The sequence below is a fragment of the Xenopus laevis genome, chromosome 5S (assembly GCF_017654675.1).
Source record: "Xenopus laevis strain J_2021 chromosome 5S, Xenopus_laevis_v10.1, whole genome shotgun sequence".
Taxonomy (NCBI): Eukaryota; Metazoa; Chordata; class Amphibia; order Anura; family Pipidae; genus Xenopus; species Xenopus laevis.
The window spans coordinates 71,596,675-71,740,853 of NC_054380.1; positions in this window are offsets into that span (position 1 = coordinate 71,596,675).

Here is a 144,179-nt window from a genome sequence, read left to right on the forward strand (position 1 = left end):
TAAAACCCCACATGGTGGTCCCTAACTTATTTATCTTTAGTCATAGTAAAAAAGGTACATTACCTCTCTGTGTAGTAACAATTCTTTATGTAAACATCTCCAGTGCTTTGGTTTCAAACTCTGTGCTAAACCCTCCCCCGCCAACTGCTAAGCGGCTTTTAAGAGGGAGAGACTGCCTTAACCAACGCCCATTTTAGAAAAGTAGAAGTCAGGTGTTGTAATTAAAAACAAAGTAAAGTGATATGTGCAGTTGCACAATAGTGTGTATACATGTGTAAGTGAAATGTGAAGGTGTGTATGGTAGTGATAAGGGAAAGTGTATGTGTATTTGGGAGTATGTATTCACGGCTAGATCCTCCCATGCCGCATGCATCTATGGCTTTTAAGGGAGACAGCCTGAAATAGCCTGAAACTGAAGAAGATAAGAGTAAATTGCAAAAATACTTAGAAAACCACACTGAGCAATTATATATACAGTTTTTTTTAAAGGTTTACTTATTCTTTATGCTTTGTCAGAGGCACTCTCGCATTTTCTTATTCCTCTGGATCAAAATAGAGAGGATTTTTTTTAAAAAGTTTTGAACATGCATTGGTAAATGTTTGCAATCAAGTACTATTTCTATTTCAGTATTCTTACTTCACAATAGTTTTTAGCCAGCAAAATATCCCCTATACTGTCCATGCGTATCTAGAGTAGTGGACGAACTTTACGGGTATTTTTAGGCTCTGTTATAATACTGAACGATCTGGATCACATGGGACTTTTTTAAAATAACAAAGAATGGAAAAATGGTCATCTTTGTATGTAAATTGCAGTATATTTTGATAACTATTGCTGCAGAAGTTCTGACCAAATAAGCATTTCAATTATGCTGTGAAATAATAATGCTGCTCTCATTACCACAATGTCCTACAACTGTTCCATTTAGCAAATAGACTGAAAAAAGAGATTTCATAATGCATTGCTTATTTATAGCAAATAGATGAATAGTGATTCTAAAATTTGTTTTTTTTATTGCCACTGAATAGAATTGTTGAACAGTGAACAAAATGCCAATTATTATTTGCAGCATAATAGATTTCTCTCTGGGAGACATCACAGAATGGCAAAAAAAAGCAAAGCTGTGGGGGATCTGCCAAAACTGTATGAACTTGGTTAATTCCCTTTAATTCCATTCAAAATTGAGTTTGATTACACGTTTATGTTTAGTGTGCTAATGTGACCAGTCTCTGTCTGATGGCTGTTCCTTTGACCTCACCCCGAGCCTTTGTCTGAAATATACTGTAGAACTGAGTAATAAATTTGCCTTAGGCCTTTGTAAGTAGTGTAATTAGTATGGAAATGGCAGGGCTGCTTTTTTTTCTACTCATTGTTTATCATTATTGGCAAGCTACAATTCACACCATGCTGGACAGACCTAATTGCATTTTTATTAAAAATGATCTAATCTTATCACAGAACCGGTGTGTTACAGAGTTATTTTAATATTTCCAACTTCATGAATACTAAAGTATAAAACTCTGTAAAACATCATGTACCATATACATAGGTAGGATATTAGACATATTTAACAGAATATAAAGCAATCAATATTTCAGAAGGATTACAAAAAAAAAGGGGAAATAAAATAAGAAACAGGTTTAGGGGGATGGCTTTCACTGTCATTTTGTTCTCTGTGTCAGTAAAGATATACTTATATATATTGAGAGAACTTAAATTAAATTGATGATTGTTTTGGACAAATATGGGGTATTGACTAATCCAAAATATTGTTATTGGAAGAACTGTTTATAGTAATTTCGGAAAAATATAGTGGTTTCACAATTTTTCAAACTGGTGAAGAAAGCATTAACATTTTCATGCCAATTGTGATACCATTCTGATAAAGTAACAGAGGATTCTCAAACTTAAGTGGTAAAGGGATTCAACAGAGAACAAATGGTGTGGGGCACTATTATACTGTATCTTTATAGGGACACTGCACTGCTCAACTACACTTCACTACAAATTCCAGCATACTTTGAGATATTATCACGGTTAAGAAATGCTGAGAGATGCAAAGCAACATCCGACTTTTCTCCAGACCTCCACTGTCAGCAATGGGAATCCAGGGCCTCCAGTGGGAATCCCTCCTGATTTGTGTAAATCTTGCTCTGTGCTCTTTGTTCTTGCAGTATGAGTTGGAAGCATTAAATACGAATTCTGCCCTTTATCCACATGTTTGAATGTATTGTAAAATGTTGTAATAAAGCCAAAATGATCTCATGCTCTAATGATATAATAAAGCCAATAATCTCCTAATGTAAGACAGTAACAGTAAGATTGCTAACATAGTGTTACTAGTCACCATAGTCATTGGTGAATTATCATGTTTTTATAACTACCTTTTTTGTTAGTTTAATTTTTACTGGTGAATTATTTTCTATGTGTAAATACGTTTCCCCTTAAGTCATTTATAGTTCCCTTCAACTGCTGTTGAATTACAGAGCCAAGCCCTCTCCACAACAGATTTAGGGGCTATTGCCATATGGAATATACAATGATAATGATACTCAGTTTTCAAAAATAACAGTTTGTATCTAACATGAGAGCATGAACAATATTGGAAAACTGGAAAGGATGGCTTACAACAACAAGACAATTGAACTGGTAAGGTGAAAAAGCATTAGAAAATGCATCATTAAGAGACAGCAAGCATCATACACAAAAAACTATCTACCACTCAAAAACATGCATGCAAAGACAAAAAAACATGATAAATTGTTTTGGAAAAGGTATTTTGAACACTGTAGTTGTGGTTATAAATGAGCCCTATCATCAATAGTGTAACTTGGTTTTTCTGGGCCCCTCTTCAGAGGGGGATTGGCATAAAACAGCCCCTCCTCCCCTGCCCCCTCTATCTGCTCATGTTCCACCTCCCAAAATGCATAGTGCACCAATATATTTAAGGTGGGGGAGGAGCAGAAATGCTGTGATACTGTATGTGCTAGCAGTTTTGGCAGCATTATCTATATGCTAGTAGGGATGGGCGAATTTTTTTCGCCTTGTTTCGCCACCTAAATGACGCCCCTAGACTTGTATGGCGTACTGCGACAAAAAGAAAAAAATTTTGACGCCCTGCGACATTTTGCTGGCAGCAAATTTTTGCCAAAACGAAATGGGTCAAATTCGCCCATTCCTATATGCTAGGGGATTTTCTTCTCCTACTTTTAAATAATTACTATACCAAAGGACTGAACATCTACCTGTCAATATGCTATCCTTTCAAATAGTTCCCAAGCTCTGTGTCAAGTTCCTACCTCCCTTCTAGTGCCAGCACCTATGCCTTCTTTGAGAATGCGCAAGAAGATGCATACATTGAAGCCACAACACAAAGGGCCAGATTCAATTCAGTGAGAAAATGGTTTATCTCGTGAATGTCATGGATGAGATTCAATCTGAGATGCAATTCTATTCACAAAAACATAAAAACATGGTTAATCCCGTGAAAACTATATTGAAGTCTATGGGGAAAAAACTGGAAGTGAATTTGGAGAAAACATTTTTCTCCTCAAATTGAATCTATTCCATGAGTGTTCATATGATAAACCATGAGATAACTTTTTCTCACTGAATTGAATCTGGACCAAAATCTCATATACACTGTCATCATGGCACAAAGTGTGCTTATAAGGAGATACGTTAGTGTTATTTAAGGTGACGTGACACCTTATGTTATGGCATATGTTATTTTACTTGTGATGATTATTCATGACTGGCTTAGCTATTTGACTACAGTTGTCAAATCTCTTTTGGCACTCTGCTTGATACCACTGCTTCCCTGGTTTTGACTCCAGCCTGGCTTTCATTGTGACTTTGCTTGTTCTACTTTCTGCTGCTCGAGGGCTCATCTATTTCAAAAAACTTCTCAGTATCCCTTCTTTTTCAATTTCTCCAGCTCACTACATATTATAACATACTCCTTCACAAGTTACTTCTCTGTTACTGCCGGAAGGTGTACTATGTGAAGACAGAGATGCCTCTCGTCTTTCCTTCTTTCTACTCATCCAACCGATGGAAGTTTTCCATCAAGGGCAGAGTGACTGGACATACATGCCCAAGTGATCGTAATATTGTCAGAAACAGTAAAACTGCTTGAGCAAATTTGAGCATTTATGGTCGCTTTTACATTGACATATGCTTTCAGCTTGTCCTTTTGTTATAGATTCCAGGATGCTATGGGAAATTTGCTCAGTAGGTTAATAGTATTCACTGAATGGTCCATTTTATAAAGACTGTAGCGGTCATTTATGATGACTCCAGACAGAAGTGCAAGAGCACAAAGAAACAAAATTGTCTAAAGGAACCACAAAAAGCACAACAAAACAAGACTCAGACTGACAATAAACTTAGATATTTTATGTTATTTTTTGCACTTCCTCCAAAACTGCTGATTAATAAATGAATATTTAAATGGCCTTAAACACATTACAGGCCAAAAAGAAAAATGGAGCAACAAGAAAGATTTGAGTTCCTCAAAAAACATACAGGCAAAGAACTAGGGTGACTTATTTACTATAGAGTATCATCAAGAAAATGCTTAGCTACTGGTAAAGAGAAATCGATCTGTCCAATGTTATGGAATGTTTAGGCAAATATGAGCAGTAAGTTAAATAGAGGAACTGTCAATCCATCTGACAGAAGAGAGCAGTTAAGAAAGACATAGATGCTATGGACCCTGATTTATCTATCAATTTAGTTCCTTGGATGCATTTTTGCAGGATACAGCTTCATTAACAACAACAAACGTACAAAAGTAAAATTCTCTGGTACAGCATGCTCCTCTTAAGAGGTCCTGCTTGTGACAAATGCCTGATCTTCATAACATCATGCTCCTCGAGGAAGGAAATCAATCAGTATTACACATTTGGACCACTAAATGAAGGCTCAGAATTGGAATTTAATGTATACCTGAAACTTTCCAATCGAATTGGAAAAGTGTTCTTTAATTTAAAAATGTCTTTCACGATGATGGAATTGTAATTTCCTTAACATACTAGCTTTTTTCCTGAAACTTATTGTTTATTTCATCATTTTGATCTGTAGTGGGATGAGATTTACCCAATGCCCCCTTTTTTAAATTGTTATGAAATAAGCTGCCTTTTAATTCCTGTTACTTTCTCTTTTTTATGTTGTCAATGAATCTTTTTTAAACTCTGGCATAGGGCTTGCACTGTATCAGTTTATTTCTACTTTCCATTATTTGTTATGTGAAAGAGACTCTAGATTGAGACTCTGTGTTGTTAAACACATATGTAAACAAGGTTCAGAGTGAGTGATTTTTATAGGACTATTTGTCAGGTAAAAGATGGATGTTTTGCAGCTGACTTTATCCTCTGGAATCATTAAAACAAATACTTTCTGACTGGCAAGTAGCAGTCGTATTGGAATGCGATTTTCCTATACATTGATTTAATTACCGATATAAATGGAAACAAAGCAATTTGTGAAAAGAAGAATGAAAATGGCATTTCTGTGCCTCGATGGATTAGCTATTATAATGACTTCACATAGCCTCATGGTGGGAAGGCACTCCATAGACGAGCTGGTTTTTAAAGTACTCATTGCTTATGCTTGAACTCATAGCAGAGCAGACTCATTTAATGGTAGGCAAAGAATATATAAATAGTTCATTTTATAGACTTCAATAGTGTACATTTTCATAAGCAAAATCAAGCAACTATAATGTGTTTCAGCAGATTTTTTTTTACAGTGTTTTCTGTAGATATGATAACGTATATATATAAGGTATATTGAACTACTTATATACAGTATTTTGTGTACAGATATATTGAGAAAACAATGTTCTCAACATCACCTACAAATTTGTATTCAATGTAATATCTGCTACTAGTTAGGTTTCCAAGCCCTTGACTATTGTTTTTATATACAGTATCTTACAATGTTTATAGTGTAAATATATTACAATATATTACATTTAAATGTATAACTTATTTCTTACAAAAGCTTTGTGTAATATTTTAGATGTACTGATTACAACGCAATTGCAATGCCGTACAAAATAGGACACCCAAATTAAGGTCATTGTTGTCATTTGTTTTCAACTGTTTGAAAACAAATTAGTCAAAAGTAAAAAAAAAAAAACATTGCATGAAACAGAAAGTTCACATAATGTAAATGTAGTTATTTTTAACTACTGCTTATCTGCAAAACATTCACCTGTAAAACCTTTTTTAAATGTTTCTAAGAATGTTGTATTTAAAGCACATTACGCAATTATTTTATTTAGTACAGGTATGGAAATCTGCTATCTGGAAACTCATTATCCAGAAAGCTCAGAATAATGGAGAGGCCGCCTACTTGATCCAAACTAAGAAGAATTAATCCTCATTGGAAGCAAAACCAGACTACTGGGTTTATTTAATATTTACATGATTTTATAGTAGATTTTATGTATGATGATTTAAATCATGGAAAGGTGGTTATCTGGAAAACTCCAGGTCCCGAACATTCTGGATAACAGATCCCATACCTGTAATTTATTTGTACAGGTATGGGATTCGTTATCCAGAAACAGTTCTGAACTACGAAAAAGCCTTCTCTCATAGACTCCATTACAATTAAATAATCCAAATTTTTAAAAATAATTTCCTTTTTCTCTGTAATAATAAAACAGTAGCTTGTACTTGATCCCAACTAAGATATAATTAATCCTTACTGCAAGCAGCACCAGCCTATTTGGTTTATTTAATGTTTACATGATTTTCTAGAAAGACAGTCTAGTTTTAGGTGACTAAAAAATCGAAAATATTGTTTCTTTTCACAGAAAGTCATCCAAAAGGAGTATGGGAATAACAGATTTGTCATGGGAGTTGATAGTATACTGGAAAACTCTGTTGTTGTCCAGTAAAGTTTTTATAGAGAAACATTATAATGAAATGATTATGCCCCCCTTTCAATAACATAACCTTAGATATCCAAAATGATAGGTACAGATATAGGATCCCTTATCAAGAAACCCATTATCCATAAAGCTCTGAATTATGGACAACAAGTCCACTATAAGCAAATAATTCTAATTTGTAAAAAAGATTTCCTTTTCCTCTGTAATAATAAAACAATGCCTTGTACTTTTTAGAACACTTATGGAGATCCACAAATGAATCTTGAGAAATACACTTCCCCTAGGTTCATCTGCCCTTAAAGCATTCTACTTACCTGGGAACAGATTCCCCAAGACTGGAGAGGGCAACTATGTCCCATAGCTGAGTGGAACTTGCATTCAACATTGCCTGCTATATCGGTTGCTGATTCCAACTTCCCCCCCCCAACCCACCCATTATTAAAAGCAACATCTGCCTGTTTTTGCCATGGACGAACACTTTCCTAAAACATTCATTATCCACCCTTAATTAATTGTTTTCAGGCTTCATTCAGGCTGAATGCTTTGCTACATATCTTCTCAGAAATAATGACTGACCAGTGAATCAGACCTGCAAAAATGCTCTGACTGTAGATTCAATCTAAAGATAGATTAATTTTGAGATAATATGATTTATTTAAAGTTTGAACAGAAATATAACGGCTTTGCTGAACTGTATATAGTCTTGAAGTACTTAAATAGTCTTAGCTAAGATACTACCCATTCCCACTTCAATTATCTACTCTGTACCATTTTCAGTATTTGAAATGCATCTCTGATAAAAAGGAAACAGCTTTTCAGAAAAGAGCATAACAGAAAAATAAGAGACAGATAAGACATTACATCATTAAATTATTCATCCCTTTCTATTCTAAAACTGAAAAAGAAACCTAGCAATTTTAATATGAGTTACAGAAATAATCTACTGGGAGCGAGAATCATAAACAGTTATTTGCTGCTGCAGGAAAGTTATCTAATAGCAGCAATTAGCCAGGATAATATTATTAAATTGCTATTATCTTTCAATGTGTATTAGGTTCCAAAAAGTGCTTTTAAAGCACTTTACACAAAGAATTGTTGCGCTGCTGTCTACAACAGCTTTAGTGCACTTAGTTTCAGGTTACAGAAGAGGTACATCTTTAGCATCGATTTCATTTTGTTTCCTTTAACCTAAGAGATTCCTTCTGCATTAAAGTTTTTATAGATTTTGCATTGAGCCTTAATAAGATATTACGGTGTTGGAAATAAAATTAAGAACGACTAGTAGTAGGGGGGTTAGCGGTAATACTTTCTTTCAAAGCTGGTCTAAGTTAATTGATTTGCTTTGCACAAATGTAAAATTTATCACCTTCAATAATTAAACCACATGGTAATACAATTCAGGAAATGCAGTAGGAACTCACCAATATTCATGTTGAGGTTCAAGGTTAATTCAGTAGGCAATAGCTATTCAGCAATTCAGACTTTTTCCACTTTGTATTCCATATTTGTATTTGTATAACATGTATACATCTCTGTGTATATGTGGTTAAATTCATGGTGAATCAAAGTATTTTCTTTATTCATTTAGTTAGATAAGTTTATATAAACATGCCTCTCAATGTCTTATTTATAATAACGCAACCCGTGTTTACAATACAATACAATAAATACAATACAATTTAATGCTTATGGTACATAATAAGATATGATAACCAAGTTGTAGTGACAACACAACTGGATGTTTGTGAACCTTTAGCACTTGCTCTGGAGTTTTGTTAAATGTTTTGTCACCAAAAACAGTTTGCGATTGAGAAATTGTATTACATACTCTGAATACTATTGCAAACTATAAAATTTACAATCATTATTCAACTGTCACGTGAGGGGCAACGTGTTGGCAGCGGCCACTTTTTTCACTTTGCAAACATTTATTTGCATTGCAAACAAAATTAGAATGATTTTTGGGACAGGAGGGGTGGAGGTACGAGAAATAAGTGAAAGAATGGAAAAAGAGAGTAAAAGTATGAAGTGGGGAACCTCCCCAGGCAGGGGAACCTCTGTATGCTTCTTAGAGTCCCATCTCAGATTGGCAAGTATCTGACTCTAATCCTGCTAGCAGAGAATTTGCAAATTTTTATTTCTTTCCCATTGCATTCCTGTACTGATGGAAATATTTAATACCCTTAAAAATCAAGCATACTTTCTATGTTCCATTCTTAAAATGTAATTTGAAAAAATCTAATATTATTTCAGCATTATTTAAATTTATTTTGCTCATGTTGAAAAAAGTTGTATTTCGGCATATATTGCTCCTCTTTTATAAGCGTCAGCAACAAAACTGAACTGAAGTATATGCAACTGCCCAGCCTGTTTTCTTCCTTAAAAACATGATGTTTAATAATAATTCAGGGCACATGGATGTTTTTTTCGAGCACACTGGGTATCTCTTTGAAATTTGGAAACAACTTTGCATTATTGTTGGGCTTTTACCCAGTATAGAGTGCAGTTCTATCATTTAACTTTCATGCCATTGTGAATTGAGGATGGTATAGAATGAGAAAATGCTTTTTTTGCTCCTAAACTAACTGTGCTCTTCTGATACTCTTCTGCAGAATAGATGCAAATCATAAATTATAATATCTGTGGCATGTTAAGGGTTCAAAAATTATAGTATAGCCCATTTATAACACCTATACATTGGCCACCTGTGGTCAGTTAAAAAGTTTTGATACTGTATGTCTAGGGCTAGTCCAATTGAGAGGGAAAAAGTTAAAAAAGAGAAAACAATAAAAAAGAAAATAAAAAAGATAAAATAATGAATAAGACCTAACATTACGGGGCCTATCTTTCAGGCTGTGTAAAATGATTTACACCAGAAGAAATGTGTAAATAAATGGTGGATTTATAAAGCTGTATATTTCTCGTTACATGTGATTTGATGCTGTCTGTCCTGATTTCAGAAATCATCCATTAATGGAACCAATCCCTGTATATTTAAAGGTGTACATTTCTTTTTATGCTGCCAGATTGCAGGACTTTATGTCATCATTTTACTACACCTCGTATCTTTCAAAAACCATTAGTCAATGGGAAAAATGCATTCAGCAATTATATTCCTGCAATAAATGCACGCAATCAATATAAGTTTGCCTTATTTTATAGGCGATCATAGTTCTACAACATGAGAAAGTCTACATTGATGCAAGGCCATGTAGATCAAAATGGCAATGCGCCATGGTAGAATGTTCCCTAAATTATGTTCCCTAAATTTTGTGAGAGACAGAAGTCAAACCTGAATTAATTGAATTAATGTCTTAGAATCAACATTCCATGGAATGAGGTAAGTCCCTTTTTATAATTACCATTACAGCGCTGGGAATTAATGTGTTTCTTATACTTATATGTAGCTTTTACATGATGTGTTGGTGTTTTTTATATTTTTGTCAGCCTTTATAAATATGTATTACAATAAAGTCTTAAATAATAATTTCCAGTATTCATCATTCAGTGTTCTGATTATTGGAATGTATTAAGTGTTGGATAGCAAGAATAAATACGGCTAAAATGATGGTTTTACCAAAAATTTTATATTTAATGCGATCAATCCCTTTAGATTTAAATAACGCCTTACTCAAAAAAGTGCAAGGCTTATTACAGGATTTAATTTGGAAAAATTCTCCCCCTAGAATCAATAAATTCCTATTATATAGGTCTCTGGAACAAGGAGGGCTAGCAGTTCCTGATTTGGCCAAATATTTGAATGCGTGCATTGCAGAAAATATCAAACTGTGTTGGCATCAGAAGGCAGATAAATCTTGGATTGATATTGAATCTGTTTATGTGCCAGGTAATAATATACGACATTTACTATGGGCCATAGCTCTGTATCCACAATTACAAATACAGGTCTTATCCACTACTGATTGTATGTGTCAAGTATGGAAGGATATACTAACTGATGAGCGGTGGTAGAGTGTCGACTCGTTAGAAATCCCTGTAGCAGCCATTAATATTATTACTAGTGACAATGGGTTTAAAAAGTGGATAGACAAAGGAATCGTTCTTATTGCGGATATTGTATCCTCTGATACTTTATGGTCTTTTCAAGAAATACAGGATACATTTTGTATCCCAAAACAACATTTTTACCTTTATTTACAGTTAAGACATATTATCCAACTATTCCTTAAGGTCACTCCACAACCCCATCCAATATTTTATAACTATCTGGTATCTCAGTCTTCCACCGTGAAAGGCATTTCTTTTTGTTATAAGATGTATAATGACCATAGGGACAAACCTAAGCCTTTCCATAAATGGGAAAAAGACCTAAAGGAGGTATTCTCACAAGAGCAATGGGCAGCAGCCTTGAAATGGCAAAAGAAGGCATCCCACTGTATCAATCACTTTGAATTAAACAGAAAAATTTTATTAAGATGGCACTTAACCCCGATGGGAATGTATTAAGTGATGCTTTGTTTGCTTCTTCATCTAGAGGTCTATGTGAGTATCCCCTCACATTTAGATACCTCTTTCTGTGCCTTTCTGAAATCAGCGCTGGTCCTAATTATTCCAGAGGAAGAGATAGTATGGCACCAGCCAGAGAGTGTCTATTGCATAAGTGGTATTGGCATGTAATATTATGCTTCTGTCAGTTTCTTTTCTCAATAGTCCATACATTTTCTTCTGTAAATCTGAATGCCAATCTTTGTTGTGCTATAAGTGAGAGTAAATGTCACAGGAGAATGAAGGCTATTCAGCTGTACCACAAAGTCAATTAGTTCAGTTGAATTGCCTTTCCAGTTAATGAACATGTTATTAATGTAGTGTTTGTAAAAAGTAACTTGCGTTAATCATATTAGAGGGAAGTTATAGGGGTCTTTAAAGGAGAAGGAAAGTCATTAAGCACTTGGGGGTGCCAAATGTTAGACACCCCCAAGTGAATGTATATACTTACCTGAAACCCCAGAACAGTGCTCTTATGAACAGAAAACTGTACCAGCCCGGGGTTATTCCAGTGAGCACCAAGGAGCGATCTTCTTCCAGCTTCTTCTTTCTTCAAATTTCCCAGGACAAACACATGCACAGTAGAATGAAAAAGCCAACTTTTAAGCTAAAGTTTGACTTTTCACTCTAATGTGTATGCACAGAAGTGCGAAGAAAGTAGAAGCCGGAAGAAGCGTTCCGTGGTGCTCACTGGAATAACCCTGGGCCGGTGCAGTTTTCTGCTGATAGGAGCACCGGTCCGGGGGTTTCAGGTAAGTATATACATTCACTTTTTACTTCTCCTTTAGACTGATTCATTAGAAATAATCATATGTTGGAGCAAGATTGGATAGCACAACAGTTTCTAACACTAAAACTACACTTAAAAGTAGTTATCAGGCTTCAGGGGTCACTACCATGAGAACTGCTGATATCACAGGCAATTATGTTCCTCCTATGGTTGGCACACTATGAGTTCCTTGCCTATGTCCAATGAAACCACAGAAAAGGTTATTGTCTTTCTGGTGTACCTTCACATGTTGTTCTTCTACATTCTCACTTCAATTCTAGTACTGGTTTGATATATCATCATGCTACTGTACAGACCCTGGTGTGGCTTTTAACCTTTACTTTACCTTTAAAGGAGAACTAAACCCTAAACATGTCTATGGCTGGAATTGCCATATTTTATATACTAAACTTATTGAACCAGTCTAAAGGTTCAGCATCTCTATAGTAGTAAAGATCATGGCCTTCAAAGGTATGACAGGAATTTTTCATCTTGTTTTTTTTTCTGCGACATGCACATGCTCAATGGGCTCTGAGCAGCTGTTGAGAAGCTAGACTTAGAGGTCAAGCAGAAAATGTGGTTTGCCTGTCAAATAAGATGAAGCTATTGGACAGATTATTAAATTCCGATGTGAATTGTGCTGGTTTGAGAGCTTCCATGTACAAATAATCCAAATAATTTAGCAATCAGCCTTCTATTGCCACTTTTATATTATAAATATTCAGTGTGTCCGATACTGTGTGTCAGTTCCTAAGCTCAGTAAGTGACACCAGCACAGAGCATGTGCAGTGAATCAGCAGGAAAGAAGATGGGGAGCTACTGGGGCATCTTTGGAGACACAGATCTTCACTGCTAAAGCCTATAGTTGCCTTGGGCTGGTACAGAAGCCCAAAACATAATGTACAACATTTCTAGCCTAATTCTTTAGTTAGGCTTTAGTTGTCCTTGATGTTCGTATTCTCAGTTATACAGTGATACAAAGTGATATTTTACTGTCTAATATGCACAACTATTTATATCTCCTATCTACATGGACTGCTCAGAGCAATATTTAAATCATGTTATAGCACTTGATGTTAATGAGATATGTGAGTTATGTATTTTTTTCTTATTTGTGCTAATAGCTTTTCGGCTTGATAACTGAAACAAAGCATCCCATTATTAATGCAGATTGGGACATGTTTAAATCTACAGATGTTTCTCAGCACATGTTACTATAAATGTTATAACACATTTTGTGCACAAATTTAGGAGGGGTATAGATCTAGGGTCACTTTATACTCCATTAACCTTGAGAAAGGTCTCAGAGGAGACCAAGGGGCATATTTATGATTATGTACGTTCAAAATAAAACTTTTTATTTTAAATATTAAAAACACATGTGAGTAATGTGCTTAATGTTGTTTTTTTTATATGTTGAGATTATTTTGCAAGGAGCAATTTATTTACAGTATCTGAGTGCAATATACATACAGTACTATATATATAATTTTTACTGAAAATCTCTTTTATGAATAACAGATTCTGCAAAAGGTTATGTATACAATGGAGGAAGGTTAAAGGTGACACTGTGACATTATTCTTGTTTATTTTCATATAAATCATTCTTTTCAATACCTGCCAAAACAATATATAGATGATATGATCGTGTACTGTTAATCCCAAATCTGAATGTAATAGTCCAGTGAAAGTCATACTCTGTTACAGTGAATTTAGGGACAAGGAATCTGGATGAGAAACATGGTGGAAAAGCTGTTTTTTTTCTTCTTCTATTGAATATCAAAAGCAGATTGAAGTATGTCCCATCTGTAACTGAAAGACCAAGTATATAATTTGATAAAACAATACCCACCATAAATGTAATATCACTAAAGTTGCAAGTTGAACATTGAAGTATTGATGTCTAGATATTACATTTTTATGGATTTTTGTACAGGAGGAAAACACAAGTGATGATGGATAACAGAGCTTTTGTCTGTCCATTTTCAAAGCCTATAAAAGTGAACTAAAAATTCAATACATCTCAGATCATGTGATTCATTTGTTTTGCAGCTTCATCTTATCCTTCAGACTGCAGCAGTTCCAAAGTACCTCCTATAGAAACCTTCTGTGGTTTGTAATAAGTTGTAATAAGAAAAAAAAACTGCAGAGCTCAGCACACGCACACTGAACTCATCATAATGCAGCCAGCTTTAAAGATAATGCAGATCACTAAATGTCACAGATTGCATTGAAATAAACCAGATCATTTACAGCACCACTGATGAAAGTACTTAATAGTTCTCTATCACTGACTGTCTCCAGTCTGAAGCCTTGTTTTTTTTTGCTACATATACTGTACTTTGTTTACCAGTTTTTTCCAATTGTATTGCACAAGGTGGACTTCTGATCCTGGCATTGTTTATAATGTCTTATTTGCATGGTACCAAGTTGCAACAGGCTTTACCAACAGGCGCATGTAGGCACGGAACGCAGGTTGAGACGCAACATGCTGCATTTTTCCTGCGTTCGGCGCCTACATTCGCCTGTGTGATTACAGCCCCATTGAAAAACTGAATGTGTCTACTCCTGCGCTTCCCTGCGGCTGAACGCATAAAAACGGAACGCAGGGGAGCGCAGCTTCAAACGCTCATCTGTAAGAGCCCTAATGCATTATTTATTAAGGGGTCACACCACCTAAAATTGAAACATCTCTATGTTTTAATCAAAACCAGCTCTCTTTAATACCTTTAATTAACTTGAGGTGAAAATAAACGTATGCCAAACAGCTGAAGAATCTGTTCAATAGCTGCTCTGCTTTGATTGGACACATTTGTTAAAGCCAATCAAAAGCATTTTTAAAAATATCAGCATTTTTTAGATTAATCAGCAAACTTTTTATTTGCACTAGATTTAGAAGATGGAGATTTCAAAAACTAAACTGGGATTATGTGAGTACATTATTTTATATTCTAACTGGTAATTTCTCAGATGGGTTATACCAAATTGTTGTTAATCCATTTAACATTTTAGGATTAATACAGAATTTCACACATGGCTGTTGAGAGGTGTTCCTTCTGAGAGACAGTAGCAAGAGTGAGAACAATAACTATTTATATGTATAAAAATATATCCTTTAAATGGAGTAAAGTACATACATATTTCTGCGGCACGCTGTGAATGTAATGATGTAATGATGAATCTAGATAAAAAAGATAAATTGTAAAGTACATATACCATTGTACCTGTTTTTGTGCTTTGAAATTATAATATGCTTGGCTTGAGCCCATATTTTATTTTTTTTCACTCAGGAAATATAGTGCAATATGGAGTGTTGACTTGGGAAGGCCAGGGGCCACAAGGAACTGGAGCAGCCTTTACATACCACCAGTCTACTGCAAGCATTAAAGGGGTGGTTCACCTTTAAGTTAACTTGTGGTATATTATGACAAAGCCAATTCTAAGCAACTTTGCAATTGGTCTTAATTATACATTTTTTATACATTTTTTTATTATTTGCCATTTTCTTCTAAATTTTTCCAGCTTTCAAATGGGGGTTACTGACCTCATCTAAAAAAACAAATGCTCTGTAAGGGTATCAGGGTTGGACTGGATGATTTGGGGCCCACCAGGTTCCAAACATCTGGGGCCCCCGCAGTGCGCATTCTCGAACACTAGAGCAGGTGCGCATATGTGAACACTAAAGTGCCCTGTATTTCCTTATTTTATGGGTCAGCCACCGGGTCCCACCGGCCCTGTCCAACCCTGATTGTTATTGCTAATTGGTATTACTCATCTTTCTAATCAGGCCCTTTCTTATTAATATTCCAGTCTCTTATCAAAATCAATCCATGGTTGCTAGGGTAATTTGGACCCTAGCAACCAGATTGCTGAAATTGCAAAATGGAGAGCTGCTGAATAAAAAGACAAATAATTCCAAAACCACAAATAATAAGAAATGAAATCCAATTGCAAATTGTCTGAGAATATCACTTTCTACAGCACTTTTGCCTCCAAATTATAGCACTTGAAACAGTATATAAAAATGTATATAAGAGACTGTCTGCATGAGGAAGTTCTTACTTATGTTTAATAGAAACTGGACCAAAAACTGAAAATATACACAATGTACTAGCGATAAGCGTAAAAAGGGGTAGCTTACTTTTCATATTTTTTTTTCAGTTAAGTAATTTTCATATAGTCACACTCACAAGACTAATTGTTTTTTATTTTGACAGTTTTTCTAAGGTATAGTAAACCCTACTGAGAAAACATGCAACTTGCAAGCTTCTTCCAATAATCCCAAATGCTGACATAAAATAAAAATACAGTACATTACAATAAATAATATAGAACAGAAACTGTAAGATATTACAGGTATGGGATACATTATCCAGAAACCTGTTATCCAGAAAGCGCCAAATTATGGAATGGCTGTCTCCCATAGACTCCATTTTATCCAAATCCAATTTTTTTTTTTAAAATGATTTCCTTTTTCTCTGTAATAATAAAACAGTACCTTGTATTTGATCCCAACTAAGACATAATTAATCCTTTGTGTGCAGACAAGTTGCCACCATTTGTAAGCTTAAATACTGGTAAGGGGGCGGAGTTATTGTATAACAGGGACCGGGTATGACATGACGTGATTGGCTGTTACTGGTTGGTGGATTTTTGGAGTGTGTGCCCTGACAGACTGGTCCAATGGCTGTCAGTATAAAGTGAGTTCAGAAGGCAGCGTATTGATTTTTCTCCGGTGGCTTACATTTGGCAGCATAGAAAATAAGCTGTGTGCCATTTACCTAAAAGTAAATGTTCTATAATTAACCTGACTATAATAGAGGCTTATTAATATGTAACTGTGACAACACCGCCAGCAGCTTATTCTGAACTTGTGCTAGTTAAATGATAATTAAAAAATACTGAGCTACTACAGAAAACAAATGCAAAATGGAAATGGATACCTATTCCTGCTGCCTACTCAAGATAGCTAAAATCCTTTACATGTTATTCCTCTCTTTTATGCTCCCTGATGCATTATTGTGGTTTATTCTTGTAATCTCACTCTTTTCAATTTCTCTATGACCGACTTGTGGTGTTCTGTTCTAGGATGAATATCTACTAATTCTTAACCACATGCCTTATGAGCTATGCTTGGAGAACAGATGTGCTATAGCATGGCTTTTGTTCTGTTTGTTACGTTGGAATCATTTCTTAGGGTGACAGGTCCTCTTTAATTTGCAAGAGCAGTGTAAGACAGTACTATCAGTCATTTTGGGTAACAAAGTAATAGAAAAATATGGGGTAAAATGAATAAAAATTATATAGGCAGTTTTAGTCCATGAATCCAACATACAGTCCATTTTAGTGTGATATAGTCTTAAAGAGCCTTCTTCTGCGGTGCTGATTATTTATATATATGTGTGTGGGGGGCACTTTCTTTACTATATGGATAAGGATTAGGGAAGGACTATGTCAGGATTAGCTTCTAAGACACATTAAATGCAAATCTGCAAATGCTAAATGATACATGCTGTAGGACTGTAATAAGGGACAGGATGGTCACATGTTCTGTCAATCCAAAAGAGAACATGAACGCTAAGACAGATGAAGCAGAGGTCGAGGTAGGTAAATTAGATTCCCAGTGATGATATTCGAAAGAGCAAGATTGAACAGATTACACAGGCATAGAAGGCCATATGTCACAGCAGGGGGCACACACAGGTCAATAACTGATCAGGGTATGTACATGTGGATATGAAATACTGTGTTTTTATGTCTAAATCTGCCTAGTGGAATTATGTTTAGCAATGAAAAATATTACCAGAAAGCAAAATTCAATTATGTTTTGCTTTAGGAAATACTGTACATGTTTTGCTTTATGAAATACATGTTAAACAAAACACTCTTTTTGGATTAGCTGTAATAAATCTATTAAAATATGTAGGCTGAGAGGAATATATGTTATATGGAGGGGTCCCTGAGACCCCCTACTCCCCCCAACCTTTCATCAATTCTAATACACCTACTGCTACCCCATTCACAGACTTTGGTAAAATGATTTAACATTATCCTTTTTTTTTTGCAATTTCTACATGTTTGTGACTGCAGTGATATCCAAGAGAAATGTAAAAAATGTAGAATTTTTTTTTCAAAGGCAATTGAACGTTATAAAGCAGAAATGAGGGGTCATTTACAACTGCAAGCGCAGTTGCACTTGACTGGTCATTTGGGAAAAATCCCATTCCCATTGAGATACTTGCATCAACATGCTCCCTGTTGAGAATTTTGCGTAGTTATAACTATAAATGCAGTGGAACCCTGAAGCTACCTTAACTCTGAATCAGGCAGTAGCTGCATGTTTCCCACAACAGCCTGTGTGAATCCCTACAGAGCAGTTGTGCAGTAAGATCAGTATATGTCCCTTGCATGCAAACATTTTCAGTGCAATTGCATCTGTTTCACTTATATTTTTATTGGATGGATCTAAGTTAGTCATAGAACACAAGAGATTATTTAGCTTTCTTTGTACCTGTCCCAGAGCTGTCCACTTTTGAAACGTTGCCATCAGGCGATGGTGCAGTGCGCCGCCATAAGACTTCAGGGTTTGTGACATCACCAGACGTGACGTCAGTTATATCATGTGCACAAGCAGAACCTCTCCTGAAGCCATACTACACATGCACACTTCGCTCCACTGACATCACTGAAATGTTCTGCGCATGCAAACACCAGATTTTTGCAGCAAACCATTCAAGATCTGGGAATGCATCAAAGTGACAGGAGAGCGGGAGACAGGAGTTGACAGCCCTGCTATCCCCAAGTTACACATTCCATTATGTACAACTTAAATAACATGCACCAGGTTTTAATTAGAAAGTATACTACTGTACACAGATAAAGTATTATTGCTGCCACTGCAGATCATGCAAATTACAAGCCACCTTGAATGCCTGTGCACCATGCATTTTGGATAATGGATGTAAATCTAGATCACCGAATAAAGGGTTCATTGCCCAATATTCACTGGCTCCTGATCTCGGCTTAAAAACTGACATTGTCAGTATAAATTTAAAAATGTTTTTAAAAAGAATCTGCATACACAGATAAAATGTTAAAGATATTGGTCTGTGGCATTCCTGAAACAACTTCACAATCTAAAAAGTAGCACAAGAATGTTAATGTGGGACAGAACCTCTGCTTGAATATTAATTGGTGTTGCACATAATCATGGATTAAATTTAATCTTCTAAATAATATGCAGTGGGAATTGAGAGCACATAAAAAACTTACAACCATGAAGGCACACAGAGGTCACTCTAGCTATTTATATGTAAGGCTTTACCTCCCTCAGTGAGCCACATTGTGTAGTGAATTCTGTGTGAGCCAGTTATCCAACACATATGCTTCTTAGCTTGGCATGAAAACATGCAATGTCACCTTAGTGTCACAAAAATCAGATTTTACTGAACAAGTCACAAATGAAAGCTATAACCTTGGTTTTTATCTGTTCGTTATGATATTGTTACTGCCATTGTGAATACAACTCTTGAGGTTTGATTAAACTTGATCTTTCCCTGAAAAGGCATAGGAATCAGAATGCCTCTGTACATGACACAAACAATGCGCATCTCATAAAACCTGTCTATGAATGTCAAAAAATAAAAAAAAGGTACTGGCTGAGAAAGCCTGGAAAAAATGTCACAGTGACATAGTTTTAGTAACAAGTCCATCAAGTTAAACATTACATAGACCCTATTTATAATAACTGAACAAAAAACTATAAAAAAAGACACCCACACAGAGCATAAATCATTTCTTAATATTAATTGTAATCTAAGGGGTTGATTTAACAATATTAAATTTTTTACCATGATGCCAATTTTGTTGCGCTAAAAAACATAGCATTCTATTTGCAGCATTAATATCAATAAGCTTAGTGGTATCTGAACAAGATAAATCTCTTACAAGTTTCATGCAAAAAAAAAAAAAAACTTTAAAAAAAAATCGTTAACTGCCTGCAAACCATGATTGGAATTTTTTTTTAAAAACAAAGAAGAAATAAAGAAAGGTGGATCTGCGAGTGTATATTTTTGGACTTTTTCAAGATGCATGATTCAGTGCTGTCATCTGTGACTATGACTCTATTTGTCAACTGAATAGAAATACCTTACTGAGAGAGAGAGATTCAGAGGAGAGGAAATGAGCATAGCTTTATTTATATGTATACAATCTGAAACATACTGAAGATTGTTTTTTCTCAAAAAAAAGGAAATGTCAAGTGGTTATTCATAAAAAATGTAATGTGTGCATGCCTTTTCTTCTTCTTTTCTACTCTATTTAGAATAACACAAAGTACATATTAAACATTTTCTACATTTAATATAATAAATAATCAAGTGACCACCAGGAATCTTACCCAATATTTTGGCTGTAGGCTGTCCTAGAAAATTAAACCATATAAACTCTTGGAGCATTATTTATTAAAATCCAAAGTTTTCTTAGCATTTTAATAAAAAAGTCACACCAAACTAGAATACATGTTTGGACCTTATTTATTATTAAAAAGGCTTGATTTAATTGGATCGGGGGCAAATTCGATAAAATCGAGTAAAAATCCAAATTGTACAAATTTTTTTTTCGTACAGATTTTTTCACTGTATTGCTTAATTAGTCAGATTTTCTGGTTTATTCCAGAGCAGATCACAGAAACTTCCAAATAGGATAAGGACTTCTCCCATTGACTTGTATACAACCTTAGCAGGTCTTAATGGAGTTTCTCCATCCTCAGGGTATAATAAATCTCGAAAAACTCAAGTTTCTTTCCCCACACAAAATTCAGATTTTATAGTGTTTTTCAAGTTTTTTGATCTGGACTTTAAAGGGAAGCTTGAAAAATGGCTCTGTGTAGCCTGAAACGTCGCTTATCCAGATCTCTCAGTTGTAGAGAATTGGGAGCTGATTCTAACTAACCAAGCATTTAAAGGGATACTGTCTTGGGAAAACATGTTTTTTTTCAAAATGCACAAAAATTTGCCAAACACCGAAGGCTAGTATAGCGGGGATATCCCCTGCACGTTTATTTCGCCAAGTGATGTAACGTTTCAGGGGTGTGCCCCTTCCTCAGACATCTCTGTCTGAGATGTCTCTGATGTCTGAGGAAGGGGCACGCCCCCAAAACGCTACATCACTTGACGAGATAAACGTGCAGGGGATATCCCCGCTATACTAGCCTTCGGTGTTTGGCAAATTTTTGTGCAGATACTATTGGGAGAGGTGCCGACCCCTCCAGCCAGCACTAGGCAACCATTATCAGGAGAGTACCTAGGGGAAATAGGGAATCTTTTTTGCTGCTTTTTTCAAAATGCACCAGTTAATAGTGCTGCTCCAGCAGAATTCTGCACTAAAATCCGTTTTTCAAAAGAGCAAACAGATTTTTTTATATTGAAATCTGACATGAGACTAGACCTATTGTCTGTTTCCCAGCTGCCCCCAGTTATGTGACTTGTGCTCTGATAAACTTCATTCACTTTACTGCTGTACTGCAAGTTGGAGTGATATCACCCCAGCAGCCTAACAACAGAACAATGGGAAGGTAACCAGATAACAGTTCCCTAACACAAGATAACAGCTGCCTGGTAGATTTAAGAACAGCACTCAATAGTAAAAAGCCAAGTCCCACTGAGACACATTCAGACACTGAGTTGGAGAAACAACAGCCTGCCAGAAAGCAGTTCCATCCTAAAATACTGGCTCTTTCTGAAACCACTTGACCAGACAAAATGACCTAATATGGCTGCTTACACGACAATATTATACGTTAAAAAAATTACACTTGCTGGTTCAGGAATGAAATGTTATATGGTAGAGTGAATTATTTGCAGTGTAAACAGTGTAATTTAAAAATAAAAACTACACAATAAAAATCATGGCAGAATCCCTTTAATAAATAACCCCCTTCATGTTCTTCAGTATAGCACAATGAATTATACTAAACACCTAATAGTGATAGATTTCTTGATGAATTTCAAATCAAATTCATCAAGAAAACTGTGGTGGTTCAGTTTAAATAGCCTGCTCTGCCACAAATTTCATGACATTTCCCCTGGCAAGGAATTCTGGTTACAAAAGATGCATGCAGATAACTTGATGCAGACAAAAAAGCTCTGATATGAGAATCACTGTGGAAATTTGAAGAAAGGTGTTGGGAGATGAAGAAAGACCCTATGAATAAAGAATTGGGGGAAAAGAGGGTGTTGAGAGAGTGATTCAGTTCCTGCAAATGGCTTTTTGTGCTAAAACGTGCATATTTATAGAAATAGCTAGTGATGGGCGAATTTATTCGGCAGGCGCAAATTTTGCGGCGAATATGCGCGATTCGCCGCCAGCGAATAAATTTGCGAAACACCAGCGAAAATTCGCGGCAAAAATTCGCCGGTGTCCAAAATTTTTTTTCTAAAAAACGGACGCCGTTTCGCAAATTTCGCGCGAAATTCGCAAATTTTTCGCGGAAGCGAAAAGGAAGAGCCTTGTGTGACTTGCTCTGTTTTGGTAATAAAGTTTCTTTAAAAGAACCATGTAATAACCTTGAATGTACAGTATTTATATCAAGCAAAACCTCGGCACATCACCAAATAATCCACCTTCATGATGTCTGAACACTTTTAAATGTATGCACGTTTTTTTATAGGAATACTGAACACCAAACCTTATATTCAAATTTATGAAGAGTTTTTTTGAAATATAGGTTTAAAAATTAGAATATTGAAATTTATCATGTACTGTCTCTTTAAAAATGTAACTTCGACCAGAATTCTTGTATGGGGGACGGGACTAAGCCAATTTGATAAAATTTGCCCCAGGAGATTTACTTTGTGGACAGAAGTCGTCTTGTCTCCTGCCAAATTTCTTTAACTTAAGGGGGCATTATGTAGGTTTAGTGGAAAAATTTATTTTGTATGAGCCTATCTTTTATTGAAATTAGGAAGTTATAGGCCTTGTCTGTGGCTTCTATCCATTGATCATATTCAAGCCCTGTTTTGGCCTGTGTCCAAAGGAGGTAATCTCTATCAAAGGGTGGCTTAACTGTGTATAGATCTTAGATAAAAAATCTTCATAGTCATCTTGGATAGAAGTTTGGCCGGGAATGGAAAATAGAGAGAATCTTCTAGAGCTACCATGGCCATTGTAAGGGAGATGGAACTGTGCATGAAAGGTGAGTTGGAGGTAGCTATAAAGTTGCACCTGTTGGCCCAGGAGCGCTATCTTGCACCTCTTGGTATGTGGGAAACTAGGAGCCAGGTATAAGGTCACAAAAATTTTGAAGCCCAGCCATGGTCAGTAAATAAAGAAACTTGGGGAGGTATATCATCTTAATAATATCCACCCGCCCCCAAAGTGTAAGTGGCAGTCTGGCCCAATTTTTAAGGGTTTGAGACAACGCAATATAACAGCTCCCTGGTAGCTAAGAACAGCACTCTATGGTAAAAGCCAGGTCCCGATGCGACACATTCAGTTACATTGAGTTGGAGAAACAACAGCTTGCCAGAAAGCAGTTCCATCCTAAAATACTGGCTCTTTCTGAAACCACATGACCAGACAAAAATGAAAGGTGAGTTGGAGGTAGCTATAAAGTTGCACCTGTTGGCCCAGGAGCGCTATCTTGCACCTCTTGGTATGTGGGAAACTAGGAGCCAGGTATAAGGTCACAAAAATTTTGAAGCCCAGCCATGGTCAGTAGGGTTATATGTATCAAAGAGTAAAGTTAGAGATGGCCGCAGTCCGCTAGAGTGAAATTCCGACACTCTCCATTCATTTCTATGGGATTTTGAAAGGTGTATTTATCAAAGAGTAGATTTGTACTTTCACCCATTGACAAATACTCTTTTGAAAATCCAATAGAAATGAATGCAGAGTAGCGGAATTTCACTTTAGCAAACTGTAACCATCTCTAACTTTACTCTTTGATAAATATACTCCATAGAGTCAATTATAGGGTCTAGGTTAAGTTGTGACATCATAATTTTAGTACAATCTGAACTGTAAATTATATCTTATAAACAGCATGCTCCTAAATCATTATAAAACATGCCATTTATAACTTATGGAGATCTCTTCTAGAAGTTTCTCCTCTAACACACTGCCTGTCACTTACTTAAAGCCTAACATAGGCAATTATTATTTTGTAAAAAAATCCCTGGAAAATCATACCCTACGCCACATTTGTAACAGACATTTTTCTGCCACAAAGAGAGAAAGCTCTTGACTAATTTATATACATGTATCTGTAGATTAAAATGAATACTGTACCTCCTGCTAAACATTATAAAGATATTAAAAGTCACCTTGATGTGACCTTTAAAACAGGCCTTATGCTTTTATATTGTCATGTAACTCCTCAGTGACTTATAGGGGCACATTTCTTTAGGGTCGAATATCGAGGGTTAATTAACCCTCGATATTCGACCGTAAAAGCTAAATCCTTCGACTTCGAATATCGAAGTCGAAGGATTTAGCGCTATTCATTCGATCGAACGATCGAAGGAATAATTGTTTGAACGAACGATTAAATCCTTCGAATCGAATGATTCTAAGGATTTTAATCCATTGATCAAACGATTTTCCTTCAATCAGAAATCGGCTAGAAAGCCTATAGGAACCTTCCCCATAGGCTAACATTGATGCTCGGTAGTTTTTAGGTGGCGAAGTAGGTGGCCAAAATTTTTTAAAGAGACCGTACTTCGACTATCGAATAGTCGAATAATCGAAGGATTTTTAGTTTGAATCGTTCGATTCGAAGTCGAAGTCGTAGTCGAAGGTCGAAGTAGCCAATTCGATGGTCGAATTAGTCAAAAATGTTTTATTCTATTCCTTCACTCGAGCTAAGTAAATGTGCCCCATAATATCTTTATACATTACAGTAGGAGGTACATTATCCACTATATAATCTGGATTCTAAACATGGTTATTCTGCCAGCTACACAGAAAAAAGTTGCAGAGCGCTGCCATGGGGGATAATAGCACCTAACCTGTGCAGCTAATTGCATGTCATTAATTAAAACTGGCTAGTTGTCTGTGAAAACAGGCCTGAGGGAACATTGACATCTTAGAAGTTTGATACTTTGTATCATTAATCAGGTCACTGATAAATGCTGAACTGGTTTTATTAATTGTATTTATCAGTGCCATCCCATAGTGCTCATTAACTAACATGACAGTTTTCGTTTATAAAATTTTGCTAATTCACAATTGTGGATAGCTGAATATTTATTTAGTAGCAACTAAATATTCTGTGGACCCATATCCCATAACAGGTAGATAGACCATGTAAGTTATTCATGTCCAAGTGCACTAAACCTCACTAACTTTGGATGAGCCATTGCCCTTCTCCCTTTATTCGCTGGGACATGAATTAGTCTCATTGAGATCTTCTCACTCTGAAATACACTTGTGCTTTCAATGAATTTCATCATTTTGGGGAGAAAAAGAACATCATGTATTACTGCCCCTTAGTGTGGCATCCATGTTGCACTCACTAGCAAAAAATTCCAGCATCAGGTGCAGGGTGCAGAGTTGGTAAAATAGGGCTCCTATGTGGCTTTTGTCTGCCTCGCTAATATGAATGACATGCAAGTAAAGGGATGGGCCCCTCATGAATAAAAGGGATGTGAATACATGGTTTTTAATGAATATTAAGGGCTTATGTTTACTTTCTATTTTTCCATTGTGGCATTGCTATACTTTCACACCAAGAATTCAAATTGTACTCTATCTAAATACAGATCTTCTGCTTCTACTGTATGTCCCTTCCTGTTTTACTATTACCTTGTTTCCTGTCTACTACTTCTTGATTTCCTCTTCTCTTTTTGTTTTTATGTCTCATCTTCTCCTGCTTTTCTATCTTTCGTCTCTTCAGCTGTTATTGCCTTGGCATTCTGTCAGTCACTGCTATGTTCTCTGTTACCTTTTCTTGTATTAGCATTTGATTAGATGTTTTCTTTAATCTTCCTCCCTCCCTACTGTTTTTATCTCATGTGCAGTCCCTCTTAATTGTGTTCTGCACTTTAATTTTCAGCTACCTTTGCCCAGTTCTTATTTGTTTTCATTATGTGCTCTGCTTAACTATTTATCCATGATCCTGAGTGCAATATTATTGCAGGAGCAACAGAAGATGGTGACCGGGATCTCAGCTGCGCTTCTCCGCATTTAAGGGTCAGATTTTTTGAAGTGCTTTCTTTTTAATAATGCACATGGAAGCACTGATCCTGGCTCTACATTCTAGAAAGCAAACAGTGGTGTGACTTTCCCTGACCAAGGGGTTTGGAAAGGCCTAGAATATTGCCTTACAGAGAGGCCCAGTCCTCATATGTTACCCCACTGAAAGCAAATACCTAAAGCTATGGGTATGCAGAATTGAGTAGAGGGCAAAACAGGAAAAATTAGATGGTTTGCACCTGCTTTTTGCACTTTTCACAGTGACCCCTACAATATTAAAATATTTAAAATACATAAACGTTGTTCTCTTCTAAAGAAATGTTATACTGAATAGTTATGCATTTTGAAAACAATAAACACCATATGTAATAAAAGACACAAGATTTGCCCAGGTGCAGTAACCTATAGCAAGATCCGTTATCCGTAAAACCCCAGGTCCCGAGCATTCTGGATAACAGGTCCCATACCCAATATTTAATTATATTTATAAAATTCTATATACCTATTATTATGTAATTATATGTTTATATTCAATAAATAAAAGAGATTTACTTTAAACAGGGGACACAAATTTGCACCTTTTACAGCATAACCCTATTATTTTTATAAAGGTTGTAATGTAATCAATTCCAAATTATTAATCAGGTCAAAATGTTAATACATTTTGTAGTAACAGTAAAATTCTCTATATACTGTATATTTATATAAGGCCATTTGGTTTTGCATTCAGGGATGGTCTGCGCTCTGCAGTTTTGTTCAGAGTTGCATTGTCAGTCTTCAGGAGGTAGCCAATTATTAAATGATATTTTTATTTCTTTTTCCATGAAGAGAGAAAGGTCTCCCTAGGATAGTAGGAATTTATTACCTTGACAGGGGCCATAATCTTCAGTCAGATATTGTCGCATGGGCTATTGATTGAATCAGTGTCAAGGTTCAGAGACTGATTCAGAAAATGTATTGATTGGGTATCTTTATCAAACAGATAAAGATTCATGGAATGTATTTCCCAGTGGTTGACTTCCCCATTTCCTTTTTTTTTTTTTAAATACACATTTTCAAAAATTATTAACTTTTTTTTAATAATAAGTACCTTGTACTTGATCCTAACTAAGGTCTTACTAATCCTTATTGGAGGCAACCAATCCTATTGGGTTTTGTTTTGTTAATTTTTGTAGTAGACTTAAGGTGTGGAGATCCAAATTACAGATAAGGCCCCTTATCCAGAAACCCCCAGGTCCTGAACATTCTGTATAACTGGTCCCATACCTGTAGTTCAGGGGTCCCTGACCTTTTTTACCCGTGAGCCACACGCAAGTATAAAATTATGTTGGAGAGCAATGCAAGCATGCAAAAAGTTTCCAGGGCTTCCAAATAAGGGTTGTGATTGGGTATTGGTAGCGCCTAAGTGGACTTGCAGCCAACAGGAGGCTCTGTTTGGCAGTATACATGTTTTTTATGCAACTAAAGCTTGCCTTTAAGCCAGGAATTCAAAAAGAAGCTACCTACTTGAAGGCAACTGGGAGCAACATCCTAGGGTTTGAAGAACAACATGTTGCTCACAAGCTACTGGTTGGGGATCATTGCTGTAGTTTATATGTATATGCTCAGAAAGAAATTATGTTTTAACCTTTAGCCTTTCTAGGCTAGGGCTTTCGAGGATGATTAATAAAACAAGAAGGAATAGATTTAGATGTGGACTACTCTCCCCATGAGGCTGTCACAGGAGCAAAGGATAGGTCAAAATGCTTGCTTGCTTATAAGTACTGCTGGTAGGATTATCAAGAGGTCAGTGAACATTTCAGTTTGTAAAATAAAGCTATGGATTTATGTCATTATTTTTTACTCAAGTAAATGTATTAATGCCAAGTACACGTTTCATCTCATACAATGGCATATTGTTATATTGTCCCCACAGTGACCTGTGGACATAAGACAAGATGCTAGAAAGTGTCCTCCTTAAGCAACAAAGCGCTTTCTTATCAGGTTATTGGTAACCATAAATGCAGCAATGAATGTTTTCATACGACAATCATCTGTCTTCTTTGGGTGACTAATTTCCCCAAGCTGCCTTCCCGCCGGCTAGAATGTAAATCGCTGGGGTGTTAGCACTTGGAGCGCTTAGTTTTTCGAAGTTGCCCGAGGTTACCTCGTCAGGCAACTTCGTGCGATCCCGCTTATGATTAAGATTCTAGCAAGCGGGTAGGCTTTCCAGGGAGATTAGTCGCCCGAAGGAGAGGCAATTAGTCGCCTGGCAACTAAATCTTCCTGAATCTTTCCATGTGTCTCTGCCCTAACCACTCAGAACAATCCTATGGGCCTTTCATTTCATAATTTATGTAGCATTATAGGTTATGGATTACTATTTAAATACAAAAACAAAGGGAACCGTGAAACCTTTCATGACTCAGATCAGATATCCACTAAGAAGAGTAGATGTAAGCTTTGTTTGGATATGTTTATTTACAACAAAAAAGATTAAAGCCAAATGGCTGGGTGCATCAGACCTGAGAAGGCTTTTTTACACCATATTGGAGCACTGACATATTTATCACACATGAAGAGGCACATTTATCAAAGGACGAATTTCGAATTCATGTGAGTTTTTTTTTTTTTAATCCTTTAAATTCGAACATACTTGAAATACGATTGGGGAGTTGTTTGATAAAAAAAAAAGGAATATCTAAAACTCGCACAAATTTTACAGACTCGAAAACTTGAATCCAATTTGAATTGGATTCAACTAAACTCAATTTGAGTCTCCGGATAAAATTTGGATGTCAGGAAGGCTAGTAACATGTCCAAATTGATCCCTGGACCTCTCCCATTGACTTATACATGAACTCGGCAGGTTTTAGGTGGCGAATAGTCAAATTCGAGTTTTGAAAGGGCCAAAGTATGATAAATCTCGAAATTCGAATTAAAACTCGAATCAAGTTTGGATAATTCACAATTTGAATTTGAGAGTTTTGACCATAAAAACTATTTTAGAATTCAAATTCTAATTTTCAATACAACCCTTAATAATTCTGCCCCTAAGGGTTTGAACCACGTGTATAGGATTTTAGCAATGAATCTACAAGATAGACTGCTTACGTATGGTAATAAACCGGTAAATAATTTGCTTGATAAAATAGTATGGAAACATGCAAAACTTTGGATTGTAAATTGAGCGCTTGATGGTATTTTTATATTACATAAGGTGTGAATGTAATAGCACTTTTTGAGACCAGGACATTTTCAAAAATCAGACATAAACAGTGAAGGTGCTAACCTCTGAGCTGTTTTAACTATTGAGTTTAGGGAAATATCTAATATATAGGTTTTGCACTATGCATAGGTTAGAAGAACAATCTTTCTTTTAAATCATTCTAAAATAGTAACCTGTTGTATATTTCACAAATTAATATTTCATGGCAAAGCTGTAATAACCAGGTAATATTGACAAATTCATAATGATGATAGGAATGGCTTCAATGTCACTTGCAAAGGAGGTTTGCATTATTAATCTCCCAAAATGCCCTCAGACCATCTGTACCAGTGTAACAAGATGGGTCTAACACTCGAGCATGACTTAATTCCACAGTGCACAGATAGCCCATTATTTCTGTTTGTCTTGGCTGGTAATAGTACAGTTTTTATACAGATTGGAACACCAGCATATTTGCAAATGGGCACAATGCCACTAATGTGAAAAGGCCCAATTTTTTTTTGTAGAATGTCAGTTTAAAAGCATTAAAATAATTTTTTTCATCTGTGAATAACACAATTACTCTTTCTTTAGACAATGAAAAAGGCAGCATTTAACATTAAAACAGACAGGAATTGTGCAATCTTATTAGTTTTTTATTTATAAATACAGTAGCATGATCCAGAATATCTTTGGGTTGGTTGCCCTGCCACTTCCTCTGAGATCTGTCTGAAAATAAGGACGAGGTGAGCCCAACAAAAGCTCAAAAACACCCCCCAGAATGTAGAATAGGATGAATCAAGTGTAGACAAACCAGGTGATAATGTACAGGAGTATAACATGGCCAAACCGGTTTGGTCAGAGACATAAGACAATCAACAGACGCATCGGCAAGACAAAATTAGAACGTCAGTAATAGAAAAGAAAGCTCAGCCCTAGGGCCCACGATCGGATCAGCCGATATTGCCCACCTCAAGGTGGGCATATCGGAGGGAGATCCACTCGTTTGGCGATGTATGGCCACCTTAAGTGATGGTCAAATCTGTGCTGAAATATTCGCAAATTTACCATGAAATTTGAGAAACTGAGAAAAATTTGCGAAACGTATTGAAGTCAATGGCGTCAAAATAATTTTGATGCAAGTCAATTTTGACGCGAGCGACAATTTTTATACAGGCGACTATTTGGTTCAAATGCATTAAAGTCAATGGGAGTCAGCATAATTTTGATGTGCGCAACAATTTTGACATGCGTCAATATTTTTTTTGACGTGGCAGATTTTTCGCTGGTGAATTTTCACCGCAGTTTCGCAAATTAACTAGCATGCAGCAAAACATGGCAATTCGCAGTGAATTTGTGTCTGTTGAATTTATTCGCCCATCACTACTCAGCATATAGCAACAAAGATGTTGCAGTGAGCTAGGGATATCAGGCACCTACATATGTACTGTTCAGATCGATAAATACTGATCTGTTGGATGCAAATCAGAACATACCTACAGGTGCACAGATGAACGTTCACACTGGCATGGAAGCAATAGTGCACAAGTGCAAGGAAACTAGAAGGGCTTAATGGCAGCAGCAAGCATGACACAAGTATTAAAAAAATGTTACATTGCTTCATTTTAAAATGTAATATTCTACATTAGGACATACCATTTTTACAATTTTTAAGACTCCTTTGAAGATTTTTTTGAACAAATATAATGACTTTTCAGTAAGAATGTTTTATTACATACTCTGCACACTGGTGCCAACTACAAACGCTGCAATCTTTTTCCACTGGTGGATGGGTTGCTAAATGTATTTGTGGACTCTTAAAAACCTATATTGAATTTGCAGCAAGTAGAACATTTTTTTCCCACAAAGGAAAACATGTTTGCATTGCACGTATTATATTCCCTTGTATCTGTATATGTTATTGTCCTCCTTATTTAAATATATACAGGCTGTTATTTAATCTTGGGTACACAAGTTCTCTGGTTCTGCCATTGAGAATTGTAAAGTAATATGTCTTCATTATACTGCAAGCAGTAATTGAGTTCTTTGCCTCCGAAGGCATTCATCAAAGTCACAGAACCATAAATAATGAAATTTTGTCTTAAAGGGGATGTTTACTCATTCCATAAAGTAAAGGGATTCTATTAGAATTCCTAGAAATTAGTTCTAATATAAATTATTTATTTTTGTTTAAAAAATAAACAATCTGCTTCCTTCTGTTATCTCGGGCAGCCCCGACTAGCTATTCCTACACTGCCCAAGAAGTCTATGTGGCCTTTAGCCAACCCTGGGGTAATTTATAAAGTTTGCGTAGCACATTTTTATTCCCAAATGGATGTATTGCCCATGTTTTTCCTGAATGCTAAAATATTGGACTGCTGTGCCCATCTTTCCATTTTTTGCGAATTCGCATTGGGTTAAAATTTTCGCAAATGAGACAGCTATTTGCATGAGTGCAGCCACTGTGTAAGGTTGTTTTGCGTGAAAATAGCATTGGCAGTAATTTAACTTCAGAATTTTCGAAAATGTTTTGCAAATATTTTCTCTGCCACCAAACTTGTGGTAATTCAAATGCAGATGTGTACATAAATATTCATAATTTTAAATTTTTGCCATATTTAAAAAGCCCTTATGGACATTCGCAGTATGAAAAAATGTGCAATTCTGCTTGCATATTAAATACACTACTGTTATCCATCTTTAGAAATATAAAATGAGTATGGCAAATATATTCACTGTGCAAACCATTCTTCCCTGCTGAAGTTTATAAATGAGCCCTTCTTCCTCTCAACAAACTGAAGCTATTTGGAACTTAGTATACAGTATATGGCATCTATGTATGATGTCACACCTAGGTGTCATGTATACTCACTTCCAATTGGCTCCAGCTACACAATAAGAAAATAGGGTGGCCAGAAACTAATCTGATTACTTGAGCATCATAAGCAAAATTATGTGTTTTCACACAAAATTCTTTGTGCACACCACAATTTGTTGTGTGCATGCACATCTTAGTAGATACTTGTCTATTCAGCCTGGACTTAGAACAATGGGCAGATAACATCTCATCTCATAACACCTCTTTAAAAGGTTTCATCTTCATTAACAAATAGGAGCTACATGTATTTCTAAACTGCTACCACTCCACTGATTCTGGCTAAACACATATGCTGGTTGAAAACCCATCCTGTACTGTATATCAGGGGACTCCCTTTTTGAAGGGGATAACCTGTTTGATGGGGCTGTCTGCCAAGTTAAGGGGTCAGTTGCCATACTCAGAGGAAACCTTCTAAACTACAAACAGACAGACAGCAATGATCGTGTCCCCCTTGTTGTCACTTAAAACTCTTATTTGGAGTCCCTACACAAAACCATAAAGGAACTGCAGCCAATGCTCCAAATTGACAAAAGCCTGCAGAACATATTCCCAGACCCTCCAATCCTAGTGTTTAGGCAGCCACCCAATGTAAAAGAAATAATTGTGCATAGCTATCTACAAGGCCCTGAAGAAAATGACACATCTTTCTGCCTGCAAGAAAAGGTGTGGAACCTGTGCACACATACACACAGTAGACCAGGTACCAATCAGGTCCGGACTGAGAATTAAAATAGGCCCTGGCATTTCAGGTATACAAAGGCCCAAACAGCCCCCACCAGGTCACTAAATACTGACTTTCTATGGCACCTTATAGCAGCCCCTCTGGCATTTGCCAGAACCCACAGATTGCCAGTCCGGGCCTGGTACCAATAGCACATCGCCTTTGAGAACACTAGATAAAAAGTTGATTTACTTGTAAATCGGACAATGTGGTATACCTCATGCTTGAAAATGCCCCACTACATGACTTTATGTGGGAGAACACTGTACGAAAGGATGAACTCTCACCGATTCAACATCCAGCATGGCAACACAGATGCCCCTGTGGCAGGTCAATTCTGCAGCAATAACCATAGCATCAAAGATTTATAGGGTCACAATATTAACGTGTAATTTCAGGACACAACAAGAGCATAAGGAGTGGGATTTCAAACTGATTAGGATTTTCAACACCCTAGAATGTGGCCTCAACAGGGACAGGAGTTTATGTCCAGATATGACTTTACCGAAAAGATCTGCCACCTCGAAAAACATACTGTAACCAAGCACAATTTACATTTCAACAGGCACTTTCCTTCGGCTGGTGGCACATGGGAGATTAGTCGCCAAGCAATAAATCTTCTCTGCTGCAGGCGACTAATCTCCCCGAAATTCCTTCCCGGAGGCAAGAATGGGAATTGCCGGTGGGATGGTATTCGCGTTGCTTTGTTTTCCAAAGGTGCCTCTCAAGGAACTTAAAAAAAGAAAGCTCATTAAAGCTTCTTGGTTATTGTTATTGCTACTTTTTATTACTCATCTTTCTATTCAGGCCCACTTCTATTCATATTCCAATTTCTTATTCAAATCAATGCATTGTTGCTAGGGTAATTTATATCTGCTCACACATTTGTACTTCTCTGGATAACTCCTCAACATCTAAGAAATGATAACCCTCAGACTTCCATGCCTCCTGCAATCCACTGACTAAGAATCTACAAACTACTTCTTATGAGGATCCAATACACTTACTTCCTTCTCAAGCCATACTATTTATATATTGTATATATACAGGTATTTTGCAGTTCTGTACATTAGGCTTAACCTAAGCTTAGTAGACAGAAGGTTCACACCTTCTGCTTGGTGCACAGTGTCCTAGGGAGACATCACTCCCCTTCCTCAGTACAATCAATTAGGCACCAGCACTCAAGTCAATGCAAACAGAGGACAAGCCCCTTGCATTTATTAGGTCAAACAAAAAACCAACAACGTTCATCAAGTGATAGCAAAAGGTGTTTCCAAATGTTTTAAATAGCCTAAATTACCCACCCCTTCATGCATAGTAAGTTGCAGAGTATCAGAGTCCATATCCATAGTCCACCAAAGAGTGCAAACAATTATTTAAAGTCAACATCCAGTTCAGTGTCCATAATATGGTGTTGATATTATGGAGTCCAATAATTGCATTGATTATACCCAAACTCACATCTTATCTTATGAGAGGAGAAAAAAATATAGAAAAAATATACACATAACTATCCCTATGAATAAAACAAGTTTGTTTTTACCTTTCCCTGGGTGTATCTAAATTCTGAATTATCAGGAAAAGGAAAATGAATTGATAATAGTATGACATATATATATATATATATATATATATATATATATATATATATATATATATATATATATATATATATATATATATATATATATACACATTATTTCTCACATATAACAAAGTAAATTCTTATTAGTAACTCTCATGTTGTTGTGGTTTTTGTTTAAAGTCCTGTCCCAGTATCTCACTTACTGCCAACGCAACTGTAAAACCCTACATTGTTTTCATGAAAATGCCTTGGCCAATCTTACCCTCTATGCTAAACCCCAAGAAAATGTATCTCTCTAATAGCATCCATCCATTGTGTCCACTCTGTAAAGTGTACCCCTAAAGCTGTTATTATACATTTATGAAGTAAGATTTAACTATTGTATGTGGAAGTGGAAGGAAAAGAATATACACAGCTAGCAAGAATAATTTGACCTGCTGTAATGTGCCATGTATTTGCCAGCGACACAAATCATGTCAGCTATCAATATTATTTTTGTGATATGGATATAAATGGAAATATATACCCTCTGCAACTACAAGTGGGTTTAACTGGAAACAAGTGCAGCCTCTTCAATGAAAGATTCTGTTGTAGTCGATTTGAAAAAGTACCATAAGCTTGTCTTTATTCTCTATTGCAGATTTTACACAGTGAACAGTAACAAATTTGGAAGTGACTGTTGGTTGCAACTTGGAGTGCATTTTATAGCTTTATCTTGTTTTCCTTTGATTGGTTGTACACAAATTAAAAGGTGGATCCAAGGTTGAGTAGCTGAGTTCTAAGCCACGTATCGGACAACTTGTCATCATTCATAGTCATGATGACTTGTACTTTCCTATGCACTCTTGTGCATATTATATTCATTCATTGCATGTGCATTGCATATTAGAGTGGAAGCTGTCACACTGGTTACCTTGGCTGCAGTAAATCTAAAAAGCCTATATAGTTGCTATCTACAGTAATATACAGTAATCTGCTCTAAAATTAGAATATTGTATGTATACATATTATATTGCAGAATATTGTATGTCTACATACAGCATTCTGCCCTCAATTTAAGTGGAAACAGATGGTAAGCCTTTAAACTAGGAGGTTTGTTCTTTTCTACAGTCATATTTTGGTAAACATTGTCTGTGACTCTAATGAGATTATATATAGATCATTAAATACATATAGGCATCCATCTGCTTGCTATAATAAAGTAGTTATTTGTAATAAAGCATTGTTAATACTGCACTTTACCACCCACCTAACCAGTATACTAATTCCTGATGAACATCTTCAGAAAGGTTTACACATAAAAGCACACCATCATTATTATTTTTCACAGTTAATTAGGCAATTCAAGGGTAATTTGCTCTTTCCTGTTGTTATTTTTTTTAGCCTGGATGTAATCAAGATGTGAAACATTCTAACTTTTAACTTTACCACCTAGTAGATTATGAGATCTTTACCCCTGGTTTATAACTTGATGTGACAAACAGAAAAACACAAATGAATCCTATGATTGTACTTTATGCATCAGGTATTTCCAGTTTACACACTGACCTGCATCATTAAAAGCTTCAGAAGCTTAGGACCATGGACTGCAGTGCAAGATATCACCTTCATAAATATTAATCAAATAAAAAATTAATCTTAGGTGATCAATTATTAAATATTTTATGGTGAAAAATGAATAACACCATGCAGCAAAATGAAATGATTCATAATAGAGCCAACCCGCGTATTTATAAAGGTAAGTTGGTTTATGCTAGACTAACATAAAAAATGATGCCTAAGACCTTACATAAACCATTGATTATAACATGTATTCAGGTGGCAAACATTTTTTAGCAGTAGTGTAAAATGCTGCATAAAGCTGAGAAGTAATCACTGATGGTTTTAAGTAGTTTTCTTAAAGGGACACTAAATACTACTACTAAATAATTAGTACTAATAAATACTACTAAAAGATGTCCCACTGCATCCCTTAGTAGATGGCTGTGTAGCTTTAGGCTAGTGCCACAGATAGGGGATTATAGAGGATAGACACAGGGAGAGAATCTACCCCTACACTCCTGTTTTGATTTAGGTTCTATGACTCGCTAAAAAATAACTTGCATACCACACAGGATATGCTTGACAGGCTTTACAGATAGAATATGTAAGAGAATAAGGTATGCATCACCATTTGAGCAAATGAAGCGAGCACCTTCTTCTGCACCAAGCCACTGGGAGATCCTGATTCAGTCAGCAGAGAAACCTCAAATGATGCGGAAAGGCTCTGGGCAGTATGCACATTTACTCCACAGGAGAGATCTCAGCCAACAAAATGGAGACACCCCAGTTTTATATGCTTTAATAAACAATGAGCTCATATCATTATCAAAACCGATCGGTAAATAACAGATCTCGCTTCCCATGTGCTCATCAGGATCTGGTCAGGCTCCCAACAAGCATGTCCAAAGCAGAGATCGTATCAGTTAGCAGTATTCAAGTACATATTCTGCCCCTGGTTAGAATAAAAGTCATAAACATATTAGCTCATTAACTAATCGAGTTTGATATTTCTTTCCTTACAAAGCTTTCTTATACAAGACATTGGGTTACAAAGCTGTCCTATGCAATATACTGTATTGGCTTCAACTGTTCTTTTCATCAAAGCTGTCACAATACATTTCTATCAAAGTATTACCCAGATAACATTTCTCTCATTATAGCTCCTAAACACTTTTTGATATACCTGCACAGGGGGCTATTGCATTGACCAGGCACACAGAGTGGATTTGGGCACCAAAATACATACTCAAGTGTTTCCACACTTGTAAATCTGCTCAATGTTGCCTGCACTCTGGTTGATGCAATGGCTCCGGGTGCAGGCACATCAAAAAGGTGCATGTGAGTAGAGCTGCTGTCATGGGATTAGGATAAAATGCAAAATACAAAGGGAGTTATATAATAAAAGGCTCTAATGGGGGAATATAATTAAAGTTGGTAATGGAAAAAACTATTCACAAAAATGTACGTCCTTGCGCAAACAAATTCTCCTTTTTGCAAATTCAATATAGCTTTTGCCAACCCAAAAACTGTTTAGCAACCACATCCAACAAAGAAAGATTGCAAATGTTATAGTTTGTGCCGATGTTCTTACTATGTCTGTATTGTTAACTATTGTCTTGTGAGCAACATGTTGCTCACCACCCCGCTGAATGTTGCTCCCAATGGCCTCAAAGCAAGTGATTATTTTTTAATTCCAGACTTTTGAGACAAGTTTTGGTTGCATATAAGCAAGGTATATGGCCAAAACAGCCTCTTGTAGTCTGCCAATCCACATAGGACAACTGACTGTATTCTTTATTTGGCCCCCCAGTAAAAAGTTATAGTTTAAAAATATGGTGTAAAAATTTACACCAAAAATTAAGCACACAGCTTGATAAATACACTCATTTTATACAGCATTGCCTGAAATCAGACACCAATGTGTGGTGTATTTGATCTCTGATTTTTTTACATGCTTTGATAAATTGGCCCATTTAAAGTTTCTTACATAATAGGTTTATAATAATGAACCTATTTCTATTTAGATGTTTTCCTCAGGTGTAGATATTTATATTGTACATTACAAATTTACATTGGATTGGCTGAGAAAGTCCCACAATTTAATACAACTGGCAAAAAAGATAAATCAATCTAAGCATCAGTATGATTTATTTTATCTACACTGTTGTTTAAATTCCATTGATACCTTTTTCCGTGAAAACAAAAAAGCTGCAGAAAAAAACTAAAAGGTTAAATCAAATGGGAATTGAACACAAGATACACACACACACACATATCGTTTTATCATCCAGAATGCTTACCTCGCATATTAATCACGGTAAGTGTTGTTTGAAAAGAAATAATAGAGACAATCACTGGTGCACTGAAATACCAGGTGGCAGTGGTTTGTTCTTTTTGTAATGTAATTTAATTTTGAGTGAGTTAATTATGCTCTTAAAAGTTCATCTGGTTAGGATTTTGTAAAACCTCCATCATTTCTTTATTAGCATGGAAATAGTGTTTGCGATATAAGCAATAAATGAAGAAGATCTGACAATTTGGAATACTGCAGTCTTTGTTACTGTGGGAACTGGCACTGCATATTTTGTTTTCTGAACTCTTTGCTATTCTAGTTATGGTGATGAATATGTAGAAAAATGATTGCTTTGGACTTTTTCTGAACATTCCTCAGATGGAAGAATTTGTTTAATGAATAGATGTGGGAGTCTGAGAATAAAAAGAGGGAAGATGAGCTATTTCAGGTAAACAGCTTTGCAGTTTTAAAGGCAACAATACCTTGCCTATATGATGTTATTGAAAATGCCCACATTTTGCAGACAAAGGAATAGAAAACAGCACATAAGTAAAAGACCAAATTTATGATTGTATCTATAATCAGATGAGCTATTTTGATTTTGACAGGTTGGGGGTACTGTTAAGGACAGGGAGAGCCACATGGCATATGTCCAATATGGTACCAGTATTAAATGTATGTTTGCAAATGCAAGGAGTCTGACTGGTAAAATGGGAGAGCTGGAGGCGCTGGTGCTTGGGGAAAATATGATGTGATTGATGTGGTCGAAACATGGCTGAATGAGTCACATGACTGGGCAGTTAATATTAATTGTAGGAGTATGCTATAGACCCCCCTAATGTAAGTAAGGAGGAGTAGGCTAAGCTCCTGATGCAAATAGAAAAGGTTGCTAGTTTGGTGAAAATAATAATACTAATGGGGGATTATGGTGCCAGTGCTGTAGAACTGCTTTGAGATAGCTATTTTTTTTTGTTCCCTTTGTATTTCAATACAACCTAGATTGTGGTATTTCTCCTGCTTGGTTGCTATTCTCATGTCTACCAATGCGTGGGGAGCACTTTTAGCAATGCAAACAATTTATGACTTAATTTTGATCTCTACAATGCCCAAAACTGAAGTGTCAGAAATCATTGCCTATCATTGTATTTAAAGGGATTCTGTCATGATTTTTATGGTGTTTTTATTTCTAAATTACACTGTTTACACTGCAAATAATTCACTCTGCCATGTGAAAGTTCATTCCTAACCCAACAAGTGTATTTTTTATTTGTAATATTGGTGTGTAGGCAGCCATCTCAGTAATTTTGCCTGGCCATGTGATTTCAGAAAGAGCCAGCAGTTCAGGATGGAACTGCTTTCAGACAGGCTGTTGTTTCTCCTACTCAGTGTAACTGAAGGTGTCTCAGTGGGACATGCATTTTACTATTGAGTGCTGTTCCTATATCTACCAAGGAGCTGTTATCTGGTTACCTTCCAATTCTACTGATGGGCTGCTGGGGGTGACTGAAGTTTATCAGAGCACATGACTGGGGACAATATGTCTAGCCCTATGTCAGATTTCAAAAATATTAAGTGATACATTTTGAACGTGTTTGAAAAATGTTTTCCCATGACAGTATCCCTTTAATGTATTTGGGCCGAAAGTTCCCACTGCCTCTCAGTCTATTTATTGTATATTGGGCTAAAGTTTCCACTGCTTTTTATTGTATTTAGTGTATTTCGGGTCCGACTACTCACCCATCCCATTGTTAATGTTTTTATGATATGGAGGTGTTGTTTATAGCAATTAGTGTACAACTGCAGACTGTGTGTTTATCTATATTTTCTTTATTGTACAGGCTAATTGAGGCTAATGGTACAGTACATGGGACAGTTTTTCCATAGTGTATTTTAGCTGGCAGAGAAATGCCTGAAGCCACCCTAAAATATTGGAAGCAGTATAGGCAGTTTTGCATGTTCACCAACTCTCTTACATTTAGGACAGAAGCAGCTGTCGATTAGCCCATGGCGGCTCAATCTGTTCAGGTGTCAGCGAGATGCTACCTGTTTAGCTGCCTAGTATTCTTTTGATAGGCTACTGATGGGCTGCTGGGGGGAGGGGTGATATCGCTCCAACTTGCAGTGCAGCAGTAAACTGAAGTGGCTGAAATTTATCAAAGCATACATCAAATGACCAAGGGCACCTGGGAAATTGACATAATGCCTAGACCCACACCAAAGTTCAAAATTAAATATTAAAAAATCTGTTTGCTCTTTTGAAAAATGGATTTCAGTGCAGAACTCTGCTGATGCATTTTGACAAAAACATGTTTTCCTGCGACAGTATCCCTTTAACATTCTTGCAGGCTATTTCAAAGAATTTAGGTGGAAAGTGTACAGTTCATTTTTCATTAATTGGCCCATTCTCCAAAATCATCAAAACTGCCAAGTATGCTATTGCTCTAAGGACATGGTGATTTTGGGCACTTGGAATGCCACTTTTTGCTATTGTTGGCTACAATAACTTGTTCAAGTGCTTGTCAGGTGATTGGTGACTAAAATCATGGCAGCACACATTTTCAGGCACTAAAATCATAGCAAATGCTGCAGGAGAGTCAATGGGGCAGATTTTGTGTGTTTGGGCTACTTAAAAGGGCAGAGTTCAAAATGCCCACAGATTGTCCCATATGCAAAAACTTAAAAATTATGTTTAACAGATGCTTATCAAGGATCTGCCTAAATCTTTGCAGCATCACAACATAAAATAAAACATTTGATGACTACCAAGGGGCACTTTAATCACAAAAAAATGGTGACAAACTATCCCACAAGAGTGACATTTATGTCTTACTGACGGAATCGGACAGATATTATTAAAGCTGCCCTATTTAAAGAATAGTGTAGGAACCAATACACCTACTGTGGAGCTGTATCCATAACACAATATACAGTATATTCTATTTATTGTTTTACACATTTAAATTAGAATGTTGACCAAAATGCAGCAAATATTAATCTTTTTTTGAGCTGTCCTCTCATATCTGTCTGTTTAAAAGCCAAATGTTAAAAAATCTAGTGAACTAATTAATTTAGCTAAATGGTTATCTGGATCTGTATATATTCAATTCTTTGCTTTAAATGCTGCCTTAAATCTACAGGCAGTGTCTAGTAAGCCATTAAAATGTCTGTCTTAATGAACTGGTAGGTATAAAAGGTGTTTATCAAAATGACCATTAGCTGTGAAATAGCCTGCAGTCTTAAAATGGACACTTCCTCTTAACAAGCCAAAGCAAACAAGTTAAAACACAATTCATCATGGCAATCAGTTACTTCACAACCAATCTTTCCAAACTCTTTTGCTTCTTTATGTGTGTGTAAAACATCCCTGGTTTTAGAGAATTTTAAAATTGTTGAATTAATTTGGCCTTATCTGATGATTCTCTCTTGTGTTTGTTTCTCTTGGCTACAATTGCTAATCAGGGTAAAAACAACAACAGTAAAACAAGTTAAACGTGGTGCAGTAATTAAGCTGTATACATAGCAAACAGCTCAGTGACTGAAATGCTGAGGAAGGAATTTTAAAACACCAATGTGGGTTGTTGCTTATCATCAGGGCAGCCATCAGGGTCGGACAGGGGGGGAGAGTTGTAGGGGGCCCCGAGGGTAAGGGGGGCCCCGGCCATGCCACACTTACTTGATTAGCAGGGCCCCACATGTTTCTGAAAGCTGCTGACTTCGGGAAGGCATGGACGTTTAACGGGCCCTGGTCACCAATTCTCTTATAATGTGGGGGGGGGGCCTGGCCAAGATTTTTTTTTTCTCATGTGGGGTCCTAGCCACCAATATTTTTTAATGGGGGGGCCCTGGCCACAAATGTTTTTTTTAACGGGGGCCCTGACCACCAATATCTTTTTATTTTTTATTAACATGTGGGAACCCTAGCCACCAATGTTTTTTTTGTTTTTTTACTGTGTGGTGGGGGGCGGACCTGTGGGGTGGGCAGACCTGTGGGTGGGGCTTGCGGTGGGCGCAGCCCAGGGAGCCCAGGAAATGTTGTCGTATGGGGCCCTGTGATTTCTGATGGCGGTCCTGCTTATCATGTTATGTAACCTGAAATATAATGTATTAAGAACTATTTGCATGTGGTTGCTTGCTTTAAATGTTAATTTTCTATTACCAATTATCCATAACCCATCAGCCAAATGTATACAGTGTGAGGAAAAGTGACTATGCATTGTTTTAATCATAAACAACCTTTGTCAGCTAGAAGCAAAATTCCATTTCACCCCACAGTTTGTAAAGGGATTTACAAGAGTCCCTCATAATTGGAAATGGAGTGTAAATTATCATTTATATATATTGAACATATACAGCAGACTGGAAGAATTGTAAAGAATTGTTAGCTTGCAAACCCATTCAATCATTGTGGTCCTCAAAATCCATAAGGCCATATATATGTTACCTACAAATACACTTTCCTGCATTAGCTTTGCATACTGTAGCTCTGTACTTACATCGGTGTGAGTATTAGATAGCCTACTGGTCAGAAGAATATAGAATCCTGGTGCTAATTATGATGCTGACCACTGAACTGGAACCTTAGTCATTGAAACCAGCTTTCTTCCAAGTGTTTAAGCACACGTCAGCACAAAAATACTCTCTGGGAAATATTTTATTCCAGAGCTCAGCTGCAAATATCCTAGAGAACATCTGATGGGTTTTTTTGTATTCTGTCTTACCTTTTTCAGTGTGTTTTTACAGTTTATTTAATAGCTAGATAAAGTTCAACAGTAGTCCTTATTTTATAAAATCTATTTTACACACTGACTGCTCAGCTCTTTGTGCTGACACCTTAGCAATAAAGAAATCCTCATGACAACCCTGGGGGCTTTGTTGTAAGGCTCTTTCCAACAGTTAAATAGTAAATCTGTGACTGGCAGACTTTTTAACCTGGTGTTTCCAGTGAAGGTGTCATTAAATCTTTGTCCCTTTTACAATCAAACACAAAGGACATTAGATAGCATCAGCCATAAGAATGCTTCCACATTGTTTATCTTTTGAATTGCGTCAGTGATTTGTGTACATAATAGCCATGGAAAAATATCACCTAATCATAATCTTCCTGCACTTAAGGTGCTTATATATACTGTGGACTTATTTATCGATAAGCAACAATAATCCAAAATGTATATCCCTAAACACCCAGGGGCACATTTACTTTGCTTGAGTGAAGGAATAGAATAAAAAAAACTTTGAATTTCGAATGTTTTTTTTTGGCTACTTCGATCATCGAATTGGCTACTTCGACCTTCGACTACGACTTCGAATCGAACGATTCAAACTAAAAATCATTCGAATATTCGACCATTCGATAGTCGAAGTACTGTCTCTTTAAAAAAAACTTCGCCCTCCCACTTCACCACCTAAAACCTACCGAGGTGCATTGTTAGCCTGTAGGGAAGGTCCCCATAGGCTTACCTATGTTTTTTTGGTCGTAGAAAAATCGTTCGATCGATGGATTAAAATCCTTCGAATCATTCAATTCGAAGAATTTAATAGTTCGATCGAACGATTTTTCGTTCGATCAAACTAATTGCGGTAAATCATTGACTTCGAAGTCGAAGGATTTACATTTGGCAGTCGAATATCGAGGGTTAATTAACCCTCGATATTCGACCATATGTAAATCTGCCCCCCAGTGTATTTCTCTTTCATTTCAGTGCACTGGTTTTGTAAAAAGAAAGCGACAAATGCTAAATATTTACAGAATAGTATACATTTAGCCGTTACATAGTGTATCTACTGAAAAGCCTAAAAAATACAAACGATTTCATCCATCCATGTTCAGAGGACAAAAGGGAAATATTTAAAAGTTAACTTTTGAAGGCAAGAAAACATGCAGGCATATCAGTGCACACAATTCACTTATTGCTTGGAGAGAAATTAATCCTTGTGATGATGGAGGAAAATAGCAATAGTTTATGATCTTGCCAACATTCTGTTGCTTACAAGGCTTATATTAGTCCATCATATGGCTGCAGGTTGAAACACCATTTTTGCCCTATTTTTGTTTGTTTTTCATTACAGTTGTTTTTTTGTAACATAGTTATACTGGCATTATCTTGGAAACCATTATCCAGAAAACTTTAAATCACGGCAATGCCATTTCTCATACACTCCATTTTAATAAAATAATTCACACTTTTAAAAATTATTTTCTCTGTTTTTTCTCTATTTTTTTCTCTTTTTTTTATTCTCTATACCTTGAGCTTTTCCCCAAATAAGATCTAATTAATCGTTATTGGTAGCAAAACAATCTTATTGGGTTCAATTAATATTTAAAAGATTTTTAGTAGACTTAATATTTGAAGATCCAAATTGTGAAAATAGCCCCTGGTCCCGAGTATTTAGAATAACAAGTCCCATACCTATACAGTTGTAGAGGCTGACAAAAAGAGAAGATTATGGGATGTAAACTCACAACACCCTCTTTTGCAATGGAAGACTAAAATAGAATCCTTCAGGTTCAAAAATCCATAGGTAAGTCACCACTTAATAGTCATAACGGCAAATTTTTTTTTTTACACTAGGCTACCACCCATCTTACTTAATCTAACCCTTGAATTCATCATCATTGGCTCCATAACATACAGAACTTACTTAGAATAAATAAATTGTTGATATGGTTATTGGATAATTTTCCTTGCTTCTAGCCTCTATGAATATCATTTTGACAGTCATAATATTTTGATTCAACCTTTTATTTTTAGTATATTGTGTTAAATTTATAAGTGCCTTGGTTAGATTCTTCTGAACGTCTTAAGTAAGTTCTCTACCTAATTTGCAGTAGTGGAATGTACAGTAATGCTCAGCTATAAACTGCTTCCCACGTGTAACCTATTGCTATAATATGCATTTTGACAGTAGGGATTATGTTTTTCAAAAACCACCCCTGATTATATTTCAATTTGAATTTGCATTATTACGTAATCACCCAACTCAACAGAGGATGGGAGTCACTGATGTTTCTCCTCCAATACATTTAGGCAGTTTTCAGAAGAATTTGGCCTGGAGGATTCAGATCAGATTTGGCTTCCAGAGCTACAGCCCATGCCCTGACTCTTCTTCACTAATGGGAGACAACACAAGGCCTTGGCCTCAGTAAAAAAAATAATTAAAAAAATATATTGGCAGAATTACAGTAATAGCTAACAGATCTCAACTCAAGATACCTCTGAAAAATGGGCTATAGTTTAAAAATCTGAACTTGACAATATAAACCATGCACTTCTGTTTTTTTCTTGTTCTGTTTATCCATGTGCAACCTTTACAACTTAACCTAAAGATAATCAGAAGAGAAGGAGAGATTTTGAGTGTTAAACTGAGGACAAATGTTCAACATTTGGAGAAGAATACCTTGTAAGGGGAAAGTATTGACAGGTAATAGAATAAAGACATATGGGATTTTACAGGTCAGCTGGAAAGGTTACCATTCCTAATTGACTGTAACAGGACCAACAGAAGACATAACCTAGCCATGGATTGTAGTTTATGGTCAGAGAAAATGCTGTTGTGGTATAAACAAAACATATCTCTACAGTTTTTTGTCTAAATATATGCTAGAAGCTATTTTAAAAAAGATGAAGTACTGTAGGTAAACAATGTCGTCTGCTTTGTAGGATCTACGTTTGGAGCATTTAAACCATTTTTTAGGTTTGCACATGGAGATTTTTTTTGTTTTGTTTTTTTTCAGTGTAGAATTTGGAGTCATCTCTTATGCACATATAACTTTTTTTTTCCTTATGACCCTGAATTCTGATACAGTATATTTGGGGAAAAAAATCTCTAGTTGGGTTGTAAGCTCTAGTGAGCATGGCCCTCTGATCCAATTTGTATTCATAAATGTACTGATGATATATATACCTACATATATTGTAAACTGGTAACTGGAAAACAGTTTGAAGGGAGATATATTTCCCCTAAATTTAGGTGGCCATACAATAACGATCTTTCCTACTACCATTGGTCGTACGAAAGATCTTTCGTCCACTCAAATTTATGCTAGTTGGAACTTATCGCATAACCTTTGTTGCTGTTAATTAGAAGTTATGACTATCCCTATGGAAGAGAGGAAACTTGTATTTAAAGTAATGGGGGGGAGCAGGTTGTGAGTCCGGGTTAGGCCCACTGGGTATTTTCCTGGTGTTCTGCTAGCTCAGTCCAACACTGCCTGTGGATAAAGGCTGTGTGAGTAGTAAGACTGCGTCAGTATGCATTTCTGCACCACAGTTCATTTTGTGTGTCTGCACCGAATTGACGCAGTGGCTGTGGGTACAGAAACAACACAAACCAGAGGTTCAGGGTCAGACCTTGTTGCATTACCCCCTCTGGGCCCCCTGACCCTGCTGCAACCTGCTTCCAGTCTGCCACCCCCCCCCTCCCTCCCTTGTGCGTGTACCTTTCTTCTTTTGGTGACCGCAACTGGAGAGGAAAGTAAGGGGCAGCAGTGGCAGATTCGGGCAGGGACCAGGTCTGAGCCAGTGGGGCCCACAAGTGCCAGGCCCACCAGGTATTCTCCCAGTGTCCCGGCCCAATTCAACCCTGCCTGTGTTTATTCTTCTGTGTTATAGAGAAATCTCATTTGTCTGTCTTTTGCAGGATCCCGTGTGTGTGTGGAGAGTAAATATGGTACTGAACAAAAATGAGGCCTTTTCTTATGCTGGCTGGTGTCTGCTTATGTATTCCCTATTATGCAGAATGCGCAGATTCAGTGCATGATGTAACAAAAAAAAAAGGATGAGATTCAAATAAGTGCAATATGACAGGTTACGGGTATAAAGGTGAAAGTTATTAAGACCCTCAGTACTTTTAAGCTACATGACTTTTTGGCAACAAAGAGCACCACTAGATAAAATATTGTGTTGTAGAAAATAATTCCATGTAGTATATTCTGTGTGTATATTCTGTACTCATACTATTGCAATTCTGCATATCAGAGCCAGTAAAGTTGGTCAGATTTGGTTGGCTGGTTTGGCCAATTATTTAGAAAATGGTGTTGATTCACGCAGTCGTCTTTGCGTAACCTCAACTGAGGTTGCGCCTTGTAAATTAGTTTGTAAATAGTTTTCGCAGTTTTGCATTCATTTTAATGCTTTGGTTACAAAATGCCATGAAATACCCTGCAACAGGCAATACTGATATCTGTCTCTACTAAAACACTCAAATTGCAACAAAATGCAGGCAGCAATTAGCACTGTGTTATTGCAACTACATGTTAATCAACTTGTTTTTTTTTTTTTGTTTTTTTTTGCTAGTGCTAAAGTAAAAAAACAAAAGAAGCTTTTTTAGCTAAAGTATTTGACCAAGAAAATAAAGCTTAATAAATGAGGATGTAAAATAGATTGAGTACAGGTAAGAATTAATCAAAATTCCTTAATGTTTGGCTTCAGTCCAGACTTTCTAAACATTGTCAAGAACAGAGGAATGAAGTCATGATTAGCAATTGAGGTCTTCTGAAGTACTGGCTTTGATGTTGCTAAAGCTTTCCTTTATCCCTTTCAGCCAACTATCAATCATTTACAACAAAGACATTTTATTTATAAATATTTGTGCCAGAATATAAAAACGAGGCCACACAAACTGCCTACCAGCACTGAATGATCAATATAGGGCACGATGCTTTATAACAAGAGCTGCTGCCTGCAAGGATTATACAGTAGTTTATGGCATAATGCATGATTCCCATCATCAGCCCCCATACAACAGGTTTAACCCTACACAGTCACAGTGCTGATATGTCTTAAAAATTCAAAGCACAGACATGGACAATAATGCACCCATATACACTATAAATGTTCCATAACAGTGCTAAAGGAGCGCTAAAGTCACAAATAGTTTTCCCTTAATCTACATAGGTAAAGTACAACATCTTTCCTATGCATCTTCATTGTTTATTTATTTTTGTTATGGCAGCATTGCTGAAAAAAAAAAGTTTTAGACATTTTTCTATTGCCATTGAGTTTGGTGCAAATCAGCATGTGCCCTAGCTGTGTTCAAAACACAGAATAGAATATATATTAAGATAAGTGATGTGTGAACTTGCAGAGTTTGCTTGGTGTAAAATTGAATGAAACTGCAAAATTTAGCAGAAGTGCATTGGACTCAATGGGAAGGCAAAATAACATTGTGGTTAAGGCATGTTTGGCTCTGCAATAGCATCTACACTGCCCCACCATGTTGGTATAGATCCCTTTCGCTATGCTACAACTATGCATTATAGAAAAATTAAATCCAATATTTCCAGTTTCTTCCAAACAACTACTTAATGTAGTGATCCCAACCAATGGCTTGTGAGCAACATGTTGCTCACCAATCCCCTGGATGTTACTCTCAGTAGCCTCAAAACATGTACTTCCTTTTGAATTCCAGGCTTGGAAGCAATTTTTGGTTGCATAAAAAAACAGCTGTACTTCCGAACAGATTCTTCTGTCGGCTGCCAGTCCACATAGGTCTACCAAACAGCCAAACTCAGTCCATATGTGGTATCTCCATGTATTTTTTTCATGCTTGTGTTACTCCCCAACTCTTTTTACATTTGAATTTGACTCACGAGTAAAGAAAAGGTTGGGCTTCAATTCCATTGGTTCCGGGGGCATAGGTATAGGGCTTTGCAAGATTAGCTAGTGAGTGTCTTGGCCACAAACAAAAATTATTTCAAATATGTTTTCACTACTGACGAATCCAAAACTGTAGTATCAAGGGATCAGTTTCCTATGCAGGTGTAGAGCTGTATGGGAAGGAATCAGGAGTGGGATTAAGAAATTGATGAAATCAGAAAGAGGTCTTTAGGGACAGTAAAGCAAGAGACCTGCACAAACCTTTTAACAAGGGCACTTGTGTGGATAACCAAGCAACATAATTTAATAATTTAAATAACATGATTTAATAGAGTGCCCAGCCTCAGTCAATGAATGACCCCATACACATACACATTCAATATCAAGTCATCTACCTCCCTTACTGCCCTTCTTTTCCAGTATGGTTAATCATTTTATTTATTAAATCATTAGACCATATATGAGGGGAGGGAGGTCTACATATGTGAAATGTATTGCTCTGAATGAATATGATGATAACCACAAGAACATCTGTCCCACCATAGATGCAGCTAGACATAGAAAAGCCATTGGAAATGGGTAACAATTGAATCCTCTTCTTTTTTTTTCCATATATAGCAATATAACATGTACATAATAAAGTGCATCTAGAGAAATATTTAATTAACATATTTCAATATAAATATAAATATTTAAATAACTAAAGAAATGTTTAATTAAAAGTCTTCAGCTACATAGGGAAGCCTAAAATCAAAGAGCGTTGGCCCATTTAGAATAATGAAAAAATCTATCAAGATCAACCTTTACTAGAAATCCTCTTTATTGATTCAAGAGAGGTAAATAAACATTTGAATTTCTCCTTGAATCAACATCTTCCCTGTAATTAACTCATTGCCATCACCTTGAATGTCTTTGCAAACTTTCCCTAAATTGAATTCAATCTTCCTAAAGGGAAACTAATAACCTACACAGTATATGAAAAGCATTTGAATACATATTCACCTTACTGCAGAAAGCCTCAATAAAACAACTCATCTTATGTAGTTTCAGTAATTTCAAGGGCCCTTGTTTATGTACAGCTTTACAGCAGACCAAACAAATGCTGGCAACCTGGAAGTGTATGATGAGCAGGGATGGTCTTAAGTGGGACATTTTGGTGGGGCCCCTAGAGTGTTGCTGCCTGGCACAGTGGCCCAGGGTTGGGTGAGGAAGTAGTATGTGCTTCTCCCTCTCTCCATGAGGCTGCTGCTGTAACCATGCCTTTTTAACTGTCTCTCGCTCTCGTTCCTTTGGCCCCCAACATTTCATGGCACAATGTGGTCCTCAAGCATTTCATGGCAATCGGCACTGACACAGCAAGCATATTATATCCAGTGTGAGACAGTGGCTACTGGCACCTCAAGCACATTATACACAGTGAAAAACTGTATACTGGCACAAGCAGATTGTTGTGGCACAAGAGACGTATCACCTGCAGAAAATCATTGCTGAAAATCTCCTGAAATTACCTTCTTCATATTTTTCAGCAATTATTTTGAAACCAAGTAAAGTGCTTTCTATGCTGCAATATGAAAATGAGTGGAGGTAGAGATATTTTCAGGAGATTTGTCAACTGTAAGTAGTGCAGATTTCCCACAGTAAACAGCTCTCCTCACCTGTCAATGTGCCTAAGACAAAATAATTCAAACTGCTTTTAATGGCCCTTCCTCCTGCCACATACAGAGCACAGTGATGACAGATTATTAAAAAAATATACTGTTTTACCACTGCCTCATTTCTATTTACAAGAGCAACTTAGAGCTCAGATATACAGTAGATGTGCAAGTGCAAAATTCTGCTTGTTTTCTCTTTTGTTGTTTTTTCTCTGATTTCTTTTTTCTGATATTTCCTCTCCTTCTTTATTACACTATCCCGTTGTCTTTTCTACTCCCAGCATCTCAGCTCTTACAGTATGTGCTTCTCTTTCTTTTCTTTTATATGCCAGAGATTCTTTTGCTTCCTTTAACTTTCATTTGACCATATGTCACCTCTGCCAGTGGATCACCACATTTGCTCCTCATTTATTTGTTTTATAAATACATTTTCTTTCCCTTTCTGCATCTTCAGATCTCTCTTGCTTTCCCAGTCTCTTAAATCCCACTTTGTACCTCTTTTGTCCAAAACTTTTTTCGCTTCATTCTCTTTTCATATCAGTCTCCTACAGATTCACTATGGGGATGGACTGAGCCAATCTGGTTTGGGGACTGGCTGGGCCAATTGAGTTTGATGGTGTACTGGGCCAATCAGGCTTGAGGGTGGGTTGGGTTTAATCAAGGTTGGGGGCAGATTGGGCCAATGGGGTTTGGGGATGGGCTCAATTGGGATTAGGGTCGGACTGAGTCAGACGGGATTGTGGGTGGGCTGGGCCACTGAGGGATAAAGTGAAAATGGATCTGAGCACTGGTGCAGGGACCCCATAATGGCAGGCACAATTGGACCCAATTGGTCCAATGTGCCTAAGGCCAGCACTGCTGATGAGGGGGTCTATAACAGAAATATAATTTATTTAAATACTTTGTATAAAGATCATATTTAGCACAGACATGAAAACTTGAAATATAGGATATATCCAAGAACAATGACGAAACAATATGGTATATAAATGGTAACCAGCACTTATCAACAGGAGTGAAAGAGCCGCTCGTCATCACAGCCACCAGATGTGACCAAAGGTGCTGAATTCCACTCTACTAAATAGGGAATACAAGCCGCTTCCCACCTGGCAAGCATTCCTTCCCATCTCCACACAACACCAGCTGCGATGACACCAATTAACCCTCATAACTAATTGAGGTGAGAGGGCAGGATGTTCCACCTTGTGTCCACCCCCATCCAGCCCTTCCCCATAAAACAAACCCTGTCCTCCCTGCCTTCCTCGTCTGGTAAAGGCTCCCAGTTCCTTAACTCTCTGGTGACTGGGGAACTCCATTATAAACATTCTTGAATGGTGTCACATGAAACTACCATAAAGTGTGCCTAGTGAAATGCTTCATACTGACAATATTTCAATTACCATTATTTCTTTCTCATCTGGGCATTCTTAGGGGGTTATTTATCAAAGTCTGAATCTATCTCAATATTTTCTGATACAAACTCCGATCAAATCGGCTCAGGTTTTTTACTCTTATTTATTATTACATTTTTTTTCAAAAAATTTGCTTTGCAGGAAAAAATCAGATTTTCACAAATTTTTCAGACTTTTCCGTGCGATTTTAAAGTTTTTTATGTAATTTTCATCCGGAAACTTCAGGGTATTACCGAAACCCAGCACACATCAAAAAATCATTGGGACTTCTCCCATTGATTTATATGCAACCTCGACAGGTCTGAGATGGCAGATTTTCAGATTTAGACTTTTCCATCCTAGGGATTTAAAAAATTCCAAAAAAATCGTGATTTTTTTAAAAGTCAGATTTTCTAAAAAAAAAAAAAAATCACACATTTTTTTGTGATTTTTGCATTCTGAGTTTATTAAATAACCCCCTTAGTGTTGCTACCTGACACAGAATAACAGGCCCTATCACTTTTCTTTGAGACTATTTTATAGCATAATTTCTATATGTTCACAGGCAGGATAGACTTGTAATTTTTAGGAGAGATGCAATGTTTGCCCAGGTCTAGTAACCCAAAACAACTAATTTAAATATGTTTGTTTAAACAACAACTAGTAAAATGCTACCTGCTAATTATTCAGAATTATTAGAGGAAGACTTTGCACCTTTTATTAAATTCATATGTGAAAAACATTATGCGGTTCAGCATCAAATGGTAAACTCTAACTAGAACACCAGTTAATGTTCTACTCCCATAAACTAGGTATAATAGTAAACATTTCAAAGATGCTATCCAAGAAAAACCAATTAATTTTAAATTTGTTCTTTTTAAATTACTCTATTGCCCAACTACACCACCATGCATTTTTTAGTAGTCCTGAACATTTTGTAGACAATTTTGCCAACTGGCATTCCATATGAATAATAAGCCCCAATTTGTAAATCTGTTTAATTATTTGAAATGTGATCAAACCAATCTGAGGTTAACAAGATCTAAGCTTTCACATCCCTCTTTTCATAGCATGATTAGCACATTAATTCTGTAAATCTCCTGTACAACACAGCGAAGGGCTTAAACCCCACTCAATCCTCCCCAAAATGAAAATTCCCTAGACTATAAGAGGTGACAGCTTTGCAGCTTTTCTGTTCCAAAGATCTAGCAAATCCTGATAATCCGTTAAATTCCAACTTACCCCTTGTCCAAAACAGATTTGAGAGCATTCATAACTAATATAATGTCTTGCTCTGCTCGCTGTTATAAAACATGAACCTGGGGAGTTTTGACATTTTTAAGTTTAAATTCACAGCTGGGTGCGATGTTTGTGAGTTTAATGGATAGAGTCAAATTTCTGAAATGTATCATCTTACTATGCATAGACACTGAGAGTGGTGCACAAATTGACAGAAATAGTATGTTAAAAGTTAATTTTAAGGTGCAGTAGGAATATGGAAATTAAGCTTCCAAATCTACTCTACCATCATTTAAAAATAAGTTATTCAGCCTTTGTATTTCTGGATAAAAAAAAAAACTTGCAATTGTTGAACATTTCCTAAAGTACAAGCTTCTATTGTTTGTTGCTAATTCAAATATAGGAATGGTATAGTGTCTGGTGGTGAGGACAATGGCAAGAATTTCTTAATGGTAAGCGCTTGATAAATGTGTTCTCTATATTTTTTTATTTTCCTAGCTAAATACAATGTTTTCATCTAAAGGGGTTGTTTGCCTTCAAAAAAATTTTTCAGTTCAGTTGGTTTCAGACAGTTCACCAGAAATAAAGAGTTTTTCCAATTACTTTGTATTTTGTATTTGTGACTGTTTTTCTAATATTGAAATGTAAAGTTAAATTTTTCACCTTTTTAAGCGGGGGGGGTCGTCGACTTGGGGAACCCCTCTCAGCCTGCATAATAATTTACTCCACTTTTCAACAAAAAAGATAACAGTGGTATGTCTTTCATTTCCCAAGAACATCAGAGTACTGGGGTGTTTTCTGAACAAAGATTTTTAGTGAAGCAGTATTGAGTTGTATGAAATTAAATCTAATGTGAAAAACTGTCTGTGCAAAAATTTGGGTACCCTTGACATTGAATGCATGTAACTGCTCAATACTGATTACTGGCAACACCAAATTGGTTGGATTAGCTAGTTTAATGTGGCCATAGATGTAACAATTACACTCTTTCTTGGAAAGATCTTTCCAAGAAAGATTGTTCGATTCAATACAGACATGTAGAGCTAAATTGTCAGATATACAGGCAGATATACAGGTCGAAATGATATAATTATATCTGTATCTGACGGTTCAGCACTAATAATGGGCGATGTTTGGGTGCCTTTAAAGGCACCCAATCAAAATTTTCTGATTAACGAGCCGACCGATATCCAAGTCTTCTGCCAATACTGGTTAGCTCTTTTCCCACCAAAAACGCACCAAATATTGTACGAAAATTAGTTTTGTACGATATTATCTGTGCATCTATGGCCACCTTAAGCCTTGAACTTAGGCAGATGCGTCCAATCATGAGAAACAGTATTTAAGGTGGCCAATTGCAAGTTGTGATTCTGTTTGACTCTCCTCTGAAGAGTGACAGCATGGGATCCTTAAAGCAACTCTCAAAAGATCTGAAACAAAGATTGTTCAGTATCATGGTTTAGGAAAAGGCTACAGAAAGCCATCTCATAGGTTTCAACTGTCAGTTTCAACTGTAAGGAATGTAATCAGGAAATGCAAGTCCACAGGAACAGTTGCTGTAAAACCCAGGTCTGGCAGGCCAAGAAAAATACAGGAGCAGCACATGTGGAGGATTGTGAGAATGGTTATAGACAACCCAAATATCACCTCCAAAGTTCTGCAAGAAAATCTTGCTGCAGATGGTGTATCCATACATCGTTCTACAATTCAGTGCAATTTGCACAAAGAACATCTGTATGGCAGGGTGATGAGAAAGAAGCCCTTTCTGCACTCACGCCACAAACACAGTTGCTTGTTGTATGCAAAAGCTCATTTAGACAAGCCACAGTCATTTTGAGACAAAAAAATGAGTTATTTGGTCATTACAAAAAGCGATTTGCAAAGGCGGAAGAAGAACACCGCATTCCAAGAAAAACACCTGCTACCTACTGTCAAATTTGGTGGAGGTTCCATCATGCTGTGGGGCAATGTGGCTAGTTCAGGGACTGGGGTACCTTGTTAAATTCGAGGGTCGGATGAATTCAACCCAATATCAACAAATTCTTCAGGCTAATGTTCAAGCATCAGTTACAAAGTTGACGTTACACAGGGGTTGGATATTCCAGCAATACAATGACCCTAAACACACTTCAAAATCTACAAAGGCATTTATGCAGAGGGAGAAGTACAATATTCTGGAATGGCCGTCACAGTTCCCCGACTTGAATATCATCAGAAATCTATGGGATGATTTGAAGCAGGCTGTCCATGCTCGGCAGCCATCAAATTTAACTGAACTGGAGAGATTTTGTATGGACAAATGGTCAAAAATATCATCATGCAGAATCCAGACACTCATCAAAGGCTATAGGAGTTACATCTGCAAAAGGAGGCTCAACTAAGTATTGATGTAATATCTCTGTTGGGGTGCCCACATTTATGCACCTGATTTTGTTATGATGCATATTGCATATGTTCTGTTAATCCAATAAACTTTTTGTCACTGCTGAAATACTATTGTTTCCATAAGGCATGTTATATATTAAAAGGAAGTTGCTAGCTCAGCCAATGATACAATGACACAACTCCAAAGAATTAAGAGGAGTTTGCAAACTTTTTCATATGACTGTAAGGGGCACATTTACAAAGCTCGAGTGAAGGATTCGAATTAAAAAAAACTTCGAATTTCGAAGTGGTTTTTTGGCTACTTCGACCATCGAATGGGCTACTTCGACCTTCGACTACGACTTCGACTACGATTCGAACGATTCGAACTAAAAATCGTTTGACTATTCGACCATTCGATAATCGAAGTACTGTCTCTTTAAGAAAAACTTCGACCCCCTAGTTCGGCAGCTAAAAGCTACCGAACTCAATGTTAGCCTATGGGGAAGGTCCCCATAGGCTTGCCTGCGTTTTTTTGATCGAAGGATATTCCTTCGATCGTTGGATTAAAATCCTTCGAATCGTTCAATTCGAAGGATTTAATCGTTCGATTGAACGAATAATCCTTCAATCGTTCGATCGCAGGATTTGCGCTAAATCGTTCGACTTCGATATTCGAAGTCGAACGATTTTAGTTCCTGGTCGAATATCGAGGGTTAATTAACCCTCGATATTCGACCCTTAGTAAATCTGCCCCTAAATGTATCAGATAAATCATGGGTCCCCATCTGCAGAGCCGTTGGCCTCTACCGGGCCGCAGACATACTTGAACTGGGCTGCCAAGTCAGAGTTTGACGCGGAGCGCCACAATTTAAAGCGGCACACACAAAATTTGATGCTGGCACGACCAAATTTGCCGCTGCTCCCGCAAAATGTAATCGTCCTTGAAAAAAATTAGGGCTTTACACTAGGGCAAAAAAGGATGGGGATAAATGTTTCTACTAAGTGTATCAACTAAATGTAGCAAATTGTAACCGTTCAGATGCTCCTGGATCACTGAGCTGCCAAACTGAAACACCAGAGCCAGTAACATTAAAATTTAAATGTAAATTTTGGGGAAACGGTAAAATATAAAAAATGGAAAGCAATTAAAAAAAGTTTTTGTTTATGGTGAATAATCTGAAAACAACTCAACTAAAAAAAGTGTGGGGAAGGTGAACAACCTTTAAAGAGGAACTATCCCTCTCTCCCATATTCCTTCTGAATTGTGAATAGGAAAGTGGAACATACATATTTTTATAATTTTAAAGTATGGTATGCTTATTAGAAAATCGAGCCATTTTGGTCAACTACACCCAAATTGACACACATTTTCTCATGTTTTTTTTCTTGCCAAATGAAATCAATAGGTGTTTTTCCCTCAGTATTTTTTCTTGCACCAAATGCATTGAAGTTAATAGGCTTTTCTTCTCTACATTTCTTTTTGTGCCAAATGCACTGGAGCCATTGGGCATTCTTTCTGTCAATTTTTTTCAAGGGAAACTATGCACCTGGCAAAATTGTATTGTCAAAAACACAAACGAATATGGCATTTAAGAAAATACACGTTTTTATAATTGTGCTGATTCGGATTTTCCTATGATCCAGATGCATGGCATTATACAGGTTTTTACAGAGTTTAAGAAATTTATATTTTTCATGATTTAATTTAATACATATTTTTAATCTTTTAACACTAAATATTTCCACTTTTCTGTTCTATTCAGAAACCTCACCACCACAAGTGTTTTTCTTTAAAAAGAAATTGATGCATTCATCAGGTAACATTATTATAAGTATATCAGATAGACGACCACTAATGTCAGCCAATAAACATGCTAATTATGTTGATTTCTATGCAAGTGGTTGGGAATTTAATAAATAGCAAACACTTTTTGGTGATAGTAGATAACAATAATACAAAATATGGTAATTCGATAATTGAAAACCCCCTTCCAACACTGAAGAGGAAAGGCAACACATGCTGCAAGGAGCATATCTAAATTTGGATTAGAGCAACACTGTGCTTCATACATTTAACAATAATAATGTGTAAGAATTTTGATTTGAAATTTGTTATATTGTTAGAAGCCAAGGAATCCATTACATTACTGTTAAATTAACCATTACATTACTTATTCACAAACTAGATTGCAGAGCTAATTACAGGAATATTTCTGTGACATGAGCAACTGATACTTTAAAACCTTATTTTAACTTTTTCTTTATATTGCTTTTTAGCTATTTCACCCTCTGCTAACTATTTGTGATTAATCCAAAAGGATGTTAAAAAAAGGACAAACAGGGTCATTTATGGAGAAATGTAATAAATGTCGCAAAGAGCAAAACAATTTGCACAAATAGGGATAAAATTTTGCTTTGCATTGTGATTTGTGAATTTTAATTGCACACTTAGTGCCTTAAGGTGTCATAATCTTTTGGAGCAAACATAACAACTATTTCAGGAAAAATACTTTTTACATTCACTGCGCACTAGACTAAACTATAAAATATGCTTTTCCTTAGACTTTTATTTACATTCCCCCATTAATGTTTTATGGGGTACACTCCATTTCTATCCTTCCAGACCCTGACTCCTGACCCCTCTTCATTCAGATCTGATTCTGTGCCTTCATCACCCCTTTTTGTCAGCACAATACCAGTCCAAGCCTGAAGGACTCCCCCTTCCCCACCTTCTCCTAGCGATTCCTTACTATCCCTTACACTACTTTGCAGTTAAACAGATGACCTTCCAACCTCCCTTCACTCATAACAAGTTTATAAAATATGAAAACATGGTTGCAATGTCCTCTGCCATATATTTCCAGGGTTGCCAAAGTAAATTAACATAACTCTGAATTTACAAACCATTACTACTCTGTACCCATATTGGTGCATCACACACAAATTGCAGTAAAGCAATTAAATGGATACCCGCAATTACTCTGGGATTCTGGGGAAAACATTGCATTGTAGGTAAAAAAAAAATCTGATTTACATTCAAATATTGCACACTGCCCTGTGTTTATAAATGATGTGTTTATAATGTGCTTTCAAATCCATGTATGAGTGACAGACAGGTTAAACTATTAAAATCTCTGGCATGGATGGCAGACAATACTTAATAGTAATCTCACCCAAATTATTTGTAAATATATTTGCAATTGAAAGCAAACAGAATACATATCTGATGTATGTTGAATAAAGTTAGCTGGCTCAGGATGCATCTCATGTAGCTGGGAAGGCTGAATGAGGCAGATACAGGCAATGTAACACAGTTAATATATGAGTCTCAGTTTTCAAAATCCAAAGCAGTGATATGAGCAGGAATACTGTATATATTTATTTTACTGGTTCATCTGATTTCTAGATCCTGCTAAAATCAGTGCATTTAATGTTACTATTGATCAGCCCTCAACTATGCCAGCAATGAGCAAATTCAAATATGTTTTCCTGTTGGTGCTCTGGCTACCTTAATCTGTGTTTCTGTTATTTAATCAATAAATAATGGATACAACGAAGACATTCATCTAAATGGTCAAGTCAAGGTTGTCCATTCAGAAAGGAGAACTGTAATTTAATATTTGCAATGTATGTTATTCAAAGCAATCCCACTAAGAATTATTGCTCTTTCTACTATAAATAAGATGAAAAGAAAAGCTGCTTATACACATTCATTTTTTAAAGTAATATTGTATTCGACCACCAGATGCTTGTACCTGGCTTCTACAAAAATTGCTTTGACATCACAAAAGCAAAGACAATGGTATAAATCTTGTGCTTAATATATGCACATTCATTACACATATTTAAAGACAATAGTCTTTTATTGACTCTTAAAGGAACAGTAACATGAAAAATCATGAAAAAGTGTTTTAAAGTAATAAAAATATAATACAGTGTTGCCCTGCATGGGTAAAACTACTGTGCATGCTTCAGAAACACTACTATAATTTATATAAACAAGCTGCTGTGTAGCAAAGGGGGCAACAATTCAAAGGAGAAAAGGCTCAGGTTACACAGCAGATAAGCTCTGTAGAACATAATGCAGTTATCTGTTATCCATTATTTAACCTGTGCCGTATAGCCTTTGTTCAATTTCCGCCATTGCTACACAGCAGCTTATTTTTATGTTGTGTATGAACTATAGTAGTGTTTCTGAAGCAAACAGATCCGTTTTACCAGTGCAGGGCAACAGTACATGATGTTTTCATTACTTTAGAAATTTTTATTTTTTGGTGTTACTGTTGCTTTAAGTGTAATATTTGTGTTAAAAAAAATCAACCTTACTGTTCAGTAAAACTGAAGTTTAGTTCATATTATTATTAGTTTGTGCATGATCTGCTTCACCTATCGCCACAGCCCACACAAACTCGTTATCCTGAAAGCTTCGAATTTCCCTTTTTTCTTTAATAATAAAACAGTACATTGTGCCTGAACCCAGCTAAGATTGATTAATTTATTATTGGGGGCAAAACAATCCTACTGGGTGTATTTAATGTTCAAATAATTTTTTAGCAGACTATGGTATGGTGGCCCATATTACAGAAAGACCTCTTAATCGAAAAACCCCAGATCCCAAGCATTCTGGATAACAGAAAAGCCTGTAGAAGAGCATTCCTGCTATATATTCAGCTTAAAGGGGAACTATATATAAAAGCTTCCTCATACTGAAATAAGAAACTTTCTAAATACAATTAATTAAAAATTCTGTATTGTTTCTGAAATAATCAAGTATATGTTCACTGTCCCTCTCACAGCATCTGTTTCTCTTCATTCTGTAGCAGTTGGGTGGCAGATAATAATAGACAGTTAAGCTGGCCATAGATGTTGAGATTTTTAAAAGATCATATCCTCATCGTGAGACCATGATTTTCTCGGAACGATCATACGAAATCAACTAAAAATCAACTAAAAGACCAATTTGCCAGGAAAACAAAGGGGAGCTGCCTGCTTGGCCCTGCAAACATAGATAGATTGCACTGGGGCCGACAAAGATTTTTTGACCTGGCCGTTCAATTTCCAGACAGATGTCGGCCGAAAAATCGTAAGATGTACGATCGTTCGAATCCCGCTAACCGCACGATAATTTCGAACGATTGGTCGGACTTCCCTAAAATCGGTCGTTCGGCAAGAAGAATTGTCGCGTCCATGGGGAGCTTTAAACCCAATACATCTTATAGGGGTGTTACCTTTCCTAGCAGATGTATTCGAGCTCATTCAAATAAGTGATTTCAGTACAAACAAAATAACTGCCTTTTGCACAAATTGTGCATGTAGAGAGACAGGATTTCTAGTGATTTTAATAGAGTGAGCTCTAATAAATCTTCTTAGCAAAAGTAGCCCCCCTATAAGATATATTGGATCATTCATCTGACACCCAACTCCTGAATGAAGTCAGAATGAGGATAAATGAAGATAAACCTGAAACGGTACAGAATTTTCAATTGATTGAATTTAGAAAGTTTCTTATTTCAGTATGCTGAAGCTAATATTACATTTTCATTTTCACAATAGTTTCCCTTTAAAAAATACAGCTGGATGTAGTTCTAAATATTCTGCTGAAGTTTATAGTTTGCCCTTTGCCTAATATGTAACAGATTGAGCTCAGAAAAAGCTTGCTAGCATATCGCCAAAAAGAAAACTTTTCTATCCTTAAAGGACATATGGTAGGGACTGGGGAGACATTCTATACTGTAAATGTTAAAGCAGCTTGCTGAATCTATGTTATTTATAAACTGTGTGCATTGTCTAAGAAATAAAAGCCCTTTGTGCAATGTAAAATAATGTTTAAAAAGCTGCAGCATTTCGATTAACAGAGCAGATGGTAAGTGAAAGAAATCCTTGGTAACTCTACAGCTATACAAATTGCCTGCATAGAAATGGAGTTGATGTACAATTCAGATGCATAATAAACATGTGTCTGGAATCAATGGTTTTAACGCAGGTTTGGTTATATAGTAGTCTGAATATTAACAGTATAGTATAATTCTTATAGAAACAATGTCCAACACTTATGGATAGCATGTTGGTATTTACAGCACTACTAATATGTTCCAGATCTCATGTCACCTTCTGTCCACTGATTACACATGCAAGAATTAAAATACAGTGAATAAAAACAAATGATTACTATTGCATTTATACTCAATATTATACAATAAATTGAAATTGAAAAAATACATGCATATGCCAAAACTACACAGTACTTTCACTTTAATGTGCATTCTTGCACACTGTGATCAGTGCATTAATATTAGTAAAACCCAGGCAAATGCTCATATTTCTCCGTCATCCTGCATCCTTTTCTGTCTTACATTTTTTGTTGTTGTAAATTATGTACCTATTCATTTGTTCTACTTCTCAATCTCTACACACATTGTCACTGACAAGAAAGTTAATCCAAATTTCTCTTCAAAACCCCATACCAATTTCGTTGGGTTGAGAGCTCCTCTGAACAGAGTTTCTTGTATCAGGGTCATAGCAATTTATGTGGGTTAGGTGACTAATATTATATGATGTTTCAAAGCATTGTTAAAGGTCTGCTTGTTTATAGAACTACATATTTTATTGGCACTTAATAACATAGAAGTTATCCTTATCACTACCAGAAGTCATGTTGTCCTAATTTATGGTAGGGCCTTGTCATATTAGAAATGTGTATCACAATGCCCTGTACAACAGCAAATATAAAATACTTTCCTTTTGCCAAATGTTTTATATAATTCTAGACAAAGAAAAGCAAAACAAATTTGAGATGTGAAAATCCTGAGGTTTTTAATATGTAAATAGGAACAAAAGGAATGAATTGATCGCATAATATGAGCAGCAAAACATAGGATGCGTAATAAATATGCACATATACATAGCTGCATAGTATTTGGATATTATATGCATAGAATTTGGATGGGAAAAAAGTACATGAAAAAAGTTCAACCCTTCCAAACATATTTATCTATAATATAAATATAGGTTGTAAATGTAAAACTTTCATGGTACCCAATGGAATACATTTCAATAAAAAGAGTAATTGTGGCTTCTAATTATTTCATTACTCCCTAATCAGTCTCATCTCACAATAGCTAACCTTACATATGTAAATGTAAATATAATTATCTGTACACCCATAATGGAATACCACACTGCATTAAAATAAATTGACTTTAACACTTTAGCAAACATATCTTTTCCACTTTCCTTTACCTTCAAGGAGGAAAGCTTTGTGTGAAATGTCTAATGAAACATGTGAGAGCAATTATAATTCATTAAGAACATGTTCAATTTTAATTGAACATTTCCTTTGCCTAATCCTCCCATCATCTGCAAGAATGTGATTATTTTGTCAGGGTCCAAAAGATTTCTTGTACTTCTTGTTTTAAATTAATCTTTTTTTAAATTGAACAAAAAAGGGCAATTTGCTGACGTGAACTTTTTGCCATCTTACTTGTCCTGTTCGCCCAAATTAATTTTTTTGTAACTATTGAGAAAGCCATATAAAAAACTTGAATGCGGCAAATACCTTTAACACATTATAGGCACTTATATTACAAACATATCTTGAAAGACAGGGATAAATATTTACAGGGTGTACCAGATTAAAAAAAAAGATTGTTTGGTAACGGTAGATATTTACATGGAATAAAGAAAATTACTTTAAATTAGCTTGACCTTTCTTATTGTTAGTTGTTATGGCAATTTATTACTTTAAGAGGCCCATTTGTTAAAGGTCGCATTTTAGTGGTATTAGAGCTTTTTGAAACCACAATTAAACTCTATTTCTCTAAAATTATAAATGCAGTGAAAGTTCTTAAAAGAACCGAATATAAAAAGTAGGAATGAAAAAAAAAATGATGTGCTAAAATATTCTGAAACATATAAAAAAATGAACTTCTATGGGATTTGACTGCTTTTACTTGGTGCAGTTTAATGAAAAAATATAACTCGTATAGAAATCCAAGTGTTAGTAAATGGACCTTTAATTCTAAGGTAATGAGTTTACAGGCTTGTAGGGATGTAGCGAACCGCCGCCGATGTGTTCGCGAACGCCGTTCGCGAACACCGGCAAAATTTGCGAACAGTTCGCGAACTGTTCGCGAACTTCGATCATCCGAAAATCGTTCGATTCGAACGATCGAAGGATTGTAATCGTTCGATCGAACGATTTTCGTTCGAGTCGAACGATCGAAGCCATTGGATCGAATGATTTCATTCGATCCAATGCTTCGATCGTTCGATTCGAACGAAAATCCTTCGATTTTAGCGCTCGAATGGTCGAATGGTCGAACGATTTTGACGCGAACGCCTATTGGCGAACGTTGCACGACGTTCGCGAACTTGCGGCGGACGCGAACAGCCGATGTTCGCGCGAACAAGTTCGCCGGCGAACAGTCCGCGACATCCCTACAGGCTTGCAAGGAGCATTAAAGGAGAAGGAAAGCTACGGAGGCATTTTATTGCCAATGGATTAGCTGCAATAGTGCAAGCTAGAATGCTATATTTATTCTGTAGAATTCTTTACCATACCTGAGTAAAAAGCTCTAGAAACTCTCTGTTTGTTTAGGATAGGAGCTGCAGTATTAATGTGGTATGACATCACTTCCTGCCTGAGTCTCTCCCTGCTCTGGGCTCAGATTACAGTAGAGAAGGGAGGGGGGTGGAAGAGGAGCAAACTGAGCATGCTCTTGCCCAGGGCAATGAGGTTTAAGCTGAAGGCAGGAAGTCTGATACAGAAGCCCATGTGTACACAATAGAAGGTAAGAAATGCAGTGTTTCTTTTGACAGGGGACTCAGAGCAACATTACTTTGGGGGTTTACTGGTATATTTAGATGGACCTTTCTGTTAAGGCTTACTTAGTTTTAACCTTTCCTTCTCCTTTAACAAAAGCTGCCTAATCACTCTGAAGAGAATGCATAACCAGCTTTTATTGTCCCATGTATGGACAGCTTTGGACCTATACCCCTAAACATCTAGTTCCAGATTATCAACAATATTTGAAGGACAATGTAATATTACCTGGGGGATACTGATGTGCGCTCCACATGTGTGCGTACTTTTATATTTGTTGTGCCGTGTGACATCAATGCACTAGCACAAAAGTCAAATATTTAAAGGCGACTGGTCCATTTATTTCTGCTCAATGTGTGCTCTGTTTTGTATAGCTCCTGGGTGTGATTCTGAATTGATTCCTGTGTATTGACCTGTGCCTGATCCTGACCTTGATGTTCACTGCCTGTCCTGACTCTGTTGCCTGTACTGTGACTTTGCTCTTTAATCATGATTTTGTAAATTGCTACACTTACAGTTTTGACCTTGGCCTGTCCCCTGACTAAGTTCTGCGTCTTCCTTATTCCTGCTGTTTATGCTACGGTTCCCTTTCCTGTCCAGAACCTGTGCTCTGTTCTCTCACTTTAAGATCTAGAGGAGGGCTCCTCCTGAAACAAAAGGCAGCTGTTATAGGCAGAAGCGTGAGCCATTACTGGAGCCTTGGCCCTTGTGTGACTAGGGTTGCCAACTTTTCTGGAAAAAAATACCAGCCTTCCTATATACAGTATTCATCTTTTTCCCTATTAATAACATTTGGATCAACCATCAATTTTACTGTCCGGACCGGTAAAATACTGGCCAGGTGGCAACCCTATGTGTGACAGTCAACTGAATTTGCATCAATGATCTATGAAACCTTCCTTGGAGAAAATGATGAAATGAAGAGTTATAAAAGAGTTATAAAAAGCTATGTTTAGTATGCCATAATAGAATAGCATAACAGTATAGTGTGGTCATTATAATATTTGGTATAAAAACCTGGTATTCATGGGCTTATTAACCACAGCAGAGACCCATATCTTGTGCCTATTATAAAAACAAAAAGGAAATCGTTTAGTGCGTCTATTCAACAAAATAATGCTCACCTACAGGCAGACAGAAACAGGATCAGTTAAAAAAAATCTTTCAAACTATCCTTTATTGCAAAAATCTTTTTTTTTTTAAATTTTTTATCTTAATAAACAAAGGAAGGTTCAAGTTTTGAGTAGTCTAATAACATAACCTTTGAAGTGGGCAATTACTTTTACACAAAGAGTGATGGTGCAGTATATAAATGAAAAAATCCATTCCTCCAAGCTGCTTATGTCTCAGGCTGAAAGATAAGAGAGAGAGTTAATTATTGGGTTGGATTTAAATGGAAAGAATACTCCTTCTACATGGCCATTGTTTTTGTTGATTAAACAGTCCTGGCCAAATTCAAAAACAAATTATAAATGACATGTTTTTTTTAATATAAAGAAGAAATATGTTTACACAATCAGCCCTTTATCCAAGCATAACAGAAAAATACTCGTCTTTATGCATTTGCAACTTCGGTATGGCAAGTATTAAGTATTCTCTTTATACTAACCCTGACAGACAGAATGGTTTCTGAGAATTTCCAGTTGTGTACCCTTTCTTATAAACAATCAACAAGAGAGAAGTCAGGTATCTAATCCCAACATCCCAACTATTTGATGCTAAGAAGCTTGCTGCTTTTTTTCCCCTCTCCTTCCTATGCATTTAGGAGAAGTACAGAACAGTAAAAGCAACTGCCTGTCTCTGCCTGAAAACCTGAAACAATATTTATTGCCACATTAGACAATAAAAGAGAAAATTGAGCCTGTTCCTTATTTTAGACCATATATCCCATGTTCTGAAGCTCACTGGCATCTTCAGAGGTCCCTCAGACACTGGTGCTAACTTACATTAATGTTGCCTGTTGGTGGGTGTTCTGCAATCCCTGGTTTCACATAACAAATATTTCCATATTACCAACTGATGGGATATTTATGTAAGAAGTATTCATCTTTTCATTCATCTTCCCAAGAGATAACTTTTAAATAAACAGTTGCACGTAAGACTGTAAATTACAGTCAGATTGCAAACTACAACAACTACAGCTACAACAAAAACCTATGGTATGTGACCAAAGGAGACTTTGCACGCATAAAGTAATATTATTTGTCTTACTTTAATTAACAAACACCCTAACTATAATGAAGAAATAGACATAGGTGCTACCTTGCTTAAGTGCAGTTGCCAATAGCAATCAGGTATTTGCTTGTGTTGGTCAACGAGCCACACACTGTCTGATAATAAATATGTGAGCAGTATACAAAGCTGGCCTCTTGATTTTAAAGATCATGTAAAAAAACAGTCACAGATGTTTTAATATTTAATTTGTATGGATTGGTTTGAGGGATGAAATTAATGAATCGAGAGTGATTTTGAAGGGACATTTATCATTGTCACTTTCAGGCTAGACTTTGACCTGCAGGTCCTCAGGCACCAGTGAGAGGCAACAGCAGATTTTCTGTCCTGACTAACTGTGATCAATTGAAATCAGAGGACAATATGTCAAAACTGCCTCCTGAGGCACACTTCCATAGACAGAAGTTAGGACAATACAGGGTGATTTTATTGCTCTGTGCATGGCCATCTTATTTCATTATCGGCTCATTTCTTGCCGGTGGTGTTTGCAGTATAACAGAATACTTACATTTCAATGATGTCTATATGTTGTGATGAGGAGTTTAACTCTGTTATCCTGAAAGTTGCATCTCATATTTATTCATGTGCTTATGTACAACCCAGTCTATTGCTGAGAGCAATATATAAATCAATCTCTGTCAGTTGGGAGATAGCTTCTAATCGAACACCTCTGACTGACTATGAGGAATTTGAGTTTGCTTTACCTTTCATTTAGCTTTAGTTTTTTTTAGTGAAGTGCATGAGGGGTCCATAACAGCTAATGGAAGGCTCAGTAGGTAGCATGGAAGACTCAAGAGAAGTAATCATGCATTATTGCTTTTATACAGTATATATATATATATATATATATATATATGGATATATATGGATATATATATATATATATATATATATATATATATATATATATATATAGTTTCTTTGCTAGAATCCACAACCATTCTCCACAAATTAAAAATAGGATATTTAACACTGCAGAGTAAAAATTATTTACTTATTTTCTATTTTTTTTTTGATGAATTATTTTTCATAACGTCACCAATGCATATTTGCTGCTTATGTAACATTGGCCCCTTAACAAAAAGCCTTTTCCTTAATAAAAAGCCTTTTCTTTTATTTAATTAAGATTATCTTGTGTTCCTCTATCGTATTAAGAAAATATCTTTGCAGTTCTATTGGGACTAATGCAAACAGCTCTTTTCAAATCAATTACCAAGTTTTTAACTAGGGATGCACCGAATCCAGGATTCAGTTTGGGATTCGGCCAAGATTCTTTTTCAGCAGGATTCGGACGAATCCTTCTACCCGGCCGAACCGAATCTGAATCCTAATTTCCATTACAAATTAGGGTCAGGGAGGAAAATCAAGTGACTTTTTGTCACAAAACAAGGAAGTGAAAAATGTTTTCCCATTCCTACCCCTAATTTGCATATGTATATACAAATTAGGATTCAGATTCGGTTCGTTATTCGCCGAATTTTTCGCAAAATAATTTGGGGGTTCGGCCGATTCTAAAATAGTGGATTCGGTGCATGCCTATTTTTAACAGTAAAAGATTTCCTCCTAGCTCTGATGATATTTTATTAGCCTTGTTCTAATAATCAAAAGCTCCCCAAGGACTTGAGAGAAATGGTTTGATGGCTGGTTATGGATGCTGCAAGCTGTAGCTCACAGCTGCTGCTTTAGATATTTGAAACCTATAACTGGTCTGGAGAAGAGCTTCACTGAACTTATACCTTGTTCCAAATGCACAACTCACTGGTTTTATAATTGCAACAGCTCTTATTGGAAAATATATTATATTGTCCATATAAAAGGTTTACTAAATGATATTTTAAGAATTGATATTAAGTAATACTATATATATATATATATACTCATGCCAATTGCAGGGAGCATTCCCCCACCTCCTGTTAATGTCCTGCAGTTAAATGAAACTATTTCCCCGACCCTGGTTGACCCGCCTCCCTTTCATCCACCAGTGACGGCACTTTTCACGGGTCCCAGGTTGGGCCTTCAATTAGGGCATTGCAGGTAGGTTTTGGGAGCAGGAAGAGGGGGGATTTATAGAGGGCCAGCAAATCTGGGTTCTGCTCTTGCCTAGAGGGTCCAGGTTGGTCTCGTGTCTGCCCAATTGGACCCATGCAGGACTCTACCATGGGTGCCAAATATCTTTGGCCCAATACAGAGTAATCTATTGAGTACGCCAATGCTTTAGTGTGGTATCACATATAATAAGGGACCATGACAAAATGTGAGTCAAATTTTTTTGCCAAAATGTGGTATCAGCACCTTATTTTTCACAAATATTTGCACATTTTTAAACTGTAATTCTATAATCCAAGCACTTTACAACATTATTGCTCCTGTTCTCTGAACTCTATATATGTCTTATATCATCGACTGTACAGATGTCAATAGATGCACACCCCTAGTGGTTATAAGTAAAGTATTATTGTTCTGTTGGTAGAGTTAATGGCAAATGTGACTGGCACAACCAATATGATACCTTTCCTGCCTATATGTTAATAGAAGGATCCGGAGAAGTGCTAGACTTTTACATTTTTTACAATTTAGCTATAAGAAAATAATGGGGATTATTTCTATTTTATGTTCACAGATCACCCTGCACTTTGTCTTTTTTACTAAACTGACATAATGAAATGTATGCTCTTGCTAATAATCAAAAGCATAAATCAAAGCAGCAGTACCCAGTCAGAAACTATTTGTGCTTCTTTTGCTTCCATCTATTGTCTGTGTACTTTCTGTGCTATGTTTACATCTCCTTTGCTGTACAGCAGTGTTGTAGTAGATCAATAACCCTATGAACTATTTGATTCAGAAAGTGCCTACGGTCTTTTTCATTCATCACTGAACCTGTCAGTGGAATACAGGAGATGGGTTTTTTATTGTGGTTGGACAGCAAATTTAGTGAACATGAGGATTACATTTGGAGGTAATGAACACATATGTTTATCCAGTAAGTGAGTTTATAACATATTTTCCCAAAAGACTACGTGATCTGTATCCCATGGCATAAACAGTAGTTATGTTACATGTGCAGGTTATTGTTTCAACTGAAACCAGACATCATATTGTTGCAATAACAGTTAGTTAATAATAGGAGGCACAAGGTATGCAGTTGATAACTGGTAGCTTGGATATATGTGCTTATTACTGTCTTCCTGAAAAGAAAGATGGGCTTTGGGGCTGTTTTAGAGCCAACATTTGGCTGGGTGTGTGGTTAGACACAGTACAATGATCAGAGAATTGCATGGAGTTAGCATTTAATACTCTCGCAGCTGTGGAAACCGTAAACTGAGCTACCTTATTTCTGTAGGACAAAGTCACATTCAGCTTTGCGTGCAAGCTTCAATGAATGTGCCTAATGGTGCAAAGATCAATGGCAATTTAGGCCTCCCCTATTTAATAACACTCCGTTTCAGATTTAATTCTAACAACAAGAAAGGATGGCACTGTGCTAGCACATAACCTACATGCCAGAGTTAAATACCTTTGTAATAGGAATAACACAGTTAACACTTTCAGGATCGAAGGATGCTTAAAGGAGAGCTAAAGCTTAACTAAAGAAGTAGACTAGAAATGTCTATGTACATTTATTATGTTTTTGGGTCATGTACCAGCCCAATGCAACCACAGCCCTTTAGCAGGGAAGATCTGTTTCTCCGAAGAAACCCCAGTAGCTCCCCTTTTTCTTTTCTGGTGATTCACTGCACATGCTTTGTGCTGCTGTTAGTTACTGAACTTAGGGACTGGCTCAAAATATACGATACACATAAAAGGCTAATTATTAAAAAAATTTGGGTGCGTGTCAGTATAGTCACGCACATAAAAATTGTCGTGCGTCAAAATTATTCGGATGCCCATTGACTTTAATGTATTTGGACAGAATAGGCGCACGTATAAAAATGGTTGCAGGCAGCGAAATTAACACATCAAAATTATTTTTACGCTCATTGACCAATGCGTTTCGCTATTTTTCCCCGTTTCGCAGGACAAATTCACCCATCGAGGTAGGAAGTAGTAAAAATATTTCTTTAAGGTACGGGTGCGGCTGTAGATTTTAAGATCTCTGACCTGAAATATGAATAACTCTAATTCCTCTACCATTTATTACTAAAAAAATCAGAGAACATCTAAAAAAAAAGGTCCAATGGGATCAGTGCAGCTCCCATTGACTTCTATAGGATCTTGGCTACTTTTACTTGGAGAAGTTTTGTATTAGAGTTTATCATGGTTTTTAAACTTATTCAATCTCAAATTTTAAGAGGGAATATAATTAAAAATCGCAAGCAATGTTTAAAATGGCATTTTTGCGAATGTTTAGTGCTGCTCCCAATGTAAGATCATTCGCTGGCGAATATTACATTGCTAAGCAAAGGCTACCGTGAATACCTGCTCTGGAGTTTCGTTAAATATTTCAACGCAAAATACATTTTGCGATTTGCGATTGCAAAATTTTATTACATACAGTACACTGCAAATGTTTGCAAAAGCCATTTGGTCTCAAACTTTGCAAGATAGTTGTTGAGGTCTGTAATTCAATAAATGAAAACAAATTTTTAGAGAAAAAAATAAGACTCATAAAAAAAAATAGAAATCCAAATTTTAGTAAATCAGCCTCTTAATGATGCACTTAAAAAAACCCTCAAAGACCTTTAAAAATTTGGGGGTTTTGGACAATTACTAGGGAAAAAAATCAAAAAACTGTAAAAGTCAGAATTTTTGCATTATAGCTTTTCAAATGTATTTTTTAGGAAAGAGGTCCTATAATATAGGACTTAAGGTGGCCATACACGGGCCGATAAAAGCTGCCGACAGACTGTGTCGGCAGCTTATTGGCCCGTGTATGGGGGCCCCCGACAGGCTTCCCCGATCGAAATCTGTCCGAAAGTCGGCCAGATCTCGATCGGATGGGACAGAAAATCCCGTCGGATCGCGGCCGCATCTGTTCGTTGATGCGGTCCCGCGATCCGACCGCCCGTTTACCGAATGCTAGGATCCGATCATTGGGCCCTAGGGCCCACGATCGGATCTGCCCGATATTGCCCACCTCAAGGTGGGCATATCGGAGGGAGATCCGCTCGTTTGGCGACATCGCCAAACGAGCGGATCTATCCATGTATGGCCACCTTTATTCTGAGCCATGAGCCAGCAGCTACGCTTCTCACACTTTTTGAAGTTTGAACAAAAGATATTTATTGTGTACACAGCCATTGTCTACCGGTAGGGGCCCGTGTGCAGAGAAGTATTTTATATATATATATATATATATATATATATATATATATATATATATATATATATATATATATATATATATATATATATAACAAAATCGTAGATGATACCCGAACTCCTTCACATGTAGTTTTTGCCGGGTGCTTGGTCAAGTTTAGGTATATAAAATTGTAGAAAGGACCAGCACTCCGTTTTCCAAAAAAATTTCAATGGTTTATTCAAAACTCACAGTGTCTCCAACGTTTCGACCCTCTTTGGGGTCTTTATCAAGGAAGACCCCAAAGAGGGTCAAAACGTTGGAGACACTGTGAGTTTTGAATAAACCATTGAAATTTTTTTGGAAAACGGAGTGCTGGTCCTTTCTACAATTTTATATATATACAGTATATATATATATATATATATATATATATATATATATATATATATATATATATATATATACAGGGCCGCCATCAGAGGGGGGGGTCCCAGGCCCGGGCATCCAGGGTGCTGCAGTTTTGAAAAGAGCCGGGCCCCCTTATGAGCGCCGAAGCCGTGCGTGCGTGCGGCCAGCCAAACAGCCGAAATGCGGAAGTGCCGAACAGCCGAAGGACGCGAAGCCACGAAAACAGTCGAACTCCCGAAGCGGCAAAAAGACCCGAAGTCACGACAATAGCCGAAGTCCCAAATCGGCGAAAAGACCCGAAGTCACAAAAACAGCCAAAATTTAAGTCCTGAAGCGGCAAAAAGACCTGAAGTCACAAAAACAGCCGAAATTGAAGTCCTGAAACTCCGAAAAGACCCAAAGTCACGAAAGGAGGCGAAGTTGAAGTGCTGAAGCCACAAGTTCAATTCTACTGAACATCAATGTTTTTTTAATCCCCTGGCCACCAATCTATTATTTTAATATTCTATAGGCCCCTGCCACCAATGTTTTTTTTTTTTTAACTTATAAGGGGGCCCTGACCATCAATAGCTTTTTATAACTTGTGTGTGGGGGGGTTACTTTTTAGCGCTGATGTTTGTGTGGTCTTTGGGCGGGATGGAGTGGGGCTTGGGCGCTAGTGTGGGCGGGGCCCTGTGATTTCTAATTGCGGCCCTGTATATATATATCCTGTAGAGCCACACACTGCCAAAATATTTAGCCTCGGGTGCAAGGTAAACGATTTGGGTGCAAGGAGATGATTTAGTGAAAAAATTTTTTTCAAGTGTATTTAAAGTGCATGAATGAACTGCCAATGTGACGTTTCGATTTCAGACTTGAGGGTCCCAGACGGGGCCAAAACATCACATTGGCTGTTCATGCACTTTCACTAAATCATCTCTGTGTCGCTGGTCTTTTTTTAGAGTATATATATATATATATATATATATATATATATATATATATATATATATATATAGCCAAATGCCTAGCGGCCCCCTTTGGGATGTGGCACTTAAAAGAGTAGGTACTTGTGTAAAAATAAATTCTGAACTTTTTCTAACCTCCTGGTTTATGGTTTATGGTTAAACCTGTCAATGGAGCTGAGTGGGGTAACCATCTCCTACCCAATTAACACATATGTATTAGCTGTACTGCACATACCCAATTGATTAGATTAGGAGATGTGCCTACGTTAGGTCAGTTCACAGATAAGGTACAATGCACACTTACTCTGCTCAAGGATCATAGGTCACTTGTTTCACACAATCCTGACCTACCTCCTGGACTCCTTCTTACAACCCTACACTCATCCTTAGCAAATTTAACTGCCATACTGATGACCCATTACAACCTTGGTCCTCTCCTTAATTTTACATTTAACCTCCTCCTCATCTGAACATGCACAGTGGACGTACACATTCATCCGTACAAATGGCGACTTGCTGAATTTAGTAGACTCTTGAATAGTGACCACTGTTGCCTTTTTTTTCCTCAAAGTCACAAAACGAAAAAGAGCATTGCAATGTACAGTGCAAGAGAACAGTCTGCTCACACAAATCTTGTGATTTGAGTAATGACTGTTCTAAAAAGAAAATACTTGGATTCTGTGATTAATGTATAACTGATAAAATATGTGCTGCAGCTTAATTTATTTTTTCATTACTTCTAATAAGAGTGGTCTGGTATGTCTGTTATTTGGAATAAAATTAGCCTTGTATCACAGTGTTTATTTGAGGGGAATTTAAGCTTAGAAACATTCATTGTGTCTGCAAATGTAGAACTGTTAATTTACAGCAGGTTTTAATCTTCCCTAAAGAAAAACCCACACAGTTGTAGAGGGAGTGGATGATGCACTAATGTCTGAAATTATAAGGCAATTATCACATTTTCAATTACATACCACATATGGCAATTAACAGTTTGTTAATCATCCAGCTTCTTTTTTACGTGGCTTTTTAAAATAAGTAGCTTACCCTCTAACTTCATAAAATTACTGTTTACAATCAGTGCATACATAATTAGACTCCAGACTCCGTATTTGTTCAAAGTGCCATTCCAAAGTCTATTCACACCTAGCAGGGAATGTGTCCATAGGCAACACTGGTTTTTCAAATCTGGCTAGTACAGAAACAAAGAAATAAATAGGTGTATATTGGTTTACATGATATAATTAGTGATAGTAATGTAACAACATCGCTGGACCAGAAAAATATAAAATAGGTTTCTTGTTGGTCACTAGTGATGGGCAAATTTATTGGCCAGGCGTGAATATTCACTGGTGTAAAAAAAAATTACGCCAGCATCAGGTTTTTTTGGATGTCGGCATCAAAAATGAGACACCGGCGCCGTTTCGTGAATTATTCACTGTGACGGGAATTTTGCAAGAAAATTCGCAAATTTTCGGCGAAGCGAAATGCCGCAAATTTGCCCATCACTATTGGTCACCATATTCTAGCACACTATCCCCCATATGTATTGGAAATCACTGGGTTACCATGGGTTGCTGCATCTGCATATGAAATGCTGGAGGTTGTAAGGTAGCAAGTATTTTTCTATAAATTGGATCAGCATACCTTCATTTACAGACAGGGACAAAGCCCACTCTATGTCACCACATGTCAGCCCTCCCCCTTCATGTAACTTTTTATGGAATTCAAGTGCTGCTGGTATCTGGAAGGGGGGTTAGGAGAGGAGTGTAGGGAGTGGGTCTCGGCCCAAAAGAGCAGGAGCCCACCAGATTTTTTCCCAGTGTCCTGCCGGCCCAGTCTGACCCTGTTTACGGATTTGAACCCTCAAAGCTCAGATTCATAGAAATACAATCAAGTACTCTGGCTTTCTGCTGAATGGGTTAAAAAAATCCCAACTAGCAGCTTTTTGCCAAAAATAAAAAGTTCACTACCCAAAACTTTAAAGGGGTTGTTTGCCTTTGAGTTAACGTTTAGTATAATGCACAGTGATATTCTGAGATCCTTTTCCAATTGGTTTTCATTTCTTATTATGTGTGGTTTTTGAGTTATTTAGCTTTTTATTCATCAGCTCTCCAGTTTGCAATTTCAGCAATCTGGTTGCTAGGGTCCAAATTACCTTAGCAACCATGCATTGATTTAAGTAATAGACTGGACTATGAAAAGAAGAGTAGCAATAACAATGGATTTGTAGCCTTACAGAGCAGAAGAAGAAGGCAAACAAATTTAAATATGAAAACCAATGAAAAGTTGCTTAGAATTGGCCATTCTATGACATACTAGGGGCTATTCATTAAAACTTGAACATTTCCCATTGTATTAATAATAAAGACTCAGCCATACTCACATCCATGATCTGGCTTAATCTACTAACAATCAGATTAAAAATTCTCCATGCGGGAAAAGTCTTGATAAAATAGCGCAACATTAGAAACGTTAAATTTTCTGAATTGTTGCCTGAAAAATAGGAATTATTCAGATTATCAAACAGAAACCACATATTTTTCAGATTAAAGCCTGACACTTTAGAACATCATGAAGGCAAAAAATATCTTCCAATTGTAAAAGGGACTTTTACATTGACTTTTCCATGACTTTGACAGATATTAGCTGGAGTATTTTCTAATTTGGTTTTTTAGTATAATAAATCTCAAAAAATCTGAGTTTTTTTTCTCCTCTAAAAATTTGAGTTTTCCCCCAGAAAAATGTGAGGTTTAATAAATAGGTCCCTAAATGTTAACTTAAAGGTGAAACACCCCTTTAATATTTTGCACCCCTCTACACTTGCCATGATTCTATAACATACTGAAAGTTAACTTAAAGGTGAACCACCCCTTTAAAAATGTGACTTACAGTATTTGCTTGGTCTCTATAGTAGATGACCTCCCTGTAACTCAGAGCTGGGTTTCCCGGTAATACAGTATAATAGTCTAATGTGTCAATAGTAAAGGGCAGATTTATTAAGATGTGAGATCACTTTTTTGTGCAGTGCAAGAAAATTGCCTCCAAAAACACAAATATAAAATATATTCAAGTTCCAGGTTTTCAAACTCAAATTTTCAAGGTTTATTTAAGGGGTTGTTCATCTCCAAACACTTTTCTTCAGATCAGTTGGTTTCAGAGAGTTCACCAGAAATAAAGGCTTTTCTCAATTACTTTCTATTTTGGATTTGTGACTGTTTTACTAATATAGAAGTGTAAAGTTTCATTTATCACCTTCTAAAGCAGCTCTGGGAGGGGGGGGTCGCCAACTGTTCTAAATTGATACATTTAGTTGATACATTTCTTACCTGTTTCCGTTGAGAAGAATCTCTGAGTTTCATTAAAGGCAGCTGTTAGAATTGATACAATAGTTGCTAGGAAAGGAACAATACAATGTTTACATTATTTGTTGGTTTGTTTTACCCAATCACAAAAGTTAGTGCTTTATGTAATTTATATCAGGCTAGTAGGGTGTTCGACATTTCTCTTTATAAAGTTATCAGTGTAAAACTTTGGAAAATGTCATTCATATACAGTACACATATAATCCTTAGCATGAACAATCACATAAAGCCTGTGTTATGTTCAATGAAATGGCGAACAACTGACCGTTTACATGCCACTCAGTTATATGCTTTGCATTAGGAATCTACTGACAATCAGCTTGTGATGCCTTGAGTCAGCTGAGTCTGCCTCGGCCTAGCTTGGATCCTGGGAAAAGGAAACACAGGTACTAAAAATAGCCAGCTAAGCAACTGCCGGTATTTTAGGCACATGTGCTGGAGTTTTGTCACACTCATTCTGCCAATTTCCACTCTCATCTTGCAGGATGAGCTTGCTTTGTATGCACTTGGAACATGGCCTGGCACTGATATCACTACTTTGTGTACTGCCTCAGAAGTTTATACAGCAAGGAACAGTATGCAAGAGGCCTATTTATTTAAGGTTGAATTTTAGAGTTTTTTGAGACCACATCCGTGACTAAACTCACCTTCTCCAAAACCAAGAACATCATGAAATGTATTAAAAGATCCGGATTTAAAAAGCACAAACGAAAAAAAAAGCACTGAAAATTTCAGAAAATTACTAGTGGAAAAAAATCCAAAAATCATGTAGGAATGTAATATTGGTCGCTAACGCAAACATTTTTGCAATTCCTTCTCAATGTGAATAAATGTTCACAAAGTGAACAATTTTGCCTTAGCAAATGCAAATAGTATGCGATAATGTTTGCTCCAAAAGTTTCTGCCACCGTCAAGCAGGTGTTAAAGGTTTACAATGTGCAATTAAGATTTGTAATGCAATAAAAAGTCTTTCCAAATTTTATTAGATTTCCCCTACAAGTCGTAATTGATTAAAAATGGTCCAATGAAATCAGAGCAGCTCACATAGACTTCTATTTGTATTAGAGGTTTTCGTGGGGTTTATAATTAATACATTTCAATTTTTTAGAGCTTTTAAGAAATATAGGATTTGTGGAAACAAATTTTTAAAGATAGTTCGGTTCTTTTTGAATAAGGATCTTTTAATACATTCCCTGGCATTCGTGGTTTTAGAGAAAGTGAGTTTAGTTGTGGTTTCAAAAACCTCTAAAGCCACAAAAGTTACACTGTTGATAAATAAATGTGTCACATTAGGAAACTCCCAAAACTGCATCACCCAAAACTGATTTTTTTTTTCCATTATCAAAACAAATGTCATTGTAAGCACCTTTCCAATATTCATTAGCTAAAAATGACCAATGGTTTTAATGTTATAGTTATTTAAAAATATAATAGCCACTGAAAGCAGTTTCAAGAGTCAGAACCAAGAAATTTTATTTTTTGTGCAGATCAGTGACTTAGAAATACAACGTATACCCTTATTTATTTTTTTTACACAGCCAAAAACACTTTGTAATTTGTTCCAAGATTGTATGAGAGCTTTCATTGGTAATGCCTTTAAACACTTAGCCAAAGCTAAACACTGCAAGCTCAATAATGTTTATTCCTAGACTGTTTAAATTGTCACAGAATGCCCAGAGTTTCATTTTTCATCCTGCTTTATACTGTATACACTATGCTCTCTTTACCATAAAATAAATGGAATTCTTATGCCGTCATATTCAACATTTATTTTTGTTAACCCCTTCTTGTTTTTTCCTCAGCACAATTACCTGTATTTGAATGCTATGAAAACAGCAAAACTGTTAATGTTTTGTTTCCATTGTTTCTTACAGAACTGCAAATTTGCAAGTTGAAAAATACATTATTTAAAGATATTTTTCAAACTGGGTCATCGAGACAAAATAAATATTTTTTTACAGAGTTCTAAGTTTTCTTTCTTGGCATATAATGTACTGATATCCTTTTCATAAATTTGCACTTATGCAAAGGCATGTCCTTTGATGTAAGTATTCATTTTAGTACAGGTATGGGATCTCTTATCTGGAAACCCATTGTCCAGAAAGCTCCAAATTACGGAAAGTCCGTCTGCCATAGACTCCATTTTATCCAAATAATTTTTAATACTGATTTCCTTTTTCTCTGTAAGCATAAAACAGTTGCTTGTACTTGATCCAAACTAAGATATAATTAATCCTTACTGCAAGCAACACCAGTCTATTGGGTTTATGTAATATTTACATGACTTTCTAGTAGACTTAAGCTATGAAGATCCATTATCGTAAAACCCAAGCCCCAAGCATTCTGAATAACAGGTCCCATACCTGTACTGTCGAGTCTGTTAATAAGGCCCTGTGCTTACCTATATCCTAGACAGGTACCAATTACTAGGCCTTATCATGTCTTTAAGAATAGTAAGCTTCCGAGTTTTGATTTTACTGTGTTGGTCCTTATTTAATGTCTGCCTTCTTCTGCAACTGATCATTACAATCGCAGTCTAACACCTACTCTTAAGGGCTCATTTTATTTACACAAATACAGGCACAAGATTCTAGAATGGACATAAAATTATTGGTCCATTGCCCGTAAGTGATTTTAGCAACTTATGATGTTTGCCAGAAAACCCAGGAAGTACCACCAGCCCAGACTTTTCCTGAATTCATAAGTTTCACCTATACACCCAACTGATCTTTATAATTCTGTCCTTTCCCAAGTTACAGACTGTCTCTCTGCTGTCTCCTCCTGGATGTCACAGCACTACCTGAAACTGAACCTTTCAAAAACAGAACTCATTATATTTCCTCCAAGATCTTCCCCTGTCCCTCAGATATCACTCACTGTAAACAACAACACCTTTCATTCCACCACACGGGCACGCTGCCTAGGAGTTATCTTAGACTCTCATCTGTCTTTTTCACCACACATTAAGACACTTGCAAAATCTTGTTGTATTCAACTATGCAACATTGCCCGTATACAACCATATCTCAGTTAAGAATCAACTAAAACACTGATTCAGTCTCTCATCATCTCACGCCTTGATTATTGCAACCTACTACTATCAGGTATTCCAACAAGTCGCCTTTCACAACTCCAATCTGTGCTAAATGCTGCTGCTAGACTCATTCATCTATCTCATCATTCAACATCAGCTGCTCCCATATGCATGTTCCTTCACTGGCTCCCAATCTCCTAGAATCAAATTCAAATTACTAACACTCACATTCAAGGCCCTTAATAATTAATTTCATCTCTGATCTCCAAATACACTCCTTCACGCAACCTTCGCTCTGCTTCTGATCTTCAGCCTCGCTTCTCCTCTCATCACCTCTGCCCATTCTTGTCTACAAGACTTCTCTTGGGCTTCTGCTTTTCTCTGAAACTCTCAGCCTCAAGCTGTCAGACTTTCTCCTTCTTTCCAAACTTTCAAGTGCTCCTTAAATACTCAACTGTCTAAAGAAGCGTATTCAGTGTACCTTAATCAATCAATCATTGCTGAATCAAAAATCACAACATTTTTCTAAAATCCTTATGTCTCAATTGTACCCTAACCTTTAGTTTGTAAACTCTAATTTGTAGGGCCCTCCTATTGTACTCTATTGTACTCTGTAACCCTTGTTTGTTATCCACCATTTATTCCATTTGTTATAGCTAAGGTAAAGCACTGTGTATCATGTCGGCGCTATATAAATAAATGATGATGATGATGAACTCACACACAATACTCTACAATTAATTTTAGTACACTTCTGTGGCACTTTATTTTGATTAAACATTTTGCAAATTCCACCAAATTTTTAAAAAAATTCTGTATTTTTTAACAACTTTTAACAATGCCATTGATCAATAGATAAATTGATAGTAACAATATATATTAGAAGATATTTATGGGATACAAGAAAAGATGTGAGTTTGCTAAACAAGTGGATCTTGGCCACCCACATGGTAAGTCAAATCCAGTTTATTCAATTGTTTGAGCACCAGGCCACAGATCGGACCATCGGACAAAATGGGTTTTTGTAGGATTTCTAAACCTGTCCAATCTACAGCATTATCTTTTCAGGCAGGCTGTCAATAAGCCCTGATACACAGAATGATTAGCCAGCTCTGCCTGGAGGGGAAACCTTAATAGCATTGTACTGGACCATTTACTACTATATACAGCAGATGTTTTCTTTGACGTTTTTATTTCGTCGTGTAAGTAGGATATTCCAAGAAATTCTCTAACAGTGTTTCTGTTATTTTCCATTTCCATTTGTAGTTGAGAGAATCCCTGGTCTCTCATTTTCTTTCTACTGCTCATTAGGGATGTAGCGAACGTCGGAAAAAAAGTTCGCGAACATATTCGCGAACTTGCGCAAAAACGCGAGCGGTTCGCGAACGGTTCGCGAACCCCATAGACTTCAATGGGAAGGCGAACTTTAACATCTAGAAAAGACATTTCTGGCCAGAAAAATGATTTTAAAGTTGTTTAAAGGGTGCAACGACCTGGACAGTGGCATGCCAGAGGGGGATCAAGGGCAAAAATGTATCTGAAAAATCTGCCTGTGTGTGCTTGGAAGAGATAGTGTAGGGGGAGAGCTGTTAGTGATTTCAGGGACAGATGATAGTAAGTTTGCTGGCTAGTAATCTGCTTGATACTGCTCTGTATTGGAGGGACAGAAGTCTGCAGGGATTTGAGGGACATTTTAGCTTAGGTAGCTTTGCTGGCTAGTAATCTACTGTTCTCTTTAAACAACTGCCATAACGTTGACCTTGTAGGCATTGTTTGCCCAGTTTTTTTGGACGCAGCCACTGAAGCACAGTTGCCAGAAAAAATATGCCATATAAATGCTGAAAATAGTCATTTTTCGCCATACGTTGACCTTGTAGACATTGTTTGCCCAGTTTTTTTGGACGCAGCCACTGAAGCACAGTTGCCAGAAAAATTATGCCATATAAATGCAGAAAATATGCATTTTTTTGGATGCAGCCACTGAAGCACAGTTGCCAGAAAAAATATGCCATATAAATGCTGAAAATAGTCATTTTTTGCCATACGTTGACCTTGTAGACATTGTTTGCCCAGTTTTTTTGGTTGCAGCCACTGAAGCACAGAGGCCAGAAAAAATTAAACCAGTAGGGTTTGCACCCTAGTTTGTAACGGTGGCGGAGGGAGGAGGAGGACGCTAAAGGACAGCTGTGTGTGGAGTCATGAGGCTTGAAGAGAAGGACAGCTGCATAGAAGTCAGAACAAGTCTTCCGGCGTGCAGTAACCCTCCGAGATCCACCCCTCATTCATTTTAATAAAGGTCAGGTAATCGACACTTTTGTGACCTAGGCGAGTTCTCTTCTCAGTTACAATCCCTCCTGCTGCACTGAAGGTCCTTTCTGAGAGCACACTTGAGGCTGGGCAAGACAAGAGGTTCATGGCAAATTGTGACAGCTCTGGCCACAGATCAAGCCTGCGCACCCAGTAGTCCAGGGGTTCATCGCTCCTCAGAGTGTCGATATCTGCAGTTAATGCCAGGTAGTCCGCTACCTGCCGGTCGAGGCGTTCTTTGAGGGTGGATCCAGAAGGGTTGTGGCGCTGCCTTGGACAGAAAAACATTTGCATGTCTGACGTTACAGACTGGCCAAAGGGCTTTGTCCTTGCAGGTGTGCTCGTGGCAGGATTACTGGCACCTCTGCCCCTGGAATGTTGATGAGTTCCTGAAGTGACATCACCCTTAAAAGCATTGTACAACATGTTTTGCAGGCTGGTTTGTAAATGCCGCATCTTTTCGGACTTGTGGTATGTTGGTAACATTTCTGACACTTTATGCTTGTACCGAGGGTCTAGTAGCGTTGCGACCCAGTACAGGTCCTTCTCCTTAAGCCTCTTGATACGGGGGTCCTTCAACAGGCATGACAGCATGAAAGACCCCATTCTCACAAGGTTGGATGCAGAGCTATCCATCTCCGCTTCCTCATTATCAAGGACTGCATCATCCACGGTCTCCTCCCCCCAGCCACGTACAAGACCAGGGGTCCCCAAAAGGTCACCACTAGCCCCCTGGGAAGCCTGCTCCTGTTGGTCCTCCTCCTCCTCCTCCACAAAGCCACCTTCCTCCTCTGACTCCACTTCTGGCACCTCTCCCTGCGTTGCAGCAGGTGCCTGGGTTCGTTCTGGTGATTCCGACCAGAAATCGTGCGCTTCCAGCTCCTCGTCACGCTGGTCTACAGCCTCATCTGTCACTCGTCGCACGGCACGCTCCAGGAAGAAAGCGAAGGGTATTAGGTCGCTGATGGTGCCTTCGGTGCGACTGACCATATTTGTCACCTCTTCAAAAGGTCGCATGAGCCTGCAGGCATCGCGCATAAGCACCCAGTAACGGGGGAAAAAAATCCCCAGCTGTGCAGATCCAGTCCTACCACCCAGTTCAAAAAGGTACTCGTTGACGGCCCTTTGTTGTTGCAGCAGACGTTCCAACATAAGGAGCGTTGAATTCCAGCGAGTCTGGCTGTCAGAAATCAAACGCCTGACTGGCATGTTGTAGCGCTGCTGAATGTCAGCAAGGCGTGCCATGGCTGTGTAGGAACGTCTGAAATGGGCCGACACCTTTCTGGACTGGGTGAGAACGTCCTGGAATCCTGGGTACTTGGAGACAAAACGTTGGACTATTAAATTTAACACATGTGCCATGCAGGGCACATGTGTTAAATTGCCTAGTCTCAACGCTGCCAACAGATTGCTTCCATTGTCACACACCACTTTTCCGATCTGCAGTTGGTGTGGGGTCAGCCACCGATCGGCCTGTGACTGCAGAGATGACAGGAGTACAGATCCGGTATGGTTTTTGCTTTCCAGGCACGTCATCCCCAAGACAGCGTGACAACGGCGTACCTGGCACGTCGAATAGCCTAGGGGGAGCTGGGGGTGCACAGGTGTGGAGGAGGAGAAGGAGGACCCAGCAGCAGAGTAAGAAGAAGAAGAAGACGAGGTAGAGAGCGATGGAGGAGTAGAGGTGGTGGCAGAACCGCGTGCAATCCGTGGCGGTGACACCAACTCCACTGTTGTTGTTGAGCTACCCATTCCCTGCTTCCCAGCCATTACCAAGTTCACCCAGTGGGCAGTGTAGGTGACATACCTGCCCTGACCATGCTTGGAGGACCATGCGTCAGTAGTCATATGGACCTTTGGCCCAACACTAAGTGACAGAGATGCGGTAACTTGGCTCTGCACATGTTGGTACAGGTGTGGTATTCCCTTTTTAGAAAAAAAATTGCGGCTGGGTACCTTCCACTGCGGTGTCCCAATTGCTACAAATTTGCGGAAGGCCTCAGAGTCCACCAGCTGGTATGGTAAAAGCTGGCGGGCTAAGAGTGCAGACAAGCCAGCTGTCAGACGCCGGGCAAGGGGGTGACAGTCAGACATTGGCTTCTTACGCTCAAACATGGCCTTCACAGAAACTTGGCTGGTGGCAGATGACTGGGAATGGGAACAGGTGGTCAAGGTGGAAGGCGGAGTGGAGGGTGGTTCAGACGGGTCAAGGAGAGCAGAGGTAGAGCAGTAAGATGCTGGACCAGAAGGAGTGTGGCTTTTAGTTTGCCTGTTGCCTTTGAGGTGTTGCTCCCAAAGTGCTTTGTGCTTGCCGCTCATGTGCCTTCGCATAGAAGTTGTACCTATGTGGCTGTTGGGCTTACCAAGGCTCAGTTTCTGACTGCACTCATTGCAAATTACAATGCTTTTGTCAGAGGCACACACATTAAAAAAATCCCACACTGCTGACTTTTTGGAAGTGTGCGATCTGGCGGTAACAGTAGAAGTTGGCGGAGTTGGCGGTATTGGCGGCAATGGCGGGTGCGTTGGCCGGCTGAACACAGGTGCCGATACATGTTGTTGCCCTGCTGATCCCTGCGGGCTGTCCTCCCTGCTTCTTCTAAGTCTTATTCTCCTACTGCCTCTCTGACTCTCCGTCTCTCCATCTGAACTACCCTCCTCTTGCTCTCTTCTACTAGGCACCCACAAAACATCAATCTCCTCATCATCATTCTCCTCAGATGCATCAATTTCTTCTGACACATCACAGAAGGAAGCAGCAGCGGGGACCTCCTCCTCATCACTCATTATGTCCATCTCTATCGTGTTCTCTGCCAGAATTAAATCTGGTGTAAGGTCCTCATCTCCTTCATCTTCTTCTGGCAATAATGGTTGCGCATTACTCAGTTCAAGAAACTCATTGGAAAATAACTCCTCTGACCCCAGTGAAGAAGGGGCACCGGTGGTGGAGGAAGTGTTACGTGGGGTGGCCATAGCAGTGGAGGATGAGGAGGATGTTGTGGTAAAGTTAGAAACGGTAGAGGATGGGGTGTGCTGTGTAAGCCAGTCAACTACCTCTTCAGCATTTTGGGAGTTCAGGGTCATTGGCTTTTTAAAACTGGGCAATTTGCTAGGGCCACAGGATTGCATAGCAGCACGGCCCCTAGCACGGCCTCTGCGTGGCGGCCTGCCTTTGCCTGGCATTATTTTTAAAAAAACAACAACAACAACAAAAACTCAGTTGGTTTTTCTGGAAACGATAATACACACAGCTAGATGGCGGGTTGAAGAAAACACTGTGCAAATAATGCCTACAAAGTCAACGTATACACTACTACAGCGGTGGATACGGATTACGTAAAATATATGAATGCTGCTTGAAAAAAAGTAACTCAAGTGGTTTTTCTAGAGACGATAATATTATCAATATTTAGACAAAATGTGAACAAGCTCACACAGCTCGATGGCGGGTTGAAGAAAACACTGTGCAAATAATGCCTACAAGGCCAACGTATACACTACTACAGCGGTGGATACGGATTACGTAAAATATATGAATGCTGCTTGAAAAAAGTGACTCCGGTGTTTTTTCTGGAGACGGTAATATTATGGATATTTAGACAGAATGTGAACAAGGTCACACAGCTCGATGGCGGGTTGAAGAAAACAGTGTGCAAATAATGCCTACAAGGCCAACGTATACACTACTACAGCGGTGGATACGGATTACGTAAAATATATGAATGCTGCTTGAAAAAAGTGACTCCGGTGTTTTTTCTGGAGACGGTAATATTATGGATATTTAGACAGAATGGGAACAAGGTCACACAGCTCGATGGCGGGTTGAAGAAAACAGTGTGCAAATAATGCCTACAAGGCCAACGTATACACTACTACAGCGGTGGATACGGATTACGTAAAATATATGAATGCTGCTTGAAAAAAGTGACTCCGGTGTTTTTTCTGGAGACGGTAATATTATGGATATTTAGACAGAATGGGAACAAGGTCACACAGCTCGATGGCGGGTTGAAGAAAACAGTGTGCAAATAATGCCTACAAGGCCAACGTATACACTACTACAGCGGTGGATACGGATTACGTAAAATATATTATGACTGCTTGAAAAAAGTGACTCCGGTGTTTTTTCTGGAGACGGTAATATTATGGATATTTAGACAGAATGGGAACAAGGTCACACAGCTCGATGGCGGGTTGAAGAAAACAGTGTGCAAATAATGCCTACAGGGCAAATAATGCCTAAAAGGTCAACTTATACACTACTACAGCGGTAGTAAAATAAAAAAAAGTAAAATAAAAAAAAATGAATATTAAAAAAAAAAATTAAAGTTGGTGCTGCTGAACTACTAGGAGCAGCAGATTAGCACACCAGTCCCACTCCCCAACACTGCTAGACTAATAGCACTGGGCTCTTATAGTAGTAGTAGTAGTAGTAGTAGTAGTAGTAGTAGTAGTAGTAAAACAACAAAAAAATAAATAAAAGCAGTCCTTACAAGGACTACTGTTATTGCAGCAGTCAGCAGATGAGATCAGAAGCAGGACAGCTGCCCACTGCAGCTACATACAGAGCACTGCAGTAGAAGGTAGATTACTAGCCAGCAAAGCTACCTAAGCTTAAATGTCCCTCAAACCCCTGCAGACTTCTGTCCCTCCAATAACAGAGCAGTATCAAAACGATTACTAGCCAGCAAACTTTCAACTGTCCCTGAAATCACTAACAGGCAGCAGCTCTCTCCCTACACTATCTCTTCAGCACACACAGGCAGAGTGAAAAAACGCTGCAGGGCTTCGGTTTTTATAGGGAAGGGGAGTGGTCCAGGGGAGAGCTTCCTGATTGGCTGCCATGTACCTGCTGGTCTGGGGTGAGAGGGCAAAAAAAAGCGCCAACAATGGCGAACCCAAAATGGCGAACGTCGCGCGACGTTCGCGAACTTCCGGCGAGCGCGAACACCCGATGTTCGCGCGAACAAGTTCGCCGGCGAACAGTTCGCGACATCTCTACTGCTCATTTATGATCTCATGGATAATTTTTCTTCGTTCCCTAGGAATGTAATCATTGATGTATAAGGTATTATTCTGGAATCTCTGTTAATTTTAGCTTGACAGTTTTCCTGTATCTGCAACATCTAGGGACCTATTTCAAACAATGTATTGAAAATATGTTGAAACTTAGCTTGTAAATCTAAATATTTGTGCCTCAACATGCCATGTAAAAAGAGGTATATTCTAGAATTACCTTTTATCATGATTGTGTGGCTGAAAAAAAAATTTTTTTTATTTGGTCCCATTGAGTTCAATCAACTTTATGTGGTCCATAGTGGTATAAAATATTGGAGTTATTTCCAATAATCACACAAACTGCATAAATAGTCACCTTCTGCAAACAGACTTTATATGCAAGAAATCTCTGCATTATTTTTCATGTTTTGTCTTCAATGGGGCTTTTAAAAATATGACATCTATTTTATAGGCAACCTTTTTGAAATCATGCTTTAATTCAGTATCACACATCTATAAAGGCCACATGTTCACTTGTTAGATACTGGGAAACATGGTAGCTATTTTGTACAGGTATGAGATCCGTTATCTGGAAGCGCATGATCCAGAAAGCTCTGAATTATGGAATTTTATCCAAATAATCCAATTTTTTCCCCTGTAATAATAAAATATTACCTTGTCCTTGATCTAAACAAATTATATTTAATCCTTATTGGAAGCAGAACCAGCCTTTTGGGTTTATTTAATGTTTACATGATTTTCTAGTAGACTTAAGGTATGAAGATTGGAAAGATGCATTATCCGGAAAACCCCAGGTCCTGAGCATTTTGCATAACAGGTCCAATGCCTGTTATGTAAAAGAAATGTGGGATGTAACTTCAGTTCATCCTGGATATGTTCTCTATTTTATATACTGTAAATGTCATTTGAAGACAGAAGCAGATACAGCTCAGTTGCAACACCCAGAACAGTATACAACTATGATCTTCAATGTGCCCTTCAGGCATCAATTGAACTCCAACTTTCAGCATTCCACTGACAAGCAACATATATGTTATTAGGATGGTAGGAGTCTAAACCCTAAAATGGCAAGAAGGCCTTAGATTGAAGATTGCTGCCATTTAAACCATATACCGTATAACCACTTTGTATAACCTATTTGGGATGTAAACATATACAGCTTTTCTCACAAATGAACAATTTGCAAATATGTGCTAGTTTAATTTAGCAGAGAATTTTATTTCTGTTTTTCTTTCTCTCTACCTCATGATCTTCCATATTAGAAAAAATGACAGCACTGAGCATTATAGTTTTCTGTTTATTATAGACACTTGTGTTTGCATAGCCTTAGCAGCAAGACTGTATGGCTTGAATGACTCAGAGCGCTCCTGGTTCTATAGATAAGTGATATTATAGTATGTCTGGACAGCTTACTTTTAACTCACCATACTAACCATACCCTAGCTACTGTACCTGTTCAGCCTGATATGGGGAAACCAAGAATTAAAGATACACGTCTGTGGACTTGCAAATTATAGAAATGTTAAGTACAGATACAAATAATAACATCCAACACACAAGCTCTTCCATGATGAAGAAGCATAATTCTGATTTTTGTGCATTTATATTATGTGTAAAACATGAAATTACAAGAACCAGCATGTTAGAGGGATGCCTCTTTAATACACGAAGAAAGTGTTAAATTAACTTTGCTGGGAGATGAGAAAATACAAAATATATTTTCTTGAATTATTTTATAATCAAATGGAATGATAATAAACAGATTGCAATGTCATCAAAAAGTACTTGAGCTAAATGTTTACAATAAATTCAATTAAAAATAAATACAGAGATAAAGAATGGGTGACCCCTTTGTAAAATAAAATAAACCTGTACTCTCAATATGTTTCGTTTAAAAACATTGTGATTTAGCATTTCACCCCCTAGCATTCCAGATAATAATTTTCCTAATAATCATATACATGTTTAAAATATATATATCATATGTGCAAAATGGACAGGTTTAAGCAAAAACAGGAAACCCCTGGGTTCAATTTGACACTCAATATACTATATACAACAAATACACAAACATTTTTACAAGCCTCCAAAGGTTTGTTAGCAAACCAAGAGCATCGAACTGAAAAGATGTATGAAAAGAGTAACTACAAGAATATCAACATTTATCTTTTGTGCATTTATAGATAAGCTTGATGTGTTATTTAGTAGGAGTAAAGTTGGCCACACATACAGAGATCCACTCGTTTGAGCTAACTAGGGCAGACAGGGAAATTGATGCTATTCCATGTGGCATTTTGCAGCAGATCATTAGATTACCAGAGAACTGAAAATCCCTCCATAATGGACTCCTGTATAGGAGAAGAAAGAAGATGATAATGAGATGGAGACTTTTTTGAAGAAGAGGGACACCAGCCCATGGTAACAGGTAAATTACTATAATCAATGGGGGAGGGGCAACTTGTCAGATAGTTCACATTTTCGAATTCTTTAAGAAGGTCTCTTAATTTATATGCCTTTTTTCTTATGTGTTAAATTGAGTTATAGTTTCTTTCTCCAATGCATTTCTGTATAAGTATTTCAGACCCACACTACTGATTGTTGCCGAATGGTACTGCATTTCACTCAAAACAAATTCTCTGCATGGACTTAGCGGTATGTACGCTCTTAAATGCTTATGGAATTATGCTTATGCTTATGGAATTATATTGTAAATGAGATTTCTAATAATAGTAGTCTCACCAGACCACTAAACAAGTGCAATCATTTAGCCTGATCAATACACGTTGAAAGTTATATGCCTGCAGATTTACAGATGAGATTTTAATCAACTGCCAATAATTGCATGAACATCTTCACAAATTCAGTTAACAGACTTGATTTATGAAGAAGCAAGTGAAACAACTTTTGCTATACTATATATATATATATATATATAGATATAGATATAGATATATCATGTTATATTCAAATAAATTCATGACAAATAGTGATAGAGTTCTTTTTCAGTGGACTGCCCCATCAGTTTTCTTTTTTTCCTGTTCCACCCCACTTTTGTTTTAGGAATAGTTAATTGTTTCTATTTTAGTAACTTTAATGTACTTTTTACAATCTGCCCATACACAAAATCATTAATATGTTGCTAAATAAGATGATCTGTGCCAACAAAGCCATGGCAAGATTCTGTTACCTACCAATGCCATTTTCACCCAGTTTGGCTACTTTTTATCGAGCAGGGAAGAGAGTGTAACTGCTCACTCAGTTAGGAATTGTAAGCTCAGAAATAACATTTGGGCTTATTAATTTAATATGTATTGTAATTAATATTATGCAGCCAACAATTATACATTTTTAAAATGTCAATCATTTATTTGTAAATGCATGTTATGAAAAGCAGAATCATGATATCACTGGTGCATTATTATACCTGAAAATAGTGTGTTATGTTTTGTTTATTGGATTTGTGTTGAAAAAAATATTCGAATTTCGAGCTATTTTTGTGTACCTCGAATAGAGAATAGTCCAAATTCGATTCAAATTTGAAATTTTCTAATATTGAAATTTATCATGTACTGTATCTTTAAAAATTCAACTTTGACTATTCGCCATCTAAAACCTGCCAAATTGCTGTTTTAGCCTATGGGGGACCTCCTAGAACCCATTTGGAGTCAATTGGTAGACTTTGAAAATTCTAAGTTATTTTGGGAAAATGCGATATTCCTTCAATTCAAACTATTCTAATTAGACCGAATATGGACCTATTTGATCGAAAACTGACCTCTTCGACCCAAAAAAACTTCGACTTAATTTTGGTTGGTCTTTTTGAATTCGAATTTCAAAGTTTTTTCAATTTGAAATTCGACCCTTGATAAATATGCCCCTAAGTGAGAAATTGAATATAGTTCATTCTACTTCCTTCCTTCCAGCCATAGGATTTTAGCTTTTGATAGCTAAATGATAGCTAAATGATATCCTTTATTGAGTGTTATATGTCTTGTCCGTATACAAGCATGTACTCGTGATGAAACTGATCTTAACGTTATGGAAATGTGACAAGGATCTTAATTTGGAAGCTCCACTGTGGAAATCATTGTAGCATTGTGTAAAATTTAATTTTAATGGATACCAAAAAATAGTTTGATATTCTATACTTTGAAACTGATATATGATGTAGAAAAAGGTTTTCACATTTCCATCTTTTGATGTTGCCATCTATCTGATAGTAATGTGGATGAGGTTAACTAGATGTCTGTACCAAGCTCGGAAAGAGTTTATTACCTTAAACTCCTAGTTACAAATCTATAACCTAACTGTAAAACACATACATTTCCCTAAAAGATATAAATTAACATAATGATTTAAGAAACTGGTCCCATCTTAAAGAACTCAAGATGGTGGGGCCCATTTACTTAGCTCGAGTGAAGGAATAGAATAAAAAAAAGTTCGAATTTCAAATGATTTTTTTGGCTACTTCAACCATCGAATTGGCTACTTCGACCTTCGACTTCGATTCGAACGTTTCAAACTAAAAATCGTTCGACTATTCGACCATTCGATAGTCGAAGTACTGTCTCTTTAAAAAAAACTTCGACCCCCTAGTTCGCCACCTAAAACCTACCGAGGTGCCATGTTAGCCTATGGGGAAGGTCCCCATAGGCTGTGCAACAATTTTTAGGTCGAAGAAAAATCGTTCGATCGATGGATTAAAATCCTTCGGATCGAACGATTCAAAGGATTCAATCATTCGATCAAACGATTTTTCGTTCGATCAAACTATTAATTAACCCTTGATATTCGACCCTATGTAGATCTGCCCTGATGTGTATAGATACAGAAGTCACAAGGTGCATCACATGCCACTGTGTGCAAACCAGCAATATTTACTTTCTTTATTATTAAAAAGTGTGTCCCAATAACAATTGATTTTAGGTTTATTCCTATAACTGAGACAATTTTTAAAACAATATTCCTGCCATTCTAACTGCACTCTACGGGGCAAATTCACTAAGATGCGAAGTTGCACCAGGCGCAACTTCGCCGCACTTCGCCAGGCGTAGTTTCGCCAGCGCTTCGCAAATTCGCTAAAATCCGAAGTTGCGCACAGGGGTAGCGTAAGGTTGCGGAGTTGCGCTAGCGTTGTTTCGCTATATAAAGCGAAGTTGCGCTAGCGAAGGCTAATTTGCATACGGCGCGAAATTCAAATTTCAATGGAGGAACACGTATCTGCACTACAAATGCCTAGAAAACCTTCAAATCTGCAGATAAAAATATTTTGCCCTACACATGTGCCCACTGTCTAGGTAGGTTGCCATGAGTCAGGAAATGCAGGGCGGAGGAAGGGGAGCCCCAAAATTTTTTCGATCAGCCATCATGTAGAAAACACGCCAGCGTTTTTTGGGACTTAGAAAAAATTTCGACTTTTTTTTAAACAATCCCTATCTACTCTATTGCGCTTCACCAGGTCTGAGGTGGCGAAGGAAGTCTAGCGTAAAAGGTAGCGTTTGCTACACTGCGCAAGTTAGTGAATTTGCGTAGTTTCGTCGCTAGCGAAGATTCGCCCGGCGTATGGTTGCGAAGTAACACTAGCGAAACTAAGCCAGCGTTCGTTAGTGAATTTGCGCAGTAGCGAAAATGCCCAACGCTAGCGAATTAACGCTAGCGTTCGGCGCTTCGCGCGTTAGTGAATTTGCCCCTAACAGAGAGAGTTAAAAAACATATTTTTTATATAAATGTAAATGTGACATGAAAGTAGCTAAATACTTAGGGGGAAGTTTACTAAAACTTTAAATTATTTTATTAAAACAAATTTGACCAAACTCTCATCCTACCTTATTTATCGAAAAAACTGAAAATTTGGTGCAGGAACATTTTAGTGAAGAATTCAAATTGTATGAATTTTTGGATTATCGCCTAAAGACCATCAATTATTCAGATCATGATATCTTCCAATTGTAAAGGGACTTCTGCTGTTGACTTCTACATGACCTGAACAGGTTTTTTTTGTTTTTATTCGGAAGTTTAGCAACCTCGGGGTATAATAAATCTCCAAAAAAACAGTTTCCATGAAAAAACATGTTTTGCTCTTTAAAACCCTGACCAGAAAAATGTGTGTTTTAGTAAATAATCCCCTTAGAGTGTTTGACATTACTGTACCAGTCCCCCTGCAAACATCTCCAGGCCTTCACCACCCCTCCAGAAGAAATAACAGATCACTTGCAATGTGCAAAAATATCAGATGACCCATGATTGAGCATGTAGAAGCAAGGTATGTTTCCTCTGTAGTGATAAAAAAATTATTTTAATTTATGAATAGGTATAAGCAATAATAAGCAAAGCAGACTATAACTTTGTAGAATTATGTTTTCTATTGTGTCATTTTTAAAAAGCACAGCTAGTTATGTGTGTGTGTGTGTGTATATATATTATATATATATATATATAATGTATGTAAAACACTCTTACCCCGATAAAAAGGAAAGATGAATTAGTATTTTACAGAGTTGAAAAGTGTTGTTTTGTCGAGTTGCAAAACTGAGGAGCTAAGCGGTTAAAATCATATAAATATACAATCTTCATAATTGTGTAAATGTATACATACCAAATTGAGCAATATATAATTGCTTTTAAACTTCCATTCATATTGATTTTAGGTTAATTCCTATAACTGAGTAAATATTTACTTGCTGTTCTGTTAAAAGCCTTTTTCTTCTTCCAGTATATGTTTAGTCTGTGTGGATCATTTGACTGGCTTTCATCCAAACATAAAATTCTAATCAAATAACTTTTTTCTTGAAGGACGACCACATCTTTCGAAGAACTCTTCTACATGTACTGTATATGTTATTGCTATGAACTGCCCAATGTCAGTTTTGCTACATTTATTTTGTGTGTATAGATAGACAGACAGATAACTTTTTTTTATAGTTTTTTGTCTTTTTACATACATGCACAAATATACCTGCAAAAGACACATGTGCAACACTTTACTATATGAAGTCTACATGTGCTGAATAGTGATGGGTGAATTTGTCCCGTAAATTTGCAAATTTACCACAAAATTTGTGAAATGGCGAAAAGTTTTCTAAACTGAAAAGTCAATGGGTGTCTAAATAATTTTTTGACGCACGTCAATGACAATTCTTATAAGTGCGCCTATTTTGTCCAAATGCATTGAAGTCCATGCGCTGAAACTGGGAGCTGCCTATAAACACTGGGCAAATTTGCTCCTGGGCAGTAAACCATGGCAACCAATCAGGTGATTGCTTTCGGTGTTCAACTTGCATCTGGCCGAAAAAAGCTAATCACTGATTAGTTTTTTATGGGTTACTGCCCAGGTGAAAATTTGCCCAGTGTTTATAAATATGCCCCAGCTGTCTTTTAAAAATGATATAAAAAATATACTTCTGCTCTATACAATCTAAAAGAAAAAAATATTATTGTCTGAAATAAGTATAATGGTATTTTTTCTGATTCTGAACTGCTCTTTCAGAAAAGAATACAAATTCCTTATGGTTGCCACATTTTATTATTTTTGAAATTGTAGAAAATATAAATTTCTGTAGAAATTATAGTACAGTAAGATTGCATCATCCTATGTGTTTGGCCTTATTTAATTTTTGAGATATGTTTGGATCTAATGTGTATATTTTTCTTCACATCATATGGTTATGGCCATCTGATTTTATGTCAAAATCAATAGAATATAATGAATAAAACTTTAGGGGGCCCATTGCCTTAGCTCGAGTGAAGGAATAGAGGACAAAAACTTCTAATTTCGAATGGTTTTTTTGGCTACTTCGACCATCGAATGGGCTACTCCGACCTTCGACTTCGAAACGAACGATTCAAACTAAACATTGTTTGACTATTCGACCATTCGATAGTCGAAGTACCGTCTCTTTAAGAAAAAACTTCGACCCCCTAGTTCGCCACCTAAAAGCTACCGAAGTCAATGTTAGGCTTTGGTAGCTTTTTTTGGTCGAAGAAAAATCGAACGAATATTCGAAGTTGAAGGATTTAACTTCGACAGTCGAATATCGAGGGTTAATTAACCATCGATATTCGACCTTAAGTAAATTTGCCCCGACATGTATATTTGAATTCATATCTTCAAATTTCGGATTTTAGTGTTTTTTCGTTTTGGAAATTACAACTCAATTCACAAACTCTAAAACCACAACTGTCATTGAATTTATTAAAAGAACCGAATATAAAAAGCACAAACGAAAAGAGCTCAACAATTCACTACAAAATCAAAATAACTTGAAAAATTTTAGTTTTTCGGACAATTTCTAGCAGAGAGAAAAAATCAGAAAACTTCTAAATGTCTGAATCCATTTAAAGCAGTCCAATTAGATCAGGGCAACTCCCCTTGACTTCTATAGCATGTCGCAACTTTTCTTGGCAGTTTTGACTTAGAGGTTTTTGTGTTTTTTACCCTTAATAAATCTAAATTTTTGGAGTCTTTGTGGAAAAAAACTAAATTCAATTGTTAGTACATAGGCCGGTAGGGTTGCTTCACTTTATTATCCATGCCAATTTATTTATTTCTATGCATTTGATTCATATAACAGCAAACCACTTTGTAGGTTATCTAGGCTTATACAGAGCCATCTCTGTGATACGCTGCAATTCAAAATAGACTTGCAGCTAATCATAGGACATGTTCTATTCTGTCATGCATTCATATTCAATGCAGACATTCAGGAGACCTAACCAGGGGTGCAATAAGGTCAACACGTAACTTATATAAAGTGAACTTGTTCTCCTACTGTTAAACAAAAGGGGGGATGTGAGAAACTGGATTTTGGGCCTCTCTAATGTCAGAGCCTTATTTATTTATGTATTTATTTTTGTTAAATGAGCATCAGGAGCTTTCACTGAATATGTGGAAGGGGAAAGGTAACCTTAAATAAAATATATATACCATACATTTATGTTCTCATGTTTTAAATTCTGTATTAATTACATGGGAGCTATCACAAAAAGGAAAATGAAAAAAAAAAGGTTCCATGAAAATTAGAGATTTCTAAATATCAATTTATTCATAGTAACATAGTAAGTTAGGTAAAAAATACACCCGTCCATCAAGTTCAGCCTTTTAAGTCTATATATAATCTGCTTAACTTCTAGTGGATCCAGAAGAAAGCAAAAAAATCCTTTATTCCCTCACTTGCTAAAAAGCCACCCAACCCTCCTTGAAGCAATTTAATGTATCGGCCATCACAAGTGATTTAGGGAGATAATGCCAGGGTAAAAACCCAAATATTTAGCTGAAACCTCCTTTCAGATAATTGGTATGGGCGCCCATGTGTCAGCTGGAAGGACCTCCTCGTAAATAAAGCATTAGAGAAATTATATGATCCCTTTATATATTTCTACATATTTATCATATCACCCCTTAAGTGCCTCTTCTCCAGCATGAGCAACCCTTACTTGGCAAGTCTTCCCTCAGAGCTGAGATTTTCCATACATTTTACAAGCTTAGTTGCCCTTGAGCACCAGAGACCAAAACTGTATGGGGTATTTTAGATAAGGCCTTACAAGCACTTTGTACAGTGGAAGAATGATCCCCTCCCCCTGTGAATCTATGCCGCTTTTTAATACAGCTCAAAACCTTATTTGCCCTTGATGCTGCTGTCTGGCATTGCTTGCTACAGCCAAGTTTATCATCTACATCAAGTCTATCATCTACATCAAGTTCCTTTTTCATTATGGATTTTCCTAATGCAGTCCCATTAAAGGTATAAGTGGCTTGGATATTTTTGCATGACTTTATATTTATCGACATTGAATCTCATCTGCCACTTAACTGTCCAGATTGCCAGTTTGTCAAGATCGTGTTGCAAGGATGCCACATCCAGGATGGAATTAATTGGGCTGGATAGTTTTGTGTCATCTGCAAACACTGATACATTACTTACAATACCCTCCCCCAAGTCATTAATAAACAAGTTAAATAAAAGTGGACCCAATACTGAGCCCTGAGAGACCCCACTAAGAACCTTACTCCAAGTAGAGAATGTACCTTTAACAACCACCCTCTGTACCCGATCCTGTAGCCAGTTTTCTATCCAATTTTTTAGTCCAACAACCCTTAGTTTAGAAATCAGTTGTTTGTGGGGTACAGTATCAAATGCTTTGGCAAAATCCAAATAGATCACATCTACTGCTCCCCACTGTCCAGCAACTTACTTACCTCATCATAAAAAGAAATCAGATTTGTCTGACATGACCTAACCTTCATAAAGCCATGCTGAGTGCTGCTCATAATGCCATTCATCAGGGCAAAATTTTGAATGTGATCCCTTAACAAGCCTTCACATAATTTTCCCATCACAGATGTCAAATTTACTGGCCAGCATAAGGCTTATACAACATAAGGCAAGGCACTGTATATTGTGCAGCTATTCTCTCAGCTGTTTTCCTGTTCTCTCAAATGAAGTTCCATGCCCTGGAGAAGAAGAAAGAAGGGCACTTGGACTTTTCCCATGCATTTCTAGTTCTATTAAATGTATTGCAATGTTTCATTTTATTTCAGTACACGGCCTCTATAAATAAAGAAATGTAATGATTTCAGGTTCTGAAGCTTCTTTACCAAACATAATTATCATTTTGGAAGGTTCAACTGGGCAATATGTTCATTTCTTCCAAAATCCCTTATGTATCAGTGTAAACAACTGAAGCAAAATTAAATGCATGCACTTATAAAAATTAAATGCATTTACACTTATAAATGTTCACTGGATGTTTACATTAGCAAAATCCAACAATATTTATTGAAAGTATTTGGAAATATGGAAAATGTGGAGGCCTTTTTATCAAACTATTTAGTGTTTTTTTTATCCTCATGGATTTTTGGTGTAAAAAAGCCCAACCTGAAAAAGTTGCAGTTTAATAAATCACTCCCCATAGTGTTAGGGCTTTGGGATCAGTTCTTCGATATAGATTTTCAAAGTCTCCATTGAACAAAATAGCTTGGGCTGACTTGGGCTTTGTATCAACAGCATATAAAAGATGGATGTACACACTCCAGTGAAATCAGGACTTTTGTCTAACAGAAAATATTATTAAAATCAAAATGTACATGACTGAAATAGAACATCAATAACTAGCTGGCCATTTAATTGCAGACTTTATTCTTTTTTTTATTATTTCTATTTATTGTATTTATTTTTGGCACTATATCAATATGTTCCGGATGAAAGGCATTTACTGTATGTAAACAACACTTCTCCATAGGCTTGTATAAGAACTGTTAAATAACTAAGCCAATGACTAGGATGTTGTAAAGTTTTCCTCCGGCAAACTTTGCTGAACTGTTCTTTCCTACTTTGATAAATATGTCTCCTTGTGTTTGCTTCTATGTTCTTTCTTTTCTATTGTGTTGATACACTATTCCTTAAACTTCCACCTTCAGGATATTTTGTGTTATCTTGTGTTAGTTCCAAATGTTTAACCAACACTACTTTATAGTCTACTTTCATTGTTATATATATATATATATATTTTTCTTTATGATAGAGTTTTACTTGCAGCCTATCACTATGACCAAATGCAGGAGACAAAACACAATTGGGGCTCATTTATCAACACTGGGCAAATTTGCCCATGGGCAGTTACCTATAGCAACCAATCAGTGATTAGCTTTTTAAAGCCAGCTGCAAGTAGAACAATGCATGCAGCAATTTGATTGTTTGGCATGGGTTACTGCCCATGGGCAAATTTGCCCAGTGTTGATAAATGACCCCCTATAATGTACGTCATTGCCCTAAAGGATGAAACAGTAATTCACTGAAAAAGAAAAACTTCTTTGTAGCAAAGGAAACATTTTCTCAAGTATATTTTATGGAAATCACAATCATTACATTACAATGACATCCAGCACACTGTGATTTTTAAAATGTTGAATTCTTCATTCACCTTTGTGCATGCACAAGTGGGGGGTGCGGGTGGAGCTAGAATCAGTCGTCTGGCCTTGGGGTGCCTACATTGTAAATCTGGCCCTGGATAGTTAGTGCATAATGATGGTAACTATTCCCTAAAGAAGGAAAACACGTATTTAACAAATTACATTTTTAATTTGGCATCTTAGCATTAACTATACGGCTATAACTAGCATTAACTATATCTTTTATCAAATAAGATATTTACAGATTTAGATTTTAAGCACATGGTAATGCAAAACAGTTATTTATCTAGCAGTCACATTTTTTTATATATTTTACACTACAATTCTCCACGTGGCTACAGATAAGTATGTGAAAAACGAAAGAAATGAAAGCTCTAATAGTAAATGCATCCTTACAGTGTGTTTAAAGTATGCCTTGTAACTCTGGCTTTAGTGATAAAATCTTTTTTTGAAGTTCCATCTGTATAGAGTTTCTCACGCCAATTTTAGTTATGCTTGTTTGAGAACTTGGAAAAGTTTCATAGTAAGTAGTCGTTTGTTTAAGTGAGGTCCTGCCTGGTCAAGGAACTTTCTCTTTATTTAGGCTATCGAATTTTTCAGGCATGTTGCTTAAGTAATAGCAATGAATGAAGTGTGCGAGAGATTTTTTAGTGTCTGGAACATTTCATCTCCACTTCTTTTATATTCCCAAAATTCCCTAACCTTAGACACATGGTTTAGCATATCCCTTCAAAGAACTGATACAAACTACTTTCCACATGACACCCATTTGTATGGCAGATTCTACTTTATCTAAATAATTTACTCTTTCTAAACAGTACAGGGAAAACTAAAACTGGCCATACATGGTACAATTATGATCTTTCCCATGACCATCGGTCATATGAAAAATCTTTTGTCCACTCTACTAACATTAACAGCTGAATCGTCAGATATGCAGGTAAAAACAAAAATAATTCTTTAGCTCTGATGATTCAGCATTAAAGGGGAAATGTCACCCCAAGAAATAAATCCAAATCCTATTGTATCATGTTAGTCAAGCAAAATAAACTTTACTTACACTATATAAATTATTTAAATCATGTTTCCTTTAGCCTGAAAATTCACAAACACATGAATCAGGGTGGTGGGTGCTATTTTGTAAATACTGTTTCCAAGGCAATCTTTGCATAATCCTAATATCTTGTTTATGCAACAGAATGGGTAACCTAATGTACACAGGGTCAGACTAGGGCACCTAGAAAAAACCCGGCGGCCCCGCCGGCCCAGATCCGCACCCTGCTTTTCTTCTGCCCGGTCGCGGGAAAAACACAGCACAGCCCCCCAGTCCGACCCTTGATGTACATGTCCATGCACTGGTTACAAAATTAGATTATGAGGTGGGAAAATGAGGGGAGTGCAGTAACATCAAGGAAGTGCATAATAGAAAGTGAAAGTAAGTGACTGCCCCGCCTCTATGCCTAAGGCATATAGGTAAGGCAGGCAACAAATGATTGACAGCTGAGATTTTCCAATAAGTTTACAACAGGCATGGGTGTTTTAATAAAAAAAGGAATTTGTGGTTCATGTGCAATTTAAAAAGGACTTTTATTATATATTTTTTTATGTCTGGGTGACAGGTCCCCTTTAACATTACGATTTAAAAAGCCATCTCCGCAGAGTCAACTTTAAGCAATCCATTCTTTTTTAACTTTTTCTCTGTAATAATAAAACAGTAGCTTGTACTTGATCTTAAGGTACCATTAAACCATATTGATGCCAAAACAAAGTATTGGCCTTTTTTTAAAGGAAAACTATGCCCCAAAATAAATACTATATCAAATAATCTTATCAAATTGGTATACAATTAAGCACTTTATGATATTTAATGATATTCTCTGTGCTACCTCAGAAATCACCTGACCAGAAATAATGCAGCTCTATCTGTAACAGGAACAAGTGTGGAAGCAAAATATGTAGCTTTGTCCATGAATTGGCTCATGTGACCTAACACGTGTTTGGTGTGTTTATGTGCACTGTGAATCATAGGATCCAAGGGGGCTGCCCTTATTTCTTAAAATAGCAAATTTTACCCAATGGCATATACTACTTAATACGTATATTGTTATGAAAATGGTTTATTTAAATGAAATAAACCATTGGAATGATGTTCCAAATAACAGAAGATAGTATTGTGGATAGTAGATTCCATACCTGCATTTGTTGCAGGACATTTAAAATTAATGATGAGTTAATAAAATTGTTCTCAATCAATTTAGAAAACCGATGCCTAAATATAATTATTCCTTGAGAATCATCATCTATTACGCCATGTTTTTAGTAATATTTGTAACTTGGTATAGTTCACTTATAATAATCAGTATACTGTAAGTCAAATGGTTAACTTAGGGGCATATTTGCTAAAAAATTTATTTTTCTCAACTTTTTATTAAAACAAATTTGAACAAACTCCCATCCATGATCTGGCTTAATGTACTAATAATTTGGATAGCAAAATGTGGGTGTAAAAAAGGCTTTACAAATTCGTGCAACAGTTTGAATTGTGCGACTTTTTTACATGAAAAACATGATTTTGACGTGAATCGTTGCCTCAAAAACTTGAATTTATTGGATTATCAACTGAAAACCAACGTCAGTCTGAAACTATCAGGAAAAAAAAAAATGTTCCAATTGTTAAAGAAACCGTCTGCTATAGACTTCTAAATTATTTGGACAGGTTTTAGCTGGAGCAGTTTCTGATTAAGATTTTTAGCAGTTCAGAGCATAAAATTTGTATTTTTTTCACCTTTAAAACGTGACCACAAAATCTGATGCTTCATAAATAATCCACCCATTGATAAAAACAAATGTAAAAATCCCATAGGAATGAATAGAGAATTGTTGAATTTTACTGCGGTGAGCTCTAATTTCACACTTATGAACTCACCCATGAAGTGTCAAGCATATTTAATGGTAGGTCAGTGTACAGATAAATTGACACATACCAACCAATATAATATTAAAATTGTGTATTCTTGTGAGGTGTCTCTGTAGTGAATGTAAATCTAACTGCATTACTTTACTGTAAGTCATGGATAGTTTATTTAAGGATAATCACATCTGTGTTCTATGTGCAGTTCTACTTACAGATCCTCTTTGGAGAATGATTTTGCATTAAGTGAGTCACAGGCCTGAGGAAACATTTTATCAAGAAGTATTGCTTTAAAAAATCATTCTCCAGGTTTTCAGAATATTTCCCAGCATGCCATAATCAAAGTTAACAATAATATGTACTTGACTATAAATTGTATTAGTATATTTTCTGTTTATTGTTTAATATTGCTTTCACACCATTTTGACAATATACAGTTATGTAGTTATAGATAGCTGGGTTGCTAATGATTATCTTCTTTTCTTATGCATATTACTGCCCTGCAGAAGCACGTAATATCAGAAAAACTGTTGTTGTGATTTCATGTTGTAGTTAATTACCTGACCCGCCACATCTTCCTAGTATATAATAAATGTAAATGATTTTAATCATTCACAATCGTTCACATTTTTATCCCTTTCTTATATGTTTGGGGATCACTGATTCCATGTAGATCACATGGACATCATGACTTATTATCTGAGAATGCTACTGTGAGTCATGCACGTCCCTGGCATGTTCTCATTTGATTATACAATATGATAATTTTAGGATTAGCTCCCTATATCCTAAACTAATCAAATCAAAGCTTCACAAAGAAACCTTTCCCTTTTTTATTTCTATCCACAAAATTACCATGAAGATTATCTACAGATCTCATTATACCAGACATTGTCATATTTCTTTTACCAATACTGCTTAGATGTGATTTTAGATAGATATTCCTGATTTTAACTATAATTTTATTTTTTCATATTTTTTTTAAATAAGACATGTTTGCCGTGAAGTTTATTTCCTCTCATTTGATCCAAATAAAATAAATGTCAACAATTTCTCAAAGTAAATGGCAGTTAATGGCATAATAAGCATTGGTTTGGTCCAAAAAGGGCTAAGACCATTGTTAAAGTACAGCACAACAAAGTTGTTCCATTTTCACCATAACCTGTTCCTCTGTTCCTTATTTTGACCTTTACTGTCAGTGTCCTCATGACCTTCTGTACAGTTGTGCATTTTAATGAATACCACCTTGTCAGCTTTTTTGGCAGTTGCCTCATGTGATATTATCTGATAGTTCTGACAGTGGTATAAGAACAGACACCAAAGGCAGGTTACATAACCTATGCCTAGATGAGCTCCAGAGAGTTCTCTTTTCATCAAAAGCTTCACCTAATGTCAGAACATGTTGCTGAAATCACAAAAAGATGTACAATCTTTGAAAGGCTTGCCAGAAAGTATCTTGTGAAAGTGACCATTTAAAGATTATATTTACAATGTTTTTGTTCAGTACACATTGCCATGTTACACATGGGAAGACATTTTTGCATAGAGACAGGTCAAGAGTAGGCACATTATACTTATGGACTGGATCACCTTTAACAAAATAGAGCTTAATATAGCCTAGTTTGCATGTCTTAATGTATGTTTTTTTTCTCTCTATATAAACCCTTCTGTATTAGAAAGCACATACTGTAAGTACTGTGTTACATTTACACATTGAAGATGAGACACAATTAGTTACAATGCAGGGTTCATTTCTATCCTATGTGCTCTTTCTCACTTCAAAATTCATAGAGGCTTCATAAATGACTAGAATAATCCAAAAAATGCTGCTTTTTGTGACACTTAATACATTTTTATCGGATACTGCAAATGTTTCAATAAGCACTTCAATTCCAAACATATTTGAAAATACATACATTTGGGGACATATTTATTATGTGGTGTAAAAAACTGCAGTACAAATTGCCACAAATTGAAATGTAAAAAATGACGTAAAATTTTTATGCATTTTTTCTTTGAGCAACTTCCACCAGAACTTACTTGCAAAGGTCTGAAGTGGTGTAACATAACAGTGGTAAATCTGGCATTCACATGGCGTAAAATAAAGCACACCATGATAAAATTAAATTAAAATTTATTATCAGAAAGGAAACATGTGAATGCACGACATACATATTGTTTCGTTCACAATGATATACTGGCGTAAAATGTGCTATTCCATATATTAACTAAAGAAAAAGAGAAACAATTAGAAAGGAAATAACAGCAAGAAGGATCGTAAAAGAATAGAAAAATATAAATCAAGGTTGCCCTCAAAGTACCTCCAAATATTTATTGTGCCGAGTAAGAATCAAACGTTTCAGGAGCCTCTTGCCCCTTTCGTCAGTGATCTCACTGACAAAGCACTTATAAAGTGTTTTCATCAAATCGTGAGTATATTGAAACTATTATTTATAGTAAAAAAATAGAGTCCCCCATTCTCCTTGTAACATAAGTATAAACTGCATATGATATATTACCCAACATGTTTCCATTATTAAAATTTGAGCTGTTTTGTAACAACATAATTTGACCATGGCATCCAAATTTAAACAAAGTTTTCCATTTTGCCCTGTACTCAAGTGGATAGTTGTTCTCATTATTTTGTTCAAAAGCTGTTGCCAGACTGTTACTGTTGCTGTAGAAAGCAAGTGCTTAACTAACGGTTTGACTGCTTATTGAGGTTTTTTTATCGGGAGATTGAGCAGCAGTATGAAAGTTGTAGAAAGTTCTCTCTTGCAAGGACTCTCTTCCACCAAATATGCAATTGTTCCTGTAATATTACAATGTCACCACATTCTCTGATACACTCTTAGTAGCTTTCTATATTTTGTTCCAACCATCTCCTGGCAATGGGGGTGGCTAAGTCCTGTTCCAAGGTTGTACAGTAAGTGGGGCTTGATTTAAATTGTAAAAATGTGGGTATAAAGAGTTCATATCAATCAAGAGGATTATTAAAAGGACAGTTATCACAGACAGTAAGGAACCCTGCTGGTGAGGTGCGTCCTCTTACCTTTAGGTGCGCTGGCCAGCGGGTCCGCACTGCAGGTCCAAGGCGCACATTTGCATTGCTTTGGGGTGTGACTCCATGTTGTGGTGTGTGTTGTGACATCACATGGTGCTTGATGATGTCACAAGCGCACATATAATTTAAAAACAAAGCCCACATTTACTGTTATTGGTTGCCCACCCTGTTAAGTATATCCCTTAGCAGATTAGTTCCCTAGCCCTTTAAAGCCTACTCACTCCTACTGCACTGATTTCCCATATTCTGCTAAAGCCTCTGCTCATTGTTAAATCATTGTTTGACTCTCTGCCTGGATGCTGATTATAATTCTTGCTGCCTGCCCTGACCTTGGCCTGCTACTGATTACGTCCTTGTCTGTACTGCATTGCTCCTGAAGTGTGCAGGTTCCATGTCTACCCCACTGCAGAAATTTCCAGGGCCCCAAAAGGGCATCAGTGAAGACCAGGGTCAGTGAAGACAGTGAAGGTGTCGAGTGCCATTGGGAAACCTGTCAGACAGGTGATCCCGGATGTTTGTATAAGCTGTGGGGTTAGAGTACAATACCGTTTCTGCAATGCAGTGGGAAATTCCCCCATAAAAACTTTTTGCAATACACCATGCATATATGGCCATTGTAATTAATCAAAAGCTTTTTGTATATTGCTTATTTAATTTTAAACATTTCTCAGCTTTAACATCACAAAGTCTTTATTAAGAAATAACTTACCGATAGTCCACTTGCGCTTCTCCTCCCTGCCTTCTATAGGAGATAGCCAGGGAGGAGAAATGGAGCGCTGCATGATGGATCATCACCCTGTCGCCTTTTCTGAAGAGAAGCGCAAGCAGAGTTTTGGTAAGTTCGGTAAAGACCTCGCGATTTTAAATTGAAATATGTCTTGGTGGTTTGTTTTTTGTTGTATACAAACAAATTTTTTTTAAAATTTTTTTGCTGTTACTGGTCCTTTAAATTGGGGCACAGGGGGAGCCACCTGAATTGTTAAGAAACAGACGTTATAGTTAGATAGTTACATAGTTAAGTTGGGTTGAAAAAAGATCAAAGTCCATCAAGTTCAAGCCCTCCAAATTAAACCCAGTACACACACCTACACACACCCACTTAAACTACATTTACCAATATCTTTATAATCGTAGAGTTTAGTATCACTATAACCTTGGATATTATTCTTGTCCAAGAAATCATCCAAGCCCCTATTAAAGGAATTGTTCAGTATAAAAATAAAAACTGGGTAAATAGACTGTGCAAAATAAAAAAAATTCTAATATAGTTAGTTAGGCAAAAATGTAATGTATAAAGGCTGGAGTGACTTGATGTCTAACATAACAGTATATAACTTACTTCTTTTCAGCTTTCTTGGTTTCCACTGACTGGTTACCCTGGTGATCAAGCAGTAACCAATTAGTGACTTGAGGGGGCCACATGGGCCATAACTGTTGTTTTTCTGAGCTGAATGCTGAGGATCAATTGCAAACTCACTGAACAGTTATGTCCCATGTGGCCCCCCTTCAAGTCACTGACTGACTCTAAGTAAGAGAGAGGAAGTTGGATTCTGGCTATTATATTAGACATCCATTCACTCCTGCCATTATACATTACATTTTTGCCTAACTAGCTACTGTAAATTAGAAATATTTTTTGTTTTGCACAACCTATCTATTTATCCAGTTTTTATTTTTACACTGAACTGTTCCTTCCAAGGTGTTAACAGAATTAGCCATAACAACATCATCCAGCAGTGCATTGGGGAGTATGCCGCTCGGTTGTCTGGTGTTAAGATAGATCGGTCCAGTACTATATTGAAGTCTCCTGCCAGTATAATTTGCCCATCGGTGTGTTGTTCTACAATCCTCAAAAAATCTATAAAAAAGGGATTAGGCGAGTCATTAGGAAGAGCATATTGGCAAAAGTGAGTTGCTTCCTATTGTAAGTGGTCACTACTACTTTCACAGTCTTTTATACAGTGGTCAATAGTAAGGAATAAACCCTTTGGGAAAAAAATACCAACCCATCTGCTTTTGGATTCATAGGTAGTATAAACTGTTTGTGAATAATTCTTATCTGTGGAAAAGTGAGTTTCTTGTAACATTAGGACATCAGCATGTGACTTCTTATAATTCAAGAATGCTGCTTTCCATTTAGTTGGCCTATTAAAGTCATCGGTGAATCGGTGGGGTGTTGCTTTGCAAAATACTCACTGGCTCACTGGGTCTAAAAGGAAAGTACAGAGAAAATGGAAAAGAAAGGAAATTTGAGATACAAATTAAAGAATATTAAAATAAAGATGTGGTATCCAAATCTTGCCTACAACATTTGTGCTACACAACAACAGTTCAGGAAACGTCTTTTGCCTGAATATTTAGACCTTGTGTAAAATAAAAGTTGGTTATCTGTTATCTGCAGTGGGAAAGGATAATGATCAGTCCAAACCAGAACAATTTTGGGAGGTAACGTGTTAGTTAGGGGGGTTCTCATGGGTGCCCTTCAGCATTGTTCTCCACCTGGGAGGATGACCCATCTCCCTTAAAGAAAGCCAGCCTCATTCCAGAAGCAGGATCACGTAAAATGTAAGTCATGGTAGGTAACTACAAACTTAAAGTGGGATACCAATTTATATCGGAGTATTTTTTGGGCTACTTCGACCATCGAATTGGCTACTTCGACTACGACTTCGAATCGAAGGATTCAAAGTAAAAATCGTTCGACTATTCGACCATTCGATAGTCGAAGTACTGTCTCTTTAAAAAATACTTTGACACCCTAGTTCGCCATCTAAAAGCTACCAAAGTCAAGGTCCCCATAGGCTTGGCTAACTTTTTTTGATCGAAGGATAGTCCTTCGATCGTTGGATTTAAATCCTCGATTCGAAGGATTTAATCGTTCGATCGAAGGAATTATCCTTCGATCGTTCGATCAAATTATCTGCGCTAATTCCTAGTCGAATACCGAGGGTTAATTAACCCTCGATATTCGACCCTTAGTGAATCGGCCCCTAAATGTACATCTCTTAGCCAGGGTCGAAGGTGCCAGGTCGGAAAAAAATGGAAATTCCTTATCCTTATTTGACATATTTTGCATGTTGCTTGGATAAACTAGAGTAGTAGTGAAGGCATAAAACGAGGTCTTTCGGGTGATCAGGAGATGGATTGTTACGGCCTATGGGCCCTATCTAAACACTAATCTCCAATGGGGACTGTGGGCACTATTGTAAATATGTGGGCAACTCTGTCATATATTGTCTGGAATCCCTCTGATTAGGTTTTGTCATAGGTCCCTATTTTCGATATCCTCAAGATGCTGTGCTGAGTAAAGGTCATTGGACAAGCGTTCATCGACAAAGGTTTTATATCGGTGCACCACTTTTTTTCCAGCTGGCCCAGTTCAGTAATATCCACTTGCAATGTGGCTACTGCCTTAGTAATTGAGTCCAAGATAGCGGTAGAGGTTTTAAAGTACAGTTGGTCCAGGATCTGCAATTCCATTCTGTTGAATTATCTGACTGTATGGGAGAGGAAGCCGCAATGCCATCTTAGGAAACGCTGCCTGCTCCACTGTGGAAGGGGCCACTGCAAGTAGTTAGATAAGCTCTGTTAGTCCCATTTATTGTGTTTCAGAGACATCCTTGGGTGCTCAGGTGCTCATCCATCAGTGTATTGAGGCTGAAAGGTGCCCCCTTTGTCATTTATTTTACACAGCTTTTCACAATGTTTTTGTTTTTTAGAATTTTGTTTTACACAGCATAATAACAACACGTCCCTTGATGTAATGTAAGGTAGATCAAAATGCACACAGATAGATTGCTAAATACAAAAGTCTACAGAATACAGAAGCCTTTAGTCATGTTACATTTCTGTACATCAGTAATTAATTTGGAATAAAATGTGACAATATGTACAGCGTTACAATTTGTGTCTCAGGTGATCTCATACATACAGTAGTCATGTCAGATAACCTCACAGAATAAATAAAGGGTAACTGAAAGGTAATTGCTTTGTGACAATTATTGGTGAAATCAACTACAGCTATGGGATCCGTTATCCAGAGACCAATTATCCAGCTCCAAATAATCCACATTTTTAAAAGTTATTTTCTTTTTCTCTCTGTAATTATAAAACAGTACATTGTACTTGATCCAAACTATGATATAAGTAATCCTTATTGGAAGCAAACCCAGTTTGTTGGGTTTATTTAATGTTTACATGACTTTCTAGTAGACTTAAGATCTGTTATCCAGAAAGCACCAGGTCCCGAACATTCTGGATATCAGGTCTCATACCTGTATAATGTTACAAATGTAATCTGCAACAAATTATTGTTTTTGAAAAATATGGACATTAAAATACATTTGCATAGTTAAACACAGTTTTATAGATATCTAGTATAATAATCCTGAAAATAAAATCAGAATGCCCCTTTGCATTGATTATTAGTATCAATTCATTCCTACAAATTGATCTAATATTCTTCTATATCTTACAAAAAGCCGTAGTTTGTATTACAGAACAGAGCTACCAATTGATTTACAGGCTGAATGACAGACAGGCTCAGGGTTTACAGCCACTTTCATGACATTCCTGTAAATCATAATTTTGATTCAGAAATCTTACACATTTTAGAAAACATTTTAAATAATTAAAACTGTTTTTTATTAATTTCTGACTTTTCTATAGATATAAACTGTAAACCTGAAGACAGGGTCTTTTATTCCTGTGAAAGAATTACAGTTACAGCATGGCATCATACAAAAACTATTAATTTACTGCTATAAATCATGCATTGGACTGCTTTTGCCCCAATGTTGATCACTGCTATTATGAAGCAGTATTTTCCACTGTGGTGGCCCATAGCCTTAAAGGCCACATTTTTTTAAACCAAACAACTCATTTTCCCCCAAAGCTCCTATTAAGATATTACTGGATACAGATTAGCCACAAAATTCCTCATCAGCTGTAATAAGCCTACTTTATGTTATAATCTAGTTCAATATATGTACTACTGTGTGCTCAACAGATCCCCATATCAAGGAGCAGACAGGTTCCAATTTAAACGTTTTGTTACTATGTTGAGATTGGACCTGAACAAAATCTGCAATTTAAGCCTCTGCCTTGATTTATAAACTTAATTTGTTTTCCTTTAAAATTGTTATTTAACAGCTTGAAGGTTTGGGGGGCATGTAAAAGTCTTGTAAAAGGATGCATAAAGCTTATTCTGTGTGTCCATGTTTCCTGGCCATTTCTGAGATAATTTTATTTTAAGAAAATATGCCAAGAAAATATGCTATAATTTGATTAATAAATATGCTTTGCTAGCAAATTTGAACTTAATTACATATTTTCTCATGAAACTACTCCTCCAGTTCCAGCACAAGGCTACAAAAAAAGTTTGTAAAAACCAAGAGTAAACATCTTTTAAGTACTGAACTGAAAATGTACAGCAGATTCTAGAATTTCTGTTTAATGTGCTGGAATTGTTATATAATGATTTGGCAAAGGGAACTTAAACACTACCGTCTTCCTACGTAAGCCAAATGTGCTTTTCAAGCTGGCGGCAGATGCAAGTGCTGTGAAATAAGCTCACAGAATGCAATGCTGATTCAGAATAAGAAAAAGAGAAAAATAGGGTGAATATTTAGAATTTTAATCAAAGCAGATACTAGGAAAATATTTAGTTGCTTTGCAATAAAAAATGTATAAAAGGTTTTCCAATATATTTTCATATACACACTTTTTCCAGTTTCACCATTCATTCCATTTTTCCCTAAAGGTGATCTTTAACAGCCTGGAAACTTCTGAGGGAATACTTTGCACTTTATATTCCCAGCTTAATACAGTAATTTCCATGCAACAGCTTTATTATTTGTACAGATGTGCTTTGCACAAACATATCCTCAGTTTACTATTGAAATTTTTTGGCATTTATGTATAATAGAATAGAAATATCTATCAATAAAAAATAATAAACCATGTCTAGCTGACTTGTTAGGTGAACTTTCCACACTATTCATTCAACTCTACCTCCCTGCATGTTGTATGTTCTCCCACTTATTCTATGTCCCTCAGACTGACACATCCATTCTTATTAAGGAAAATGTAACCTACAATTTCATACTTTATAGTTTTAGATTTTTTTTTTTAAAGATTTTGCATACCTTTAATTCTTTATTTTCCCCAGGAGGGTTCGTGCCCAGCTAGCTGTAACCATCAGGAATAACTGCACCTGCACTGCAAGACCACTGTGAGCTTCACATAGTAGTAGGGATTGATTCACCAAGGTAGCAAGTACTACCTCTGGGCTGTTGTGAAAACTACAAGCTGTGTGAGTAACACTGGGAGCATTTACTGATTTTGATCTTGTACCAACTATGTCAGCACCACCAAGAGAGATTGTGTGACATCTACCCAATAAAGAGTTTCATTTGTTTTTAACAAACTACTGGTGTCCATGTTATCTGAAGAATCTGGTTTATTTGTAGACACAGTTAACCCTCCCTCCAACAGTAAGCAATGGCCCACCCACCAGGAATTCCAGGGAGTTGCTACTGCCCTAAAGCCAGCCTGGATATGATGTGTTACTGTATAAGCTACTGGTAAGCACCCTGTTCTCAAAAAAAATAGTAAAATGGCTATTTGACTCCTATGGTCATATTTATTATGCTGTGTAAAAAACGATGGGATACTATACCACATATTGCCAGGCTTCACCATGTAAAAAAAATGGAACCAAATGTTTTACGTGTTCTTCCTAAGAGTGACTTCCGCTGGAAGCAATGTAAAATAACTTCGGCAAATATGGTGGTCACATGGTGTAAAATTACACACACCATGCAATATTTTACACAGCTTGTTACAGCGTTTTTTTCGGCAAAATTTGTTTTACACAGCATAATAAATATGTCCCCTAATGTAAATCTGCCAAAAGGAGAACTAAACCCCCAATGAGAAAAGTCCCATCCATTACCCCCCATAGTCCTCCTCCCTGCTTTTGCATTAGTGCAAAAAGTGTCCCCAAATGTCAATCTCATGTGCAGAGTAGTGCAGCAGAGCTCCAGGGTGCCATCTTCTGCATCTTCATTTTTCTTCTGGAAGGTACTCCTACACTGAACTATTTGGCACATGCACAGTTTGAGCCAGCCTGGCATTTGTATCAACTGCACATGAGCCAGAAAGTCGGAAATTTCCGAAGGAAGAGAATCCGATGAAAACAGAAGATGTAGAAGATGGCACCCTTGGGGCTCCGTTGCGCTAATCTTCATGAAGAAGTGAGATTGACATTTGGGACACTTTTTGCACTAATGCACTATGCAGGGAGGACGCAGGAAGGGGAGACCATGGGGTATATTTATCAAAGGGTGAAGTAAATAGTGAAGTTCCGCCACTAGAGTGAAATTCCACCACTCTCCATTCATTTCTATGGGATTTTTATAGGCGTATTTGAACTTTCACTTTCACCCATTGATAAATTCATAGAAATTAATTGAGAGCTGCGGAATTTCACTCTAGTAGCGGAACTTCACTCTTTGATAAATTTACCCCCATGGGGGTAGTGGATGGGGCTTTTCTGATTGGGGGTTTAGTTCTCCTTTAACATTGTTCACAACATTACATGGAGAGTTCAAAAAGAAAAAACTACCTACTCAAAAAGGTAAAACTGTTTCAAACCCGACTAAAGACAGAAAAAATATGTATTGCAGAAGATTATGCTGACCTCAGATGCTATCCATTGCAGTCCATTGTATTGGATACTTATGATATATTTACTGGCAAATTAGTATTTGGATCTAGTTTGGCATTCGCCAATCCTTCTCTTTACAATTAGATATTCAGGTGAATTCAAAAATTAGAGACTGGGTGAATCCCTAATTTTATTGCATCTAGCTGCAGCAGTTTAAGTTTATTTTAGTTTAACAAAACATAAAATTACATTGACTGGAATTTATATGCAACCCCACTAATTATATGCAAACCCACTGGGTGGAATCAATGTGATTTTCGGCAAAAGCAAGGTGTGCTACATTAAGGGGCACATTTACTATGGGTCGAATATCGAGGGTTAATTAACCCTCGATATTCGACCATCGAAGTAAAATCCTTCGACTTTGAATGTCGAAGTCGAAGGATTTACCGCATTTACTTCGAGCGAAGGAAAAATTGTTCGATCGAACGATGAAATCCTTCAAATCGAACGATTCGAACGATTTTAATCCATCGATCGAACGATTTTCCTTTGATCAGAAATTGCTTAGAAAACTTATGGGGAGGTTTTTTTTAAAGAGACAGTACTTCGACTATCGAATGGTCGAATAGTGGAACGATTTTTAGTTTGAATCGTTCGATTCGAAGTCGTAGTTGAAGGTCGAAGTAGCCAATTCGATGGTCGAAATAGCCAAAAAAAACCTTCAAATTCAAAGTTTTTTTCATTCTAATCCTTCACTCGAGCTTAGTAAATGTGCCCCTAAATGTGAATAGAGGCACTGACTTCAGTTAAACAAATTTCTTGCACTTGTCTATGTGATCAAATAACAGCAAAAAAATAGGGATTAGCAGTTAAATGAAATCACAAAAAGGTATCTTTAATGTTATTTCCATTTCATAACTATTGAAGTCGTAACGGTAAAAATATTTTTATGGCAATTTACATTTGAGCATAATCACAAATCAACATATAATCATTTGATAGAAGAAGCCTCTGCGCACGCGCAATTAATCAGTAATTTGGCAGGTTTTAGGTGGTGAATAGTCAAATTTGAATTCTTAAATTGCCAGAGTATGATACGAAAAAATCTAATTCGAAATTTAAGAAAACTCAAATTGGGTTTGGATAATTCCCTAGTTTTTGACAGTTTAAAAAAAATTCTAAAATTTGAATTCGAATTTTCAATTCGACCCTTAATAAATCTGCCCCTTAGTCCAGCTAGACAAGTCCTGCACTAATGGGCATGTTTAAGTACCTTGCTGGCCAGGTTGCCTCGGACGCATAGCCAGGCCCTACATGTAATACTATTATCTTCTTGATATCTAGGGGCAAAACTCTATTCTCTTGGAAATTTCAAAAACACTGGGGCTCATTTCTCAACACTGGGCAAATTTGCCCATGGGCAGTTACCTATAGCAACCAATCAGTGATTAGCTTTTTGAAACCAGCTGCAAGTAGAACAATGAATGCAGCAATCTGATTGGTTGCCATGGGTTACTGCCCACGGGCAAATTTGCCCAGTGTTGATAAATGAGCCCCACTGTATTACTGCTTTTTCATTCAATTACTTTTGTGTGCTATTCTGTCACGTACTAAATCAATCAGCAATTAATATAGATAACAGATAAATATTAAACCCCCAATGCCTACTTATGCCAACTGAAGTGATATATTTAAGCCATTAGCTTTTCTCAGGTAGGCACAACAACAATACAAATTAGAAATGGACAGAGCAATGGACACTGCATTGTTGTATGGGCATACACTTTTATAATAGCTAATAGTAATGAATGTTAGCAAGACCAGAGTTCCGTGGGGAATAGCCTACTTTAAAACAGAGAAAGGTTGGATGAAAGTCAAATTGTGAATTGAAATTAAGTTACTTCATGAAGCAGGAAGAAATTCAGTAATTTAATGCAGCTATAGTATGTGTTAAACACATAAAATTAGACAGCTTTACCCCATGATGTGGCAGGTTTATAAGGATTAAAGCAGATTAAAAACAGAAAGACATTTCTCCATACTAATGTCCAAATGGACAATTTTGTTATTTTAACTCTGCATAAGTAGCTTATTATCATTAAAAGTTTCCCTTTTCATTGATTGTCTTTGTTTCTTTACTGTCCTTTCTCAGCCTAAAAATAACCCCTTCTTAAAGAACTTCCCATTAGTATTTGGGATGTTTGCATTAAGTCTTTATTTTCCCCTGTATTTCTTTTTCGTTTGTTGAATGAAAATCAAGTATTTCTTTTGGCTTCTTATCTGAGTCACCAGCTCCCTTTGGACCACTGTGGAGAAGAAAGCTTGTCAGAAACATTGACATCTCCACAATTCAGAAGCGCTTCTCAGCATCAGCAACTCAGGTGGGTTTGACTAGAAAAAAAAGTACAACACTTGACACTGCTACTCAACAGCTTGCCAACTCCAGACAGAAGTTAAACATGATGTCAAAGAGGAACAATTTCACAGACAGAGCCAAGTGTGTTGCCTTTGGATGAAGATTTCAAAATACACAGACATAAAAGTGTTTTTAATAGTCATATTTATTACAGTTTCACTATGACTATTGTAGCTCCCCTCACCCACTGCTGTTTGTGAGCAAAATCTTAGGTTTGATCTCAAATTCAACTCTGTTTAATTTCCAATATGAACCAATAACATTAAAAATAAAGTACCAAGAATGGCAATTTAATAAACATTTTAGTGCCAGCTGAATTGCAAACTTCATTGCCTTAAATGACAGATTTTTTTACATTCACTTTAGGGATATTTCCTGGGGTTCCCATGTGTTTGCCATGGTCCAGGGCCCCTTATGCAATCCTTCCCTAACAAGTACAAAAACTGAAGTCGAAGGATTTAGCGCAGATAGTTCGATCGAACGATCGAAGGATAATTCCTTTGATCGAACAATAAAATCCGTCGAATCGAACGATTCAAAGGATTTTAATCCAACGATCGAAGGAATATCCTTCGATCAAAAAAAGTTAGCCAAGCCTATGGGGACCTTCCCCATAGGCTAACATTGACTTCGATATTGACTGGAGCAACGGTACTGCTAGATCAGTTAATGGGAACAAGTTTATAAACTTATTGCACGACAATTTTTTAGCACAGGTTGTTGAGGAGCCTACCAGAAAAAATGCTATTCTTGATTTAGTGATCTCAAATGACCCAGAACTTATAGCAAATGTGCAAGTCATTGAACCCCTGGGTAATAGTGACCATAAGGTTTTATCTTTTAATGTCTGGTGCAAAAAACAAAAATATACTGGGGCAACAAAAACCATGAATTTTGCAAAAGCTAATTTTAGTGCCTTGAGGGCTGCCCTACAGAGCATTGATTGGGGCATTAGGTTTTCAGCTAAAAACACAGAACAGAAATGGTTGTCCTTTAAAATGATATTAAATCATTACTGTTCTCAATTTATTCCCTTAAGGACTAAACGTAGAAGCTCTAAGAATCATCCTGTGTGGCTTAATACAGAAGTAAAGAAGTTAATGGGAAAGAAGAGAAAGGCATTTAAAAACTACAAATCTGTAGGGACAGAAGCTGCATTTAATGAATATAAACACTGTAATAAATGTTGTAAATCAGCAATCCGGAAGGCTAAGAAAAGAAATGAAGAGTTAATTGCGGTGGAGGTGAAAACTAACCCTAAAAAGTTTTTTAAATATATTAATAGTAAAAAGATGCAGGTTGAGAGTGTTGCTCCATTAAATAATGGTACCAGTATGGTTGTAACAGATACAGATAAGGCAAATGTGTTAAATCAGTTCTTTTCTTCAGTGTATACAATAGAGGAGTCTGGGTTCACAGGCTCACTTAATAACTGCACGAATGGTTCAGCTCAATCTAGTCAGTGGCTGACTCAGGATATGATTCAAAAAGCTTTAATACAAATTAATGTAAACAAGGCTCCAGGGCCTGATGCCATACACCCCCGGGTTCTAAGAGAGCTTAGTTCAGTTTTAGACCAGCCCTTATTTCTGATTTTCTCAGATTCACTGTCATCTGGTATGGTGCCTATGGATTGGAGAAAAGCTGATGTTATTCCAATATTTAAAAAGGGATTACGATCTCAGCCTGGCAATTATAGGCCAGTAAGCTTGACATCTGTGGTGGGCAAATTATTTGAAGGCTTGTTAAGGGATCACATTCAAAATTTTGTCCTAATGAATGGCATTATGAGCAACAATCAGCATGGCTTTATGAAGGATAGGTCATGTCAGACGAATTTGATTGCATTTTATGATGTGGTAAGTAAGATTCTGGATAGTGGGGGGGCAGTAGATGTGATCAATTTGGATTTTGCCAAAGCGTTTGATACTGTGCCCCACAAACGACTGCTTTCTAAACTAAGGTCTGTTGGGCTTAATGAAGTCGTTTGCACGTGGATAGGAAACTGGCTACAGGATCGGGTACAGAGGGTGGTTGTTAATGGGACATTCTCTACTTGGATTAAAGTTCTTAGTGGGGTCCCCCAGGGCTCAGTATTGGGTCCACTTTTATTTAACTTGTTCATTAATGACTTAGGGGAGGGTGTTGTAAGTAATGTATCAGTGTTTGCAGATGACACAAAATTATCCAGCCCAATTAATTCCATCCTGGATGTGGCATCCTTGCAACATGATCTTGACAAACTGGCAATCTGGGCAGCTAAGTGGCAAATGAGATTCAATGTTGATAAATGTAAAGTCATGCACCTGGGATGTAAAAATATCCAAGCCACTTATACCCTTAATGGGACTGCACTAGGCAAATCCATTATGGAAAAGGACCTTGGAGTCCTTGTAGATGATAAACTTGGCTGTAGCAAGCAATGCCAGTCCGCAGCATCAAGGGCAAATAAGGTCTTGAGCTGTATTAAAAGGGGCATAGAGTCAAGGGAGGAGGGGGTCATTCTTCCACTGTATAGAGCACTTGTAAGGCCCCATCTAGAATATGCCGTACAGTTTTGGTCTCCATCACTCAAACAGGACATTATTGTATTAGAGAGGGTACAGAGAAGGGCAACTAAGCTGGTAAAAGGTATTGAAAATCTTAGCTATGAGGAAAGACTGGCCAAATTGGAGATGTTCACGCTGGAGAAGAGGCGCTTAAGGGGTGATATGATGACTATGTATAAATATATAAGGGGATCATATAATAATCTCTCTAATGCTTTATTTACCAGTAGGTCTTTCCAGCTGACACAAGGTCACCCATTCCGATTAGAAGAAAAGAGGTTCCGCCTAAATATTTGGAAGGGGTTTTTTACAGTGAGAGCTGTGAAGATGTGGAATTCTCTCCCTGAATCGGTTGTACAGGCTGATACATTAGATAGCTTTAAGAAGGGGTTGGATGGCTTTTTAGCAAGTAAGGGAATACAGGGTTATGGGAAATAGCTCATAGTCCAAGTTGATCCAGGGACTAGTCCGATTGCCATTTTGGAGTCAGGAAGGAATTTTTCCCCCTCTAAGGCAAATTGGTGAGGCTTCAGATGGGTTTTTTTTTGCCTTCCTCTGGATCAACTGGCAGATAGGTAGTTAATAAAAAGATAAAAAAAAAATAAAAAAGGTTGAACTCGATGGACATGTGTCTTTTTTCAACCTTACTTACTATGTTACTATGTTACTATGTTACTATGATTCGAAGTCGTAGTCGAAGGTCGAAGTAGCCCATTCGATGGTCGAAGTAGCCCAAAAAAAACTTTGAAATTCGAAGTTTTTTACCTTCGAATCCTTCACTCGAAGTTAGTGAATCGGCCCCTTAGTCATAGGCTAAACACTGGGTACAACAAACAGGGGTTTTGTTTAAGGAGAACAAGCCAATGGGAAATGTGTGGGTAGAGTTAACAATGTACAAATCATAGAGAGGCCATTAAAGTCCAACAGGACAGAATTAGACACTCCCCCAAGGCTAAAATGCAATGATAACTGTAAACACACCCCAAGGCTAAAATGCAATGGTAACTTAATTAAGGAAAACAAATTAAGTATTAGGGGCCGATTCCAATGGGCTACTTCGACCTTCCACTACGACTTCGAATCAAAGGATTCGTAGTAAAAATCGTTCGACTATTCGACCATTCCATAGTCGAAGTACTGTCTCTTTAAAAAAAACTTCGACCCCCTAGTTCGCCATTTAAAAGCTACCGAAATCAATGTTAGCCTATGGGGAAGGTCCCCATAGGCTTGCCTAACTTTTTTTGATCGAAGGATATTCCCTCGATCGTTGGATTAAAATCCTTTGAATTGTTCGATTCGAAGGATTTTATCGTTCGATCAAAGGAATTATCCTTCGATCGTTCGATCGAACTATCTGCGCTAAATCCTTCGACTTCGATATTCGAAGTCGAAGGATTTTAATTCCTAGTTGAATATCGAGGGTTAATTAACCCTCGATATGCCACCCTTAGTGAATCGGCCCCTTAATGTAACACTTACAGTGAAATGAAAGGAAAAGTGAACATTAAACATAACAATTTTAACAAAATGTTTAATGGTCACTTTATCTTTCACTTCATGTTTTCCTTAGATAAGTTACCGTTGCATTTTAGCCTTCGGGTGTTTTTAATAATTCTGCCCCTTTAATAATCTCTCCACGCATACATTTCCCTTTGGCTTGTTCTCCTTCAAAAACCTTGTTTGTTGTACCCAGTGTACCCAGTTGTACCCTGTATTTCTTTTTCATTTGTTGAATGAAAATCAAGTATTTCTTTTGGCTTTTTACCAAAAAAGTCACCAGCTCCCTTTGGACCACTGTGGAGAAGAAAGCTTGCCAGAAACACTGACATCTCCACAATTCAGACGCGCTTCTCAGAACCAGCATCTCAGGTGAGTTTGACTAAAAAAAAGTACAACACTCGACACTGTTACTCCACAGCCAGCCAACTCCAGACAGTTATTTTATTAACATATATTTATAAAGCACCAAAATAAGAAGCCTGCACAATACATGGATGCATAAATCAAACATAGAGATTCCATAAAACATACAAGTGATAACCAATACAAGGGGTAAAGGGGGTCCTGCGCATTCAGATGTTTATGACTTACTATCCCTTCAAGCTCCATCAACTAGCTCCATACACTCCCTAAACTAGTATGAATAATTGTGTGTAGTATGTATAAATGATTATATTCTGTGTAGCAGTATACAACTTTAAAAAGTCACAGCTTTAACCTGGTGAGAAGATAATAGTGCCTCATAGACAAAGTTTCCCCAATAAAGCTGAATTCTGCTACATGCCTATAAATAATGACTAACATGGTATTTTCTCCACAAGTGAAAAATAGATGGAGCAGAAAACCCCAATGAACATCTAAAAATATGGGTGGATTGCCATTTCCTCTGCTGGAACTTTTCTGCCAGTGCTCAGCGTGTGACATTACCCTTATTGAGAAATGGCCGCAGCCTTAATTAAAACATTTTACCATTTCACCAACATATGTAATCAGGAATTTGGAGAGGCTAAGCTGTTGGCTACTTACCCTCTCCATAGGATAATATTTTCAAGTCCTTAAAAAACTGCCAAATAAAAGCTGTACTGTACATAAACTATATCCCTCCTATGACAAAAAGTGGAGGAAGGAATAGTAATGAGAAGAAGGTACACCTGTTCTTTGACTACTGCTAATGGAAAGATAGTAGTACCTACCAACCAGCTATAAAGTTACAACTCCCCCCACTGAATAGATTTGATGTTTTCTCATTTTTATATTCCATCCTTTTAAATTCCCCTGGTTAAATTACTTTCTTCGCTTTTTCTTATTTTTTCTTATTATTTTTCTTATAAATATTTTGGTTTTGACTACCCCCTGACAACGTATACTCCAGAAGACCCAATACTTTGATAAGTGACTGACATTTTGCAAATAAATTATTCCTATTCCTAGATTAAGCAATATTATTCTGATCCCTTTCAAGATGGAAAATTTGTAAATAACCTAATACAGATATTAATGCAAGCTACTGCAAATTTTGTTGAGCAAGCCTGCATTAATGTTTCATAAACAGGGTACAGTCTCTCTCTGTCAGATCCATTAGAATATGATTGTTGCTGCTAGACAAAGAAAAAATACCCCTCATACTGATTTTCTCATACTGCAATGAATTAATATTTTACATATCGTACACTAAGTTTGTTCCTAGCAATGATATTACATGTCCAAATTACTGGACAATACAAAAAATATTTATTTCTCTCTGATTTTAGTCAAACATTTTGGAGTTTATCATGGATCATTTACTTATATAGGAAATACATTTTCTGAATATTCAAGCGTATCACATTCAAATCCAGTAAAGATTTGAAAGCAGCTTTCTGAAGTTAAGTTTAACCTACTGGTGCAGATTTTCTCAGCTCATTACATTACTATTAATTACTATTGTAATTTTTTTTCAGACATTTTCAAACATCCTGCTTTCTGAGGTTTATGGGGTGTTGTACCTTCCTAAGTACTTTTGACACACCTCATATATACTGTAAGTATATGTCTCTACTTAATTGAAAGCAGTTGTACAAAGAAAGAAAAAAGCAGTGCATTGTTGTCTTCATCATAAATCCCAACATACATCAGCATTTAAAATGGCATTCCTGTGCAGCAATTTGAGGATGAATAGACGAGGTGTACAGCATTCTTAAAACCCCTGTTATCCTCCTCTTTCCTCATCCAGATGTATTATTTCAAAGCACGGTCCTTTCATCACTACTGCATCTTTTTTTATGAATGGAGCAGATGGATATTAAATATGCTAGCAACTTTCAATATTTCAAAATCAAGTGGCATCAATAGCTCCTATTCTTTTTGCATCTGCAGCAATATGTGCACACCAGACCCTTTTTCTCAAAATAAGTGCTATGTTTGTCAAAAAAGCCTATGGTCAAACTGAATTCGTTTTACAAGATGTGATACTAGCAAATGATCCTTCTAGTAGCATTCCCTAATCCTCAAGGGGTTAAAAATAATATTAAAAATAAGGATCTTATTTAAGATTTACAGGATGTACAACTCTTTAAGATATTAACTGATACTATAAAGGAAATTACTGTTCCCTTCAATCTCCTGACACAATTTCTTTTGAATAAACATTTACATTCTTGATGCATAAACATTGACAAATGCAGATTACTGTAACACTAGAAAAATATAATTTCTGTCTGTTGTATATTGGTAACAAGAATTTAAGAATTTAAGATCTGTAGAATATAGGCAATAGAAAACACAACTGCTTTATTAAGAGTAGGTGTAATAGTATACCAGACGTTTTTTTATCTATAGGCCTCTGTTCTTGATCATACGTTACATGATACAGGGACCGGGAAAGTGAATGCAGAAAGCAAATTATCATCAGTATTTTCTACTAACTTTGTGTTTACATGAAGGGTCATTGGATTGAGATATCAATTAGTTCTATCCTGTATGCAATGATTTAACTTGTAATGATTATTCCTACTTCAAATCCCTTTCTCTCATACCCAGCTGTTAAAGGCGGCCATACACTGGCAAATCTGTGAGTAACCCATTCCATCAGCCCTCAGGCTAGACAGATGGATGTTTTGCTATTTGAGCAACTACTGTTCATGGACAGCAAAATAGCATTGTTTTGTATATTTGGGTTTGTGTCAAATAAGTTAATGTCTTGTGGCAATTCATGCACAGAGGAAACCAACAGTAGCAACCTATTATGTATTGTATGCCTGCAGTCTGAATATAAATATAGTGTGTTTAGGGATGGGTGGATTTTTTCGCCTTGTTTTGCCGCGGAAATGACGCCTATAGACTTGTATGGCGCCTCGCGTAAAAAAAGATGACGCTCGTAACAACATTTTTTTGATGCCCATAGACTTTAATGGGCATCAGCAACATTTCGATGGCGGCAAATTTTTGGTGAAACAAAACGGGTTAAATTCGCCCATCCCTAGTTGTGTTGGCTCACAAGTAGGGATGTAGCGAACTGTTCGCCGGCAAACTAGTTCGCGCGAACTTCGACTGTTCGCGTCCGCCGCAAGTTCGCGAACGTCGCGCGACGTTCGCCAATAGGCGTTTGTGTCAAAATCGTTCGACCATTCGACCATTCGATCGCTAAAATCGAACGAAAATCGTTCGATTCGAACGATTAAAATCCTTCGATCGTTCGAATCGAACGATTTTCGGATGTTCGAAGTTCGCGAACAGTTCGCGAACTGTTCGCATTTTTTGCCGGTGTACGCGAACGGCGTTCGCGAACACATACTCGGCGGTTCGCTACATCCCTACTCACAAGCAGTTACTTTGATCCAGTCTTGACAGCAGTGTGGCACATTAGTTAGCAATGGTGCTAGCCGTGTTGGGGTCTTGAGTTTGATTCTCACAGGTGATTTGGTTGAAGTCACAGTAAGGTTCTCAAGACCACCAAACAAGGGAAAAACAAGAAATCTTTTATGTCTCAGTTAACAGGTGAAATGCCACCATAGAGTTTGTATACTTTTACTGTATGTGTGTTGGTTTCCTTCCACACCCAATAAACACACAGGCAGCTTAATTGACTCCTGAAGTGTTAGTAACTGGGGGGCTTAAGTTATAAGCACCACATGGCAGAAACATAGTTACATAGTTACATAGTTAAATCAGGTTGAAAAAAGACAAAGTCCATCAAGTTCAACCCCTCCAAATGAAAACCCAGCATCTATACACAGACCCCTCCATACTTTCACATAAATTATATATACCCATATCTATACTAACTATAGAGTTTGGTATCACAGCCATTATAAAATTATGTCTGTCCAAAAAATCATCCAAGCCATTCTTAAAGGCCTTAACTGAATCAGCATCACAACATCACCCGGCAGTGCATTCCACAACCTCACTGTCCTGACTGTGAAGAACCCTCTACGTTGCTTCAAATGAAAGTTCTTTTCATCTAGTCTAAAGGGGTGGCCTCTGGTACGATGATCCACTTTATGGGTAAAAAGGTCCCCTGCTATTTGTCTATAATGTCCTCTAATGTACTTGTAAAGTGTAATCATGTCCCCTCGCAAGTGCCTTTTTTCCAGAGAAAACAACCCCAACCTTGACATTCTCCCCTCATAATTTAAATCTTCCATCCCTCTAACCAGTCTAGTTGCACATCTCTGCACTCTCTCCAGCTCATTTATATCCCTCTTAAAGACTGGAGTCAAAATCTGCACTACATACTCCAGATGAGGCCTCACCAGGGACCTATAAAGAAATGAATGTCTCAATAGTGAAAAATCTCTGTAAAGTGTTATTTAATATTCTCTCATACCTGTGCTTAAATAGTAGCTGTAGCTTGTCCTCATCAGAGTCAGTGACATCTACTACTGGCAACACAGAAGACTATAAGGGAAATCTCTGGTGGTCTAGCTGGGGGGTGCAACGGGGATGCCCTTTGCACCCAAGGCGGGGACGCTCACCGCGTTCTTTCTCTTCCCTGTGCACTGATATGCGCTCCCTCGCATCCTAATAGAAATGGTGTGTGTACTTTGTTGCTTCTGGATTTACGTGCCGCTGTGTGTGAAGTCATTGCGCACCGGCGCGAAATTTAAATATTTAAAGGGCTCATACGCTAATGTTCATTGCCCAACATAGGTCTATTCATATAGTCCCTAGGTGTGATTCTTTGTGTGTCAGTTCCTGACTCTTGCCGGTACCCTGACCATTCTCTCGAATCCTGTCTATATACATTACCTGCTTTATTGTGTACTGACCCAGCCTGTGACCTTGACTACGCTCCTGCCTTTCGACTTTGTACTGCACTTCCTGATCTGGTATCGACTGAGCCCGTCCTAAACCACACTCCTATTCTCTATTCCTGTTTGCACATATGGTTCCCTTGCCCGCTCAGAACTCTCTCCTAGGTCCTCTCACATTAAGACCTGGCGGCATCCGAGTAGTGGAGGGTTCCTCCCTAAGCAAAAGGCGGTTGTTTTAGACAGGACAGTGAGCCGGGACCTTGGGGTTTTTCTAGGTTTTGGGATTCCTAATGTCACAAAGACTCTAGTCACTAATGTGAATTTATTCTATGTGATTATTCATAGCAGGAAAACAAAATCATTTTCACTGATACTAAAGTTTAACTAAAGCTGATCCTGGCAGAAAATATACAGAGACAGGCTTGTCTAGTTGCATTCTGCAGCATCCTTAAATAATAATAGATTATAGTGGTATTTTCATCTCAATTTTGTTCTGAAATGCAATTACATTTTTCTTTTCTTTTGAAGTGTATTTAATGAAAGACTGAATATAATACTGATTACATAGTAGTATACATGTAGCAGTACAGCATACATTCATATTCAGATATATCAATTAATACTTCTAACATTTTTAAACAGTGTTACATGCAGTATCGATACTGAATGAAACATGTATGGTTTTTGGGTTTATTGAATGAATTAAGGGTAATGGCACACAGGAAGTTTTATTGCCTGTGATAAATCTTTACAACTGCGGGTGGCAAAACATCCCATGTTTCCTTTACATTGGATAACAATCAAATCACTGGTGGTGAAACATTCATACATTTGGCTTTCAAAAGTCACCCGAATTTTCTTTGCAAGGAAACTTTCTCATACTGCATATGTTTCACTATTTATGATTTGAATGTTAGCCAGTGGGATGGAAACAAGGGATGCTGTATCACCTGCAGTGTCATTGCCCTTAATGGTATACTGCGTCTTAATATCTAGAATCATTTACAATAGATGAATCCATTGTCAATTGTTTTTTTTAACTCGTCGTGCTGTTAAAGAGCTTGGGATTTCATCTACAACCAGGTTGTAAAAAATCCCTAGCAAGCAGGGCGCAGCTTGCAAGTCAGAGGATAAAATTAAAATAATAGGGATCTACACAATTAGCAATAATAAGTAACAATATCAATAAACAAGTTCAAAAGCATCAGCATCAGTGTCCGCTACAACTGGATAGCGTTTTTCAATGTTGTGGATAAGCTGCCTATGTATATATACATGTCACAAGGTGCTTAGTGCTTTACAAGAAATGTAAAGCACAGTAATGTAAACAATCATAGTACAAACATACAAAATGCAAGTGCACCAAGGAGAAATCCCATACCATAGAGCATACAAGAAAATTCCAATTGTAAACCATATTTTGAGAAATAATCTAACTTTTGTTTTTAAAACTAACTAAAACAAACATTTGTTGGTGTGGATAAGCTTTTCAGGTATAACAGTAGAAAAATATATTCTGAAAGAAAGAAATAGAGCTCAGTTCACCTCGACCTGCAGAACTGCCCAGTAAGCAAATAAAAACCAAAAGCAATAGGTTTTTATTCTTCCAGTACTATTGAAAGTATGAAAGCAGCTGTCTGAATAATTGAAATGAGTTACACCTACATCAAGTACATTTTTTAAGAGTTTTTTAAAGAACTTGCCAATCCTATATTCTTTCTTATTTACAGAGGCAATTTTTGTTTAGGCAATGACAGATAGTATTTTAAAAAATCACCTTCATGATGCAAACAATAATAAATAGTATATGAGCCTGATTTCAAGGTGGTCTTAAAAGGACTGATAATGTAAAAATAACCCCTTTATTGATAATCCAATAGATTATATGTGGTGCATGTCCTAAGTGTGCCCAGAAGCACAGTAGTATATCACAGCTCTGCCTTCTTCAAACAGGGAAAGTTAGATTGCAGTTCCCTGTCAGGTTTGTCTAGCTGCTTTTGCAGGCATCATATAGTACAAAATGCTGAGAGCTGCAGGCTTTCCTATACAGCCTGGGAAAGTAGCTAGCTGGAAGTATAACCAATGGCCAGTTTTAGGGGAAATATTTAGTAAAGTAGCACAAAAACTATTTAAAATTACATTCCTTCTATTTTAAAAAGGCTCCAATGGCAATTATTTGTTCTTAAAGGAGAACTAAGCCCCCCAGGAACAATAGCCCCTTTTAGCTGCCTTCCATCCCCCCGCCTCTCCAAACTTATCAAACTTCAAAATCTTCTCACAATTTTGTTAAATCCACTCTGACCACATTCCTGTGGACTTTTTTTTACCATATTTATCAATACATTTTCCCGAAAAAATCTGGTGCAGGAAAAGACTTGCTAAAAAATCTGAATTTTATAATCTTTTGGATTACCAATATTGTTAAACATATTTGTCAGTAGACATTGCCTTTCTAAATGCTTTGCTTTTATTATTCTTCTTTGGGATAGTGAAGTGTAGTTAAGCCAACAGAGTCTTCTCTTTTTTTTCATATGGCTTTTAACCCAGGCTATGGTAAAAGTTAAACAGAAAACAATTTAAAAGGCCACACTGTCTTTATTGTAGGCTGCCTTGATGTAAGCGAGGAGTGGAAGGCCAGGCAGGGTTTGCTCCAACACCATGCATTCTTTACAAGACATGAAACTTTGAAGAGGCATGACAGAAATAAAACTATTAGCAGATTAATGAGGATCCCCACAGTTCTCACTTTAATGTTGTGCCAGACTCTCATTCATCAGTCATTTTTTACTGGACAAGTAAATCCACAAAAGAAAATGTGAAAGGATTTCTCCTTCAACTGCATATAGAAGCATTAGGCTCTTCACAAAAAGATCTTGCTGAGTGAAACAATTGGTGTCTAAACTTCCCTCGCGAATATTAAAAGTATCTAAAGAAAGGTAATTCATGTAAACTGATTAGATTGTTGTGCACACATACGCAAATCTCCTGCTTTAACTTTTTATATTATCCTAAAAGATTAGCCCTAGTGTGGTAAATCAAGTCATTTTACTCATTATTTGTGGTTTAATGTGGTGACTTTCACTTCATAAAATTCTGTGAAGTGCATTTCACAAGTTACAGTGCAGCTTATGCCTTAATACAAATTTTTAATGCGACCACATTTTCCAACCATAGATGCTGAGCGCAGCCATTTCCGGTATCTTGCAAACATGCACTTTAATGTACAAGTTTGGGCTTTTATCTCTGTTAATAGCAAATCAAGGAAGCAAGTAAAACTACTGAATATGATTTTACACTTTTTCCTAAATAGCAGCACTGCTACACTAATCACTAATGTCACAGAAAGAAAAGACTCACTTGAAGCTACCTAAGCATGGACAACATAAATATTTTTTGCAGGTATAGACAATTGGTTAAATATTAACCAATTTTAATAAATACAATTGGTCCTTTAAAGAGCAGAATAAAGGCATAACTGCCATATGTGTGCGTGTACGTATGAAGAACTATAAGAATAGTAGGAGAAGAGAGTGATCACTGGGTAACCTAGGACAAGGAATGCAAACCTTAAAGGAACAATAGCACCAAAAAATGTATGTGTTTTAAAGTAATGAAAATATAATGTATTGCTGTGCTGCATTGTTAAAACTTGGGTATTCAATTCAGAAAGTCTACAGTGGTTTATATAAACAAACTGCTGTGTAGCGATGGGAGCAGCCATTCAAAGCTGAAAAAGGAGAAAAAGCACAGGATACCCAGCAGATAACAGATAAGCTCTGTGGTATACAAAGGGATTATTCAGCATTTATGAAAGTATTTTAAAGTAATACAAATATAATGCAGTGTTGCCCTGCACTGGTAAAACTGGTGTGTTTGCTTCAGAAACACTACTACTATCTGTTATCCACTATTTAACCTGTGCCATATAGCCTTTTTTCAATTTCTGCCATTGCTACTCAGCAGCCTGTTTATATGAACTATAGTAGTGTTTCTGAAGCAAACAGATCAGTTTTACCAGAGCAGGGCAACACTGCCTTATATTTTCATTACTTTAAAACACTTACATTCTTTTTCTTCTTACTGTTCCTTTAAAGGGGTGGTTCAAATTTAAGTTAACCTTTACTATGTTATAGAATATTTAGTGCTAAGTAACTTTTCAATTGGTCTTAATTATTTATTTTTATAGTTTTTTCATGATTTGCTTTCTTATTCTGACTCTTTCAAGCTTTCAAATGAGGGTCACTGACCCCATTTAAAAAAACAGACTCCATATGGCTACAAGTTTCTTGTTATTACTCATCTTCCTATTCAGGTCCTCTCTTATTCATATTCAAGTTTCTTATTCAAAGCAATGCGCAGTTGCTAGGATAATTTGGACCCTAGCAACCAGATTGCTGAAATTGCAAACTAGAGAGCTGCTGAATAAAAAGCTAAATAACTGCAATTGCAAATCGTCTCGGAATATCAATCACTAAAAGTTAACACTTCTGGTACTTTTAAAAAATTCAGTATAATAATTAGAATGTATTTGCTTGAAATCAAATACATAAACACATATTTACAAATGATCATTTAGCAGAGCAGAGGTGAAACACCACAAAACAAAATGTTATGGTGTTAAAAACTGTCCACAAAAATAAAGTTAAAAGCATATGAATGACCTCAGTAAATGGGTATAATTATATGAATCCAACCAAATTGTGAAAGCCTTATATAATAAACATGAAGGCAGTAATTTATAAAAGTAAAAAAAAGATTTCATTAGGACATAAAATTTAAATTTGGATACATATGAGATAAAATACCCATATTTAAAATAAAGTATCTATTTATACGAATTCAGCAATTTTGTGTAGAACAAAATGGGATTGTCCAGTAAAATGGCAAGGAAAGAAGCTATGTAAGCAAATAACTTTCCATTATAGATGTATATATACCTATAATACACAAAAGCCATGAATATCTTGTAAATTATATCCTTATAAACGGTGAGTTCTGATGTCATCAGTTATAAATGGTGAGTTCTGATGTCATTTCTGTCACATGAATCGCTGAAATTTGTGTATTATAATAAATAAAGTACCCCCAGTTGCAAAATATGAGGATATTAGAAGTTACCTCGGAGTTTCATGACCTTCGGCCTCGTGTTTTTATATGGTCATGAAAACTCCTCGGTAACTTATAATATCCTTATAATTTACAAGAGGGGGTACTTTATTCACTATATATGTCTATCGATGGGATCTCAGTATTGATTTATCCCAGAGAAATGTGAAGAAAAAATTCTAAGACTTTCAAATCAATAGTAAATTGCCAGTTTTGTATATTAGAGGTGTAGGTTATTTATTTATCAATGTTTAACAATGTAATTGCAGATGTTCCTGTATCATCAGAAAACACAAATTACTAAATGACCTGTAACCAGTGAAGTATGTACAAAGGGTAATGAATTCCTCCCATAAACTTATTTAATGAAAAGAGCATGTTGAATTGAACATTTTTGTTGTATCCAAACATTTTAAAATTTTTTTGCTTTTACGTTTAACCACCTTTCATTTCTTTTAACCAGTCATGAAAGCCCAGGCCTCAAAATTAGATTTTCTAGTGCAGCGTGGAAGCATCCTACTGATGCATTGTTTATTTATACAAAGGCTTGCAGTGTATGTTTGATGTGAACCTATTTCAGGCTTTCACAGAATAAGCAATGCAACCTGTAAATGGAGTTACGGGTCTGCATTCAACATACAGAAGTTTATTGAAGCAAATATGGCAAACGAAAGCTTATGCTGCACACACACAAGGTATGCAGATAAGTACTCTATTGCTATGAATACAGCTGCTGCACAGTCTGTTTTTCTAACCACCTGCTTGAAATAAATATGTAGTGTCACTCTAAATAACCCAAACAGGTCCAGCAAGTGCAGTTACTTTCACTTCCTTCAAGGAGAAAACCATTGAAATGCAGATGGTTTTCTGCTGTTGGAAGGAATCACAGAAACAGATATTTCAGTGAGTGAAAAGGTTAAGCTTCCTAGCTGTTTTAACATCTGCAGCTGTTTGCCTTGCAAATTGTACAGCTTTATGATTAACATAAAGTAATACTAAGGGGTACAATTTACTAAGGGTCAAGTGAATCGAACGATTCAAAGGATTAAATTGTTCGATCGAACGATTTTTACTTTGATCGAAAATGGCCGTCAAATTCGATGGTCGAATTTCGAGGTTTTTTAACTCCGAAATTCGACCCTTAGTAAATGTGCCCCTAAGACAAAAATACTGTTGCATGTGGCCAAATAATTTAAAGCATCAAGACATTTTTGCATACATTTCCTTTATCAGAATGCAGCCATAACTCAAAGTCAAAATCTTTAAAGGGATTCTGTCATGTTGGTGTAAATAAATTTGTGTCTTGTCATATCCAGATGCAGCAACAAATTTTCACATGCTAATGGCATACCTCCCAACTGTCCCGTTTTCAGCGGGACAGTCCCTCTTTTGACAGCTCGCAGTCCCGCATTTGTACTGAAAAGTCCAGACTTTCTCTGCACTGAACAGACAGAAAAAAAGAGATACTTTTGTAGCGATTTTGACATAAGCTAATAAGTAATTGTAATAATTTAGATAACAGGTCTCTTGGGAGAAGTTAGACTCACAGCTTAAAGGGCAATTCACCTTCATTAGCAAAACTGTGATAGCTGGAAAAAAAACACAGAAATATGTTCAAACTTTCATAACCTGACAAAATTTGTAAAAGAACATGGTAAGTAGGGGGTGTTGCCACAAAAATGGGCATGGGCAAAAAAATCTTGTCCCTCTTTTTATTTCCAAAATTTTGGGAGGTATGTAATGGTGTCCATTGGTGTAACTACCATACCATGGTATGGCTGGTCTGCTGTATGCAATTTCATTCTCTTACTGACTTTTGCCGCGTGCAGGCAGCTGATGCTGGTGTAGGAGGGAGGTGCTAGTCAGGCCCGGGCCTCCAAAGTTTTTACTTCTGGGGAGCCCGTTCCATGGTAATATAAATATTATAGTTCTAATGATTTGACCCACAGTTAACAATCAATGGCTTCATGTTCTGTTGTTCTATGAATGTTACTATCATCAAATGTATATATTTTACATGCACACGCACTGTATGTACCACTAAATTACATTGGGGTTGATTCACTAAAGCTCGATAAAGTGAGTGTTATTTATAGCATGCCTTAAAAATTGTATCACTTCTTATATTTTTAGAATTCACGATCGATTCACTAAAAGTTCACTTGTCTAACTTAAGAAGTGATATTTTAACGTTCATTTCAGCTGAAATGTGTGCAGTATTTTATAGCATGCGTTTTGTGCGATATTTTAAGGCATATGATATAGTCACATGTTATTAGTGCAATCTATAGCACCTAAGACATTTGGGATGCCACTGGCAGAGTAGAAGTTTCTTTTTACAATATTCTAGTCAGTCCTTACCCTGGGAAACTTAATATAATTCCATGACATAGAAAGTAGTGCATTCTGGATCTGCCCAAGGTATCATGAAAATGTGTTAGTGACTGTAGTAAGTCTCCAGTTCCTCATAAAAGGTCTTTAATTGCTGCCCTACAGTACCTCACTACAGCTTCCTCTATTAATCCATTTGATGTTGTTTAGTAACGCGTACTCATGGGAGGTGTTAAATTTCATAGTAATTATCACACTATTTTATGCTTTTATCGCTTAAAAGATGTAAGTGAATAATGCGTTAGGATTAATTCTATTCTATAAATATCGCAATTCGATTAGAATACTGCTGTGCAGAAATGTAGGATTAACGTTTGCGTTATGTCTATTAACGCATGCTAAAATACTTTGATGAATCGATCCTTAAAGGGATACTGTCATGGGAAAAAATTTTTTTTCAAAATGAATCAGTTACTAGTGCTGCTCCAGCAGAATTCTCCACTGAAATCCATTTCTCAAAAGAGTAAACAGATTTTTTTATATTCTTTTTTGAAATCTGACATGGGGCTAGACATTTTGTCAATTTCCCAGCTGCCCCTGGTCATGTGACATGTGCCTGCACTTTAGGAGAGAAATGCTTTCTGGCAGGCTGCTGTTTTTCCTTATCAATGTAACTGAATGTGTCTCAGTGGGACATGGGTTTTTACTATTGAGTGCTGTTCTTAGATCTACCAGGCAGCTGTTATCTTGTGTTAGGGAGCTGCTATCTGGTTACCTTCCCATTGTTCTTTTGTTTGACTGCTGGTAGGGGAAAGGGAGGGGGGTGATATGACTCCAACTTGCAGTACAGCAGTAAAGAGTGATTGAAGTTTATCAGAGCACAAGTCACATGACCAGGGGCAGCTGGGAAATTGACAAAATGTCTAGCCCCATGTCAGATTTCAAAATTGAATATAAAAAAATCTGTTAACTATTAACTATTAACTGATTCATTTTGAAAAAAAATGTTTTTCCCATGACAGTATCCCTTTAAATAATGCATCTTAAATAACGCACAAAACTGTGCGTCAAGGAATATCGCCATTTTGTAAATCAGCCCCGTTGAGTTTTATATTCTGCCATGTCTTGTTCCGTGCTTTACTTTTTTTTTTAACTTTTGCATGCTTTGGTTATTGTAGTGCCCAGGCATTTATACCTTAAAGGAGCCCATTTACTATCGAAGCAAATTAAATTTTTTTTCACAAATCTCAAAAAATATGTTGTTTTCCTACAGTATATTTTGAAATAGCTCTAAAAAATGTGCGATTTATTAAGTGTTAAACCACAAAAACCTCTAAGGCAAAACTTCACCAAATAAAAGTTGTTGATTTTCTATTGAACAGCCCTGCTCCCACTGACTATAGAGGTTTTCAAGGTATTTGTATTTTTACCGCATTGTTCAGTGCTTTTTTTCTTTCATACTTTTTATATGCAGATTTTTTTTATAAATTCAATGACAATTGTGGTTTTACATTTTGTGAGTTTAGTTTAGTTTAATGGATTCAAAAACCTTATAAACATCACTAAAATTCAACCTTTAATAAATAAGCCTCCACATGTAGAGTGCTCCCTTTTGGACTTCATAAACATAGTCTGTAGTCATAGTTCATAGGCTGTCCCCCCATTCTCTTTATTGTTGTTTTACAACTCCATGACCATTGAATGGGGCTCAAGGCAGGACATCCTCCAGGCCAAAACATTATTTAATGAAATATCATTTCATGGCAGTGTGATACTATCAGCAGAACCAAGTCACAACTTGGACAAGACCCATCTTTTACTTGATCATGTTTTCCTGCCAGTTTCTGTTTTCATGTTTTTGGGTGCTCCTTTTCATCTCATCTCTTTCCATGAACTCTCCATTCATGTCTGTCTTGCTGTTACACATTTGCTATTTTGTATGCTTGTTTCAGATTATTCTCCCATCACTGTGCTAATGATCTGTATGAGAACCTTGCAGTCTTGTTAGCCAAAAGTGCTATAGACTGGAGTGACAAAAAAATTGGTTGGTTGGTGAGCTGAAATGATAAGTATATGTGCTATACATTTTTCTGATGCACCCCTTGCATAGGGAAGACACATATCTGAGGAAATAAAAATGTTATGCGCTATAAAGCTAACCATATTTAAGTGCTATAATAAATCTGTTTGTAAGACAGAATCTTATATGATATGACTTGTAATGAGACTGAATGTTAGTAGACTGTCAGAAAACGGAACAAGCATATCTCCTAATTTGTGGGACAGTCCTTTATCAAGCACCATGAAATTACCCGCTGTTTGGCGCTGACCGAAATATTGACAGGAGACCGTTTCGTGCCCTAACTCTCCCGGCACTTCCTCAGAGAACTCTGAGGAAGTGCCAGGAGAGTTAGGGCACGAAACACGTTAGTTTCACCTCCAACCCACTGCCTGTTTCAACATGTTGTGCACAATAAAGCCGCATCTTTAAAACGAAGCAACAGTCTCCTGTCAGTATTTCGGCCAGCACCGAACAGGGGGTAACTTCATGGTGCAGTGTAACTCCGGATCAAAGTGCCCGGATTCCCGCGAGAGCAGTGATTGGAAGAGGAGACGCTGCAACTAGGGTGAGCTCCGCATACCTTTGTCTTTATGCATTCCTTTATCAAGGCCTTTTTAATGGGCAGAGCATTAATGGAAATAGTTGAAGCTTGGGGTGTTGGGAAGTATAAATAAGGTTTTGTTACCTTTGGATAAACCTGTGCATATGCCATCTAAAGCTGGCCATAGACGTACAGATTTCATCCTTGTATCAGACAAACGATCGGACATCCCGCTCTTCCGACCTGCCACTAACCATTCAGATTAAATACAGTAGTAAAGGAACAAATCAGACGGTGTTCTGGCCATGACAGCAATCATGATGCGAAAGTTATGTCCGACAAATTCTAGTGACAGTCACCCATTGATATTGTCAGGCAACACAAAGAAATTATTATTAGCTGACAGAAAACATTTTTAACCTGTTGCTCGACTGCACGTCCAATCGCCATGGTACAAAAATGTCAGGATGGTCCACACATGGACCGAAAATATTCCGAAACGTTGATTTCTACGACTATATCTTTGCATCTATGTTGTGCTTTATTCATTAAGATATCTTACTAAATTTGAATTTGTAAGAAACATTCTACAAAAAAAACAGTAGTAGTGGGTATTCGTGTCAGTACTGAACCTTGCCATTATTTTTATATTATGCTCGTCTCATTGCTAGGCATCTCTATTGTAGTCTTCATAACTATACATTTCCACTCTTGTATTTATTTATTAATCAGGGTTCAATCTAAATGTGTACTGCAAAACTTGGTGAATGCAACTGTAATCAGTGAAATGCAACATAAGGCAATTTAGGACATGTACTATTTGTGACAGACAAAACACTCAAACAACAGTTATTTCTGTGGGTTTAGTTTTTTGTTGAAATAAACAGTTTATTAGGAGAAATATTGTCAATGCAGTAAGTCTTAAAAGTAGATTTAGTAAATATTACCTAAAATAACAATCTTATCCCTAAATATAAGTTACCTTGTTGCTTCATTTCACACATCTGTGGAGATATTTCTACTTAGCATTGGATTTTCTTGTTCTTAGAAGTGGAATGTTTGCACAATGAGATGTGCACATCAATGAATTAAAGTTCTGTAAGAATAATTTAATAGAACCTGTTTTTAAAATTACACCAAAGGTTGCTTGTTTATTTTTCAAAATTTTAATTTATTTTGAATTTCTGTACAGGAATTGAAGGAAACATATTATAAGGGGGGAGGTTGTCCTTTCATTATGTCTGCAAATGAAAACGGTTGTTCAGCTTACTGACCCTAACCACTAAAAACAGATTGACTATGCATTTTTAATTTTACTGACCCTTGCAACTAAAAAAACTGATTGACTATGCAGTTTTAATTTTATTCTTATTTTTGTAGTTCATCATTTTATCAGGCCCTCTACTATTCATTGATTTTAAAACTGCTGCAATTGTGCTATGATAATGAACTCCTAACAATCAGATAGCAGCAAGCCTGTTAACTGCATTGCAAAAACATTAATAAAGAAAAACTAAAATACAAAGTGAGGACTGGTCGCAAATGGGCTTAGAATTTTGCTGTCTACATTATGTTTATAGTAAATATTAAGTTGAACAACCCCTTTACATAATTTTCATACTTTCCTTCTTTATTTTATGGAACTGGTGCTGAGGTAGGTACTGAGTAAGGCCGTATGAGCTATTACAAATTATTTTACCATTTGTTTATAATTAGATGTCAAATAATATATCAAGATTAGATGTTGGGGTTGCTTATTCTTGTTGTTATTCTTTCCTTTGTAATCAATCTAAAAATGGCTTGAATGGCTTCTGGAGATTTATTTTCAGTTTCAATCATCAAAAAGCAGATTTGACACTGGTCAAACACTGATTGGAGCTTGGTTAGAAGCTCCTATCATAGGCCTGATAACAAACAAGAATCTCTTAACAGTAAGGCAACCTTGGAAAACTATTATAGTCTATACTTAATAAGTAGTTTTCCGAAGGTTGCCTTACTGTTTAAGTTTAAGTTGTTTGCTACCTGGAATATGATATGAGGGGGTGGATGCATTAAAAGGTGTTGCACGTTTATTTCACTGTATATTTCATCTGAGAAAAAGCCAGGTTGGTGCAAAACATGCACTAATAAACACATTTTTTAGTTTTTTAATTCAAATATACTCGAGATTCGACTGGTAGGTTATTTATAAAAAAATCGAATATCTAAAACTCAGACAAATTTTACAGACAGAAACTTGAATTGAATTCGACTAAACTCGAATGTCAGGAAGGCTACTAACATGTCCAAATTGGTCCCTGGACATCTCCCATTGACTTATACATGAACTTGGCAGGTTTTAGGTGGCAAAGGGCCAGAGTATGATAAATCTCGAAATTCAAATTAAAACTTGATGACTGTAATTGTGTATATAAATTTTCCTTTTAGAAATTACCATTTGAATATCAAACCACTGTTAAAATAATAATAATGAACTTTGTTATTGCAACTAATCTAAAACTGCAAAAAAAGTTATGTCAGTACTCTGAAATCAAACACACTAATTGGAGAAACCTTGTCAGAGGAAGGTTATATATATATATATATATATATATATATATATATATATATATATATATATATATATATTTATTTTTTATTTATTTATTTATATATATATATATATATATATATATATATATATATATATATATATATATATATATTTATTTATTTATATATATATATTTATTTATATATATATATATATATATATTTATTTATATATATATATATATATATATATATATATATATATATATATATATATATATATATATATATATATATATATATACACACACACAAATAATATTTGAGAATACAGGTATGGGACCTATTATCCAGAATGCTTGGGACCTGGGGTTTTCTGGATAATGGATCCGTAATTTGGACCTTCAAACCTTAAGTCTAGTAGAAAATCATGTAAACATTAAATAAACCCAATGGGCTGGTTTTGTTTCCAGTACAGATTATATTTTAGTTTGGATCAAGTACAAGGTACCATTGCATTAGATTGTATATTTGGATAAAATGGGAGTCTTTGGGAGACAGCCTTTCTGTAATTTGGAGCTTTCTGAATAACAAGTTCCCGTATAACAGATCCTATACCTGTACCAACTATTCTATGATTCTATGGAGGAACTTACATTAATATACTGAACAGGTTTTTTTTCAATTAGTGCCTTAATTTGTCTCTCGGCTCTGAGCTAAATCTCCCTTAAGTAAAGGCTTTTCAGATCCCATGGTAATTTATGAATCCTACATAGCAAATGAAGAGAGGCTGCATAAAGTATACAAACAAACTCCATTGTAGTTTTATAATCAGAAATTGCCTATTACAGAAAAAAATTGTTTAGGTTCTGTATAGATGAATTTCACATAGGTTTATTTTTAATCTAAAAAATGTCTATTACAAGTCATAATAAACCTCAAAGACTAAATCATTATTAAACATAGCACATGATGTACATAGAATCTTATATCAATATCAGAGAGGGTTTATATGCTACAGGTACGAAAATACCATCTCCCATAGATTTCATTTTAAAGAAATAAATTAATTTAAAAAAAATTATTTCCTCTTTCTCTGTAATAATATAAATATAGAACAGTTATTTGTACTTGATCCCAACTAAGATACAATTAATCTTAGTTGGGACAAAACAATCTAATTGGGATTATTTAATGTTTAAATTATTTTAGCAGACATATTATGGAGAGTCAAAATATGGAAAAAACCCTTATCTGGAAAACTCTGTCCCAAGAATTCTGGATAACTGGTCGCATACCTGTATATGCAAATGAGAATTAATCGCTGTTGCATCTTTATTCAATTTCTGACACATATTGGTTATAGTGGTAGTGAGTTTAAAATGTTCCTGAATCAATATGTAGATAAAGTATAGGTATTGGATCTGTTATCGAGAAAACAGTTATATTGAAAGCGTTTTAAAAATGATATTCTTTTTTCTCTGTAATAATAAAACAAGCATTCAGTATAGATAGCAGTATAGCATTGTATAAAATGCGCCTAAAGGCTACAAGTGCAACCAAATGTATTAAAGTATATAAATATTTACAATCTCTATTACGATCATTATAATCCACACTCATTTTGGCTACTCATATTCTATGTGCAGACACTATCAAATGGAACCTATCATTGAATGGATTTACTAGCAAAGGAACTAACTGTATAAAGGAGAACCCAGCTCTGGTTCTGTTTTTTGGAACACAAACATTGTGTTTGTAATCAGCCTTGAAACATGATTGCTTCAAGTAATGAAGAGTAAGCAGCTGAGGTTCTTGTTTAAAGATTCACTTGTGTTTGGTCATCCAAGTAGAATGTGTATCTGTTGGATTGGTGGTACAAACTGTACTCTGCACCTTGCATTGAGAGCTCTTTTCTTTTTTTTTTTACTACCTCCCATATGACACTGACTTATTTCCCCATACATTATTGTCAAACTGTATTTATAGTATGGCACTTCAGGGTACATGTAAGAGTTCATTTGTCCCATGTTTGAGAAACTAGGTGTAATAAAATTACCTGGGCATGGTGTGGGGGGACGGCAGGGACGCCTGCCGCCCCCTCGACGGGGACGCCCGTCACGCCGCGCTGCTCCGGTGCCGGCTTCCTAGCGCGCATGTGCACTCCGATTTAAAGGAGAAGGAAACCCCCAGGGCGCTAAACCCCTCCCCCCCTCCCCTGTGCTGCCCCCCCTCCCTCCTCCCCCCTGGCCTACCTGTCCCCCTGGGCAAATGCCCCTAACTTTTTACTCACCCCTCTGCGCAGGTCCTGTCCACGGAGTACGCAGTCGCCATCTTCTCCCACGCGCGTCTTCTTCCTGCTCTGATCGGCGTTTTCTGGCGCATGCGCAGTAGGAACAGGTACCGGTACGGCTCTACTGCGCATGCGCCGAATGTCACGAAGTTTTCCGATTTCACTTCGTGACATTCGGCGCATGCGCAGTAGAGCCGTACCGGTACCTGTTCCTACTGCGCATGCGCCAGAAAACGCCGATCAGAGCAGGAAGAAGACGCGCGTGGGAGAAGATGGCGACTGCGTACTCCGTGGACAGGACCTGCGCAGAGGGGTGAGTAAAAGTTAGGGGCATTTGCCCAGGGGGACAGGTAGGCCAGGGGGGAGGAGGGAGGGGGGGCAGCACAGGGGAGGGGGGGAGGGGTTTAGCGCCCTGGGGGTTTCCTTCTCCTTTAAAGGCGCGCTGACGTAATGACGTCAGTGCGAGAGGCGCCAAATTCAAATAGTATTTAAAGGGCATTCCCACAGGTTACCATTGCCCGTGATAGGATTTTGTTCCTGGTGCTTCTGAGCCTTGTGTTTATTCTGATTCTGTCTGATTCCTGTTTTGACCCCTGCCTGGCTATTTTGACTATTTTGAATTCTGGATCCTGACCTTGCCTGCTTACGACTACTCTACAGTTTAACCCTTCGATTGATCACCCGGTTTTGACCCTTTTACCTGTTTGACGTTTCTTGCTATCTGCCTGCCTCGACCCAGCCTGTTTGACGATTCTTGTTATCTGCCTGCCTCGACCCAGCCTGTCTGACGATTCTGTTGCCTGCTCCATTTGTACCGTGACCTTCGGCCCAAAAGACTCTGCTACCTGCCGTGCCCCTCTGCTAGCCAGAACATCTCGCCTTGTACCCCTCGTTAAGTCCAGGTGGCACCCAAGTAAGCTGAGGGCTCCTCCCGAAGCCCAACGGTGGTCACACTACTGGTGAAGCCGAGCCGAGACCAGGGTACTTGGCACCTGTTCTGGTATTGGGTGCCGGCCGTGACATTATCACGGGCCATGGAGGACGAAAGTCACGATGAAGCTGCTGCCGTTGCTGCTCCTCCAACTACTACCGAAGTGCTTCTTACTACATTGTTACAGCGCTTGGAGGATCATGAACAGAAGCAAAATTACCTCCTACAGGGTTTTCACAACCTAACCCGACAGCTGGAGGGTACGCAAACTTCACAGCAGCAACCTGTTCCGGTTCCTACACCTTCTGTGGGTTCCTCTGCCAATTGGGGTAACTCATCAAAACCACATGAACCAAAAATTGTGTTCCCCCGAAAGGTTTAGTGGGGATCGCACTAAATTGTTTGTTTTCAAAGAGGCATGTAAGCTGTACCTTAGTTTTTTTCCTCATTCTTTCCAATCAGATGAGGAGAAAGTAAGGTTCATAATGACCCTGCTTTTGGGTGACCCCCAAGTTTGGGCCCTCAGGCTGCCTTCCTCTGATTCTGTAAAAGATAGTTTGGTTAATTTTCCCCTACCTTCTAATCTGGACGACCTCATGTCCTTCGCCATCCAGGTAGATAGAAGGCAAAGGGAGAGAAGGGGTGAGAGGAGTACAAGCTTCTCAGGGGTTACTAATTTTAGATCTAATGTGGTGACCCATGTAAAATCTTCTAACCCCTCTGTGCTTCTACCTCAGGAGGAGCCTGTGCAATTAGGCATATTCCATTTAACTCCTGAGGAAAAGGCACGCAGGCGTACTCAGTGTCTTTGCATGTACTGTGGTGAAAAAGGGCATTTTCTGAACCAATGTTCTAAGAGGCCGGGAAACTCCGAAGCCTAAATGCAGAAGGGGAGCTCCATTTGGGTGCAGGAGTTTCCTCTCCCCAGTCTGCCTCCAAGGTTTTGTTACCGGTTAAACTAACCTGGCCTACTGGCTCTGTCAGGGTGTCTGCATTTGTGGATTCTGGGGCAGAGGGTAATTTTCTGGATACTGCTTTTGCCACTAAATTCTGTATCCCTGTAATTTCCCTAAGTGCCCCCATGAGAATAATGGCAGTGGACAGAAGACCCTTAGGGTCAGGTGTAATTTCCAGGGAGACGGTAACTCTTTCCATGTGTATAAATAATTTGCATTGTGAGGAGATAGCTTTTTACCTCATAGAAGGTGCTTCCTCTCCTCTTATTTTGGGGTTACCGTGGCTCCAGAGGCATAACCCTCTGATTGACTGGGTCTCCAGGGAGGTGGTTCAGTGGGGTACTATGTGTGATGGAGTATGTGTTCCCTCTGTAGTAGCAACTTCATCGCTTGAAGGGTTACCTGCTGCATTTGCAGAATTCGCAGATGTCTTCTCTAAAAAGGCAGCAGAAACCTTACCCCCACACCGGCAGTATGACTGCCCAATTGATCTGGTTCCTGGATCTACTCCTCCTCGTGGTAGAACCTATCCTCTTTCATTGCCCGAAGCCCAGGCAATGAAAGAGTATATAAAGGAAAATCTAGAAAGGGGTTTCATCAGACCTTCTAGTTCCCCTGCGGGGGCGGGCTTCTTTTTTGTTGGGAAAAAATATGGTAGTCTTCGCCCCTGTATTGATTATAGGGGGCTCAATAAGATCACCATAAAAAACCGCTACCCTCTCCCTTTAATTTCTGAACTCTTTGATCAGGTCAAAGATGCTAAAATCTTTTCCAAGCTTGATCTTAGGGGGGCTTATAACCTGATCCGTATTAGGGAGGGTGATGAGTGGAAGACTGCATTTAACACCAGGGATGGCCACTACGAGTATCTCGTTATGCCTTTCGGCCTCTGTAATGCCCCCGCAGTGTTTCAGGAGTTTGTTAATGACATCTTCCGGGACCTGCTGGGGATCTTCGTAGTGGTCTACCTAGACGACATTCTGATTTTTTCCTCTAACCTTAAAGAACATCAAAATCATGTTCGTGAAGTCTTACGGAGGCTAAGGGGAAATAATCTTTATGCGAAACTAGAGAAATGTACTTTTGGGGTTTCTTCTGTTCAGTTTTTGGGGTTTAACATTTCCAGCAAGGGTCTAGAAATGGATCCAGGCAAGGTGAGAGCAGTCCTGGATTGGACCCAACCCCTTTCGTTACGTGCAACCCAAAGATTTCTTGGTTTTGCTAATTATTACTGTCAATTCATCAGAAATTTTTCCCTCATTGTGGCCCCCATCACTAATCTAACTAAAAAGGGCGCTGATCCCAGTATATGGCCCCCTGAGGCCGTTCAAGCATTTGAATTCCTCAAAAAGGAATTCAGCTCTGCCCCAATCCTCCGTCACCCCGACACTGTGCTTCCTTTTATTGTGGAGGTTGACACCTCTGAGGTGGGAGCTGGGGCAGTCCTTTCTCAAAGGCACCCGACTACCAACAAGTTACATCCCTGTGCTTTCTTCTCCAGGAAGTTTTCTCCCGCAGAAGTGAATTATGATATAGGTAACACGGAATTGCTGGCAGTCAAATGGGCCTTTGAGGAATGGCGGCACCTCCTGGAGGGTGCAAAACATCTGGTGACGGTCTATACTGACCACAAAAATCTGTTGTATATTGAGTCTGCTAAACGCCTTAATCCTAGGCAGGCTAGGTGGGCTCTATTTTTCACAAGGTTTAATTATTCTTTGACTTTCCGGCCTGGGACTAAAAATACCAAGGCGGATGCACTTTCGAGGAGTTTTGAAGCAATTTCCCCTGACTCTAGAGAGTGTACTCCCATCATTCCCAGGGAAATAATTGTTTCGACCTTGGAGTCTGACCTCTCTTCCTTACTGTCCCCTTTACAGTCATCAGCTCCTGCTGAAACCCCATCTGGTAGATGGTTCGTTCCTGAGGAACTTAGGGAACAAGTGTTAAAGGAGAAGGAAAGCAACAGAGGCATTTTATTGGCAATAGATTAGCTGCAATAGTGCAAGCTAGAATGCTATATTTATTCTGTAGAATGTTTTACCATACCTGAGTAAAAAGCTCTAGAAACTCTCTGTTTGTTTAGGATAGGAGATGCAGTGTGACATCACTTCCTGCTTGAGTCTCTCCCTGCTCTGGGCTCAGATTACAGTAGAGAAGGGAGGGGGGTGGGGAAGAGGAGCAAACTGAGCATGCTCTTGCCCAGGGCAATGAGGTTTAAGCTGAAGGCAGGAAGTCTGATACAGAAGCCCATGAGTACACAATAGAAGGAAAGAAATGCAGTGTTTCTTTTGACAGGGGACTCAGAGCAGCATTACTTTGGGGATTTACTGGTATATTTAGATGGACCTTTCTGATAAGGCTTACTTAGTTTTAACCTTTCCTTCTCCTTTAAGGGAGGTTCATGATTCTAAAGTGGCAGGTCATCCAGGTATTTCAAAAACCATTTCTCTTTTATCCCGTCATGTCTGGTGGCCTTCCTTCAAACTGGATACTAAAACATTTGTCATTTCCTGTCCAGTCTGCCAGAGGTCTAAGTCATCTCATCATCTGTCCCAGGGTCTATTAAACCCCTTACCCGTTCCAGAGAAACCATGGTCTCACATTTCCATGGATTTTATTGTGGAGTTGCCTCCTTCTCAGGGTAAGACAGTGATTTGGGTGGTGGTAAAATGGCTCATTTTATTCCTCTTCCACATCTCCCTTCTGCTAAAACCCTGGCTGACTTATTTATTACTCATATTTTTAAGTTTCATTGTTTTCCTGTAAATATTGTTTCTGACAGGGGGGTTCAGTTTGTTTCAAGATTTTGGCGTGCTTTCTGTTCCTTGGTGGGTACTGAATTGTCTTTCTCTTCTGCCTATCACCCCCAAACGGTCAAACCGAAAGGGTGAACCAGTCCCTTGAGCAGTATCTCAGATGCTATGTGTCCAGTCCACATGGTCCGAACTGCTACCCTGGGCAGAATTTGCATA